The sequence below is a fragment of the Spermophilus citellus genome (assembly GCF_964194105.1).
Source record: "Spermophilus citellus genome assembly, chromosome: 12".
Lineage (NCBI taxonomy): Eukaryota > Metazoa > Chordata > Mammalia > Rodentia > Sciuridae > Spermophilus > Spermophilus citellus.
The window spans coordinates 39,157,749-39,301,927 of record NC_138198.1 but is presented as its reverse complement, the minus strand read 5'-3'; positions in this window follow the sequence as shown (position 1 = coordinate 39,301,927).

The following is a 144,179-nucleotide window of genomic DNA, read 5'->3' as shown; positions in this document are numbered from 1 at the left end:
AGCCTCACCTGGAGCCCTGAGCAATGAAGCTGGCTATGTATGGACTGAGATCTCTGAAACTGTGAATTCTCAAATAAACTTGTTCTGATCAAGTCTTTTAGTCATACAGTGGAAAAAGCTGACTAAAACAGTGACATTGATCATGTTTGTGTGCTGATGAGGAACAGCCAGTGGAGAGACGCGTGAAGCGCGCTTGCTGATCTCCCACTGTGTGGAGAACGGCAAAGAGCATCACTGTGGTGGGTTGCAGAAATGAGTCCAGGTACTTATGCCCACAGCATCCTGGGCTACTGTTTAGTGCCTCCATAAACCCTTTACCTGTTTGTCTGAGTCCAGTGAGAACACATTTACACACAAGTTATGTGATATGGGTTTATTAGTTACAAATATGCAGCAAGAGATAAAATAAGTCTTGGGGGACTGTTGTGAGCTGAGTCCAAGCCTCAAAAACACTGCCTGGGGTGGATGGAGTCTTGAATACATGTGCCCCACTTTGTACCATAGCTGCAGGACCCCAAAAGGCAGCCCACCAGGAGTGATGTACCTCAGGGACCATGTGACTCATTTGGCAGAGCTTGAAGGACATCCTGTCTCTAGGGGAGAGAGGAACAAATCCTGGGCTACTACAGGCAGTCCAACCTTGTCTATGGTGTTTCAGTCCCTGAACAGTCTGTCGTTATTGAGAACGGCAAAAGAAGGGGGCAGAAGGGCCAATTCCAAATCACCCAGAGAATGTCTTACTAGGGTAATATGGTGATGCAGGAAAGAGGGAAGATTCCAGTGTTGGGTCTGGCCTTAGACAGACATGAAGACAGTTCTATCTACAGCACCCGTATGTATGGGAGACAGAACATAAGGCATGGCACAGGCACTGCTACCTGGAAGGCCATCTTGGGGAGCAGGCGATACTCTCTTCTAATTGTTCCTATGTTTGAGTGAAATCAGCAAAGTCATCAGCTGAGGTAAAGGGAATAGATATTTGTCACCAGACTTGGGTGCTCTCTGAGACTCCTGTTCTGTGTTTTTAAACCCAGTATATCTGAGTTGAAATTTCTAGTTGACATACTATGCCCAGATCAACCGTTAAGTGGGCTGAATTATAAAGACTATTTTCCCCAAGGCCCTAAATGCCATCTAAAAGTAAGGTGATTTACCTGAGTGGGCTGCCTTACTTAATCAAGCTATTAAAAACCACACTGCAATGTCAAAAAGGTGCAGGCTCAGTTTAGGTGCCAAGTTGGCCCTTGTAGACTATAATTAGGAAAGAAAGAGCCCACGGTGGATCCAAATGGAACAAGGGAGCAGGGGAGTGAGGGGGGGCAGAAAGGATGGGGAAACTCCGTCCAGGGATGCTTTTCCCTCAGTAGTGCTTCTTGGCCTTTCTTCCCCTGTCCCTGGGCCAATGGCTGCCCTTACTCCTCAGCAGCTGCCTCTATCCTTGTCCTTCCCTTGAGGCCACAGGGTGCAGGGGTAGGAGGCTTGGGGAGTCTCACATCCAGTGTTGGAGCCAGTAGGGTGAGCCCTGCTGAAACCAAGGATAAGCCCTGGTGGGAGCTCTTTCCCGTCCCTCTCCTCTGGGGGAGAGGATTGGAGCCAAAGCAAAAAAGCAGCTTCACTGACTGTCAAGTCAGACTTCAGAAGCAACAGAAAAGGGAATGCAAGGACAATGAGGGTGGAGGCAGGAACTTGGCTGGTTCAGCCCTGGTACAGCCAGGTGAGGACGGGAGGTGAGGAGGAGGAGCCTTTCCAGGGGCAGCCTGACCCACAGCCTCTCTCAAGTCCCCCAAATCAATTTCATATCACCTCAAGCAACAATCGGAGGCTATGCTCAACTAGTTCTTGGTGTTCTCTACTTCTAGAATGACCCCCATGGTGGAACTACGGGAAAGGTGTGAGCTGTGAAAGGCAAGGCCCGTTTTCCCTGGTCACCTCTGCATACCAGTTTGATAGTCATGGAGAAAAATGAATTCGGCTGCTTTGGTCACAAAGAGCAGGAAGCACATCTGTAGGTAAGTGAGGGCCTAGTGGACTCTATCAATAGGGGTGGTTGGGGAAGGGGTGTTGGCTCCTTCTCATTTTCTCCCTGATGTCTCTCCTGGCACCAAGGGCCACTCCACTTAAGCAACTGAGAGGTCTTTGAATGGCCAGGAAGTGTACCACTTAGAGAGGTGAGGCAGGTTTCCCAGAGGAAGAAGCATCTGGGATGCAAAATAAGTCTTCAGATAAGTCCTAAGTTCCATTGGACACTATATCATCGCTACACTATCTTTATACCCAAAGCTGTGCTACTACCTGTTTAACACTTGGCTTTCTGATGTGCGTCATGTGACACTTTCTGCATTATATATATATACTTCCACAGTGATGAATTGCAAGCTTTCCAATGCAAGATCACTGAATGAAAAACTGAGAAGAGATAGCCAGTGAGTTGGTGAAAAGAGAAAGGAAAAACCTCAACACCCCCGCACTGCCCCCAACCAAAAAAAAATCCAATTAAAATTCCATGTTCATATTCCTGGTTTGCAAACCAGTGGAGAGAAAAAAACAAGCAAATGAACAAATGAGTAAAAACTTGAGAAAAAATAAAATAATTGTCAGATTTCAGAGTTATCCACCAAGCCTTGAAATACCAGGCATCACCTCCTCCTCAGCCACCTACCTGGTGACCTGACCTCCTCTGTTCTTTGGAGAGATTGTGGCTACTGCTATATTTTTACTCAGCCTATAAGTTAAACGTCACTCAGCTCTGTAGGTATTTTTAGTTCATTCCCTTCTTCATATTTAATTGATCATAAAGTCTGGTCAAATCCAGATTTTCAATAATTTCTTTGCCTTATTTCTATTCTTAGGGTCATAGTTCAGGCTTTTATAATTTTAGTTGGAATTCTGTGATTGCCTCCTAACTATCCCCCTTCCAACACCATCTTTAATCTTGCTTCCCATCAGTCTATTATTTCTGCAAAAGAGAAAGCTACCAGAAGTACTAAAGATAACTAAGCAAATATTTATACTTTAATCATCCAGATTTGCCATGTTTGCATCATCATTTAAAAAGTTAATTTCAGTTCTAGGTCCTGTTTATTTACTGACTCCTATTGCCTTTCCTGCTCCTGCAGAGGCCATCACCATCATGAATCGAATGCATATGTTGCCTTCTTACCCTGTTGTGTTTCCCTGGAGGCAGGACACACTGACTTTGGGATGGGTTGTGTGACTTTCTCGGGTTGAAGGAATATGAGCAAATGGGAAGCATACTGGATATGACCAGGTTTTAAATGTGCTCTCATGGTTTAATTCCCAATTGAGGCTGCTCTTCTAGCCCCAGTAGCAGAATGAGAAGGTGACATTGAGCCCAGCTAAATCCACCATAGTGATCCTGACAGAGTTGCACAGAGAAATGGCTAAACTGCAGCCCTCAAGTAATGTATGAAAAAACAATGTTTGTTACTGTAACCCACTAAAATACTGGGATTATTTGTTATGCAGCAAAAGCTGGCTACTTAGAAATATTTATGCCTGTGAAGTTTTAAAAAGTGAATAGAAATGTACCTATTGTTTTTATTTTGTATATTATATATATACATCTGTGGTGTGTGTGTGTGTGTGTGTGTGTGTGTGTGTATGATCATAAGTAATATGCAGTTCTATTCAATGTGTGTTCCATGTTATATACAAGATGGTTGCATTGTGTATATATTTTCCAACATCCTAATTTTTGCACTCAAGATTTATTTTGGATAAATCACCACGTGGATGTAGCAGATCTAGTTCATTTCATTTAAGTATGGTTAGAGAAATCTTTCTAGGTCATTAATTTTGTCATGTCACTTCTTTGACCTGAAGGGCTGACAGCTGAAGGCAGTTATGATCAGCACTCCTGGAAATTGGGGGTCACAAACCTTTCTGAAAGGGGATCTGGTTGGGATGTCACAGTGGACACCAGACTACCTTTGTGCACTTGGATTCATGCTTCATATACATTCTGCAAGCAGCTCCTCCCACCTCTGAGGGGAACTACAAGAGAAATTTGAGACAAACAAGAGCCTCTGATGCTGCAGCTGGTCAAGAGTCACAACTGGAATTCACCATCTCTCTTCTCTACCACCCACTGAAGATTCTTTTCACCCTTTGCCAGTGCCCCTGCTGATCTGGATAGCCTACCTGATGGAGCACCCAGATCTTCATCCCTGAGGGCTCTGTGCCTGGTTACCATCCCTTCTGAGGCTGAACTTGCTATATTTGTACACTTACTGTCAAAATGGTGCAAGTACCTAGAGGCAGACATGAATCATCTGAGTGACAGATATATTCCTCCTTCATTCCATCTCATGGCATCTACCCCAGTTAGTTCTGCACAGAAAGATGCAAATGAAAACAAGGAGGTGAGTATTAAATCAGTTTTGTGACTCTCCCCTCAGATAGCCAGCCCATTACTTTTATTTCCTTTCCATTGTTTAAACTAAGCTTGTTTTAAAATTCTGGCTTATGAGCATATGTGTATAGAAACATGTGAAAAAAATATATAATATATCTGAAGCTCTAGGAAAACAGGAAGACCATAAAAAGCACCCAGAATCCCATCCAGAGAGAAATGTTGTTAATCTTTTTTTTTTTTTTTCAGTGCTTGGGATGGAATGCAAGGTTTCATACTTGCTAGGCAAATGCTCTACACCAGCCCTTTTAATCTTTTCACATTTCTTTGTAGTTTCTTTCCCTACATATTTCTTTGATTATTTTAAAATTAAAAACTCCATATAGTCATTTAAAAATTAGTATCTTGTGTCTTTTTTTTTGAAAATTTATATTGTGACTATTTCCCAGCCCCTCTATCTCTTCAGTGTATTCAAAGAAAGACAAAGATATTAGGCTGATTGTGGTTATTTCTCAAATGTATCCTGAAAGTAATTTTATGGTAAGAAGTTTTGACTTCGAAGTCAACAGTGATTTATCTGTAGAACACAGAAAGAAGCATTAAGGATGCGGGATTAAGAAAATAATAATGACTAATTAAGAGTAAGTGACTCATGTAACTCTATAACATATTACAAGTCTGGTTATTATCACTGTTACCATCAGATTCAGATCTGAGAACTGAAGTTCAAACGTAGATTTCCTGACCTAAAATCCCACCCTCACTATCCCTATAAAAGGGGCTTTGACAAGTTTGCTGGGCCTGGAGGAAGAAGGGTTTTTTGAACAGACAGTGGACCCAAAGCCCCTATGGCCATGTGTGGCTTCCCTCTGGGTTCCCTGACTGAGGGGCCACAGGGAAAATGCTGTGTGGCCCACAAAGCGCAGGATGCTCACCCTCCAGTGAGTGGGTAATATGCACCTGTCATTAGAAACCCTAGGAGCTATAGGGCCATGGGAGTCTGCAGAGCATCCAACAAAGACAGGCCAGGCCAGAGCTGTCAGGGAAGGTTGGCATCTTCATTCAGAGGACTCACCTGAGGTCAACCACTCTGACCTGCAGGTGAGTGAAAGAGGATGTGGCCACACCCAGGCATGGGAGCTGGAACCCCCTGGGGGGTGGTCGGCATTACAGGGACACATCAATAGGCAGCAGGAAGACAGCCCTGGCTGGGGTAGGCAGCACCCCAGGCCCTGAGAAAGGAGGTAAAGGAAGATGGTAAGGGCAAGAAGGAATGGGACAGTCACCCACGTGGGAAGGGTTACCCAGCCCCACTGTGACATGGGGAGGGAGGCTTGTTAGAAAGAAAGGAGGTAAAACAGTTGTACAAAACAAAGTCGATTTCAAGATTCACCAAAAGATATGTACCACAAAGTTCCTAGCAGCACTATCCAATGTACTCCCCAATTGGAAACTACACGAATGTTCATCTAATTAGGGTGGATAAATCAATCATGGTATAATCCCACGGGGAAACCTCAAGAACATGATATTGAGTGAAATCAGACACAAGGCCAAGTGTTCTGTAAGATTTTATCTATGTGAAGTATCAAGACAGTCAGAACTCTCCTACATCCTTAAAATAAGAATAGGCTTAGGATGGGAAGAGCAGCAACCAAAAGGGATTGTGTAATTTGTGCAGGTGGCTATATTTGTGCATTCCATTTTACCTAAACTTGTATAGGAATTTATTGGGTTACAAATATAAAAAGAGCAGGAATGATAACAAAATAATCCAAGTCACCATAATGAAGAAATTTAATTTCTTCATTCTTCTTCCACTCATGGATAGGAAAACAGTGCATTTTGGGGGGCCATTTAGTCTCCATGAAGTTACTCCAAAAAGCATTCTAGCCCCAGTGATCACAGGAAAAGTTTCACGCTGTCAAATAATTTACAATTGCTCCAATCCACTTCGGAAGGTTCAGAGTGATGGGCTGTGGGGCACGGTTCTAAGCAGCTTTGAAGTCTTATTGCATTATTTCTCTAAGTCATGCAAATTGACAAGGTCTCTAAATTAGGCAACTAACTAGAAAATGAGGTCTGAAAGCCAGATTTAGTAGCAGCCAGGATTCTGACCTGAAAGACTTATTTGTCTGTGGCCAGGGCATGTGTGGGGAGTACATTTTTCCATGCAGGGAATCTGGATGGAGAAGATTTAGTCTTAAATGGAGAAGTCAGAGAATAGATCTAGACATTGAAAAGTCTTCTGGGTTTTATTGAACAAATATTTATATGGTGATTTTTATGTGTCAAGCTTTCTAACGACTCACTCTATGAATAATGATTGATGGCAGGCGCTATTATTGTCATCCTCATTCTGAAGTAGAGGAAATGAAACACAGAGAGGTTAAATGACACATGAAAGGCCACACAGCTGCCAAGCGGCAGAGCCAGAATCCAAATCCAGATTGATTCCTGGATCCTTGTTAACACTAAGCTTGTTGCTTATCACCAAATGACAGCCAGACTCTAAAGACGGGGACCTTGGCTTTTCTCACTGCCTTCTGTGATGGAAAGAGTGCTACAAGGACTCTTCCTTCTCCCTCTGTCCCTGCCCCCCAAACATTGTCCATATTGCACTGTTGCTAATGCCTGAGCTTCTACCATGAATGTTTCGTTTTTGTTTTGGGGGGGATTTTTTGGAAGGGGGTTTTGAGCACTCTCCTTTAAACACCAGAGTTCCTTTAAAAAGTGCAGATACCCCTACAGCAGGTCTGGGGATCAACATCTGAGCATAAAACTTCACCTAGTTTTCTGGGAAGGGGAGCCTGAGAGCACAGAGAGCCTTGAGGGGAGGAAGAGATCCTACTCATAGGTGGTACCTGAAGGTCAAGTTCACTGACTTCACTGTTGTGTATCAAAACAGTTGCCAGCCAGGGAAACTTCCTCCCTCCATTCATTCTTGATGTTGGAGTTGTTGATCATGTAAGAGCTTGTTCTAGGGGACTTGGTGTTATAATCTTTATTAGCCCTTGTGTCTTGCCCATTTTAACTCAAAATCTTTTCTCATAGGATCCTCCAGGGTCATTATCATTACTCCCAGTGATCCAAGAAGAAAGGGAGACTCAGAAGCCTCGTGGATTGTCCAGGGTCACACAGCCTGTGAGCCTTAGTCTCAGTGGAGTAGCAGAAGAAAGGGGAATCATTGAACAAGCAAGTGGTCTTTTTTAAATTATCATAGCCTGGGCATGGTGAGGAGCACCTGTAGTCCCAGCTACTAGGGAGGCTGAGGCAGGACGATTGCTTGAGCCCACTGCTCAAGTCTCAGGCCAGACTGAGCACCATAGTGAGACCCCATTCCAAAGACAAAAGCAAACAGCAACAACAAACCCCTGCCCCTCCAAAACCCAAAAGAGAAGAGCAAAAATTGTCATATAATACACACAACGTGAAATTCACCACCTTAACTACTTTTTAAGTGTATGGCTCCGTTGTGTTAAGTACATTCACCTTATGTACAACCAAACTCCAGAACTTGTTGTCTTGCAAAACTGAACCCTACCCTCATTAAACAGATTCATATCTCCTCTCCCTTGAGTCCCTGGCAAACACCAACTTACTTCCCATCTTTATGAATTTGACCACTCTAGTTATGTAATGTCTTTTTTGTGACTGGCTTATTTCATTTAGCGTAGTATCCTCAAGGTAGAGCCACGTGACAGCATGGGTCAGGACTTCCTTCCCTTTTCAGGTTGAATAATATACCACTGTTGGTGCACCCCACATTTTGTTTATCTATTCATTTGTCAATAGACACTTGGGCTGCTTCTCCTTTTGGCAGTTGTGAATATTGTTGCTAGGAACGTAGGCGAACCAATGTCTCTTTGAGATTCTGCTTTCGATTCTTTTGGGTCAGAAAGTCCCTTTAAAACAAAGTTGTAATATGACACTTGGCAAGCCTACAATGAGAAAAACCTTAGAGAAAGCATTGTGAAAGTCAAGATCAGGGTGATTGTGATGAAACTGAGCCTCTAGAGATCAGACCATGAGATTCACCTTCCCCTTCTGCACTGGCTGTCTACCCACCCCACTAAAGTGCAGTTCTCACCCTTGGACTTTCTGCTCTTCATAGTAGAACTGTGCAGTGCCTATAACACCTAGTTCCATGTCCTTTTTTTTTTTTTTTAACCTGTCTATCTGAAGAGATGGTCCAAGATTCCAAGTGCTGCCCAGGACTTCTTGGCTGTAGCCTTGCCTAGAGGACCAATTCTTAATAGTCTGTTTTCAGCCCAGTCATACCTCTGGCCACAGAACACAGTTGGGGTCATAGCAAATGACATTCCCTCAGTAAAGATCCAAAGAGCTCAGGGTACATATTAGCAGTGCCGAAGGGCCACTATCCAAGTGAGCAATATCATCACAGGAAAGAATGTTGGACCAAACTTGTGTAAGAGGAAGAGAAAGAATGCATTGATTTTGCCTGACTCACATTATTTATCATGGGAAAACTCTGAAGAATCCCATTAGACACACTGTGCCCCAACACAGCTGTTTAGGAGCCAAAGTCACACTTCTTGATCTCGCCTTGGCGTCGTAGCTTGGCAGGGAACAACATGTCTTTTCAACATCAGAGACTTAACAGAGAAGCCTGGCTGTCAAGGCGCAGACTGGCACAGTCGGGATGGAGAGGGAGGAGCATGGATGGCTGGGTCCCTATGTGGAGAAAACTTACGTGCACATCCTGCTGAGAGCCAGGAATGCCTCTGTGACTCACCAGTGTCCTCTGCCTGTCTGCATGGACACATAAGTGTGGCCTAGTTTGAATGTAGACTCCCAGGGGGCAGGGATCACACTTTATTTCATCCTGGGCAAATCGATTCTTTTGTCTCATGACAAGATCCGTCTTCATATGATTTCAGCATGCAGGTGGCCTTGGAAAGGACACCATCTAGAGAGCATGTCGCTTTTGGTTCAGAAGTCCAAAGCAACCTACTTGAGTGGATGTATTGATCAAGGCCTGGTCTTTGATGTACAAAGACTGCCAAATTTAGGCTGGGGCTCCACACCTCCTTTCCCTCCAGCTTTTTTAATGTCTCAGAAGTCTCCTCTGCAGGCAAAGGAAAGCCTACGACAATGCCAAGGAACCAAGGCCAGGGGCATTGTCTAGTTCTGGATCAAAGGAGCCAGGGTCCGATGCTTCCTCCCTCATCAGAGGAGCTGGGAGTTGGGCCCTCCGCCCATCTCTTGTCTCTCCTACTGTTCTTTTTTTGTCATTGAAATACAGTTCTTTGGAAGCAGAAGATGAAATACCGCGCTGAAGGTACCCGGTTCCAAGTGGCATCTGTGCAGCAGCAACAGGACCATAACCCCCTTCCATGAAATCACTGGGGTTGTTTCACGGCCTGGTGACTGTGGCTCTCATTAGTCTTCCAATTTAACAGAAATGGCTGACGGGCAGTTTCAGAATGTGTGTCACCAAGGGCTCTGCTCAAGCAAAACAAAAGTAACCGTTCAGGTCAGGGAGAGACGAGGCTTCTACAAAAAAGTGAGATTTAAATTAAAAGTGGGGGAAAAAAGGATACTTTGAGAAAGGGCACTTTATTTTTAGAAGGGAAAAGGAATTAGGAGAAGATAATGGTTGCTGTGGCAACGGAGCGCTGCATATATTCTATAGGCCCTGCTTTAACAGTGATGCAGGGAATGAAGTGGATTCCCTGGTGACTTTCTGAGAAAATACAGAGGGAAATAAAAAGGCTGCCTAGGAATAATATCTCACATTAGTCCAACTGCCATTTCACTGCCATTTTATAGGCTATTTACTCCCTAGCCCTGTTTTCACTTAAAAAACCCATTTTAATGTTTGGCACAAAATCCCTACTAAATGAGAGTTTCATTCCATTTATCTTCACCAATCCTAATTGTGCTTTCCAAATTGAACCAAGAGCAGCAGACCCAGGAGCGTGGCTTGGAAGCCCACAATTCTCAGTCAAAAAGGTGGGGAGATTGCTGGAAACAACCTCCGAAATCTTTTGAATTACCTAGAAGGATCCAATAAACTGGTTGCTAACATCTGGAGAGTGTCCACGCATATTCAAATTTCTGTGTTCTTTAGGAAATTTAGAAAATCTGACCATCCCGCACCTTCCTTTTCATGGGGCAAAAGTCAGCTAGTTGCATCCCCAACAATTTCCCGTTTGCCTAATATGTTGTAGATGATTGCCTGTTCCCTATGCGCAATTTGGGTCTGGCATTTGCAACTAGTTACAGCTGAAATCTGTCTTCTAGATCAGTGCTTCTCAAACTTTAGGACACACCAGAATTACCTGGAAGGCTTGTTAAAACCCAGATTGCTGGACCATCTCCAGAGTTTCTGCTTAGAATTTGCATTTCTAAAAATTCCCAGGAAATGCCCATGGTCCTGGTCTGGGGGCCACACTTTGAGACAAACTGTCCTAGGTTCGTGGTGCCTGGACTTTAGTTAGCAAATACTTCTTTTGGGATGATGTGCCTCAGAGAGATATATATTAAGTTTAACATAGTGGGAAACATTTTTATTTATTTGTATATTATTTCCTTTATTTGTTTCCTTTGGAGGAAGATGGCCATATTTTGGAGGAAAAAGAATCACTATGCTCTAGCTAAAACGATGTCAGCGAGGCTGCCTTGCAGAGAGACAGACAAGAAATGAAAAGGGAAAGGAGGGAAGAGGGAATTACAGTGTAAAGTTAGTGGGAGGAGGTGGGACCCTCGTCCTGTGGCTCCCAAATACATATGGTGTGAGTGGATTGTGTGTATGCATGTAAATGGTGACGAAGCCTCAGACTGAAGAAGATAAAGATGGTGCAAACTGTCTTTCAGAGAAGGGAACAGAGGTACTGTTTGTACAGCACACAAGTCAGGGGTGAGGGCACCAGGATCCAAGATGCTTTTGCAAAGGCCTCAGACTTTCTGAAACTATGAAACTAAGAGACACACATCAGCTTTCCTCAGATCTCCGCAGAGCAGGGGGGTCTCAGCTGACATCTGGGTTCCATGAGAGATGTTCTGTCTGTATAAAATATATAATTCATTTTGCCTACTTTAGCCTCAAAGCGGTGGATGGCAAAGAATTTCTAAATCTCTCTCCAATATGAGGTAACCCCTGGACTGTGGAGTTCTAGCCAAAAGCAGCAGCACTTGATCATTGAGATAATCTGCACAGGTTTACAGAAGGAGAACTCTTTGTTGGTCTTTTTTTGAGATATGGATGATAGTTCTCCGACATCCATTATTTCATTTGAAGGCCTCTGGTGATCTAAAGATGCTGGGAATACCTCCTGGGCTGGTGTCTGGTCTAACACAGAGGGGTGAGAGGAAGGCTCAGTGATATGGGTGGGTCCTTGGAGGGGCCATGTTTCAGTTCTTCTCCAGAAACATTCAAAATGGAGATTTTGTTTTATTTCCAACATGTATTATTGAGTCTACATAATTCCACATAGAAAAATATATAGAGAGGGTAACATTATTCATTGCTCTCTCCTTTATTGAGTACCTACTGTATGTTCAACTTTTATGTATAGTTTTTAATAGTCACCAACCACCCTGAAAAGTAAGAATTTTATCTCCATTTTACAGGAAGAAAAATTTGCTCAGAGAAGCATACTAACTTTTCATTCCATTGTTAAGTGGTGGAGCTGGGATTTGAACCCAAATTGGACTGACTCCAAATTCTCTGTGCTTTTTCTGACCACCCCACTGCTCATTATTTCTCAAATTAAAAGGATTGCCTTTATTTCATTTCTACAGCGTTTAAGTATGATAATCAACATACTCATTCACTTACCTATCCCTTAAGCCCCAAGAGAAGCATTAAAAAAAAAGACTTTGAACTAATTCTTTTGAATGATAGTGTTGCATTCATAAGCTAAAGGGGGCCCTAAAGGAGTCTACTCTGTAATGATACTATTTGAAAATGGTTGCATGTCCCCAGTCCTTTTGTGATTTTTTTTCAGCCAGCAGTTCCAGCAGCACATAGATGGGCTTTGCAAATAATCAAGTTCCAGTTGGCTCCCAATGAATTTAATCTCTCAATTTTACTTCGTTGTTCTGATGTGCTGGAATGAGATTCAAATGAGATGCAATGATCTTGGCCAATTTTCCTTGTCCCTCTCTTGTGTTAGCCTTTCTCACAGCTGGGTTTCATTTATGTGCCCATAAATTCCCTCCCCTCCCCAGCACAGGAGGATGAGAAACTGGGAAACTGAGCTAAACTCCAAGTAGCAGCCAAACTAGCCTGTTCTGCCAGTTTTGGGGGAAGACTGTTGTCATTTTGTTGTGAGGTTTCTATGGAGAAAACTCTCCAGCACTGGGCATTCTGTGAACCACAATTCCCAACTAACTGGCATTCCTGCCGATCTAGAATGAACTACCAGTGGATGCTTAGTATGTTGGTTCTGAGGAAAATTATGAAGGAATCCAGGGGTCACTTACCTAGCTCTCTGGCCAACAGTGTCCCTCCATACCCACTCTAGACCTCAAGGTCACTGTGTGCTGCTAAAATGATCTTTCTAGATTCTGAATCTGAACAAGTCACACCTGGCTTCAATGATTCGGCTCTACAGCTTTACATGACAGCCCATCTGAGGTTTTCAGGCTCATCCCAACACTGTTCTTGCTTCCTTGTGCTGTGGAGAAGCTGAGCCAGAGCATGTCACTTGATATCAGTCTTCCTCTCCATTCGTCATGCTGTGCCATTGTGTAGAAAATGAAGCCCTGGGTGCCTATACTGGTCCCTTGCAATGGGCCCCTGGCTCTCTCTCTAGTCCCATTCCCCACAGCACCCCAGCCCCTCTCCCAACTCCAGCCAGCCTGGCTTCTGTACTGTCTCAGGAGCTTCGTGCTTCCTAGTCTCTCAACCTCGAGCTCCCTTCCCTCCTGTACTCACATGGTCCACTCCTTCAGCTCCTTCAGATTATGGACCAAATGTCCAAGTGGACTTTCTGGATCTTGTCATATGAGAATAACAATTCTTGTCATTATTTTCCTTTTATCTTGTTTTAGTGTTATTTTTTCCCTATCACATCTGAAATTCTATATTTATGGCTTATTTTCTTTATTGCTTTCTCCTGCATGAAAACGCACTCACTACGAGGGCAGTGTGCCTTAACTGGAGCCTTCTGTGTATCCCATAGCAGGTGCACACCTGGTGCTTTTAAGACATACCAATGTCCTCCCATTCCACCCTCAACTTGCGATAAACACTCTAGGAAGTCTGGAGTACTTATAATCTCCAAACTTGCCAGTCAGTTTCACACCAATAAACATAAAAAAATGATTTTCTAAAAAATTATTTATTCTAGCTTGTTATATATGACAGCAGAATGAATTTTGGTTAATAGTTCACATATAGAGCACAATTTTTTATGTCTCTGATAAAGTAGAGTCACACCATTCATGTCTTCATACTTGTACTTGAAGTGATGATGGCCATCTCATTCCACTGTCTTTCCTTCCCCCCTGCCCCCTCCCTGCCCCTCCCCTCCCCTTTTCCCTATCTAAAGTTCCTCCCATGCTCCCCCATAATCCCCATTATGGATCAGCATCCTCATCTCAGAAAAAACATTTGTCATTTGTTTTTTTGGTGGGATTGGCTTACTTTACTGACATAATATTCTCCAACTCCCTCCATTTACTTGCAAATGCTATTTTATTCTCTTTTAATATTGAGTAATATCCCATTGTGTATATATACCAAAGTTTCTTATTCATTCATCTACCGAAGGGCATCTAGGTTGGTTCCACAATTTACTTAATGTGAATTGTGCTGCTATATACATTGATGTGGCTGTGTCCTGTAGTATGCTGTTTTTAAGTCCCTTGAGTATAGACTGAGGAGAGGGATAGCTGGGTCAAATGGTGGTTCCATTCCCAGTTTTCCAAGAAATCTCTATACTGATTTTCATATTGGCTGCACCAATTTGCAGTCTCACTGGCAGTGAATGAGTGTACCTTTCCCCCCATATCCTCGATGACACTTATTATTGTTTGTATGCATAATAGCTGCCATTCTGACTGGAATGAGATGAAATCTTAAGAGTAGTTTTGATTTGCATTTCTCTAAAAGAGATGTTGAACATTTTTCGTGTATTTGTTGATTGGTTGTATATCATCTTCTTAGAAGTGTCTGTTCAGGTCCTTGGACCATTTATTGATTGGGTTATTTGTTTTTTTGGTGTTAAGATTTATGAGTTCTTAAACTAGAACAAGACAGGGATGCCCTCTTTCTTTCTTTTTTTTTTTTAGAGAGAGTGAGAGAGGAGAGAGAGAGAGAGAATTTTTAATATTTATTTTTTAGTTCTCGGCGGACACAGCATCTTTGTTGGTATGTGGTGCTGAGGATTGAACCCGGGCCGCACGCACGCCAGGCGAGCGCGCTACTGCTTGAGCCACATCCCCAGCCCAGGGATGCCCTATTTCACCACTAATATTTAACATAGTTCTTGAAACTCTAGCCAGAGCAATTAGACAGATAAAATAAATTAAAGGGATATGGATAGGAAAAGAACTCAAATTAGCACTATTTGCCAATGATATGATTCTATACCTAACAGATCCAAAAAAATTCCACCAGAAAACTTCTAGAACTAATAAATGAATTTGGTAAAGCAGCAGGATATAAAATCAACACCTATGAATCAAAGTCATTTCTATACATCCGTGACAAATTCTATGAAAGAGAAACTAGGAAAACTACCCCATTTACAATAGTCTCAAAAAACCAACTAACCAAACAAAAAACTTGGGAATCAAGTTAACAAAAGAGGTGAAAGATTTCTACAATGAAAATAACATAACACTAAAGGAAGAATTTAAAGACCTTAGAAGATGGAAAGATCTCCCTTGTTCTTGGATAGGCAGAATTGATATTGTCAAAATGTCCATACTACCAAAAGCACTATACCAATTTAATGTAATTCCAATCAAAATCCCAATGACATTCCTCACAGAAATATAAAAAGCAGTCATTGAGCAAGCACTTTGCAAAAGAGAGATTCATCTGGAAAAATAAGAGACCCAGAATAGCTAAAGCAATCCTTAGCAAGAAAAGTGAAGCAGGTGGCATCACTATACCAGACCTTAAACAGAGCAATAGTAACAAAAACAGCATGGTATTGGCACCAAAATAGACATGTAGACCAATGTACAGAATCAAGGACACAGAGACAAACCCACATAAATACAGTTATCTCATATTAGACAAAGTCACCAAAAACATATTGGAGAAAGGATAGCCAACAAATGGTGCTAAAAAATGTTTTTTTTTTTTTTTAAATTGAGAAATAACTTGCACAAGTACTTACATCAAGGTATAGCACTGTTCTAGCATTGCTGAAGACTCTCCATTGCTGAAGTACTCCCTAAGGATAACCACTCTGTTGATTTCTATCACCACAAGTGAATTTTGCTATTTGACCTATACATAAATGCAGCCATATAACATGTATCCTTTTGTGTCTTCTTTCTTTCAACATTGTATGTAAGCACTAAAAGCTTGCTTTTTTTTTTACTGATGAGTAGTATTCCAAACAAATGTGACTGTATCACATTTGTTTATTTGTTTTTCCATTGATTGACATTTGAGTTGCTTCTAGTTATTGTTTATTGTGAATAAGACTACTGTGAATACTAGTGTACAAATCTTTACATGGACACAGCACTCACTTCTATTCAGTGTTGAACTGCTAGGTCACAATATAAACATTCAGATCCAGTAGGTATTGCCCCAATTTTTCTGAATTCTTTTCTCCAATTTATAATTCCACCAGTAACCAAAAATTCCAGTTGTTCTGTATTATCACCCACTTTGATGTTGCCGGTCTTGAATGTTATGCATCTAAAACTATGAAGGTGTCTCTTTGTGTTGATGGTATTTCCCTGAGATTTTATTTTACATTTCTACAATGACAAATGATGTTAAGTAACTTTCCCATATTTACTGGTCATTTTGATATTCTTTTTTGCAAAGTGCCTATTCAATTCTTTTGCCCCCCCCCTTTCCCTATTTCTTATTGATTTATAGTCTGGACACAAACCCTTTGTTGGCTGTATGTATCTTTTCCAGTCAGTGTCTTGTCTTCCTCACTCTCTCAATTATTTTTGTTTATTTGTTTTTGTCTGTTTTTAATATTAATTTTATTGATGCTTTAAAAGTTAATATTTCTGTCTTATTTAAGGCATCTTTGCTTACTCTAAGGTCACCAAAGGCAGATTCTTATCTTCTTTTCCATGTACTTAACTGTTTATATTTTCATAGTTCTATGATCTACAATGAATTAATTTTTGTGTATGGTGAGAAGTAGGGATCAAGGGTCAATCCCCACCCTCCATATGGATGTCCCATTGACCTAGCAACCATCATGGAAAAGACCACCCCTTCTCTACTGAATTGCCTTAGGGCTTTTCATGTAACTCAGACGTCTGCATATGCCCTTTTATCTGCCTATGCCGCTTCCTACTCTTGGAGTAGGTCTCATCTTTCAAGATACTTGGCTATCTGCATGCCTCTAAAGTATTCCCTGAGCTTGCCACTCACGCTGCTCCTGGTCTAAGGCCTTCATGAGCACTGTGTCTTACATGTACTGATCTTGCAAGCCATGATTGTTTGGCTTGTGTGTTTGCCTTCACCACAAGACTCACCATATTCATCTTCAAAGCCAGTGCCAAACACTGTGCCTAATGCAGATGATCAGTAAAAGTTTATTGAAGGAATAAGATTTAGAGCTTTTGAATGACTAAAAAAGGTCCAGTTCCCTTCAGTGTAATTTTAGAAGTAATCTGTTCTAAAAATGTCATTCTTTGAAAGATTGGTATAAAATGTCCAGTATATGGTGCAGCCTGGCTGTATACAGGGATCATCTGTAAACCAGTCACTTAGAGAATAAAAGGGAAAGCTTATTATGAGTGCAGAAGGCAGGAAGGAAAGAGCCAGGTGTTTAAATCAGATATTCCTCAGGACATTAAACAGAGAGAATCTAACCAGTTACATATGCATTAGTGTCTTAAGTTCCTTCCTCAGGAGTCCCAATGTCCAGAGAGGCATTTACACAGTGTGTTTGTTAAAAGGTTAGAATTTGGGATTAGATCTGATCCATTTTAGGCCAAGCACATGACCTAATGTGTCCTTAATTTCTCTCAGCCTCAGCTCTGTCATCGTTAAAATGGATTGTTGTAAGCTTGGAGTGAGATTATGTATGAAAAGCACACATATCCAGTGCTTTGCATAGTGAGCCTCCATGTATGGCAAAATTTGGGGGAACTCCTTCCCCAGCCCTTCATTCATGGTCTGCAAGGATGGCAATTTGCCTTTCAAAGCAAAGAGGTATTACATTTGTAGGCTGAAAGTGAAAGTACATAGAAGTTCTGTACAGTTATGCCAGCATAAAATAAAGTTTGAGTTCTGCTGCTCTTTGGGTGCCATTTGCTGATGCATGTCTCACTCCTACAATAGTATCACTGTGTGAGGGAGGGGCTCCCATCCTTTGACATCAATTATTTGGAAAAAAAAGGAATTGAATGGCTTGAGTGTAGCTATGATGAGGTCTTCCAAAACCCAACATTATTAAAAAATAATTTAGAATTTAAATGGCAAGTCTACTGAATTACTGTACAAATTTTAATTTTTAAAAATAAATCAGTCTTCATAACCACCCGAAGAAAAAAAAAATGGCAATATAGACCATATCCCATGCCATGAAGCTAAATTACCAAATTTAAAAAAAAAATTGAAATTAAACTCAGTGTATTCTTTTATCACAAAGGACTCAAACTAGAAAATAGAAAGATAAAAGAAAATCTCTGAAACCTAGGAAAATAAACACATTTCTAAATAATCTAAGGGTCAAGTATTTAAAGGGAAAGAAAATAGATACTGAACTTAGTGAAAAGTCAAATTTAAAAGTTTGTAGAGATATCAGGCATAGTGGCACATAGGTGTAATCCCAGTAGCTTCAGAGGCTGAGGCAGGAGGATGGAGAGTTCAAAGTTAACCTCAGCAAAAGCAAGGTGCTAAGCATCTCAGTGAGACCTTGTCTCTAAATAAAACACAAAGTTGGGCTGAGGATGTGGCTCTGTGGTTCAGTGCCCCTGTCCCCTGAGTTTAATCCCCAGTATGAAAAAAAAATTTGTAGAATACATCTAAATTAGTACTTGGAAATTGATAGCATTAAGGAAATTGATAGCATTAAAAACACATTAGAAATTAGGAAAAGGCACAAATTAAGAATAATTTCTACCAACTGGGTCTTGGGTGTTGGGAGGGTTGGAGTTTTAGAAGCAAATAAACCAAAATCAAGCAGAAGACAGAATGAATGAATATCAGAGCAGAGATTAACTATATTGAAAACAGAGACAATGAGCTGCTTGCTTGAAATGATAAATAACATTCACAAATTAGTAATAATATTGATGAAGGAAAGAATAGGTTAATTTTCAATATCAAGTATTAAATGGAATATTAATTATGACAGACCCTGAAGACATTAACAGCATAATAAAGAAACAGTGTTGCTGTTGTTGGGTACCTGTTCTGCCCCCAAAATGGCTCAGTATTGGCAGCTTGGTTTCAGTTTGGTGATGCAGGCCAGTAGAATCTTTAAGAGGTGGATTAAGTGAAAGGTTATTGGATCATTTGGCATCAGGAATTTGCTCTTGCAAATTCCAGCTAAAGATATGCACTTCATTGATAAGCCCAGGAAGTTGTGATTGTATGGATTGATGGAGAAATGTCAAATGATAAAGTTCAACACCTATGAATAAAAACTCTTAAAAATAGGAATAAGCATGTTATAGGTTAAATTAGAATAAGTCCTTTTTTTCAGAAATGGCAATATTTTGATGTAGTTACCTAAGATGGGGTCATAATGGATTAGGGCAAGCTGTTGTTTCAGTGTGAGTGGCATCCTTATAAGGAGAGGATGGTGGGCTACTGGCCCAGTGGGACTTGTGATCTTTTAAGGAGAGGCAGGCAGGCTGCTGGTTCAGTAGCACTTTTGCCCTTATAAGGACAGGAGAGGGGCTGCTCATTTGGTGGGCCTTACAAGGAGAGCAGGGCAAGCTCCTGATTCACGTGGCCTTGTACCCAGAAATGACTATCTTCTCTCATATCTACTTGACCTCTCACATGAAATATTTAATTTCCATCCCTTTCATTTTTGGTGTCCTGCAGGTATTTCTGTGCAGTTCCCCTGGCATTACCTTTAACATGAGCCAGAGAAACAACTCTGGTGTGAAGCTCTAGCACCATAGCTTCAGGACCAGAAAATGCTCTTCTTGTATATCTCTACACGTCCCCCTCAGTTACAGCAGTAACACACATGCATTGTGTCTAGGACTGTATGGAGAAATTATGATGAATCTTTAAGCCCCCCTCTCTCAGCACCACATGTGTTCCTACTGTGCTCTAAGGTGTCTTAGGGAACAGAGAATTCTGTTATAGTATCACCATGTGAGTGAGGTGCTACCATCCTTTTCACACCAGTTATTCCAAGTTCAAAGAAAAAGGAATTGAATACCTTCAGGGTAAATGTGTTGTAATGTTTCAAAGTAAAAAGTTATAGATTTGTAGGCTGAAATGAAAACTACATTGAAGTTCCACCCAAATATTAATTGCTAAATAAGTAACTATCAGTCTCCAGAACCCACTAAAGCAAGAAAGGTCTGGAGTCCTTCCTTGTTCCCAGTCTGCAAATGGAAGCAGTTCTGGAGGCCCCAGAGGAAGATGACCACTGGGAGTTATGGCCAGGCGTGACTGGGCAATGACTTGCTCTGATGTCACAAGGAGCCATTGTGAGTAAGTTTCAAAGGGCAGGTATATAAGAGAGTGGTGGCGGCTGTGTTTTTGTCCACAAGTACAGGAAGCTCTTGGTGGTGACCTGTCAGACTCCCAGCTAGTGAGCGCGTTTGGTGGTTGGTGGTGGTTGGTGGTTGGCGGTTGTTGGTGATGGTCTTTGGATATTGGTTCTTTGGTTTGGGTTTGTTGTTTTGTCTTGTTTGTGTTTTTGATTTGGATTTGTTGTTTTAGTCTGTTATTTTGTTTTAAGCTAGCATCCTTGGTGGTGTTCCTGCTTAGGATGGATAGCCAGAGTAGTGAGATTAGTGTAGTGTCGCAGGGGCCCAGCCCCTGCCATGAGGAAATCCTGAGGGACCACCAGTACCAGGTCCTGAGGGACATCGGGTGTGGCGGGTTCGGCCAGGTCCAACTAGCCCGCCATTGCCCCACAGGAGCAGAGGTGGCCGTGAAGGTCCTGCCCAAGACAGTGCAGAACCTCCCGTTCCTGGCCGAGCCCGATACGATGAGGAGCCTGAAGCACCCCCACGTGATTCAGTTGTTTGAGGTGGTGGAGATGCCCCAAAATATCTACATGGTGCTGGAGCACGGAGGTGGGGGCCAGCTCCGGGACTATGTCCTCGAGGGAGGCCTGCAGGAGGAGGAGGCGCGCAGGCTCTTCCGGAAGATAGTGAGCGCCGTGGGCTACTGCCACGACAGGGGCATCGTGCACCGGGACCTGAAGCCAGAGAACATCGTGCTGGACGCCAGAGGCCAGGTCAAGCTGATCGACTTCGGCTTCAGCACCACGGTCCACCCTGGGCAGAAACTGCACGAGTTCTGGGGCACCCTCTCCCACTTTGCCCCCAAGATTATCCTGAGGCAAGCGTACGAGGGCTCCCCGGTGGACATCTGGAGCCTGGGGGTCATTCTGTACTTCATGTTGACAGGGTGCTGCCCCTTCACGGGGCCCACGGCTAAGAAGATGCTGAGGAAGATGGTGCGGGGGCCTACTGCCTCCCCCACCGCGTTTCGGTGCCAGAGCAAATCCTCATCCGCCAGATCCTGACCCGGGACCCCCAGAAGCGGCCCATGGCCAGGCAGATCCTTCAGCACCCCTGGCTGGCGCAGGGGGAGCAGCCTGTACCCCGGGATTATGGGGAAGCCCTCCCCACACACCCGGACCCCGAAATACTGACCGTCATGTTCGATATGGGATACGATCTGCACAACACCTGCGGGTCTCTGGCCCAGAGGAAGTTCAACGCAGCCACGGCCACCTACCTCATCCTGGATCACCAAAAAAGCCAGGCAGCCGGCATGTTCCAGGGGACCGCTGCGCCCCCCAGGGTGAAGCCTTGCCCCCGCTACCGCCCCGTGGATCCTTCCAGCTCCCCGGTCCTCCCCAAGAGGTGTCCCAGTGAGCCTTCCCTTCGCCCCTTGCCCTGGCCCTTGCCCTGTGAGCCTCCGATGCCAGAGGAGGCCCAAGTGTCAGGGCAGAGGCACATCAGAATTTCCAGCCAGCCTGCCATCCATTTCCGCTTTCCGCCTGCAAGGACCCCCGCATCTGATTCAGCCTCCCAGACCGACTCTGGGCAATCCTGTGCCAGCAGAAAGTTCTGGAAGCGAGTGTTGGGGAGGATTGCTTCCTGTGGGCTACAACTGTGCTGTTGCATTCCACGTGTCAGCACTAAGGTGGCTCCAATGTAAGAGTTCAGAGACCTGCCAGATACACAGCGTAGCTCCAAGCTGTGCCCTGTGGAGCCTCACTCCTCGTGTGGCCATCGGCCATGTGGACGCTGAAGAACTGCGAGACCAAGATGTGCTGACTTCCTCAGGTCCCTGTGCCTGGGTTCCAGCTGAGAGCACTTCTGCCTCCTCCAGGACATCAGGACCCTTCTCTGCCCCCACCTGCAGAAGACATCAGACTGTCTCCCTGGGATGCTTTGCCTACCCTGCTCTTCTGTCCTTTCTCCCCTTTTTTTGAGATGTTAAAATTTGTTTCAAATTGTGTAATTAAATGATTATGTAAGAAATCCTTAATTTATGTTAACTCACAATGGCTGGGTGTGGCTAGGGAAGAATAGAGGTACTTTGGATTAGACAGAAGGGAGTGAAGGGGGAGGGGAGAGGGGTCTGGAATTTGGAAAGATAGGGTAATGAAGTCCAACTATGTTCATATATATTACACCACCAGTGTAACTCTCCATCACGTACAACCAAAATGTCAAAATGCAACAGTCATGTGTAACTAATTAGAACAAGTAAAGAATGTGGAACAATAAAAATAAAATTTAAAAATAAAATTTAAAATTTCTAATGCCATCATCAGAGGTGATGCCTTAGTTTCTGGAAGATCTCCACCTATTCCCCAGAAAGATCACAAAGATTCTACCTCATATTAGCTATCTCTGTCTCATTTCTATCATAGAATAATATCCTACAACCTCCTAAACTTGAGAAGGGGATTTGTTAGCAAAGCTCCCTCTTCTCCATTCTTTGACCTCACAATAGTCTTTTTCTCCTAACCCTTGTGTCTCATTGATTTTTTCTTGAGTTGAACTTCTTGAAATTGTGTTGGGTTACAGCCTGAGTGATCCTGCCCAATGGGCATGCTCTTTGTGCTAGTCTCTAGACTGAGATCTTAGCACAAGTCATCTCATTGATGCCCATAGCTACCCTAGGGGTATAATTGTCCCACTTAAAGATGAAAAAAGAATCATACAGCTACAAATGGCAGAGTTGAGTTTTGAATCCAGGGATCTGCTTTCAGGAACAGCAGGTTCAACCACTGACCATCAGTTGCTGGGCTCTCAGGGACAAGAGGGTACAGGGGAACAACATGGCATTAGGAGGCAGACAAGATTCTGCATTCCTTGCTCCTAGCTGTGTGAGCACAGACAACCTCTAGCCGCTTTGGGCCTCATTTCCTCATCTGAGTGGGAGAGGAATTGTTTACTTGGATCCAGGGAGACAATAATGCAGGTTAAGAGCATTCAGCATATTCAAAGCAGTTACTCTGTGCCAACCCTGGGGACACAGGGGGTGAATAGTACAGACATAGCCTTCCCTTCTGATGCTCAAACTACTGGTTGAACCAGGAAAGGAACCATCTGGGGTATTGCAGGAGGTCCTGGGAGCACTGAAAGGGGAGTCAAGGAAGGTTCTATATGAGGTGAGAAGGAGTTGGGGCACCAGTGTTAGGGTCTGTAAACAAGTCAGGATGGTGCCTGGCATTTTGCCAGAGGGAGTGGTTTGTGAAGTAACACCAGCGAGCCATTAAGTGTGGAGATTCCTTATTGGTGAACTTACCTGGACTGTGATTTAAGCTAGCTGCCTGCAGGACTTACCTGGACTGTGATTTACCTGGACTGTGAGTCAATCTATTGAGACACTGCTTTACCTGGAATGAGACAACAAACTGTAATCTACAACAAATTGTAACTCGGTATCTTTGCTAACAGTGTCATTGCTGGTATAATTTTTCCAAGGGCTTCTTGCATGGAGCCATCAATTGGCTTGGTATTGTGGCATTTTGTATCCTCCCCTTCTGCTTGTAGCAGATTATTTATGGTGTTTGTGTAAAAACCACTATGGTCATTATTTAAATTAAACAAAAGGGGGAAATGTTAGGGTCTGTAAACAAGTCAGGATGGTGCCTGGTATTTTGCCAGAGGGAGTGGTTTGTGAAGTAACGCCAGGGAGCCATTAAGTGTGGAGATTCCTTATTGGTTGACTGCTGTATCTAGTTTATGTTAATTAAGATAAGCTGTGTGGAATGTATATATACCCCCCCCCCCCGTCCTGCAATAAAGGGCTCCCACTCCTGCTGTACCAATGTACACAAGTTGTTCTCACCCCCCAGGGTTATTTTGCTGCAGCCAGACTGCGGCAACAAGGAGTAGGGAATGTTCCAGAAGGAGAAACAGCATGGTAGAGATCTGGTAGGAAGAGAGTCCACAGTGCATCAGAGGCTCAGGGTGCTGAACAATATGAAGACCACAAGAGCACAAAGAACTAAAAGCTTGAGCAGTCCTCTGACCTTAGGTTGCAGAGGGTTGGCATTCTAGGGTAGAGGACAGAACCAGAGGGGCAGAGGTCAGAGAATTTGTGGGTCTTGGAGGGCAGATAGGGTGAGGCTGCAGGAGAGGCTGGACCCAGGTCAGGAAGGGCCTTGAAGACCACAGGAGGACTTTTTTGGACCATGGGGAGCCATTGAAGGTGATTGAGCAAGGAAGAGCCAAAATCATCATCATGCTTCAGGCAGATAACTAATCAAGAAGAGAAGCTCAGACGTGGAAACTTCACCTTGTCCTTTTAGAGAGGAAACCAGACTCAGAGAATTCTATGACTTTCCAGAAATTTTGCTACTTGCCCACATTTGTGATGTATCTGTTGTAGAGGACAGACGAGGCAGAGCACCGAAGATAGCTGGAAACAGTTTTATTTGGCTCAGAGGGCACGGCTTTCGCTGTAACCAATTAATCCCCTGAACCCCGAATTCAGGTAGTTTCAGAACTTTATACCCAGCATGTAAGGGGAGGGGCTCACAAGTTCCCAATCTGCAGAAGTTCACATAAAGGCAACTTTTTCTCTGTTCTTGGCAAGTTAACCCTTCAAGGACAACACCTGAGAAGGGGAGAGCTTCTTCTCTCCTTTCTCTCCTCCCCCTGCCAGCTGTTACCATGGATCCCAGTTGGTAACTTCTCTTATCTTAGAAATGTAGACATCCCTGTGAAGCCCTGCTCAAGGCCAGAGGCCTTGTTAAAGAATTTGTCTTTTTTTTTTTTTTAATCACACTTTGCATTTGCAAACACACTTCTACAAACTACTCTACTGGGTAAATGGTGTTTGTGGAAAAACTAGTAAAGGGGCGTCTAGCACTTGGAGTGCCGATTTCTTCCAGGCCAGTGGCCAAATAAAACAGGGCAACAGGAAAATAGGAAGTTTAACTACATTGAACTCTTTTGTAGAGACTGTTTTGCTGACAAAATCAGCCATGGTAAATATTTCTGAAGAAGCCCAGTTAAGATTTTCTATGGAGAAGGGGGGCCACTACATTTCTAGTTCCTTGCAGTGATTATCCACAAGACCTAAAGCCAGGAAGAGATTGTGGAATGGCAAAGTCAAGTCGGGAGAGCTAGCAAGGGGCAGAATGCTCAGAGGTCTGTCAAGGGCAGGAAGAGCCCTGAGGTAGGTTGTAGGGAGCTGCAGGGGGTGGTGTGCAGCAGGGACACCATGGTGCAGGGCGTGTGGGGAGTCACAGGGAGACAATCCAGCTTCTGTGATGTCCCTGAGGCCCTGCCCCCATCCAGGGTCCCCTCACCTGGCCCTGAGGTAGCTGAGGCTGATGTTGTTCTGAGCCATAGGCACTCCCCACAGCCCAGCCCAGGCCCCGCACATGCAGCCCAATCTGAGGAGGAGCCAAACCTAGAGCAGGTGGCAGGACCCTGATCCCAGGCTCAGCCTGCTGTCTTCACCTTGGTCACCCCAGACCTTGAGACCCCCACAAAAACACATATGCAGGAACTGGACGGAGACACTGCCTGAAGGAGACAGTGGCAAGGCCTGTGTTGACCCTGAGCGAGCCTCCGCATGGCTCTGAGCCTCAGCTTCCTCACCCAGGCCAATCTCCCCTTGGCACCTCTCCCAGGTTGATGGTAAGGCTGGGAGGGGACCAACGGCAGGGATGTGTCTCCACTCTGTGGGCTGGGATGTTCCCTCTGGACCTGGCCTGGAGAGCACTGAATTGCACCATGGGGAAGTTCTGCCTGGTCAAGCATCTGGGGCTGTGGTCATGCTAAGGAAGTCTCAGCTTGCTGTACTTCTTTCTTTCTCTCTCTCTCTTAATGGTACTGGGACTTGAACCAGGGGAACTGTACCACTGACCTACCCCCCACCCATCCACTCTCCACCCAAGTTTTTTTTTTAGATCTTGAGACAGGGTTTCCTTGAGTTGCTTAGGGCAACTCAAACTTTCGATCCTCTTACCTCCACCTCCTGAATTCCTGGGATTATAAATGTGCATCACCATGCCTGGCTGCACATCTCTCTTTACCTTTTTTCTCTCACTTGTTTATGAGCTTTTTGTAAAAAAAGCAAACCTGAGAGGTTCCAGGTTTTCTCCAAAAGACCAGAGCAACTCACTAGAATTATACCATGTTTTTGTGTTTGATTTTCTTAGGCTCCAAGAAGCACTATAATTTTTTGTATTTAAAAGGGAAAATTTACACTTCACTAACACTTTTAATGTTTATTCTCTCTACTCAGCAACTCTGTGTCTAGAAATTTATTCTATGGGTATAAACACATAAATATGAAAATATAAATATATTTTCAGATCAGGGTTATTGTAGCATAATTAATTCATAACTCTAAAGATTGAAGAACAGTGTAAATGTCCATCAAAAGGGTAAAAAGTTAGCTAATTTATGGCACAAATATAAATGGGTACAATTCTCAAAATAGAGAAATTAATATCTGTATGTACCACTGGCTGTGAGTGTGTCCATAATGTACTGTTCAGTGGAAAACAAAGTTGCAAAATTGTAGTGGTAGTTTTAAAAACAACCATAATTTAATTAGATGCAAAATACAAACATTAGTATGTATGTAAGTAGGGGGAACCCTATAAAAATAAACTCAACTATTAACAGTTTAAACAGAATTTCCATAAGATAAATTGCTACCACAGAGTCACTGACTAAAGTAAGAAAGCATTTTAAAATGTTCTCAGAGTCTAAAATACAAAAATTCACAAAGGGAAGGTTTTCTCTTTCTGTATTACATATTCTGGGAATGGGTTTTGGGCATATTCTTTAAACACCTTATTAAATTAATTATTATAAAACTAGACAATACACTCAGATAACAGAGGCCTTGGAGAGACAGGTTTTAATTCAGAGAAGAGACATTAATGAGCCTGGAGACCCCTCCTGGGCTGCAGCTTAGCGTGGCGGCAACAAACTCTTTCAGTCTTTCCCTCTTCTTCCAGAAACAAGTATCCCCAGCAGAGAGTGGATGATGGAAGAAATGTGTAGTCTGCTGAGAGCCACAGCCGAGTCAGAATGGCCGCTGGCATTTTGCCAATAGTATTGGTTGAGAGGCAAGCCATTAAGATGATGCTTGATTGATTCGGTTGTATATTAGACCTTTACTGTCCACCTTGGCCTGCTACTTTGGAGTTCTCATGCTACTTTGGAGTTCTAATGGGGATTCCCGGAGAGTTCCCATTGGCTGGGGAAGTGCGGGAGGAGGGATTTCGGGAGGAGGATTTCCAGTTGGTGGTTCCTGGAGGAGCTGCGTGGCATTTGGAAGAGTTCCCGGAGAGCGTGTGTGGAGTGTGCTGGTGGAGTTCAGAAGTAAAGTTTGTTCCTGCTTCAGTGGCTCATGATTTGTGCCCAGCCAGACTGCAGCAGTAGTCCAAGTGGCTCCTCTGTCTGGGAGTTCATCGCCTTGATTATTTCACTTGATTTGCACAATAACCCAATGGGCTTGTGGTCTCCTTCCATCTCCAAAGCTGGAAATCCTGCTAATGGAACTTCTGCTTCCATTGTTACATACCTGACCCTGACTCTCCCACCTGGTTCTTGTTAAGGACTCTGAGAACACTGGGCCCATCCAGGTGACCCAGGATGTCTCCTTATCTCAAGATATTATCCCTCCTGCAAAGCCCCCTTTTGACGTGCTAGACAACATATTCATAGGTTTAGGGGATTAGGATGCAGACATCTTTGGGGGCCATTCTTCTGCCTACCGTGTTGGAGAAGTCATTATGAAGTACAAATGGAGGAAGAGGGAATTGCTGGAGTGTGAGTGGAGGTGGGTGGAAGAACATTCCAGAAGAGGACACAGCACAAAGCAGGGCTCTGAGGTAGGAGGGAGGATGATGGGGTGAAAACTAAGAAGGTTGGTGTGTTGGAGCCCAGAGGGCCAAGCATGTGTGTGGAAGGAGGAACATGAGAAGTTAGAGTTCCATGGCCTCGGCCCTGCCAGGAGAAGAGTAGGGATACAATCAGATGTGCCCTTTGGACATGGATCCAAGAATGGACATAGGGAGCCCTTTAGATGGATGTGGGTCTGGAAGCCACTTGGGCCACCACTTAAAATCTCCTTAAATCACCACCATTTAACTGTACTGGTCCTTCCAAGAACATATCAATCATGATATCTTACCCATAAGCTTTGAAGTTAATTTTAATATGGGAAATTCTAAGTATCTACAAAGGCAGAGAGAATGGCTACTGAAGGGCCATGAACCTACCCATCTCCTAGCTACAATAGCTGGTTAAGTCATGGCCAATCTTCCCATATCTATAGTCCTTCAGTCCAGTATTATTTTGAAGCAAATTCCAGGTATCCTATCATTTTATCCAACTTTCTTTCAGATTGAGTTTGTATAGGTATTAAAAACTCCTTTAAAAACACATAATATCATAAGGGCTGTGAAGTCACCTCTGTGGCTTGGTGTATATTTGTGGAAGCTATCAGTGCATACCCTTAGCCTTACAGAAAGAATATACCTTTCCCCCCCTTTTTTTTCTGCTCAGAATTCCAAAGAAGTTTCTATGTTAAACCCACACCTTCTCATGGCAGAGGATTTCTCTTCCTGTGTCTGCCAAGCTTATTCTGGCCCAACCTGAAACTTCTTTCGCCAAACCTCAGCATCCCTGCTACAGATTGCAGAGGCTTGGGGGGCGGGGTATACCTCCAAAGCAACAGATGGGGCGATCAGGCCCCTGCTCCTTCCCAACTCACAGCACAGCAGAAGCTCCGGGCCAGTGCTCCATCCAGTTGCTTTCTTAGCCCTAAAGAAGAAGGCCGTTTCAAAATGACGCGGGAAGTTCAAGCAACCCCCATGCTGACACTGCTCATGTCAAGGACACCTGCAGTTGGGCTTCCTCCTTTCCAAATTCCTCTGCATTGCAGGATGTGAGGGTGGGGGGTGGAGAAGCCTCTAATTACACCTTTCTTACAGTCGCTTGGTTTTGTGACTATTTCAAGGAAGAGTAAAATGATGCTGAGGTCCCTCCTCTCAAGGGAGGGTTCCCTCTCTGCCACCCCCATCCAGCACAGCCTCCACTGACTGGTGATGTTCTGTTCTCAATGTCTATTTTATGCAACGGCCTCCCTCCCACACCATGAATTAATACAACAATCATTTTATTATAGCAATGGACCTTATGGGTGCCAGGAAATAGGACCAGATTTGTCAATGGGGCTCCTTCAAATCACACATCACTACTTCCTCCTGTCCCTCCCAACTCCCTCAGCCTATTACTGAATGTCCTTATGGTAACTCTTTTCTCTCTCCCCCGCCCCACTCTTTAAATTTGTACTTTTTAGTTATACACGACAGTATAATATATTTTGACATATCGTACATACATGGAGTATAACTTCCCATTCTTGTGGTTGTACATGATGCAGAGTTACAATGGTCGTGTGGTCATATATGAACATAGGAAAGTTATGTTCATTCTACTGTCCTTTCTATTCTCATCTCCCCTCCCTTCCCCCCACTGTCTCCTACTTCCTCCTTTGCAATCTGGTGAACCTCCACTCCTCCCTCCCATGCCCATTATGAGTCAGCATCTGCATATCAGAAAGAACATTTGGTCTTTGGTGTTTTGGGATTGGTTTATTTCACTTAGAATATAGTCTTCAGTTCCACGAAGAAATGTCATAGTTTCATAATTCTTTGTGGCTGAGTAATATTCCATAGTGTTTCTGTACCACATTTTCTTTATCCATTAATCTGTTAAAGGGTACCTTGTTTGGTTCCATAACTTAGCTATTGTGAATTGAGCTTCTAGAAACATTGATGTGGGGCTGCAGCACTATAGTATGCTGCTTTTTAGTATCCTTTGAGTATATGCCAAGGAGTAGGATAACTAGGTCAAATGGTGGTTCGGTTCCAAGTTTTCTGAGGACTCTCCATACTGCTTTCCAGAGTGCTTGCACCAATTTGCAGTCCTACCAGCAATGTATGAGTATACTTCCCCCCACTACAACCTTGCCAGCATTTATTGTTACTTGTATTCTTAATAGTTGCCATTCTGATTGGAGTGAGATGAAATCTCAGTGTAGTTTTAATTTGGATTTCTCTAATTGCTAGAGATGTTGAACACTTTTTCATATATTTGTTGATCAACTGTATTTCTTCTTCTGTGAAGTGTTTGTTCAGTTTTTGCCCTTTTATTGATTAGGTGATTTGGGGGGGGGTGTTAAGTTTTTTGAGTTCTTTATTTGTCCTAGAGATTAATGCTCTAGCTGAGGTGCATGTGGCAAAGATTTTCTCCCATTCTTTAGGCTCTCTCTTCACATTTTTGATTAGTCCTTTTTAGTTTGATTCCATCTCATTTATTGATTCTTCATTTTACTTCTTGTGCTTTAGGAGTCTTGTTGAAGAAGTCAGTTCCTAAGGCAACATGATGGAGATTTGGGCCTGCTTTTTCTTCTTCTAGTGGGCTCAGGGTCTTTGCTCTAATATCTAGGTCCTTGATCCACTTTGAGTTTTGTGGAGGGTGAAGGAGAATGGTCTAATTTAATTTTGTTGCATATGGATTTCTAGTTTCTCCAGCACCATTTGTTGAAAAGGCTCTATTTTCTCTGTTGTATGTTTGTGGCATCTTTGTCTAGAATAACTCTATTTATATGGGTTTGTCTCTGCAGTCACTCTTCTCTTTAATCCACCCTCTGTGGTTTGAATAGTCCCCCTAAAACACATTCATTGCCTGAGAGTGAGGGAGATAGTTCTCTGTTGAATTCTGGATAATACTGTCAGAAGAAGGGGCAATGAACACCAAGAATTTAAGAACAGCTGTCCATTACAGTCCTCCCCTTGAATGCTCTTCTCCCATGTACCTCCTATCACCTTCCCATCAACACAGCTCCAAAGGTACCTGCCAACATAAGGCAACTGCTCCATGTGCAACACAAAGTTCAGTCATCTCATTCTTTAAGAGAGACCACCCCAAATCATTACTGCAGCCACAGTGTGTCCTTTCTTTATTCTGATACACATTCCTCTTCATCTGATCAAGTGTGGTTCTTATGATCTGCAGCTTTTAAGTAAACAACACATCACCATTCCTTGACATCAGCTATAAATATAGTGGAGGAAAAAAAACCAGAATACTTGTTATTGAAAACATTTATTTGAAAAAAAGAGAAGCAACAATAGTGGCTGTGAGCCATGGTATATATCATATTATGTTGGATAGGGGCAGTCCAACCTTTTGGGTGGCCTTTATTGATGTAGGAGAGCTGGGCTTGGGGTGAACTGCCCTCTGGGAAGGCAGTTTGAGTTGATGGAGGCATATCAGTGACAATTACACTTGACTGCAGTGTTAGAGTCTGTAAACAGGTCAGGATGGCACCTGACATTTTGCCAGAGGGAGTGGTTTGTGAGGTGGCGCCAGCGAGCCATTAAGTGTGGAGATTCCTTATTGGTTGACTGCTGTATCTAGTTTATGTTAATTAGATAAGCTGTGTGGAATGTATATATACCCTCCTGTCCTACAATAAATGGCTCCTCCCAATTCCATCCTCCCCCCAATTTCACCCTGGAGAGTATGGGGATTTTCTTCCTAATTTACATAACTACTGAGACTGAATGGTCCAGAGCCTCTACCCCACTCTTTCCTCTACCCCATATTAATATTCATGGAGCCAGAGCTAAGAGAGCTTGGGGGAGATTTCTAGATGAGTCATAGGAGCAAAGTTTCATTATTTCCAGATGGCATTAGTTATCTCACCTCACCAACATAGCCTGAAAGTTCCCTTAGAGCCTCCAGCCAGGGGCTCCCAGGTGGTGATTCTGGCCAAGCCTCTAAAAGTGGGCTGCTGTTCTAGGCAGAAGAGCATTCCCAGGAGTGGGAAGAAAATGCTGCTGTCCCAGGAATGCCCAGGGAATGAAGCTAATGGAACAGACATCTTCATTAGAAACTTGAGTTACTTTTGAAGCAACAGCTAATCTAGGTTCCCCTTCTTCTCCTTTCTGGCCATCTCCCTCAGTTAACCTGAAATAACAGTGGAAATGATTAGGAGTGAGTCTGCTAAGGAAAACTGTGAACCTGCTGAGCAAGAATGACCAGTCCTATAAAAGAGCACGTGGCTATGTCTTTGTTGGTTCAACTACAAATACACAGCAAGCCCCAGCCGAGAGCATTACTCAGGCTGTTTCTAGATCACAGGGCCCTTTAAATGTGTCACCCTACAGGGAGGGAATGGAAATCCTTTTACAGATTCATACTCAGGATTTTAATCTGTTTTCTATTTTTAACCTTTGGAAGAGAAGATGAGACCCTGCAAACTAAAAGGAGCCATTATCTCTGCTAAAGTAATTTCGGCTCTGGGAAAGAGAATCTAATTTAGATTTTTTTGTGTGTTATTATTTGAATTCCTTGCAAATCAGAGCAGGTGATGACAAGAAGAGTTGAGAAGCTGGGGAAAAAAGATCTGTGGGTGCTAGGAAATAGGGCCAGATATGTCAATGGGGCTCCTTCAAATGACACCTCACTACTGCCTCTGTTCCCCAACTCCTCCAGCCTGGACTACTGAATCTCCCCCAATTACTCTGCCCTTTAATCCACCCTCTACAATTCTGTCTGCATTTTTTTTTCTGCATATGGTTCTCATTACCATATTCCTGTGCTTGAAAACTATAGTGACCTCCACACTGTCTGTAGAAAGAAATGGCCACTCCAGAGCAATGATACACAGGCCTTCCAGCCCATTCCCTGAGTCCAGCCTACCTTTCCAAGTCCTCCTCACAGCCAGTGGCCATTGCCTGGCCCAGTACCTGCTACACATTTGGTCATACTGGTCCTGCAAGTGTTAACCAGCTGTGCCAATCTCTGTCCCCTGCATGTAACACGTGCTTAGACTGTTTCATATTTTGTACATTCCGGTTGTTCCCTTTCCCATTCCATCTGTTTGGTGAATGCATTCCCAAGTCTCCTACTCCAATGTCACCTCTTTCCATAGCTTGTCTAACACTCCCGCAATCCACCCCTACTTCTCCCGGCAGGATCACTTTGGGTTCCCATCCCATGTACTGCATTCCTCAGATGTAGCAGCTCCTGCATTGGATGTTTATACACTCTAGTATGCTCTCAAGAGATAATTGGGTTCCCAAGAAAATTTACTTTATCAAAAGTGGATTATAAAATCAATCGATTCCATAAGAGATAAAAGGTGTTGAGGTGAGGGCGTTCAAGGCTTACAATAACAAAGCTAGTTTTCCTGTAGGTATTTCAATAATAACAGTGCTTTGTAGCTATCAAGAGTGTTTCATTGCAAGCCAAAGTATCAAATTGCTTGATCAAAAAAAAAAAAAAAGATCTCATTTACCTCACAAGCCTCATTCCTGTGAGTCTTCCAAACCCCATTGTCTTTGGACTTCAGCTGCTAATTTTGCTGGTGTCACAATTCGTAACACAAAGTCAACAAAAAGACGCAAGCATGAAGAAGTGGGCTAAGGAAGCATCACTCACACCACAGTGGGTCCTGGTACTTTGCTATCAGAAGTCCTCCACCTTTTCAGTCCTAGCTGTTGTGACCAAAGTTTGTTAATTCATTGACCTTATGGTCAATATCCAATCTACTTAAGAAATCTCTCTCTTTGGAGAAAGACCTTTATTTAGGAATGCATTATCTTCCTTCTAGATGGAAGGACACCAAAAGCAAGGGTAAACTCTTATTCAATTTCATCACCCCAAGATTGCTGAATTGATGATAAATGTCTTGCATTATCTGGACATTTAGTCTTGACTTTGACTAGAGCTGGTTTATATGCTCAGACCTTTGTAGCATGTGTTGGATACAGTTCCATTCCTCACCTCAAACTTGTATGTACTGATGGCAATATTTTATTGTCATGAACAGAGTGATTTTAATAGACAATTAGCCTTTTTATGATTAGGTATTAATGTTTACTGGGGAATATGCTAAGACTTTTACATGAATTATCTCAGCTACTCTTTCCAAAAACTCTATGTCACAAGTATTATTGCTGATCTATTATAAATATGAATAAATTGAGACCTAGAAAGATCATTATTTATGCCATGAGCAAATTAGTGGGGAATGGCATAAAATAAGCTGTCAAAATTAAACTTCTCACTTTTGAGTAGATGCCCTCTAATCTTTAATTGGCTTATAATTTTCCTCTCTGAACAGAAAGTCAATTCATTTACTTAGATTTTATAAGTTTTGTGATTAGTTTATCTTGCAGGATTTATCTGTTTGATATTAGATATTCAGTGGATGCTTTTATTTTTACATCTGGTATGGTGATGATTCGAACATTCTTAAGTTAAAATGACCATAGTTTTTTTTTTCTTTTTTTTAATTTTTTTATTTATTTTTTATTGGTTGTTCACAACATTACAAAGCTCTTGACATATCATATTTCATACCTTAGATTGAAGGGGGTTATGAACCCACAATTTTACCCCAAATACAGATTTCAGAATCACGTCGGTTACACATCCACAATTTTACATAATGCCCTATTAGTAATTGTTGTATTCTGCTACCTTTCCTATCCCCTACTATCCCCCCTCCCCTCCCCTCCCATCTTCTCTCTCTACCCCATCTACTGTAATTCATTTCTCTCCTTGTTTATTTTCCCATTCCCCTCACAACCTCTTATATGTAATTTTGTATAGCAATGAGGGTCTCCCTTCATTTCCATGCAATTTCCCTTTTCTCTCCCTTTCCCTCCCATCTCATACCTCTATTTAATGTTAATCTTTTCTTCCTGCTCTTCCTCCCTGCTCTGTTCATAGTTGCTCTCATTATATCAAAGAAGACATTTGGTATTTGTTTTTTAGGGATTGGCTAGCTTCACTAAGCATAATCTGCACTAGTGCCATCCATTTCCCTGCAAATTCTATGATTTTGTCATTTTTTATTGCTGCATAGTACTCCATTGTGTATAGATGCCACTTTTTTTTTTTATCCATTCATCTATTGAAGGGCATCTGTGTTGGTTCCACAGTCTAGCTATTGTGAATTGTGCTGCTATGAACATCGATGTGGCAGTATCCCTGTAGCATGCTCTTTTAAGGTCTTCAGGGAATAGTCCAAGAAGGGCAATAGCAGGGTCAAATGGTGGTTCCATTCCCATCTTTCCCAGGAATCTCCAAACTGCTTTCCAAATTGGCTGCACCCATTTGCAGTCCCACCAGCAATGTACAAGTGTACCATTTCTCCACATCCTCGCCAGCACTTGTTGTTGTTTGACTTCATAGTGGCTGCCAATCTTACTGGAGTGATATGGTATCTTAGGGTGGTTTTGATTTGCATTTCTCTGACTGCTAGAGATGGTGAGCATTTTTTCATGTACTTGTTGATTGATTGTATATCCTCCTCTGAGAAGTGTCTGTTCAGGTCCTTGGCCCATTTGTTGATTGGGTTATTTGTTATCTTATTGTCTAATTTTTTGAGTTCTTTGTATACTCTGGATATTAGGGCTCTATCTGAAGTGTGAGGAGTAAAAATTTGTTCCCAGGATGTAGGCTCCCTATTTATCTCTCTTATTGTTTCTCAAGCTGAGAAAAAACTTTTCAGTTTAAGTAAGTCCCATTTGTTGATTCTTGTTATTAACTCTAGTGCTATGGGTGTCCTATTAAGGAATTTGGAGCCCGACCCCACAATATGTAGATCGGAGCCAACTTTTTCTTCTATCAGATGCAGAGTCTCTGATTTAATATCTAGCTCCTTGATCCACTTTGAGTTAACTTTTGTGCATGGTGAGAGGAGGGGATTCAGTTTCATTTTGTTGCATATGGATTTCCAGTTTTCCCAGCACCATTTGTTGAAGATGCTATCATTCCTCCATTGCATGCTTTTAGCTCCTTTATCAAATATAAGATAGTTGTCGCTTTGTGGATTAGTCTCTTTGTCCTCTATTCTGTACCATTGGTCCACCCGCCTGTTTTGGTACCAGTACCATGCTGTCTTTGTTACTATTGCTCTGTAATATAGTTTGAAATCTGGTATCGCTATACCGCCTGATTCACGCTTCCTGCTTAGAATTGCTTTTGCTATTCTGGGTCTTTTATTTTTCCATATGAATTTCATGATTGCTTTCTCTATTTCGACAAGAAATGCCGTTGGGATTTTGATTGGTATTGCATTAAACCTATAGAGAACTTTTGGTAATATCGCCATTTTGATGATGTTAGTTCTGCCTATCCAAGAACAGTTTATATTTTTCCATCTTCTAAGATCTTCTTCTACTTCTCTTTTTAGGGTTTTGTAGTTTTTGTTGTATAAATCTTTCACCTCTTTTGTTAGGTTGATTCCCAAGTATTTTATTTTTTTGAGGATATTGTGAATGGAGTGTTTTTCCTCATTTCCATTTCAGAACTTTTGTCACTGATATACAGAAATGCCTTTGATTTATGTGTGTTGATTTTATATCCTGCCACTTTGCTGAATTCATTTATTAGTTCTAGTAGTTTTTTGTAGACCCTTTTGGGTCTTCTAGGTATAGAATCATGTCATCCGCAAATAGTGATAATTTAAGTTCTTCTTTTCCTATTTTTATGCCTTTAATTTCTTTCGTCTGTCTAATTGCTCTGGCCAGTGTTTCGAGAACTATATTGAATAGAAGTGGTGATAGAAGGCATCCCTGTCTTGTTCCAGATTTTAGGGGGAATGCCTTCAATTTTTCTCCATTGAGAATGATGCTAGCCTGAGGCTTAGCATAGATAGCTTTTACAATGTCAAGGTAAGTTCCTGTTATCCCTAGTTTTTCTAATGTTTTGAACATAAAGAGATGCTGTACTTTGTTGAATGCTTTCTCTGCATCTATAGAGATGATCATATGGTTCTTATCTTTAAGTCTATTGATGTGGTGAATAACATTTATTGATTTCTGTATATTGAACCATCCTTGCATCCCAGGGATGAATCCTACTTGATCATGGTGCACAACTTTTTGGATGTGTTTTTGTATTCGATTCGCCAGAATTTTATTGAGGATTTTTGCATCTAGGTTCATTAGAGATATTGGTCTGTAGTTTTTTTCTTTGAGGTGTCTTTGTCTGGTTTCTGAATCAGGGTGATGTTGGCCTCATAGAATGAATTTGGAAGAGCTCCCTCTTTTTCTATTTCCTGAAATAACTTGAAAAGTATTGGTATTAATTCTTCTTTAAAAGTTTTGTAAAACTCCGCTGTATACCCATCTGGTCCTGGGCTTTTCTTGGTTGGTAGCCTTTTGATGGCTTCTTCAATTTCATCCATTGATATTGGTCTGTTCAAATTGTGTGTATCCTCCTGACTCAGTCTGGGCAAATCATATGACTTAAGAAATTTATCGATGTCTTCACTATCTTCTATTTTATTGGAATATAGGTTTTCAAAATAATTTCTAATTGTCTTCTGTATTTCTGTAGCATCTGTTGTGATATTGCCTTTTTCATCCCGTATGTTAGTAATTTGAGTTCTCTCTCTTCTTCTCTTCGTTAGCATGGCTAAAGGTCTGTCAATCTTATTTATTTTTTCGAAGAACCAACTTTTAGTTTTGTTAATTTTTTCAATAGTTTCTTTTGTTTCAATTTCATTGATTTCCACTCTGATTTTAATTATTTCTTGCCTTCTGCTACATTTGCTGTTGTTTTGCTCTTCCTTTTCTAGGGCTTTGAGATGAAGTGTGAGCTCATTTATTTGTTGTTTTTTTCTTTTTTTGAGGAATGACCACCAGGCGATGAATTTTCCTCTTAAAACTGCTTTCATTGTGTCCCATAGATTCCGATATGTTGTGTCTGTATTTTCATTTATCTCCTAGAATTTTTTCATTTCCTCCTTTATGTCTTCTGTAACCCATTGATCATTCAGTAACATATTGTTCATTTTCCATGTGATGTAGGATTTTTCCTTCCTTCTTTTATCATTGATTTCCAGTTTCATTCCATTATGATCAGATAAAATGCAAGGTATTATCTCCACCCCTTTATATTTACTGAGGGTTGCCCTATGGCATAATATATGGTCTATTTTTGAGAAGGATCCATGTGCTGCTGAGAAAAAAGTATATCCATTTGATGATGGTTGATATATTCTATATATGTCAGTTAAGACTAGGTTATTGATTGTGATATTGAGTTCTACAGTTTCTTTATTCAACTTTTGTTTGGAGGATCTGTCCAATGGTGAGAGAGGTGTGTTGAAGTCACCCATAATTATTGTGTTGTGGTCTATTTGATTCTTGAACTTGAGGAGAATTTGTTTTATGAATGTCGCAGCACCATTATTTTGGTGCATAATTATTGATAATTGTTATGTCTTGTTGGTGAATGGTTCCTTTTAATGGTATATAATGTCCTTCTTTATCCCTTTTGATTAACTTAGTCTTGAAGTCGATTTTATTCGATATGAGGATGGCCACCCCTGCTTGCTTACGAGGACCGTGTGCATGGTATATTTTTTACCATCCTTTCACCTTCAGCCTGTGTATGTCTTTTCCAATCAGATGTGTCTCCTGGAGGCAGCATATTGTTGGATTTGTTTTTTTAATCCATGATACCAGCCTATGTCACTTTATTGGAGAGTTTAAGCCATTAACATTCAGAGTTACTATTGATATATGGTTTGTACTTCCATACATGTTTGATTATTTATCCTTTTTTAAAAAAATTTAGTTTGTTTCTCCATGATTATCTTTCCCCTCGCCCTCTGTCTTTACCGAGGCACTTCCTACTGATGTTTTTGGTTATTGTTTTTCATTTCTTCCTCGTGTAGTGTTTTGCTCAAAATGCTTTGCAATGTTGCTTTTCTGGCTGCAAATTCATTTAACTTTTGTTTATCATGAAAGATTTTTATTTCGTTGTCATACCTGAAGCTTAATTTTGCTGGATACAGAATTCTTGGTTGGCATCCATTGTCTTTCAGTGTTTGAAATACATTGTTCCATGACCTTCTTGCTTTCAGTGTCTGGGATGAAAATTCCGTTTTTAACCTTATTGGTTTACCACTGAATGTAATCTATCTGCTTTCTCTTGTAGCTTTTAATATTTTCTCTTTGTTCTGTATATTGGATATCTTCATAACAATGTGTCTTGGTGTTGGTCTACTGTGATTTTGTGTGCTCGGTGTCCTGTATGCATCTTCAATTTGTATATCTGTTTCCTTTTTTATTTCTGGAAAGTTTTCTATAATTATTTCATTCAGCAGGTTACTCATTCCCTTGGTTTGAATCTCTCTACCTTCTTCTATCCCGATGACACGTAAGTTTGTTTTTTTTATATTATCCCATAACTCTTGGATGTTTTTCTCGTGATTTTTTACCAGCCTTTCTGAGTTGGCTAGACTCTTTTCAAGATGATATATTTTGTCTTCATTATCTGACGTTCTGGCTTCTACTTGCTCCACTCTGTTAGTGATACTCTCAATTGAGTTTTTAATTTGGTTTATCATTTCCTTCATTTCTAGAATTATTGTTTGATTATTTTTTATAATCTCTATCTCCTGATAAAGATGCTTAACTTCTTCTTTTATCTGTTTATGTAATTCATTCTCAATGTGTTCTTTCACTGCTTGAATATGCTGTCTTGTATCCTCTTTAAGGTTCCATTCCATCTGTCTAAGGTGTTCCTTGTGTTCTTTATATGACCATTTTTCTGATGACTCTAGTTCCTCCTGAATATTTAGGCTGTCCCGCATTGTTTATACTCCTTTTCTTCCTTGCTTTTTGAAGCTGCTCATGTTACTTCTTGTTGTGTTTGACTGATGAGTTACTGTTTACTCCTATAAATTTATTAGATGCTTGGGAGGAAAGGTATTAGAAGGGAAGGGAAGAAGTCACTAAAGAGAATGAGAGTAAGCAGGTAGAATTCAAGGAAGGGGGGATAAGATAATTGAAAAGAAATGAAAAGAGAAAAGAAGAAGAAAATAGGAAATAAAAAAAGAAAAAAATTTAAAAAAATAATTAAAAAATTAAAATTAAAATTAGAAGAAAAAAATTTAAAAAATTGTAAAAAAAAATTAAAAAAACAACAAGAAAGAAAAATGAAAATAAAAGAAGAACCCAAATCAAAAAAAAAGAGGAAAGAAAAAAGAAAAAAAAAAACTAATAAATGCAGTCTTAGAGTTTGATTAACTTCTCTTCCAGTAGGTGGTGCTGTGCCCACCAGGCTGAGTTTCTCCTGTCAATACACGGGAACCAATCACTGTGCAGCAGCTCCTCCCAGACTGGGCAAGTCTCCAATCCTGAGTGCCTCCTCTTGTGTCTAGTCACTTCCCACTTTTCCTCTAGCCAGGCCCCTCTCACGGTTGCCGCTCACCACAATACTGGCTACACGCCAGGTCTGTTGCTCCCGGGAGCCCTGTTTTCATGAACGACTGGGCACACTCTTCCAGTTTGCCATTCCCTCAGACCCTAAGTTTGTAGAGCTTGGGGCTGAGAATCCTCAGCGAATTTTACTTGCCCTATGGTAGCCACTCCCCTGGTAGCTGGTGCAAGAGACCTCAGCTGTCAGCACTGGTGGGAGCGGTAGTTCCGAGCTGCGGGTCCCGCGCCACCTCTGATTCCCTCGGTCTGGCTATCGTGCTCACGGGAGACCTGGGAGGGGCCCTTACGGGAGAGCTGGGAGGGACCCTTAATGTTTCCCCGATGATGTGTGGAGAGGGAAGGCTAGGGGATTACACACCTGTTACCACAGGTTTCAATGAAGTTATCTCCTCCACCGCAGTCTGAAGCATTCAGTCTTTTGCCATCAAATATAATGCTAACTGTAGGTTTTTTTTTTTCCCCCAGATGACCTTTATCTCATTTCCTCCTAGTTGCTGAGAGGTTTTCTCTCTTTTTTTTAAATCAGAAATGGATGTTGTGTTTAGTCATCTTTTCATCACTATGACAAAAATTCCTGACATAAACAATGTAAGAGGAGGAAAGGAGGCATCTTGGGAGACATGGAGGTGTGAGATGCTTGAAGAAACAGGTGTTTAAAGAAGACATCAAGAGGAGGCTGCTAGGGGAAGCACATTTTTCAGGCCTGATCATTTTGCTTAATGCTGGCTCCAACCATAGTTCTGAGGCAGTGAAAGTGAGGATTTACAACCATAAGTCTATGTTACATTCCTGGCCCCATAATTGCTAGATTTGGATTTCAAACACAGAAGCTGAATTTAATTGAACTTTGGGCTTTAACTCAGAGCAAAATTCTTAGTATATTGAACAGAGATATCTACAAATTCCATGTGATCTTGGACCAGGCCTTTCAGAAATGTCTGAGATTGTTTTCTCACTGGCAAAGTAGGATCCTGTTTCTTTGTCCATTGGGTAATTGTGAAGATCAATTGAAATAGTCAAGATGATGAGCTTTATAAGATATAAAAAAACTAAACAGGAGTTGTTATTATGTACATTGACTGCTCCCTGTTTATATTTAGGAGAGCAGAACATGTGGTGGAATCCATGGAAAATTGGGAAAATAGGATTAGACTTAAAAGACTGCCACTAAATGCTGTGTGAAAACCAGAACTCTATATGAAAGAGGCGTATTTGTAAATAACATGGTACAAACACATTCTGCTTCATAAACACTTGGCTCAACTTAGTAAATAATATCTCTATCCCTTTATAAGGAAGGTTTTCTCCTCCTGATTTTTTAATTTGTTTTAAAAGTTGACATTTCTTTAAAATGAAGCATTCAAGACAATCCCCCCAAACTCTACCAGGAGATGCAACCTTTCAATCTCAAAAATCCAGGCCAAGATATTAACAAAATGCAGAAGTTATTTTAAAACCATACAGTAATGGTGAGACTATAATGGATGATGAGAAAATAAGAAAGGAGAGAGAAAGGGAAGGAGAGAGAGAGATGAGAAAAAGATCAAAAGCTTCACAAGCCTCAGGAAGGGAAGTTTAGAAGCTTTTCCATTTCAGGACAACTGCTATTTAAGACTCAAAAGCCGGCAATGAGGGTTTAAATGGATGAGCACTGAAGTGACACCATGTCACTATGGAAAACATTGATTCATTAGGGTGATTTTTCACAATGTTCTTTCCAAAGATGTAAATGTTATTTGTTTCAAACAAGGTAAGGAACAACATGGGTCTAAGTCATAACTTCCCCAGCTATTCTTTTTTTTTTAAAGAGAGAGTGAGAGAGGAGAGATAGAGAGTGAGAGTGAGAGAGAGAGAGAGAGAATTTTTTTTAATATTTATTTTTTTTTTTAGTTCTCGGCGGACACAACATCTTTGTTGGTATATGGTGCTGAGGATCGAACCCGGGCCACACGCATGCCAGGCGAGCGCGCTACCGCTTGAGCCACATCCCCAGCCCCCCAGCTATTCTTTTTTACAGCATAAATTAATAATCTTGCGGTTTGCACTGACAGATATTCAAAGGTGTTTAATCAGCTGTCTCTGACAAAATAAAGCATTTTTTTTTAGGTTGGCACATTTACAAATAAAGGGAAAAAACCAGCCTGTAATCCCTCATGAAGTGGAGCCACTGTTCAGCTCCATTTGATGAAATGACATTCTCTTGAGCACTTTCTTATGAATGCATAAACAGGGCACAGCTTGGGAAGTTCAGGTACATGCAGAGCATACATATTATATGGGATACATTAGCCAGGTTCTACAAGGAAAGGTGTCTCAACTTTTCTGTCCCAGATAAAAGGGGAAAAAAGGGGGATGGTATAGCTAAGGGGAAAGATCACCTGTTTGCTTCCAGGGAGTCAGGGTCTTGAGAAAGAAAGCAATCAGTCCTGCAGAACAAGCAGGGTGGGAGAGTGGAGGTCATGGAAGCAGACATTGCCTTGAACATAGGAGCATCCAAGCATGCAAGGGGCAGATGATTATTATCTGCCCTGATCATTTTCTCCTTGGGAGCAATTTTTTATAAAATGCATAATATCTCCTTGAGTTAAGCTAAAATATTATTGGCAGTTTATATACCAATGCAGCAATTACTGAACATGCCCTGTTTGCCAGAAATGGAATCAGGGACTGCAGACCCAAAGATCATGGAGATAATCCTGCCATTGAGGAGCTCATGTTCTCATGAACAGGAATTTTCAGGGCTTTTGGTAGCAACAGCCTTGGATAAGTTAAATAGAAAAGGAAATTTTTTTTCTTTTCACTTTTTTTTTATTGGTGCATGACAGTTGTACATAATGATGGAATTTGTTGTTATGTGTTCATACATGCACACAATATCATTTGTCCAGTATCATTGCCCAGCACTTCTTCTCTCCCTCTTCACCTCCTACTCACCAATCCCTTTTCTCTGCTGATCTCCCTTTGATTTTCATGAGATTCCCTCCCAACTAGAAAAAGGATTTTTTTAAGAGAATATCGACTGGAAAGTACGGATAAACAAAATGTGGTGAAATGGAATACTATTCAGTGATAAACAAGGGACAAACATTGTTACATGTGATGACATGTCTGAACCAAAAAAAATAAAATGATGAAATGTTGTGGGAAAAGGCAAACAGAAAAGAATACATAATGTTTGATTCTATGTATATGAAGTTTCTAGAGGAGTCAGGAAGTCAGAAAGGAAGCTGTGGTTGCTGGGGACTAGAGACATGGAAAGGGCAAATGGGCAAGAATGAATTTTCTGGGTGATGGAATTCTGAAACTGGATTGTGGTGATGGTTACACAACAACTCAAATTTACCAAAAATAATTGAACTATGTTCTTACAATGGGCACAGTACATAAATTGTATCTTTATAAAGAGACATCACAACTAGAAAAGAATATTTTCCCCCAAATATGTACAATTATTATGTGTCATTTAAAAATAAAGTAAGAGGATGCTGAGGGGCTTGCAGAATCTGTGAGGGCATAGCTACCACTTACACCAGTAACGCCACCAGTAGGGGACCCCAGATGTGGCCATTACTGCTGTGGTCACCCTCTCCAGAATGAGGTCCCCAGGGTCTCTGCCTCTCTGTGTCACAAATTTTTGACCCAGGTTTGACCCAGAACGTATGATTGGAGGAGAATATCAGGATTTCTCAGGCCAGCTGAAAGGAAGCCTGGAAGAGTGGGCATTAGGCATTTTCCAGGTTTTTTTTAGTGGAACAAATACTTATAAGAAGTGGGGGAGGCACTCCCAGTATAGGAAGGGGTCAGAGAGCAGGTGGCCAAGAAAAAAGACACATATGCACTATAGAGCAATAAAATGTGTTTCAGAGGTATGTTCAACAGAGGCATGTGCAGAGAGCTTCAGGGGCAGGAGGAGGTGAAACCTGATCCATTGGGCGCTGAGATATGGGTCATTACTCCTAAGGAAGATTTTGTGCCTTAGTGAGGAGTGTGAATGAGCCCAATGACAGAGAAGAGTAGAGATGTTTAGTTTCCAGAATATTGAGGTGGGATGAGGACCAATGCGCTATGTCATGATGGGAGCTTAAAGTACATTTTAATTGCACCAGTATCATATGAAAGCTTTAAGTCGGGGAATGACTGCTAACAATTTGCACATTGGAAAAACAATTTTAGCATCAATTGTAAAAGGTGAGTTGAGAGAATCAAGTCTACAGGCAGGGAGACCAAAAGAAGCTGTTGTGATTGCTGGGTATGGGTTTGAGCTACAGTGGAGAGAGGGGGGCTGGATTTGTGAAATCAAGGGAGCCAGAATTCACTCTTGAGTTCCTGTGGAGTGTTAAGGGAAATCCATGTCCACTCTTAAGTTCAGTCTGGGTGACCAGGGAAATGATGGTGCCACTAGCCAAGAGAGAAGTCGAGGTACAGGAGGAAGTTTGGGAAGGAGGAGATAATAGGTTTGGTTTTGGACAGGTTGAGCAGCAGGTACCTGTAGGATGTCCAGGATGTCGTCTGTTGGGTACATGAATCAGAATTCAGGAGGAACCTCAAGGGAGCCACTGGTTGATCCAGATCATGCTGTACAAAGAGAAGAGTGAGGACAGGATCCTTGAGATCAAACATGCATGTTTAAGACAGAGACATTGGAAAAGAGGAAGGAAGGGGACAGAGCATAACCTAGAGCAGGAGACCATTCCAACAACATGTGGTCCACCAAACTACTTCAGTAGAGAGGACAAGAAGGAACTAAGCTGGAAAAAAAAATGGGACTTAAAAATATGGAAGTGATGATGAACTCTAGTAAATGCAATTCTAGCAGAGTGGTGGTGTTTCAGGAGGCTGAAAAATAGTTGGGGAAATGGGCAAGCTGTACAGCTGGCATGAGCCATGGCCGTGTGTGTGCGCCAGTGTGTGTCCAGTGGGGTGATCATGTTCTAGAGCAGGGGGAAAATCACGTGGGCTTGGAGTGGGTGTGAGAAAACAGTGTCATCCAGCCAGGAGGAATCTTTTGGAGGGAAATGAGTACCCCTATTTAGAAAGAGGTTGAGAAGGAAAAGAACAAGAGATTATATTTGGAGTGTATGATTCTGAAGTGTCAGACTTTGGAAACAGTTCAAGAAATAATAAGGTCTGGGGAGGGGAAGGAGGCTTAAGTGGAGGGAAGTGGAGGTTATTGGGGTCAAGGTCAATGTGCCCAGAGTTGATGACTGAACCAACAACTGCATCAACACACACCAGCATTTTTCAAAGTCATCAAGGCTTTGTCCCATTAACCTTAATCTCACCTCTTATTATTCACAAACTTATCTTTGTGCAAGCAGCTGGAACTCAGGATTTCAGAGAAATGGAAATATATCCCAGTATCATTCATTATCCAGAGATCATGTGGACGAACTATACCCAGGTTTCTGTGCCAGGGCCCCATTCCACTGGCCTGAGGGACCCCAACTTCATTCTAACAGGACTAGAGTACTCTCTTCCATTTACTGGAGTATCCTAACATGCCCTGGTTTATTCTGAAAATCACAACATCAAAATATTTAGAGCTGGCAGAGGACCCTGAAGTTCATCTTGGACACATCCTCATTGTCCAGAGTCTTACATCCTGACCCCCATCTTTGCACTGGGTCCATGACATAGCATCAGCCATGAGTTCTCCTAAATTCCAGCATCCTGTTAGGTAAATATAGCCTACATCAGTAATGCCATTTTGTGCCAAGATGCTTAGACTCTAAATTAAATCTTAAGATTTTTTATATATCTTTTACCTTTGAAATAATACCTTTGAAAATAAGATCATTTTTTAACAAGTATACTATGGTACACTGTAGATGTGTGTGTGTGTGTGTGTGTGTGTGTGTGTGTGTGTGTGTGTGTATTAATTACAGAATATCTACAGTAAACCCAGACCCATAAAAATACAAATTATTTCGATGATTTAAAAATAAATGGAGAGCACATTATATGAGTCCTCACATTTTTCCTTTTTACTGTGTGTTTCTTTTGAATGAGGACAGGTTTGGTAGATGATTTTCATCTTGTATACCAACTTGGATTGATTAGCAGTGGCTGCTGAAAGGACTCTAGGGTATTGGCAGGGTCGGTGCGGAGGGTGCTGTGGTTGATTGATACCGTCTGCTGGGCATATGAGTATTAGAGGGAAACAGTGGGAGACACAAAGATAAGCAAGGTCTTGAAAGCAAGCAAGCAGAGTGTTGGGAAGGCCGCCATGCCATGTACTGGGTGTCTCCCTGAGCTTTCCCCTCCCCTTCTACACCCCCTGCTTCTTACAACCTCTGGCTCTGCCCCATACTCTAGAGGAGCACTGTGTCCCATTCTCTTAGGAACATTTGGTAATTGGCATTCAACTGATTCTTAAACCTCTGCCTGTCTCCGTTTAGCACAACTAGTCTGGGCTAAAATTTTAGCAGCTTGAATTTTTTAAAAAATTTTTTATTTTATTTGTTCTTTTTAGTTATATATGACAGTGGAATGTATTTTTGGTATATGATAAATACATGGAGTGTCACTTATTCTAATGAGGATCTTATTCTTGTGATTGTACATGATGTGGAGCTACCCTGGTCGTGTATTCAAACACAAGGCTGGGAAAGTTATGTCCGATTAATTCTACTGTCCTTATTCCTCTCCCCTTCCTTCCCTTTGTTCCCCTTTTTCTAACCCTTTTTTAGACTTCTCTTCTTCCCCTCCCCACCCTCCCTTGTTGTGAGTTAGCATCCACATATCAGAGAGAACATTTGGCCTTTGGTTTTTTGGGACTGGCTTATTTCACTTAGCATGATGTCTCCAGTTCCATCCATTTACTGGCAAATGCCATAATATCCTGGTGTGTATGTGTGTGTATCACATTTTCTTTATCCATTCATCTGTTGAAGGGTACCTAGGTTGGTTCCATAGCTTGGCTATTGTGAATTGAGGTTCTATAAACATTGATGTGACTATGTCACTGCAGTTTGCTGATTTTAAGTCCTTTGGGTCTAGACCAAGTGGAATAACTGGATCAAATGGTGGTTCTATTCCAAGTTTTCTGAGGAATCTCCATATTGTTTTCCAATTTTCAGTACCACCAGCAATGTATGAGAGTACATTTCTCCCCACATCCTTGCCAAAATTTATTGTTACTTGCATTATTTATAATTAGCAGTTTGAATTTTAAAGCAAAGGGAAAAATACAAAATATACACATTCTATTCCTTATCCCATATGAAAGAATTAATTATTTTCAGACACTTCCTTCTGCCACTGGAGTGGTGGTTGAAGCACTATTTTCCCCTTTCCCCTTAGTGATGAAATGGTTTCTGGCTTTACTTTGCTGCACCAAACATTGGCACATTTGCAGATGGATTCTCCAGCCATCTGAGCTGTCCTTCCTGCCTCCAATTATAGAGGAAGGAAACTCCCCATTGCTGAAGTCAACCCTCGGACGTATCCCTTTGTTATCTGAATTCCTTGGCTCCTGGTCTCTTGGCACTCTTGGTCAAGACAAAAAAATACAAGAGGATGACAACATAGGTGGGGAGGAAATTCTGAGCTCAGGTTGGAGACCATTGTGTTTGAGGTACCTGTAGGACATCTACATGGAGATGTCCACTGGACAGTCAGCTATACTGGAGTTCAGGAGGATCATCTATGAAGAAAACACTGGCTTTTGCATTTGTCAACTTCCATGCTGTACATATAGCTACCATGGTTGGCTTCAGGTTACCAAGGGTTTAAAACAGCTTGAAAATTTCCTGCATATTTAAAAATCAACACTCACAAGGACATATTAGCCAGCTCTAGCACACCACTGTAAAAAGAGATATTTTGGAGTCATGATGTCAGATGATTGGCCGATGATTTTCATCTTGTATACCAAGATGTGTACATTACTTGTATTTTAAAGAACTTAAAATAGAGGGTGAGTAGCATAAAGGGGGAATAGGGTCAAGGCCCAAGTCCTTAGAATCCTGTGCCTGTCTCCACCTTCTTCCTGGGGTACAAAACAAGCTAGTCATCAGAGGAATGAGCTCAGACTGCACAAGCTCCTATACTCAGTATGCAGAGTGCCAGAATCAACAGCCCATAGAAGCTGGACTCATAGGAAACAAAGGCTGCTCCATGGGAATCAAAGTTCTAAAACCCAGCATCAAACACTGACAATAGCAGTGACCTACTGCAGTTCCCTACCTACCAGAGGGGTCTGGAAACCAGTCTGAGTGGCAGGAAACATTCTCAATGCCTACACATCATTGGAGCAGGCTGCTACTCAACAGCTAGATGGCAGCAGGACAGGCTGAAGGAAGGGTGCATTCATGGAAGGGCAAGCCTTCTTAAGGTCTGGAACAAAGGACATTGAGGAGAGGGCCTTGCTCTGTCTCCCACTGGCTGGTCAGGACTTGTGTCTTCATGCCTGCAGTGGAGACAGTGGCTTTGAGCTCCAAAGTGGCCTGTCACCATTCCCCTTATAGATCAGCTAACTTCCTGCACATGGATAGGCACCTCCACTGAGCAGATTCGCAGCATTATCATTGGAAAGGGTGCTGTAGGACTCGCATACTGTCGCCGATCCCTAGGCAGGCACAGTTCTCGTCTGTGGTACTCCAGCTGGTCAACATCTTCTGAGATAGGTGGAATCAGCTCCTCTTGGGTCTAATAAACTCTAGATTAACCATCACTATCATTACTGTGACTTCTACTATAGCTGAAGCATTTAGCATTTATGTACCACAGGGAGTACCAGGCACTGGGACAAGCACTTGGCATATATCATCTTAATTTATCCTTATGAAAATCTTAAGCTGGTCACAGTGGCTCATACCTAGAATCCCAGCAGCTCAGGAGGTTGAGGCAGGAGTATTGTGAGTTCAAGGACAGCCTCAGCAACTTAGCAAGGCTTTGATCAACTTAGTGAGACCCTGTCTCAAAATAAAAAATAAAAACAGTGCCCCTGGGTTCAATCCCTGGTACCAACCAACCAGCCAACCAACCAACAAAACAACAACAACAAAAACCTTCCTAGGCTTGCTAACCCCATTTCCAGATTAGGAAACTGAGGCCTAAAGAGTTGAAGTCACACAGATCACCAGAAAAGCAAACCCAGGGATAAAATCCTGGGCCATGGGACTCCTGCAAGGTCAGCTGAGGAGCGGCCAGGCAGTCAGCACACCTAGAACTCCTGCTCCTTGGCAGCATTCTCAAAGCAGCAGGTCCTGTTGCCCTGGGCCTGGGCAGATGGCCTCTGTTGCCTCCTCAGGGGGAACAAATGGGGAAGAAGTGATGGAACGAGTCATGAGATGCTGACAATCAGAATGGGTTCTCGATGACAGGTGCTGCTCTGTTTTTAAGCAGAGCTCCCCAGTTCTTTTTCTTTAACTAGGAAGAGCACAGGTTGTCTCCTTGACAGAGCCATTTCCCCAATAGTCTGAGTCACGTGGTTGCTTTAGGCTGTCACATCTGCATCATGGCCATTCTGAGGTCCTCTGGCTTTCTTCAAGGTCAAGACATACTGACAGCCTGGCAGGGGAGGCAATAGAACTGGCCAAGATGTCCAAGCCTCCACATCAGTAGGAGGTAGGCTTGGGCCTAGGAATAGTGGGATATGCCAATAACAGTAACCGGGATGGAAATAGAAAAAGGAGAAAAAGAGAAAATATGTCTTGTGGGACACACAGCAAGTGCCAGGCCCAGTGCTGGAGCTCTCTGGTTCTTTACTGAGTTGACAGCTTATCCAGGGAGTGAGTGATGGGCATCTAGGTAGTCCTGAATGGGCAGTAAAAGCACTGCATTCAGTGATCCTTTTTCTTCATGAGTCGTGATCTCCTTTAACTGATTATCATTGGAATTTTCCTCTCAAGTTGGCAAAGTGCCAGGGAAGAGAGCTGCGGACATCCAGGGTGAATGCCAAGGGTCACCTGGAGGGTATGGCAGCGGATGAGTCACAAGGAGGCTGGAGGCGGGTGGCCTGGCACCAGCTCACTGCCCCAACTGCAGTAGCACCTTGGCCCAGTTCATGCCTTGCCTGAACGGTGGGCCAGAAGTGGAAAGGCCTGATTTAATTTTAGCCAACATGGTGCCCTACCTCCTTGTAACGAGAGCAGCTGACATAAGCAGAGAGGCAATCTCTCCTCCCTCCCACATGGAAGGTCGTCAATTGCTCTCAAGGATGACCTCACACTGGCCAAGGTTCAGTCTTTCATGCAGTGCAAAGTCCGTTGGTTCCTGGCCTTGTGGAGCTTCCTGACCCTTGGATGACAGTGATGTCTGTACCAGGATTCAATTCTATTCATTGTGATGCTTTTCAACGTCCCTCCCCATGCATATCCACATCCGGCATGTGATTTAGTTATTTGGGTGGTTTTGCAGGGAGAAGGAACTTACTAACTAGGTAGGAAATTTCTTTCCTTATGGAAATTTACTTTCTTTGTGGAAACTGGAGGTCAGCATTCCTCATGGGAGTTACTCTCCCCTCTGGTGTATTTGTGGAAAGGAGTCTGCCTCATGTTCACTCCCAAGTTGGGGCCTCATCTGAACCACTTCTCTCCAGCATTTGAATCTCCCTTGACTGAGGCCCATCACTGTCCCTCCCCAGTGACACACAGACTTAAGACACGGAGCAAGCAGCTGCCTTACTGATCATTTGGGGAATAGTTCTGAAGGGGCTTACGTTGTAGCAGACAAGCAGATACCCTAGAAAGGGGGGCCTGTCCTGAAGCCCTTTCAGGGCCACTGCCAGGGCTTGCTCTCCTTTCTTACACGTCTCCATTGTTCTAGGGCCATCTCCCCACGCCCCAGCCTGTTCTTCCTAAGCTCTCCCTCAAGCCTCCCAGTTTGTTTTCTTTTTGTTATAAAGAGGAGTTCTAGTTCTCTCTGTGTCATGTCTTTGGAGTTGTGTGTCTTTTGACCTCTAAGTGGCTCACCAAGAATTTTGCTGAATAAAATGTCTTCTAGTCTGAAGAAAATCAGAACACTTCCTGAAGTGTAGCTGCAGATGTAGCTAGAGCCAATTGTGGTGGGAGTCTTCTCTATTAAATTGCCTCCTCTCCTAATAGACAATGAAGTGGATACAGGGAGATAATGCCCCAAAACATCACACACTAGGGTCTTTTATTATTATTTTTTCTTTCTCAGATCCTTGCTTGAATGAACCAGCTGGAGGTGCCTGTATATTTGTCCATCCTAGGCTGATAGTCCTCTCTCTAACAAACAATGCCCCACATCTCAGTTACTCTGCACAGGAGTTTATTTCTCATTAATTTGAATCTCCAATGTGGGTCAAGTGGGGGATGCTCTACTCTGTGCAGTCGCTCAGGGACCCAAGTTCCTTCCATCTTGTGTTATCATCTCCCCTAGGATTTCAGAGTACTCTCTATTTAGTAGGCAGATGGGGAAAGGGGGCAAGAATCACTTGCAGGAAGTTTAGATAGGTCATGGTTGACAATAGTTGGTCATCATTTTGGCTCATGTACCAATGGCCAGAATCCAGTTATCTGGCTATGCCTCACTTCAAGGGAGAGTGGGAAGAACAGTTTAACTTTCCAGGAGGAAATGTAGAACATGGATATTGGTTATCTAAATCACATCCTTTAGGGCTAGCATCCCTTTCCTCCAACTTGGAGCCTTTTAGTGATCCATCCAAGTTTGGAAAATAATATAGGCATCTTTCACTGATTTAAGAATGGCCATAAAACAGAAGCCTCTTGACTTCTTTTCTGGATAAGCTCATTGGAACCAGAAGCAAAGGTGTAGAGAGCAAATATCCTAATGCTAGAAGGAGAGCCATGGAGTCATTCAGTTTTAAAAAAGTTAAATATGGCAGCCACATAATTTTGATAATTTGGCCTCTTATTCCTTCTTCCTGTTTTTCTCCAAATGCAGCAGAGAATCTGCCATTTATTCTTTCCTCTTTGCTCTTTGTGTCTGGAAGTCTTGCCTTCAAAGTTTCAAGTGAGACAACATTTACCCCAAGATTAAAAAAAAAAAAAACTAAAAGGAAAATAAACAAAATGTTATAAACCTTGTGAAATCATAGCAACTTAGTGGGAAGATAATGAAATGTTCTCTGCTGTCTCCTGCTACTGAAGATGTGAAGGGAATATAAATAAACATAGACAGTGCAATTTGCTTTGCCGAAACATAAAAATTATAGGGTTTCAATCTACAGAAAGAAACTGAAGAGCTTTTTGATGTGAGGTAGGTACATTGTGTGCAGTTGGTTCCTGATTCTCCTAGAAATGAAACTCCCTGGAGTGGAGAGAAAGCTTGGTACCCAGACAGAGAAAGAGATGGGGAAGTTGGCCTTTCCTTCTCACGTTCCTAGCACAGCAGGGTTTTGCCTGTTCTCTCAGGGTAGCTGCTCTCCACCCCTTTGCTCTCAAGATGATAAACTGTATAATCACGCAGGAGGCATTTGAATACAGAGCAAATTTATTTTCATCTAGAACACAATAACAAAAATATACCTGTAAATGACATCAGGAAAATTGCTAAGCCAATCATGGTTTATCTCTAAGTAGAATGCCACCAAATGGTGACTATGTGCCATGTTTGAAAATTCTGAGGGCTTACTGTACTACCACGGCTCTCTAACTAGTTTCTTTGCTTCCAGTCTTGCCGTTTGTAATGTGCTCAGAACCATCCTGTGCAATGCTACAGGTTGCATCCGGAACAACTCCAGGGGATGCCATTTCCATAGACCAGGAAGGAAACTAGGCCTATGCTAGAATTATGTGCCATCTGTCCAACTGTCCTTCAAAACCCCCTAGCCTCTCCTCTTACAGAATCTGTGATGCTTAATTTCATGTGTCAACCTGACTGGGCCACAGGGTGACCAGTAGTCAAATACATTCTGAGTATTTCTGGGAAGGTGTGTTTTTGGATGAGGCTAACATTTAAATCAGTGGATTTGCAAAAGCAGATTGCCCTCTGCAACATGAGTGGACCTCATCCCATCAGTCAAAGGCCGGACTAGATCAGAAGGATGACATTCTTCAGAGTGAGAGAAAATTCTGCCTGGCAGCCTTCAAACTGGAACATGAGCTCTGCAGATTTCAGATTTACCAGTCTCCATGATCATAGGAGCCAACTTCTTACAATAAATCCTGCTCTCTCATCTGCATGTATATAATATCTCCTATTTCTCAGAAGAGCCCTAACACAGCTTTTAGCACTAGGAGTAAGCAGGGGTTTACTTGAAGACACTTTTATTTTCTCAAAATTCTGGAGGCTAGAAGTCCAAGATCAAGGTATTCCTGGGATTGCCTCCAGTCAGGCCTCTTTTCCTGGCTTGTAAATGACCACCTTCTCATTGTATCCCCACACAGATGTAAGACAGATGAGACTGGACACCTGAGGAATTTTCAAGATGATGGTTTATTTTAGCTGCAGTGGTCCAGAGGATCTAATGCCTAAAATCTCTGGACCCCAAGTCTGGAAATTCTTTTTTTTTAATATTTATTTTTTAGTTGTAGTTGGATACAATAACTTTTATTTTATTTATTTATTTTCATGTGGTGCTGAGAATAGAACCCAGGGTCTTGCACAGGCTAGGCAAGTGCTCTACCACTGAGCCACAACCCCATTCCTCAAGTCTGGAAATTCTTTAAACTTTATATTCCATGGGGTGGTTACATGTCAGTGGGTGAGTACATACAGTTACTCTTTGTCCCATATTCTTAAGGTAGGCAGAAGTTTTACAAGTTTTTACCAAGAATACAGAGATAGTATCTTTTTTGCACAAGTTTGATTGCAGATTTTATCACGACTTTTGTATGCAAACCTGGTATTCACCATAAAGAGGAAGCTTCAACCCGCAGTGCCCTCTGCAGAATTAAAAAAAAAAAAAAGAAAAAGAAACCCTGCTGACACTCCTTGACATTCTTTGGAAAATCTTGGTGACGAGAAGTGTAATTATGGAGAGGGTCTTTGGAGAAGCTTAATTATGGCAAGGGTCTTTGGGGTAGGGATACCAGATCTACTTCAACATAATCTTTCCTATTTTCCTGACTCCCAGACTTATTGGAGTAGGGCCTCACTCTACAATCTCATTTAACCTTTATTGTATCCAAAAGGCACTATCTCCAAATTCAGTCACACTGGAGGTTAGGGCTTCAACACATGAATTCAGACAGGACATAACTCAGTCCATAACTGAGTCCAAGCTCCCACTGTTCTGAATTGATCTCATGACATTTCCTCCAAGCACCATGGATTTCCTCAATGTGGGTCTTGCCCATGTCATGAAGAATACACTCCCTTCTGTAGAGAATATACCACTCAATTCCTCTTCACTAAGCACACTGATGTGAGAGTTGGGGGCTGAGATGACCTCCTCCAGGAAGACTTCCTCCAGCACCCACCACAAGTCCAGGCTGGGAGTTCCTCTAGAGAGATCTGTGATGCCTGCAAGGAATTGCCACTCCCTCATCACGTGGCATTATTCCATTGTCTGTCACTCCCTATCTTGTTTTCCAATGAACCCCTTGCTCCTAACACTGAGCCTGTTGCTATAATACACTCACAATAATTGCTTCTCAAATTCAAGTTGAAAAAGTAGAATAAAAATAGTATATGTGCAATGATTATAATCACATAGAACACTATAGTAAAGGGACAATGTTGGAAAAGAATGATAACATGGTTGTGTTTGTTAGTGGATTCATTGCTGGTTTTCTTGGCCTTTTCTCCATTTTTTTCTATTTCTCTATCTCTGGAAGTTGATGGTATTATTTTATTACTTTAAAAAGTACCGTTTAAAATAGGTGCAGCACGACACTCCAATTCTCAGTCCTGTGCTGGCTTGTTTCAAGCTGTATTCCAAAGGAACTGGTTTCCTAATGAAAGATTCTGAAAGGTGCCCTGGAGCTGCCCCTGGTGGGATTTGACCTATATGCTGTTAATTGGGTGGTGTGACCTCCCTGGAGAATGGTTCATTACTGCTCGGTGGGGTTTCAGTGATGAGTACAATTGTCACCTTGGCACATAGGAATTCTCCAGATGGCCAGCCTGCCCTGGGGAGTGAGCTACAAAGATGTCCCTTAGCTCCAACGCTGGAGGAACAGCGAGGTCTGCATGTCTTTCATTGAGGTGAAGCTCCCTGGCATTGTTCCCTAGATCTCAGCTTCCCTCAAGGGGAGACAGGAGGCCAAACACCTGAGGATATTTCTAGGCCAAGGTAATGGTATCCCCAGGTCGACAGAGTCAGACGCCTGCTGGTGTTCATTAGCTGAGCAGCCATGCTGCACCTGTGGTCTTGGGAGAGGAGCCAGCTATGAAGACTGATGTTAGAATTAGCGAAGGTGAGGGATGTTGAAGTGGGTTTGCGACAGCGGGATGAAGGGCAAGAGCAACTAATGTAGACTGAGCTCTTTGTGTGGCGAGGTCTGTGCAGGTACTTCACCTTCCCAATAGTCCTTAACCACCCCTTCTTGTGGCTGCAGAGTCAGCTGCCCTTGTAAAGTCGAAAATGCTAGAAACCTGCTACTCTGCAGCCAGAATATTTCTCTCTCTCTCTCTCTCTCTCTCTCTCTCTCACACACACACACACACACACACACACACACACACACACACACACAAACACACACACACACACACACACACATACACATCTTGGCCAAAGGGACCCAAGGAAAAGGCTATTGGGGCTTCAGGGAAGGGTTTTCCACCCCAATAAGATGAGACAAATGAGAGGAAGTATTTCCCTCTTTCTCTCGTCGATGTAAAGTAACAATTCTGATTTAAAGAAAATAAGAAATATTTTATTTTGAGCCCAATATGAGTGACTGAGTCCTGGGGATATGGATTCAAGTTATCCTGCATGATATGCTTCAAAGTAGAAGAGGTTACATGAACAAAGAAAGTCATAAATCAATACATTCAACAGATACCGAGGTGGGAGCGTCAGGCAAGAGGGTTACAGCAAAGTGGGGGAGTGTTTTCTGTAGATATTTTCTACAGATCTTACCACATTCTAATTAGCTTTAGGGTTGGTAGAAGCTAGTGAGCTGCTTTTCTTCAGACTGTATAGCAAAAAAAAAAAAAATAGCTTAAAAATACATTCCAAGAGGTATACTAAATAGCTGCAAGAATGTTAGTCACAAAATTATAAGGAAATAACTACATTTCTACAGGGCCTAAGACAGCACAAGATAACTTTGGCACTAGACTTGCAACATATACCTTTCCACAGCTAAGAACAGGAGACATGATGTTCTATTCAACTGAGATCAAAAAATCTGCAGGATATTTAATGAAGACGCAGCTTCTTCTGAGAACTTCAGCTTCATGCACCAAATATTGCCATGTCTATGTGCAATTCCTGGAACTATGGTAGCTGTATTGTGAACATGAGGAAATAAGCCTAACTTCAAAGTCGAGAGACCTTGGCGAGGGCAGGGTAGAAATGTGCACAGAGGCTGAGGCTTAAATGATATGGGAGCTTGTGGACCAACCTAGGAAGTGCCCTGACCCTAAAATTCCTCCTATGTTAAAGAATCCTGTTGCTTTCTTATATTCTTATGTATGTCCTATATTGATTTAATTCTCACAAAAACCCTACGATGACTAGCATTGCCCCCATTTTATAGATGAGGAAACTATGAACTCAGATCATCTGGCACCTACAATGTGCCATACACCACCCTTATTGTGTCCATCACTGAGAGTTGGGGGCTCCTTCTTAGAGCACTCCATCTTTCCTGACTATGCCAAGACTGAAGAAGATTGGTGATAGTGCTTTGTAATCCAGTGCTGTGACCCTATCTTAAAAGCTAAAGGCAGGAAGTGGATCTACCTTTGCGAATTTTTCTTACCTGGCTCCCTCTTCCAGAAAACCTTGGCCCAATTTTTAAAAGAACCATAGTTAAGGATCCTGTACCTGTTATCCCAGTGGGGTGGAACTCCCTGTGCAGCATTTGCCAATTTCTGTGGTGTAAATATTTCCTCCATGGCACCATCATTTCAGCCTCTTCAGATCCCCTCTGCTGCCTGAGTCCCCTTCTCCTGGCCCACCAGTGCCTCCCTCACTAACCTGCCATACCTTTCCAGACATCCAGATGCAGCGCCCCCTTCCCTTGGCCCTTGGCCTGAGCCCACCTCCTGGACCTGGCTGTGGCCTGACAGGACCCTCCCTCTCAACATCTAGGGGCTCTAGGCTTTGGCCATCACCATCTCAGCATTCGTGGCTCACAGCAGAACCAGGCTGCTACCCTTTGCTCCCATGGTCTAAAGAGATCACCTGCAACAAACATGCTTGATTTCATGATGATTCCTAGATGTTCCAAATTCCTTGACCTCTACTTGGAAGACCTTACATACAAGCCTCTTTCATTCCCATTACAGCCCCAGAGAGGAGTCATTTGTCATCTTTCCTGGCTGCAAATTCATAAGCTCATGGGTCCATGGGTGTTTTGCTGGATTTGCTTGGATGGGCAAAATGCATCTGAGAACCAGGTTCCAGGTCTGGAAACAGGTGGACATTCCAGGCTTCAGCAACTACTTCTCTGAGGCCACATAAGGAAGGTTTCCCAGTGCTGGGGAAATCACAAGGTAAGAGCTAAAAGTAATGTTAAGGGTCAGCGACTCTAACTGGCTGTAACTACTTGAGACCAGGGACTTTTGTATATCTGATGTCCAAAAACACCTTGGATGTGAGCTGTTCTGGAAGTCAGTACCCTGCCCAGGCCCCACAGCAGGTAAGAATGAAGAGCAGAGCCAGGACTCCTGGCCTCCCGGTGAGGGCCCTGCCTGAGACACCTCAGCTAAAACCAGGGGACTACCCAGGATGGAAGCCTCCAAGAGGCTGTGATTGTAAAGATTCTAATCCTACACAAAGCTGTTCATGCTGGATCTCCTGGCAGTGCAACCTACATGGGTGAGTTTTAGACTGTAAACCTGAGAGAATGGGAGATTTGTGCCAGGATCTTCAGTCATTCAACAAGCTCTGACCTACTTGTTTTTCACTGTGGGATGATATTCACAAAGACCCTGGGACTTATTTGGGGTGTCTGAGAAGTAGAGGGCTGTTTCCATGGCCACCCAAGGATGGGAAGTCTCCATGGATCCTTAGGTGGGTGAATGTAGGCCCTAGGGGGAGGGGTAGTAAGGCTGACTCCATTATCAATGATTCTGATTCCCAAATGTCCCCTGAATGTGACTGTTTCTCTCTATTGCTCCAATCTGATTAGAGTTACCATCTCTCACCTGGATGACTTCATCAGTCTCCTTGGTCCGCCATTTTTACCTTCTTTCCATGTGCAATAGGCACAGAGAACTTTGAACACAAGTAAATCAAAGAGTCTCCACCCCTCACCTCAATCCCTAGCCTCTTCTCACGGCCCATGAGGCTAACTGTGAGCTGGATCCTGATCCCTCCTGTCCTTTCCTCCTTGATCTCCTCCCTCCTATCACATTGCCCTTGTTTCCAGCCCTTGAAACCCACTTGACTTCCCTCTCCCTTCAGATCTCCCTTTACCTGGCTCCTTCTTGCCATTCAGATCTCAGCACGGACACCACCAGACTCTTCCCACTAACCACTCCCTGTCCGTTGCTAGGAAGCTGCAGACATTATCTGCTTACTCAGTTGGTTCCATCATTTTTTTTTTTTTTATTGTAGGGTCCATGGGACGTAAGTTTTACTTGGTCAAGTTTATCCTTGTGTCTCACACCTAGAGCAGCATTGGTTCACCAGAGATAAGAGTTAAGTGATTGAATCCACTGGGGGTTCAGTTTTATCTCAGGTTAAAATGTGTTCTGTAAATTTCACGTGGTAAAAATCCTTATAAAACCTATGACATCAATATCGATAATAATGATAAAGAACATACATATGGTGGAGATAATGAGTTCACTAAACAATGTGCTACCTGCTGCTAACATTTTCTGGGCTGTTTGCTCAGTAGACTAGTTCTGCACAGTGACACAGGTTGGAAGTCACATTTGTCACTGCCAGATGGTGGCAATGAAAAGCCTAGGTGGGCTTCTCTTGTCATTCTTCCCTTCCTATGCTATTTTCCACTTGGTGTAGCTATGAAGTGGGTCTCTCAGTGGCTATGTGAAGCCCAGCCTTCTTCTGCCCTTGGGGCCATTGATCTATGCTGTGGAATAGCTTGAGTGAGAAATTAAGTTCATTGCATAAAGTCATTGTGATTTTGTGGCTTACATGTTACCACATCATACCCAGCCTATCCTGACTAATGCAATAGCTCAGCTCTTGCTATATGCCAGGAACTTTGCCTACGTTATCTCATTTACTCTTTACAGTCGCTTTAGGTAGGTATGGTTATTATTTCCATTTTACAGATGCAATAACTGAGAGAAAGGATGAACAACTTTCCCAGAGTCACACAATTAGAAAGTGGTAGATTTTTTTTTATTTGAATCTAGTCTATCTGACCCCGGAGCCCATACTTTTAATCACTGTACCATATTTTTAAGCCACATTCCATTTTATGGATTAAAGTTTTTCAATAGTAAAGATAAAATACAAAAATCCATTGACATTAAGAAGTCTCTCCCTGTGGTTATCATAAGAATATCTTTCAGTTAAGCTAATTTAAGGGGATGCTGCCCTGGTCTGCTTTTCTTTGTCTTCTAATAGCACTAATTGAATAATGTGAGCAGGTCTGTGTTGTGGAGCCTTTTGCTATTATGCCAACTAATTCTGAAAATGTATGGATCTCTCTGCTTCAGACCTGAGGCCATATTGATTCTGGAATATGCACCACTAATTGCTGAGAGCCTGATGCTAAGAAGAAAATCAAAGAAAATAAAAAGCTTTCATGTCAATATTTGTTACTAACCTTGACAAATAAACATTTTAAGCATGGTGACTTTTCCCTCTTTTAAAGCTTTAATTACTGGCTTGCACACACTGCAATCATTTTGTCCTTGTTTGTGTTTAATAGTCTATAATCCATTTTAATTACATTCCTTGCTTATCAAGATTAGACTCCCAAACAAGGCTAGAACAAAATTTAACTTCTGTTTTTTTTTTTTTTCTCCCCCTCTTCTTTCCTTATTCAGGGCCTGGAAAACATTCTGAGGTTTGAAAACATCTTAAAGATAAAACTTCCTCTTTAGGCTTAAAGCAAACAGATGTAACCATTAAAAGGAAGTTTCTCCCTGCTCTTTTCAATCTGTCCCTTGATGGAAGGAGATGGATGTCACAGTTTCCTCCATCAAACTTAGAATGTGAAACCTGTTGAGAACTTTGAGAGGATGTGAGAGGGGAGGGACTTCTAGGATGAGAAAAGAGCTCCTTTTGCCCCTGGGTGGTGAGGGCAGGGTGTTGTTGTGATTCGTGATCTTGCCCATGTGTGTTTGAATGCCTTTCTGTATAGGTGTTACGTTTCCATGTTTTAGTTAAAATGCTGAACATGGCTGGGCTCTCAGGTTGCTCTGTCCTTTCATTAAGTCCTCCACATAAGGGCAGCTAAGCCTCTTTTTTTTTTTTTTTTTTTGGTAACTGCTTCTGACTATTTTCATCTTTAAGGTGTGGGTTTGTGAGACCAGGCATCTAAGGTGCTATGCCTGTGAATAGGAAGGCCCCAAGGCCTCCCTGACGTGGGAGCCCCACCCAGTGGTCCAGGGATCAAGCCCTAGACTGCAAAGTAAATGTGACCATGTCTCAGCCAACTCAAAGGAAGACCCAGAACACAGACTGTCCACTAGAGCAGTCCTGTGATGAGCAACAGTGGCCAGGTGGTCACTGACCATGAGAGACCTTGCAGGAGTATGATTTCAGCTCTGACCCTAATGGCAGTCTTTGCAGCCAGAATGGCCGTTATGTCTTGAAAAGATGAGTAGCACACCTCATGACCTCACAACACTCTATAACAGGGGGCGGGGGGTGGGGACAGTGGAGCTGCCTTTCACTACCCCTGAAGGGTCCCCTTGCCTCATTGTCTTTGGTCATTGTGGGACCATTCCAATGTTAATCCCCAACACTTATTCTTTCTGTGGAATATCCCCTTTTTGTGTGGATAACCAAATCTTTCCTTTGGTTGGGCCTTCCCATCTCCACTGCTTCAGCTCCATGGTTTGTCCTATCCCCTAGCTAGAGTAAAGACACTAACATTGGGCACATGGCCCAACCAGAGACTTGTGCCAGGCGTGCTGGGCTAGTGGGGGGTTATTCTGAGAGGGTGCAGGGTTGGAACTGTGCAGTCATCTTGTCACCAGGAAGAGAGAACTTGAGCAGTTAGGACCACTATGGGGTGTGAGGGTGAAGCCAATGTTGTAGAAGTCAGAGTCCAGAGATGGGAAGAAACGAAGTCTCAATGAGGATGTCTGAGCCCAAAATCTGTGTGTCTGCACCCAGACTTGGATACCTGTCTGTCAAAAAGTCCCCTTTTCATTCAAACCAATTTGAGTTGGTTTTGGTCCCTTTTAACTGAATTTGTCCCACCTAAAGCCCAATACATTCCACTTGGAAATACCTATTTTTCTTTTATTTACCAGTGTTCTAGAGTTAACTCTCAAATCAGTCCCAGATGGTTAATTAACCTCAGCCAAATGCTTTCAAAACAAAAAAACAGCATTTTTGTTTTAATTAACTCCACACAGTAAGGTTCCTCTTCCCTACAACCCCCACCCAACCTCCAATCACCACAACCCACACACACATACTCTGCAGAACTTTCACCTACATTTAACTGAGGTCTCCCTTGGAAAAAACACGGAGAGACAGAACCACTTCTCCATGAGGGCAGGGACTTGGAGCTTCTCAGATACCCAGAGCCTAGCACAGCGCCAGGCAGAATGGTGGTTCTGTCAAACACAGACTTGACAATGCCCAGCTGGTGTCCCCAGCCAGGAGGTGGAAAGACAGACACCTTCCCATGCCCTGTCTGGCTGTGTGTGTGTGACTCATCAGGTTCCTGCAGAGAGAAGGTCATCCAGGGCCTCCCTGGAAGCAAGTCAGCAAGAAGATTGGGCAACCCAAGGCCACCTGGTGGGGCCACCAAACTTCTTAGCATCTGCCCTCCCCTGCTCCCTGCCCCATCGCTCCTCTTCCTAGCTCCATCCTACTCCTCTTCCTCCATCTCTTTTCTTTTTCCTTTCCAAGTCACCCCGCTCTCACCCCATGACAACATTGCGAACATGGGTTGTTCCTGTATGCCTGGTGTACTCTCCCAAGGGTCCTCAGGACTGTGCTACTCCTGGCCCCAAGTCAGAACATGCGACACAGCAATTCCAAGGAAATACTAAACCATGGGAGACAGATTAACCTCACCTGGGGTGACTAGAGAGAATGCCTACATTTGATGTCTCCAGGTGTCCAGGGCTTCCTCACCGCAAGGTGGCTGAGTTGCAAGGGTTAGCATTTGGAGACACACACACACACACACACACAGCCCCAGGCACTTTGCACGTTTTATCCTAGTCCCAATTCTGCATCTCAGCTACAAGTTTGTTGCAGACACATTGACCGAATTCCCAAGGCTCCTAGGAGGTAGCTGAAGCCACGTGCAGAGTGGTCACAGTGTGACACTCCTAACCCTGTTCTAAAGGCCCTCAGAGCCACAGAATCTGGACTGGAATTCAAGTTCTCTTTCTACCCTCATCTGTAAAATAGAACATATCATCTGTGATAAGCATAATGATTTTTCTTCCTGTGAGTATCCAAGGAATTATGGATATAAAAACATTTTGGATGGCAAAGTTCTAGGCAAGTGTTGGCTACTATTATTCATTTTAGATAACAATACAAATATTGCATTATCATAGATGATTAAGAGGTAGGAAAAACATTGAAGTGTGATTGCTTCCAGATTTATTCTTATCTCACTGCCTACGAAATCCTGTATTTGCCCACTTCCTTCCTAAAAAAGAAGCATTGCTTCACATTAGGAAAGAGGCCATACTAATTTCATAATAAGGAACAGAAAGATATGTTGGGCAGAACACCCCTGTGGTATTACTGTCGCAGACAGACAAGTTTAGGATATTGAGGCTGATTTTGATTGTACTTAATCCTTGATGTTATCTTACAGATGTAAATATTGGATTTTAGTTACATTGGACTACTTTGTATATTGGAGTATGAATGTAACATCATTCTTAGCCTGCACCACATGGTTTAGGGAAAATGATGATGATGATGATGATGATGATGATGAAGAAGAAGAAGAGGAGGAGGAGGAGGAGGAGGAGGAGGAGGAGAACATCGAGAGTGATTGGAAAATTCTACCTCCCAGCTCAGGACGTTCAAGGTTAAATCTACAATGAGACAAGATGAATCGCCCAGAACACAGTGTCAATCACTTTTGAGTTTTGCAGGGTGAAATGGTAGAGCCAAGGACAGTGCAGGGCTAAGGAGAAATCTCCAGTGATCATCTGGGGCCTTCTGTTGTCCATGAGAACTCTGCAGGTGATGTTAAAATGAACATAGCTTGAACATTTTTAAAAATAAATTTTATGGCAATGATGAGAAATCTTACCAGCCTGTTCTTAATTTTGAGCTGCAATTCAGCCTGACATACTATTTTTAACCTATTATCACCACCACAAACAAAATTTGGACAAGTCTTCTCACAGCTGGACCAAGGTCTGGATGTCTTCAGAAAAAAGGAGGACATTTGGGGTGAGAAGGAAAAGCAATGACCTACCCACGTGTCCTCTGCTTCTCCTTGGATGTGCTCTCAATTCCACGGGGCCTCTGCCGTCTCCCTCCATGTACCAAAGAAGGACACAGCTAGCTCAGTGGCTGGGGTGTAGACTGTGTTGTGAATGCTCAAGCTTCAGCAAGGGAAAGAAGTTATTCCCTAAGAATTTTAAGTGCACTGTCTGAGCTGATAGACATTAGATCACACTCTTAGAGGCAACAGTACTTTTGACTAAGTATCTTTACCATTTTGGTAAATTCCTCAGTTCCTGGTCATTCTTATCAGTAGCAGGCTTTAAAATTCCCACTGCTTCAAAACTGGGAAGTGCTCAGACCACCCCTGGAGGCCACTCAGAATTCATACTCTTCTCCCTAAATTTGCCCCTCTCTCCAGGGTATCCCTCCTGATCAATGGTATTCTGCAAAAGCCCTGGTCAATCTCTTGCTGAGTCCAGCAATTCTACCTGTGAAACAGTCCCCAAATCTAATTCCACCTTGCCATTCTCATAGCCAGCTTCAGGCTCCTGCCCACGACACTGGGACTCCCACTGGGCCTCCTAAATGGCTTCCTGGGTTGCCTGTGCCTCTAGAAAGTTCACATCCTATCCCTCCCTGCTCAAAGCCTGCCCTGGCTCCCTGCTCCCCACCAGAAGCCTTCCAGCTCTTGCTGTGCCCCACCTCCTTCCCTGTCCCTGGAATCCCACTTAGTCTCCCCAACCTGCACATACATGTCCACTGCATTGCCTTTGACTTGACTCTTCCCTTCACCTGGGACGCTTTCCATTCCACACCCTTTATTCTTTCCCTTAACAAATGCAAGTCAATACTTCAATGTCCACCTTTAAAACTGGCGGTTCCGTGAACTCCTTCTCTCTCATTCCAGTTAGAATTAATCTCTCCTGGATTCTCAGACACCCTTCTCTGGCATTCTCTAGAGCATTTACAGTTAGCAACTTGTACTTGGATAGAAGTTTGTGAGGGGCACGTTCTACAGGTGAAGAAACTGGGCTGGGTGTGGGGCTCAGTTCAGCCAATCACTGCCAACCGGACCCAGCTTTGACTGTCACCAGGTGGGCCAGAGATGAGCAGAGGACTCCCAAGAGCACGGACTGACAGTCCTTTCCCATGCCTCTTCTCTATCCCCAGCTTTGGATGAAGGAAAGCTCAGACCACAGAAGGAGAGGGTGAGGAGATGAGTGGTCAGGCAGCAGGAGAAGCCAGCAACCCCCACCTCTCCCCCTACAGGTGACAGTCTGAGGCAGGCCAGACTGTCCTAAGTCAAGATTGGAGTTGTAGTGAACAGGTTGGATGGAACATTCTAATTATTGAACTTGGACTCAGTTTGAGACTTAGTGACTCTGTGGTACCTTACTCAAAAATAAGCAGAGAGGGACCTGCTACAGTCAGCAAGGGGAAGTCACCTCTCCTGGACAAAGTTGAATGTGATGCGCGGGACAAAAAAGTAAAGACGTGTTTTGTTAGGTTAGGAGAAATGTTCATTAAACATTCTGGTTGCGTGAACATGAGCTCATTCAACCCTCACTTTGCTTAACACTGAGTTTCCCAGCGATGGTTAGGAAAATCATTTCTGGGCCTATTAATGGGTGTCTGAGGACAAAATGTCTTCCCTCAAGAAAATGAGCCTGTTTATTTCACCATCAAACAAAATCAAAGTGCCTTCTTTTTCACAGGATGCATCACAGCGTTTACCAAGCTTGTGTACGTTTTGTACCTATAAGAGGAAGACTTCACGGATGGCACTTCTTCTGCTCATTTGTTTCCATGTTCTTAGAGTGTGCATTTAGGAGCTTCAGGGAAGGGTTTGGAAGATGCTTCCCCAGAACACAGCAATAACAGCTCTATTTGGTGGATGAAGGATGTCTTGGTTGCACCTTTTTGTGATAAAAACAGTAGTGATGGGTCCAGGTCACCTTAGCAGATGAATATTATTAAAAGGATAAATAAGGAAATAAGTAAGTCAAGATCTCAAGCAGAAGGGTGAGGCCCCTTGGGGATCAGGACAATATTTGGGAATTGAAAATTCTTTCAAAAGACAGTGCAGATCTTTGGTAATGATTTATTGAATACGACACCAAAGGCATAGGCAGCAAGAGTAAAAATAAATAAGATGGATTCCATCAAGATGAGAAATTTCTATGCACCAAAGGGCACCCTCAACACAGCGAAAAGTCAGCCCATGAACTGAGAGAACTTATTTGAAAATCATATATCTGGTAAGGAACTTGTATTCAGAATACATAAAGAAATCATACAACTCAATAATAAAAAGACGAATGACCCCATTTTAAAAATGGGCAAAGGACTCAAATAGATGTTTCTCTGATGAAGATTCACAAATGGTCTATAAGCAGAGGCTCAGCAACAATAGGCATCAGGGCAATGAGAACCATAGTAAGATATTCCTTCACATTCACTGTAATAAAAAGGATAAATAACAACATGTTGGCAAGGACATGGAGAAATTGGAACCCTCACGCACTGCTAGTGGGAATGTAAAATGATGCAGCCCCTTTGGAAAACAGGCTAATGGTTTATCAAAAGGTTAAGCACAGAATTACCATATGCCCAGAAATCCCACTCCTACGTAGACAGCCAAGAAAACTGGAACCTATGTCCACACAAATACATGTGCACAAATGTGCATAGAGGATTATTTGTAATACCCCCAAAGTGGAAATAGCTCAAATGTCCACCAGCTACTAAGTAAGTAGACAGATGAGGCATATCCATACTGTAGACCCTCACTGGGAAATACCAAGGAATTAAGAACTTACTGATACCTGCTACAACATGGACAAACTTTGATATCAAGCTAAGGGATTCCATTGATAAAAAATGTCAAGAACTGGAAAAATCCATAGAATCAGAAAGTGGGACTGGGGATATAATTCAGTGTAGAATGCTGCCTAGCACACGAAGACCTGGATCCCTAGCACCAGAAAACCAACAAGAACAATAGTAAGGGGGGAAAGCATCAGAAAGTAAATTAGCAGTTGCCTAAAGCTGTAGGAGATGGAGGGAAGGAGGGAATGCAGTGGCATAGGGAAATGGCTAAGGGTTCCACAGGGTTTGGGGGAAATAATGAAAATGTTATGAAATTTATTTGGTAATAGATATACAACTATGCAAATTCAAGCCACTGAATTATACATGTTAATGGATGAATTGTATGGTACATAAATGATATCTTTTTGTTTATTTAGTTTTTTTCTTTAATGTGGTGCCGAGGATCAAACCCAGTGCCTCATGCAGGCTAGACAAGTGCTCAACCACTGAGCCACAACCCCAGCCCCATAAATGATATCTTGGTAAACTTTTAAAGTGGCTAGTGGTTAATAATATCCATTCTTTTCTTTCCAATTAAGGGAAGTGTTAACACAACACTCATTAGATTTAAGATACTTCACTATAGCACTACTAAATGTGGCCTTGTTGCTACTTTTGGCCAACAGAATGTGAGCAGATGTGTTTTGTGCGAGGTCCCTCATGGCTTCTTGGAGGGAATGAACTGTTAGGACACTTGCTCTTTGGTCCTCTTTTATTTTCTCCTGCAGTTATCCTGGAATTTATATATGATGTCAAGCAACTATTTGGAGGCTTGAGTTGACCTTGAAGATGGAAATCATATTCTAAGAAAGGTAAAAGGAAATTCAGGATCTTGGGTCCTGTTGACCCTATGGGGTCTAGGGCCATACCTGATGTGGTCTAATGTCCCTATGGAGCCACACCCCACCAGTCTGGGATTGATCACCTCTCGACTTCCTTTATATGAACAAGAAACAAATGTCTATCTCATGATGTTACTGCTGATGGTTTTGTTTATGGAACAGATCCAAATTGTAACAGCCTAATCCTAATGTAGCCAACGTAGCTAGCACTCAGTAGGACCAAAGTCTAAAGCCCTTATGTAGTGGCACCCCCTTTCTCCACAGAAAAGTCTTAACTGGGCTTCTCCATAAATCTTTATCATGGCTGATTTTAGGACTGTCAGCAAAAGAGTCTCTACAAAAGAGTTCAGTGTAGATAAACTTCCTATTTTTGTGTCACCCTGTTTTACTTGGCCACTGGTGGGGAACAAATCAGCACTCCAGGTGCTAGATACCTCCTTACTAGTTTTTCACAAATGTATCCAGTATAGTAGTTTGTACAAATGTTCAAACAAGGCCTCTGGCCTGGAGCTGGGCTTCACAGAGATGTCTACATTCCTAAGATAAGAGAAGTTATAATTGGGCTCCAGGTAACAGCTGGCAGGGGGAGGAAAGAAAGGGGAGAAGAAGCTCTCCCCTTCTCAGGTGTTGTCCTTGAAGGGTTAACTTTCCCAGAAGAGTGAAAGAAAAAGCTGCTTTTATGTGAACTTCTGTAGACTGTGAACTTCTGAGCCCCTCCCCTTACAGGTGGGTATAAAACTCTGAAACTCCCTGAACTCAGGGTTCGGGGGATTGATTGATTACAGCAAAAGCTGTGCCCTCTGAACCTGGCTGCAGCCAAATAAAACTGTTTCCTGCTATCTTCGGTGCCTTGCCTTATCTGTCCCTACAACACTTCCCCTTTCTCCAACATGGTGGCATTCTCTAGATCGAATGAGCTGTGGCTCTAAAGCTATAACTCATTTCATGAGTTCAGAAGACAAGATGGCCTGAAATAAAAAGTGCTACTGGGAAAGAAGAGCGAGATGATAGGGGAAGGGCAGGAGGGGAACAGATGTTAGAGGTTGATAAGTTGAGGTTTTACTTTATTCTACAGGTAAAAAGCCATGGATTACCAGGATGTTTGGGAAAGATCAATCTGTACACATGCTACCCGATGGTTAGATGCTGGCAAGCTAAATTTTCCCAGTAGGAGAAGAGAAAATAAATATAATTATGAGCTAGACCTTCACTGTTCCAGCTGCATCAAGTAAGTCACAACAAACTGTCCCCAAATAGGCTCAAAGAAGGCAACGGGAGCAAAACACACTTATTTACACAAATGTGGAGAAATCTGAGTTTCTCATTAGACAAAATGCTTTTTCCTCCCATCTTATCACTACCACTGCCACACAGGATGTCCTAGAATGTATTTGTCACACCGTGGGTTTCCCTCTGCTTTTTGCAAGCCTCAGAAGCTTATGCTATCCTCAGAAATTGGCCAATGTGAATCAGTTATCTAAAAGTAAGGTTGGATATTTTCTATTACGACCTTTTTCTCCAGGGCTTCCAAACCCATGTTTATTAGCTGATCAGGTTCTGACAACTTTTCTAGAAAGTGGGTAGAGCTAAAGGGTATTCCCATTTCTCAAAGGGTCTACTACTTCCCTTGATTGACATTGTCTAGAATAGAACCCAGGTCTGTCCTCTGCTCCTCCACCCACAATCACTGCATCACAGTGCCTTCTTTGTAGGTCAGGAAACTCAGTATCACACTGAGTCAAGGGAATCCACATCCCATAGGGCTTTGGCCTCTTTTTATTCTCTGGGATGAATCTCCACACCTCCTTTTTATTGCTCCTAAATAATGCCTGTCCTTTTAATCAAGCTCTTCGGAATATTTTAAAGACCATCAAAAATAAATAGAAGAAGTAAAATAAAATGCCATCATAATTGGGATCAGTTTGCTCAGAAGACTGAATTTCATGTGGTTTATTTTGTTAAAGAAATGGAACAGCCCCTGAGGTTGTGTGAGCTCTGGCATCAAAAGAGTCTGACAAGTCATCCATCCAGGGACTCGCTGTGCCTCAGTTTCCCCACCTATGAAATGGGCATTACAGCTTGTCAAGATGATTAGGTGAGCATATGAGTGTCAAGCAGGTAGTGTAGCATTCAGTGAAGGAAATGTTCAGTAAATATTAGCTAAGAGAGGAGAAGGGACTTATCGAGTCTTCCAATATTTAAATGGCCATAGAAGGTGAGCAAATCCTGTGTGCCAGAAAAACCACATGAACAGAAATGTCCTCTACATCAAGAAGAACATTCTAGCCACTGCAGGTATCTAGCAATGGAATCAGCCAAACGAAGGGAAAGAATGAGTGTTCCATACCTTCAGACATTCAAGCCCAGATCTCCACGACCTCCCGATTCCACAGTGGGGACTTGGGCCTCAAATGGGGACGTGGACTTCCAAGGCTCTTTCTATTAGAACTCGGTAGAACACATATCAGAAGCTTTAAATGTCCCCAAAGTCAAATGTTCTCTATGGTTTGTAGGACTGCAGCAGGCAACAGTCAAGGGCCAATTTCAACCGAAAAACAAGTTTCCAAAGACTTTTCCTCCTCCAATTTAGACAGTGCATTAAATACCCTGGGAGAGTCACCTTTGGAAAGGGGAGAAAATTCAAATGAATAAATTATTCTCTCTGAAGCAGACTTCCTTCTATTCTTGAACTCCTGTCCAAGGAACCCCAGCCATTGCCATCCTCTGAGGATCCCTTCAGACTCGAGGGCTCTGTGCCCAGGACAGAGCAGTCCATGCCCCGCTGTCTGTGCCGGCTCCGGGACCGGAAACCATAGCGCCAGCTTTCCACATGTTCAGAATCAGCACCTTTGACAGTTCAGTGTGCTCTCAGACATGGCTACACTGTCACCAAGAGAGGATATCCAGAAAGAACAAGTGAGACCCTGGACATACCCTGGGATGTTTCCACTTGAAATGCTCTCCATGCTGATATCTATGGAGTTATTCGTTCTTTTGGTCTAGCTGACCTCTGTCCCTGGGGAAGGGCACTTTCCCTATTTCTCGTGGTGTGTTGGGACTGCCAACCAAAGCTCCTTCACCCCTGCCTGGTCACATGACAGGGGCTTGACCAATCATGGAACTCCATTCTCTGGCCTTTAGTGATTTCTCCGAGAAGAGGGCACCTGATCCAAGCAGAACCAATTGGAGCCTTTCATGCTGTGATACTATAACTGCAACCCCCCTTTCCCCCAGAGGGTAGGCTCATTTTCTAGAGTGATAGGTAATTAGGGTCCTGTCAGATGGTTGCTGCCACAGCCATATTCCACGCATGCCATAGGCCCATGTATGCCATGTAGCTGACTATAAGTAGCTCAACTTTTGTTCCAAGTTATAAGAACCAGAAAATTTTCTATTTCTATCACTTGAAAAACTAAAGAGTCCCAAAAAATCAAGGTGTTGAATCACATCTGCCCCCACAAAGCTGAAGAGGTCTTTTTTGCCTTGCGGTGGCGAGGGAATGTTGGCCCAACCCAGGGCTGAGGTAGCATTTGGTGAAAGGTAAATAATAAATAGGAAGTCACTTGGGTTTCTCACCCTGTCATTCTTGCTAGCTACCTAGTATTAGAGTAACTGCAAAAGCCAGGTTGTAGCCCACACAGGGTGCAAACTAGGTCTCTTGGCATCATATAACAGAGCTAATCTTGAAGGCATAGGCTCTCCTCAATTCTTAAAATAAAAAGCCCCACACACACACTTGTGTCAATCATGCAGCCAATTAAGAGGCCTCAGAATGACAAACCAACTGATTGTCAAGGTACATTAAAGACACAGAGGAAGTTTTTGATGGTTGGGATAATTAGACTGTCATCTGCTGCATGGCCTGATCTGCTTGCCAGAGAGGGGGATGTGGAGGAGACCTGAATAATTTTAACAGGTGGTTCAGGGAGGAAATTCCCCTTAACTCTCGCCTGTTCAGCCCAGAGCAAGAATTGGTGTGCCAGAGCCAAGAAACTGAGGGATGAACTGTGTGTGTATGTGCGTGTGTGTGTGTGTGTGTGTGTGTGTGTGTGTCTGCTGCCTGTTCCTGACATCTAAAACTAGCCAAGGTGAACTCTGACCAAGCAGCCCCATTTGTTGGGGAACCACAGTCCCCTTCTACAACACATCTGCCCCTAAAGGGCTTTATTTGAGATGGAGTTTCTTTGCCCAGCAATTTATTCCTTCCTTCCTCAGGAAGTCCCCACACCAGGTTTTGAATCTTTGAAATCATGAATCAAATTCTAGATTTGCTTCCTCCCAACCCACACCTCTTCCCAGCCAGCCCACAGAAGTCCCCATGAACACCGATTACCTTCCTCACACCAGAGACCAAGAAAGCCCTGACTCAAACAGACCACTCAGTTCCAAGAGTCAGAGAAGAAAAAAATGGTCCCTAATTTATAGAGAATTGAGCCCCACCCACTCACACCTTCCTGGATCCTCATTGCTTGGCTGCAGGAGGTGCAAAATTAATGCTGTAAAAATTCCATGTTTATATACACATAAGGCCCCCAAAGGCAATCTCAAAAGGAGTAATAAACACCCTGAAAATACTGAGATGGGGAAAATGTCATTTGTTGGTATCTTCTTGGGAAGATCTATGAAGAGTTGGAAGAAATACTTTAACATGCTGCCCACAACCTCTGTTAGCAGAAGCCACCTTCCCAAGAGTGTGGGGGCAATAAGGGCTTTATCCTGCTGTGGGAGGGGTGCAAGCTGGGCCAGAGGGAGATTGCTTGATTATCATAATTGACAGGCTGTGTGTGTGGGGGGGTGTTAGTCAGCTTTTTGTCTTTGTGACCAATATACTCAATAAAAACAACTTAGAGGAAGGAAAGCTCATTTTGTCTCATGGTTTCAGAGATTCAGTCTACAGTCATCTGACTCCATAGCTTTGAGCCCAAGGAGAGGCAGAACATTATGGTGGAGGGGCATGGGGGAGGAAGGCTGCTCCGCTCATGGCAGCCAGGAAGCAGAGAGAGTCTGAGTGGAAGGAGCCAGAGATAATATAATAATCCCAAAGGGCTCACTCCCAGTGGCCCCCTTCCTCTGGTCACACCCCACCTGCCTGTAGTTACCGCCCATTCATCCATTCAAATTATTGTTCCATTGAATGGATTAATCCACTGATTGGGCTACAGCTCTCATCATCCAGTGTTTTCAACTCTGAGCATTCCTGCATTGTCTCACCCATGAGCTTTCAGGAGACACCTCCTATCCATATCTAATTGGGGAGAGGCAGCAGCTCCCCAAACCTATTAGCACTAAGCCTTCCCTCCTGCGTTGGTTACTTATTGCTGCCATAACAAATTATCCTCAACTTAGTGGCTCATGACAGAAATGTATTTTCCTATTGTTTTCAAGGCCAAAATCCAAAGTGGTCTAAAACTGGAAGGTGAGTGTCAGCCGAGCTGTGTGCTTCCTCTGGAGGTTCTAGGGGAGAATCTGTTTCTCTACCATTTCCAATTTCTCGAGCTTATTTCCTTGGCTCTCAACTCCATCTTCCAGCTTCAAAACGAGCAGCCCACCATCTCGTTCTTACTGCTCCCTTTTGCTCTCATCACAGGGTCTTCTGTCTGTGGTCAAATTCCCCTCTGTCTCCCTCTAATAAGGACAATGATTTTCCTATCTCAAAATCCCCACTTTAATGTCATCTGCAAAGATCCTTATTCTGTATCATGTGGCATTGACAGGTTGCAGAGATTACGACCTGACATCCTTGGGGGTCATTATTCAGCCAATGACGTTTCCTAATACAGGTTGGAAAATTATGTCATACTTATGGATTAGGTGAAGCAGGCACTCTCAGCCTGGTGGTAGGAGTTCAGACTGATGCAGGACAACTTGACAATCTCTTTCTAGAGTAAACTTACCTTTTTTTGTTTTGTTGGATTCAGTAGTTTCTGCTAGGAACTCATCAATTCAGCTTCTAAGAATGCACTGTGGAGATAGACTTGAAAATGGATATGCAAGCCTTTCCCCAGCATTGTTTGGAACAGCTAAACTTGTAAACAACCTGAAAGACACCAGCTAAGGAAGCTGGGTGAATTCATTAAGGAGTATTCAGAGCATGAAATACTGTGTAAAGGAGAATGAGATAAATCTATGCAAACTCACAAGGAAAAGTCTTCAAAATAAGGAATACGGTCAGGCACAAAACAGCATGCAGGTACATGTTCCTATTTGTGGAGACCAAAGTTGGGGGGGGGCGAGAGAATATAAGTTTGTGTAACTAGAATATTCCTGAAGGAGACAGAGGACAGGCTGTCCCTCTGTGAACTGTGCCTGAGAGACTACTCCCCCTCTCCATCCAACACCTGCACAGGCTCACACTGCTCTCCAGGGCACCACGGTGTCCCTAGGAGCCAGATTGAGTTCACCAGCTTACACATGGGAACGTGAGGTGAGGATTGAGCACAGGGGAGGGAGGACATCAATAATTTTCTCTAGCCACAGACCAAGACTGGGAGCAGAGTGGCAGGAAAAGAATTTCAGCTTAGAGTAGAGCACTTCAGGATTCAAATCCTGGTTGTGTGACCTTGGGCAAGTGGCTGAACCATTTTGAACCTCAGTTTCTTCATCTAAAGAGAAGACTAATATTATAAATTCAGGATTGTGGTGAAAAGCAAAATAAGAAGTGAGAATATAGGAGATGGTACTTTGGAAGCCCTAGGCATCCCAAAGTGGACCCCTTCTGGGGATGATCCCAGTACTGCACTTGAACTGTGTTAGTAGGTAGAGGACTTAGATCTCAGGAGTGTAGACCTACAGAACTGGAGTCCAGAAAACAGCACATGATCTTCTAGAGCTTGTGGCTACTAATAAGAAACAAGGTCTCTTCACTTGTATTTTAGTCTATAAAATAGAATTCAGAAAGTTAATATATACAAAGCTTCACAGGGTTTTCATCAACCTTGTGGTACATCAAGAACCTCTTCAAGTTAAAAAAAAATTTTTTTTTTTATATAAAGACTCCAGGAAACCCATGGTTTCTCAAGGACTGATGCTGAACTAGCAATACAGCTCCAACTCACAACCAACCCCTTTTGGCTCACACAACAACACCACTGCAAACCTGCATGCCCAGAGAACGAGGGGAAATAAATACAAATGACAATCATGAGATGTGGAAATCAGCCAGACTGATGGGCCACAGGCTTTGGAAGTGGATTGGAGATGAAGCTTAGCCACACAGGCAAATGAGCTCTGTGCAGGCCCATGGACAGGTTGAGAGCTTCCCAGGCTGTGGTGGTAGGGCCTGGGCCATCTAGCATAGCCCTGGGATGCCACAGTCTCATCACCACAGTACATCATCCCCATCCTGGAGAGATGCTAAAGCAGACAGAGGTGTCCATCAAGCTCCAAAAGAGAACAGCATCTCTTAGAAGCCCCCCAAGGTCCATCTGCCATGTTAAAACCATTCTCTACAATATGATATGTCAAGAGCTTTGTAATGTTGTGAACAACCAATAAAAAAAGCCAGCCTCAGCAAACAAACAAACAAACAAAAAACCCATTCTCTACAAAGATACCTTACAAAGATAAATTATGTTCAGTTTCCTCAGACTGAATTTGAAGTGAAGAATTTATTTTTCCTGGAATTGGTGTTACAGTGATGTGTCAGACCTGGACCAGAGTCCTGGCCTTGACATTCACTAACAAGGAGAATTTGAGCAAGTTCTTGAACTAAGGCCTCATTTCCTCATCTACAAAGTGGGTATAATAATAAATTCCCTAAATTCCAAGATGTCACTTTGCAACATTTCTGAAATCCTGCTGGGTCTAATGATTAAAGTGTATATTTAATTTGTTACTGTTTCTTTTATTTCCAAAGACTCTTGTAAGGTCACTGATATTTTAAATAACTTTATTAACTCACAGGTTTATCCATATGCTATACAATTCACCAAGTCAAACAATGCAGCTGGGTGATTTTTAGTGTATTCACAGAGTTGTGCACCTATGATCAATTTTAGAATATCACCATCCAAAAGGAAGCCCATACACTTAGCTATTGCTAGCACTGTCATCTAATTTGCCTGGCTTCTTTCATTTAGCATCATATTTCCAAGGTTCATATGTGTTATAGCATGTATCAGTACTTCATTTCTTTTGTGTATTAATTAATATTCTATTGTATGAATGTCATGTTTTATTTATTCATTCATCAGCTGATAGCTGTTCCTTCTTTGATATTGTATGAATACACCTGCTATGAACGTTGTGTACAGGATTTTGTGGGGACATCTGTTTTCGTTTCTCTTGGGTATGTAGCTAGGGATGAAATTTCTGGATCACATGTTAATCTGGAAACTATAGTTAACTTTTTGCAGAACTGCCAGGCTGTTTTCCAAAGCGGCTGTACCATCTTATATTTCTATCCATAGTACATGAGAATTTCTTCACATCCTTGCCAACACTTGTTATTATCTGACTTTTTGATTAGAGCCATTCTAGTGAGAGTGAAGTAGGATATCTTTGGATGGAAATTTGCAGTTTTGAATCTTCTTTTCATGGTGACCAATGATACTGAACATTTTGGCTAAGTGGCCATTTGATATCTTCTTTGGAGGACTGTCTATTCAGATCCTTTGTCCATTTTTAAATTGGGTTTTCTTGTTATTATTAATTTGTAAGTGTTCTTTATATGTTCTAGATGCAAGTCCCTTACCAAACATATGATTTTCAAATATTTTCCCCATTCTGTATGTTGTCTTTGCATTTCCTGTCCTTTGAATCACAACTGCTAATTTCAATGAAATTCAATTTATCTCTTTTTCTGTTTTTTTGCTTGTAAATTTTGTGCCAGGACTAAGAAACCATTTACTTACCTAGCATCATGACAATTTACTTTTTTCTAAGAGTTTTCATTCTTATTTTTAGATTTACAATTGCTTGTGAGTTAGTTTTGTATAGTGTGAATTGGGGACCTAACTTCATTCTTTTGCAGTGGTTATCCCATTGTCCCAGCACTATTTGTTGAAAAAAAATTATTTTTTCCATTAAAATTTTAAAGCAAATTCTGCCTAGCTCCTCACTTTGGGGGATCTAGGAGGATATGAGCAACTCTTGTCCATTATGACTTTAAGGTCTGACCTACTGACCTTCCATGTAGAACCTAATCCAATGACCTCTGTGACTTAAAAAGGGCTCAAGGGCTGATTCTTATTATTTTGAGTGATGGGGACCTGGGAGAACAATCATGGCAATCAGATAAGATTCTTTGCTTGCTCTTTGGGGGATAGAGAGTAGAATGGGAAGTTTTTGCTGTTCTTGTTTTTGTTGTTTTGTTTTTCTCATCTTTAACATTATTTTTCTCTTTTTTCTACTTATGAACATTTAAACCTGGTCATAAATGACCATGTTTAACTAAATACCAACTCTTTTATAAAAGTTTAATAGGTCTTTTATTTTGTCTCTATATCAAAGATTGAGTTCTTTGAGGACAGACACTAAACTTTAAATTTCCCTTGAAAATTTCACCAGATAAAATGTTTGTTCTATAACATAAGCTTGATAAATACACCTTACTGATGATATTTATCTTTTTTTTGCAAAGTGTCACGTTTGAGACTTAGCCTGTCCACACTGCATTCTCAAGTGCTCGGTGCTGTCCTTCCTGAGCAGCAAGAAGACCAAATGATGTCAGGATTCAGAGAAGATGAGAAACTGAGACCGAGATCTCTGAGATAACTGGATGCCTGGTTTCAGCTGTCCACGTGGCTGTACATCTTTCTACACCCAAGACAGAAAGTTCAAATGAGTGGGTTGAGTAGGGTGTCAAAGAGGAGAAACACTGGCCCAGCAGCATCCCTTCAAAACTTCCTGAGAAGCAAGGTCAATCCAAGAGACTCTGTCAGCATCTCATGTCACAGTACAGATCAGTCCATACAGTGTCACCTGTCAATGGCATCATTAGATGGCACTGCCACACATGCCCCCCAGGCTATGACAAATGTCACCCTTGGCTCAGAGAAGCTGCACTGTCAGCAGTCCCCTTCCCCCATGGATGAGGCATGGCAAGGCTCTCAAGTTAAGCCATCCTCTCCTGTCCTTCAAACCTCCCCAACCACTAGATCCTGATCTGAGGGGTCACTAACATAGAAGGCAGAACACTCTATTCAATGAAAAAATAAAGAGAGAGGGAGAGAGAAAGGGAGGGGTAGAAGGAGGGGGGGAAGAAGGAGGGAGGGAGGGAGGGAGGGCCCTTTTTATTTCCAAAATTAATTCTGTGTAAATCAATTAGCGCCCTCCCAAGCACACGCTAGGGTGTGAGACACATTCACTTTTGTACTCTTATGATCACTCTTAATGGAGCCTCTGGGAAAACTACCTATGAATCTAAGTTCTCAAGTTGGACAGTCCTTTGGGTCGGTCTCTTCCCTACAGGTGAGTGGAGATTTCCTGCTTTTATTTTATGGCACTAGCTAGGGCAGCTGTGAGCTGCTTTGCACTAATGGTACCACTGCGCGCTTAGAGGAAAAGAGTTGCTCATTACAGTTCATATGGGCATGTTTGTGGCTCTCAGGCAAGGTGGGTGAAAAGACCGGGTGCCCACAATGTTTCAGGCACTGTTCTAGGTTCTGTAAACACAAATGGCAGAGGCCAGTCTCTGCCTCCCAGCCGTGGAGAAGGAAGGAGAGTTGTGCCCTTTGTGAAGTGGACCACCTTCATGGGAATCAGTGGGAGGGCTTCCCAAAGGGGGTGACATTCAAGTGGATCTAGAAGGACGAGTCATTCATCAGGCAGGGGGAGAGAGAAATGCTTTTGGACTGTCTCTTCGTCTGTAATTTGAGAATAAAAAGAACAGCTTTTCCATGGGAGGCCAAATGGTGTCATGGCCAAGGTGCAGATTCTATCAAGCCTGGGGCTTATTCTTGCTCTGCTATCAAGATATTGGGAAAATAATAACAACCATAGCAGCGAACTTTCCTGCTGGTTTTGTTTGTTTTGTCTAGGGGGGGGGAGGACAATGACAGAATCTACTTGAAAAAGGAAACACATGCAAAGTCTTGACACATGCCTGGCTCTTGCACTGCAACCCAGGGTTAGTCCCACCCACGGCAGGGGGTTGGTGAGAACTGGTCAAGCTAAACATCCGGGATTATTACTCCAGGCAGAGGCACTCTGTTATATAAAGGCAAGGACCTTAAAGGAGTGCCCATTATTGCTTTTTCTTTTCTTTTCTTTTTTGGTGCTGGGGTCAACCGAGGGCCTCCCTCATGCTCTGCTAGGGAGCTGTAACTCTCTCAGTCCTGATGGGTTTTCTTAAAGGGACAGTCCTTGAGAGCTATAGGAAAGAGGGGTGCATGATGGGAAAGGAGAGATATTTGAATTCAATGATCACCCCACCAGAGAGCAAAGGTCTTGCTTCAACTAATCAGTTATATGATCCAACATATGGATCCCAGAAAATCACAAGATAAAAAGTGACTGTGACTATAATTTTATTTGAGTTGAAAATTTTACATTTAGCAATGAGACACTCATGTAATTATAATAACACAATATTATAGCATATAACTTATATAAAAATATAAATGAAATTTTAAAAATAAGAATACCCCTGTGTCCCCACATCAGATTTAACAGAGGTCAACATTGTGGGTTTTGCTTTAGATGTTTAGTTTTGGATATTTCCTTTCTTTCGGTAATAAAATGTTACAGATGCTGCTAAAGTTTCACATTTGCCCCTATGTGTGTATCACTTCCCTGAATGTTTGCAAACTTCTACTAAGACATAGTCCCATACACAAAATACAACACTGTTATGATTGAGTGTTTCTAGAATTTTATAAAAGTGACACCATACTGCATCATTTTATACCTCCACTTACCATGTTTTCAGGATAGATCCATGTTAGATGTAGATATGTTTAATTCATTTTTACTGCTCAATTGATTCCCCCTTTGATGTTTAGACTAAGCCTAGCAATTTTGTCTCTAGATATTTCCCTAGAGGAAACTTCCAATATGTTTAGAAGGTGATATGCCTAAAGAGCTTCATCGTAGTGCAGATCATAACAGTGGGAGGAAAAAGTGTTGTGAATCTGTTCTGCTCTTCTATTCTACACAAAAACCTCCCAAAGTTAGGGGCTTAAATCTATGATCATCATTTATTCTCCTCTTGAATGTTCAGTTTAGTGAACCTCAGCAGGGACTAGGCCTCTCTGTCCCCTTAAGCATCACTTGCTCCAAATCTAGGTATTGGTGCTGGGACCTCAGATGGATTGTCAACCAGAGCACCTATATCTGGCCTCTCCATTGACTGTTTGGCTTCCTCAGAGCATGGTGGCTGAGTTCCAGGAGCAAAGATCCCAAGATAGCAAGACAGATGGGCATGGTAGTTTTTTAAGCAACCTCTGAAGGAACCATACACTGTCATAACCAACTGGTTGAAGCAATCACAAAGGTCCACCCAGGTACAAGAGGAATGCCACAGTTATGTTTTAAGAAGAGTAGGATTATTTCACTGGCCACTTTTGGAAAATATAATCTGCCAGACCATCTAAATATCCACAGTTGGCTACATTCAGATGCACAAAAGTTTTGGTTTGTCTGCTCTTGTCGTTTTAAAAGCTGAGGAAGGGCAGATGTCTTTTCTCAAGCCATAAACACGATTCCAGGCAGAGTAAAAATATGACGTGTTTGGGAAGGTATTGTAGGCACATGGCGTTGGTCCTTGGATATGATGAGCTCTTTCTTCCAGGCAATAAGACCATCTTTGTCCCATGGAAAACTCTCAAGAAAAAGCACAAGAGAATATCTTTTTGGAATTTTTTTTTCTTCTTTTTCTCTTGAGCAGAATGAATAAAATCTGGTTCTACAATCCCAGGACTTGGGTAGAACAGTGGCAAAACTGTATTTCCTTGAGGATAATATGTTCATTCTTTCTGGGCCCCAGAAAACAACTAAGAGGCTTGGGTGTCTTGCCTTCATTAGCAGCACACTGCTTACAGGCAGACTCAGAGCCAAGAAGGCTGGGTCTGAATGCTGGCCCTGCCCTGACCTCTTCCTGCTCTCAGTGCAACCTCAGGTGAGAAGCTCAACTGTGATGTGCTTCCAGTTTCCTTGTATGGACCATAAGCCTAATAATACTTATAATATTTTTGTAAACAGTAAATGCTTCCACTTCACAAGTGCTTTAACATCATTAGCTGTTACTATGAGAAGAAGTACAGATTCAGAAAGTTGGAAGTAACTTGCACCAAGTGCAGATTTAATCACGAACAGTATCCCATGAGCACCCCCAGAACCCAACCAGTAGGGCAGATAATTAACACTGGGCTGTCAAGGGAAAGCTGTCTGTCTCTATCCTTCACGTGGGACAGTTGAAAGTGACACGCTGGGAACTTGTAGGACAGGATGAATGTCACAGACCTATGGAAAGAACCCTCCTGCCTTCCTATTTTGCCTACAGGGTAGATCTGGAGATCCTTCCTCTGATTAGATGAAGTTGCCTAAATCCCCAGCTCTCCCTGGCCCTGCTCTATAAAGCTCCTCGCTCTAGGAGAAAAGCTGCAGATGGCAAGCTAGAGGGACCTGAATGCTGCATCTCCTCCCAAAGGTGATGAGCTTGGAGTTAGATCTGGATCCCCTTCTGTCACTTCTTAATCAGGTGACCTTGGGCGAATTACTTCTTTTTGGCCTCGTTTTTCTCAGTTATACATGGTCAAAGCCCTTACAGTTCTTTTCCGAGAGGAGTTTAGCCGGCCTGGCACAGCGTCAGGTTAATAAATAAGAACTGGTGGGGAGGAGACTTTAGGGGGAGTTCCTACAGTAACAGATGTCCCCCTCAAAGGCAGAGCACGGGAGGTGCCCTCTGCACCGTCTGCGCTAGGTCCACTTTGTACTCGATGATGTGATCAGCTCGGCCAAGGGGAGTGCAAGAAAAATGGGAGGGTGTTAAGACAAGATGCGTTCCCCATGGTCTTCCCTTACAGCACAGAGCAACATGGGCCGCCCAGCCCAACTGGGCTGTGCCAGGCCGAACAGCGGCGCTTTGATGTTGCTCGGCCACACGGTGGCGCTGCTGCACCGCCCTCTGGCGGAGGCTGCGGGGCCCAGGGCGACCAGGGAGGGCGGGGGCGTCAGGGAGTCTTGTGCGTCCCCTTCTCACTGGGCGCATCTGGCACCCGGAGAGCCCTGCAATCAGCGCCTGCAGGATCGCGAGGCAAGATGTGAATCATTCCAACACCTTCCCTTCTTCGTACCCATGCTTTTGAAGCACATTCGCTAAATCAGACCCTTGAGGCTGAGCCCCTTACAGACCTTCCTGGCAAAAGTGACTTACTTTTCAAGTAGGGAAACTGAGGATGGAATAATTAGGAATCCCGAGTTTGATTCCAGCTGAAAAGTCTCTGACACGCCACTTTCCTGAACATAACAAGAAAAGAGGTACAACTAAGAGGAGACCTGGGGATTTACCCTGATGGCCGCAGCAACTTAGGAGGGTGAAGTTAATCTGTTTTGCAAACAGTAACGTGAGGCTCAATATTGGCCAAAGCCACACCGTCAGAGGGGTTGGTCAGCCAAGGACTGACATCTCCCAGACCCTGAACTTCTCACCCATGGTTTCCTGCTTCTGTGGCTTTCTTTTTTTTTTCTTTTCTTTTTTTTTTAAGAGAGAGTGAGAGAGGAGAGAGAGAGAGAGAGAGAGAGAGAGAGAGAGAGAATTTTTAATATTTATTTATTTTTTAGTTCTCGGCGGACACAACATCTTTGTTGGTATGTGGTGCTGAGGATCGAACCTGGGCCGCACGCATGCCAGGCGAGCACACTACCGCTTGAACCACATCCCCAGCCCCTTCTGTGGCTTTCAAACACCTTTTTGGTTCTTGATAGTGACCTTGCACACTCAGGTATATATAACTGAAAAACAGCATCATTAGTATGATGAACTCTTTCTTTTTTCTTTTTTTTTTTTTTTGCTTGACTCTAAATTTTTCTATATTTTTTTTAAAAACTTTTAGTTTTAGATGGACAATACCTTTATTAATTTATCTTTATGTGGTGCTGAGGCTCAAACCAGTGCCTCACACATGCTAGAAGTGCTCTACCACTGAGCTAAGACCCATGCACACCCCCTCTTTTTATTCCCACACGATGTTTTTTCTTTCTTTCTTTCAACACTGGGTGTAATCTTGTACAATGATATCACTAGTCCCTAGCGGGTCCTTAATCACAGTTTGCAAAAACACTATTACAGGCACTGTCTGGGCTGTTCCAGTTGTGAAAGTCAATGGAAGGTTGCCTATGTAAGTGGCCAAAGTTAAGACCAGGGAAAGGTACCAGGAGACTGCATTTCTCTAACAATCACCTGGACCCAGTATGTTTGGAGCTGAGCCTGAGTCTTGCATTTCTAAGGTGCTCCCAGGTGCTGACCACCCCACACTCAGAGTGGCAAGATACTTCCACAACCTCCTCATAGAGAATGTTACAATGAAAGCAATTCTGAGACAAGGACTTTCACAGGTACAAACATCTATTAATGAATAAACACAAAATGAGATTCAATCTGTTCTTCTGAGGTTGCTACTCTGTCCTTTTAAGCTCTTCAACAAGAACCTTGAGGAAGAGTTTTGAGGCAGAGTGTCTAACACCCATTCTCTCCTTCATCTATGGTAATAGAATCTAAGGCAGGCAGATGCTATTAAGCCAGACACCTCACCTCCTTGCCTTCTTCCACCCAGGGTGATGAAGTGTGAGCTAATGGGATGTGAGCAGAAAGGATATACACAACTCCCAGGAGCTGGCCCAGCTTTTACAATTCAGAAAACAACTTAAACCTTATACTTCAACTTAAAAGACAAGCCAGGCTCCTGAATTTCCTTCTTTTCCCTTCCCATAAGCAGGAAAATGGAAATTCCCATAACTCAGCTCTGATACTGCAGACAAGAGAAATGCCCTAAGGCATGATTGAGCAAGATGGAAGGTACCTGGATTCCTGACTCACTGCGTGGAGCAGAGCTGCCTGTCAAACAGGATTTCTTGCATAGAGATGGTTTCCAGTGAGAGAGAAAAGGTTTTTGAGTCACTATGTTTGGAGGTTGAAGGGTGTGTTAGCTTTCCATTTGTGGAACAAATACCTGAGATAAATCAACTTATAAAGAAAAAATGTTTATTTTTGCCTCAGTTTGGGGAGTTTCAGTCCGTGGTTGGTTGGCCTGTTGTTTAGGGTCTGTGGGGAGCCAGTGCATCACGTGGGAGCACTCGGCAGAAGAGGCCTGCTTACCTCAGGGCAGCAGAGAAGCAACAAGGGCACGGGGGGGGGGGGGACCCAATTTTTCCCTCAAGGGCACCCCCCCCACCATGATCTAACTTCCTCTCAGTAGGTCCCACCTTGCAAAGATTCTGCTACCTCTCAGTGGTGCCACCGGTTGGGGACAAAGTCTTTAACACACGTACCTTTGGGGGACAGTTCAGATCCAAACTGTATCACAGGAGGTTTTCACTTTGTTTTAGTGGCTAATTAATACCCTAACTAATTTAGGCTCGTCTGACTCAAACACCACACAATATTCTGATGGCAGAATCAACGAACTTTTCCATCCAATCAAATAACAGAATCTTCTCTTAAGTGTTGATGAAGGCTGGGGAGAGGGAAGGTACACAGAGAACCACATAGGACCCAAGTCCTGAGCCCAAGGTATTCAATTTTAATACTGTTTTGTTTTGTTTTGCAAGCATGGAAATATGTCAGTATATATCTTTTAGCCATCCACGTACCATTAGCCACATCTATTTCACCAGCAGAAAGATCTTTTAGTAGTTCTTAATTAACAAACTCTTTGGGAAAGTCTTAGAAAGCAATGTTCTAAGCTAATAGTCTTCCGTGTTTACTACCCTGTGCCCTGGACATCACTGAAAGTTATTTTATATATAGATCTATATCCAGGTATTTAAAAGTAATTATGGATGGTATCTTGCTATGTGTTTTCTCAGAGGTTTGTTATAGTCTAAGTGGCCATTCACCTCCTTTCCTCTCTAATCATTTTCTTCCTTACCTTAAAGAAATTAAGCTCAAGCCTCATCTTATGTATGAATGAAATCCCAGCCCCATCTCCAGGAATGCCAAGAGGCCTACTGTACCCTCCTTAAGGCAGATCCCCATTTCTTGCTTCTCCTGACTCCTCAGGCTCCTCTTTGGATCTCATGCCTCCTGGATGTTCTCATTGTCTGACCCCCAGAAACACCATTCTCCCTGGGTGAGGGTTGGTGGGCCATGAGGTAGGGGGAATTCCATTGCAGGAAGATGCTGCTAATTCTTTAGAAACTTAGCCTTGAACATCCCTGTTTTCTGAAGTCCTTCAGCCATCCTCACTTGAGGATGTTCCCACACATGCATGAGTCTCCTCCTTCCCTGGGTTCTCCCACCTCCTAGCTGGCTGTGTGCTCCCTTTGGCTTTATAAAACTGATGGTTCTCTCCCTCAACCATTCCCCACTTTGTTCCCTGGCCCTCACCCAGTATAAACTAAGTGCCCACAATTTGTTATCAACAGTCCATGCCCCTCCACCCTCCTGGCTCCAGGGCCTCTGTTTTCTACCACCTGTGCTATCAGGGAGTCCTGCTCAGCATGAATAAACACACAGATACACAAACACACACACAATTCTTCCTGTCTGGCCAGGCCACAAAATCACTTCTTTCCCCTCCCCAACCACTCGCAAGTCTGATCCAGGTATTGCTTTGCTTAAATCTCTGCTGCGGCTCTTCGCTGGACTGTGCACATCACCATTGCCATGGTTACCGGGTCCTTGGTGACCTGCCCCTGCCCCCTCCATTTGCGACTAATCTACTGCTTGCCCACAACGCCTCCCCCGCCATTCATACCCAGCCACCTCGCCTGCTCCGAATGGCCCAGCTCAGCTCCCTCCAGCCTGCGCACTTGCTCTCCTTGCTGTCCATGCCTGGAGGGCCTCTCTCTCCATCTACCGTGCTGCCCACTCTCACCCCTGGAGTCCTCCCAGACTTCATGCACCTGGGGAGGCGCTCCAGCATTCCCTCTGGACCGGCTATCCTAGCACTTAAAGCTCATCCTCCGGGTTTATCTTTAATCTGTCTCCCCTTCTAGAGGGAACTCCTTAAGGGCAGGAAAACAAGCGATGCAGTTTTGTATCCTATGGAGGAAGAGCAGGCAGGAGGCAGGCACTCAGGGCATGCCGATTCAACGACTGGCTGAATGTGTGAGGCCTGCTGCTCACACTAGCAACGCAGAATCCAACTAAGGAACAGTTTGGGGGCTTTGGAGGGCAGTTCAGTGGTAGAGCATGTGCTTATCACTGGTGAAGCCCTGAGTTCAATCCCCAGCAATGGGAAAAAAAAAAAAGACGCTCATTGGGCGTCCATTTGTCCATCAGTGGGAGGGACCTTGGTGTTGAGGATAAGAAATTCATGGTTTCCAAGTGCAGCAAGCAAGCCTCACGTGAAAACCTCACGTGTCATTTCACTTGTCTTCCTGTAAGTTTTCTGTGACTGAAGGAAGAAAAAAAAGATGAGGTGCACAGAGATTTCTGCAGAAATTGTTCTCCATGAAAGATGTTGGGGAGGGCTGGAGTTGTGGCTTAGTGGTAGATCACTTGCCTGGCATGTGTGAGGCCCTGGGTTCGATCCTCAGCACTGCATAGAAATAAAATAAAACGTCCAATAAATTTTAAAAAAAAACATTTAAAAAAAGATGTTGAGGAGATAAAGGAGACTGGTATCTTTCAGAGCACAGAGTGGTTTTTGAATGCAAAGAATTTTTTTAGTGGAGTTTGTTATTGACCTGTGTTCCTCAACAATGAAAAATGAATATTGGTTAACAGTTTATTTTGATAAACAACTAACAAATATCATGGGAGTAAAAAGATGCTCACTGGTCCTAAGGCACCCATGGGCCAACCCCCGGTGTCCTTTTCTTTTTCTCTTTCTGGACAGGCCTGTGTGTCTAGGCCCCATGACGTCACCCCCACACCCCCTCACAGAGTGCGACTTTACCCACCTTCTGTGGGATAGGCCCTGGGTTTGTCCTGACTCTAGGCCTCAGTTTCCCAGAAGGGACCCCTAACATCTTTGGTGATCTTGGAGGGGGATCTCCTTGGCAGAGGGGTCAGGCCATTTCAGGGATTTTGAGTATTTCTTGGGAGATATTACTTTCCCAACCCTCTTCCAAACCTGCCCAACTCAAGATGTGGACAGGCCATATCTGTCAGGTCAAATCCTGGTACCAACAATGACACCTCATGGGAGCCAGCAGAAGGGCTTTAGTCATGTAGTTGCTCAAGGGCTCAGGCTGGCAGAGGCAGAGCAGGCACAGCCTCAAGCCAGTTCTTCAGAGGGAGCTCTGTAGGGGGCGCCCTTTACCTCTCCTGTCAGTTCACTGGCTGGAATGAGTCACCTGGTCCCAGCCAGGAGACCAGGAAGTGCAATCTTAGCAGAAGGCAGGGGACTAGGAATCCGCTAACTGCACTAGTGGCTACTCAGGCAATGAGAAAAGGACAGTCTAAAATAGAGGGCAGGGAAGGGGAAAGTGGAGGCTTTCAGAGCCACAGTGTCGACTTTGGCTGCCCTTGAATACAGCAACCAACCTCAGGGGTGAATCAAACTCAATGTGGAGAAGGGAAGGTGCCCCATGGTGCATTTCCTCTTACCCAAACATCTTGCCTCAGGACCCACCAAGGCCCAGTCAGCCTTCAAGGACACTACCACCCACTAGAATTTATCCCTGGCAATTGCAACCAGCACCAACCTCCCCTTCCCTGTCCTTTGGTCAGTGATTGTATTTACCACAATATCAACTCTAGACTTGCTAGTGGCCTCCCATCCCTTTGCGTTGGTTCTACCTCTTCTTCCAGATGGCGAGGTCTTTGACTGTCCAGTCAATCTCAGCGCTTCCTGTGTTCCCCATTGCACGGGGGCTGGGCTCATGTGACTCAATGTGACTAGGTCCTCATAACATACTCCACCCTGGGAAATAATACCAACACAAAAAATTATCACAAAGAGGAGCTTTAAGGATTACAAAATATGATCCGTTCTTTAATCTATCAATATATCTAATAAATGCTTTACTTTGAATCAAATCATCCTGGGACAGTGATATCCTCACAACAAAGCTATCATCTCTGTTTAAGCAATGGTGTCACAGAGGTGACTCTGTCCAGTATCCTATATCTCTGCTCTGGCCAATATGGAGACCTCTAGTTACACACGGCTGTTGAGCATTTGGAATGTGGCTAGTGAGACGGAGGAGGTGCATTTTTAACTGAATTGAGATATGCCAGAAGTGTAAAGCAGACATCAGATTTCAAAGACTTTGTATGAAGAAAAGAATGTAAACTATCTGGCTATTTTCTATTAATAAATATTTTAGAATCACGGTGTTTCAGGTACATTGCATTAGGTAAAATTTATTAAAAAGTAATTACTCTATTTTTACTTTTTAAAAGTGTGGCTACCAGGAAATTTAAGATTGTATGTGGATTGTAACAGTTGTCCATCGCAAAGCACTGCATTAAAAACCCCAGGGCAGGATTTGATAGGATTAGTTCCTTTCAAATTTTTCATCGACCATGTCACAAATTATAACATTTAAACAAAACTTACTTGAGCAAAAATTTCACAAAGTTGGCATTTGATGTTTGGAGTGTTTAATTTTTGTTTCTCTTTATTTACCTTTCTCTTCTTCTTCCAAACCTATGATTGCAAACCAAAGTAAAAACATTTCTTTTTCTACTGAGCTACACCCCCAGCCCTAAAAGCATCTTATTTATTCCACAAACTGATCTTTAAATCTTAAACAGCAAGTGCTGCTCTGTATTTTAAGTACATACACACAGGCGCACGCACATACACACGCACACACACTCACACCACTACAGGGACCAACATTTTCCCATGTGTAAAGTGACATGCCTGATTGCTAGATTAAGCAATGGAAATTAATTATTACAGTGATTACTCGGCTACTAAATATTTGAATGCTAGACCCAACAGAGAAGCCTGGGAGCCTCCTTCTGCTTCCTGCATGCATTGGTATTGACAGGGATGTTCATGCTGATGTATTTTTAAACACCTTTTTTTGAGCAGCACTGTGCCAGCATGAACCAGGTGCATTTTCTTGGGTCCATCGGTAGCTGTGCATCTTATGTCACATGAAAATAGACGGCCAGGTTCTGGCACCCATCTCTCTAAGCCTGAAATTAAATGTCCCCAAACTGGAAACTTTGGTCTTGAGGGTGGAGTGTCCTCAGGTGCCAGTTGGGTGAGGGCAGACACCAGAGAGGAGCTACTAGGGTGGGCTTAGGCCCTGAAGGATGGGAGTTTTCATCTGGGATTCCAAAGCTGGGGAAGCTCTGCCAGGGACCTGTGGGCACCATCTGATTCCTTGTGAGCCATCACTTTTTGTTCTGTCTATCCTTTGGACCCTGGACACATGCATTCCTCAGGGAGCAGCACCTGCCTTCTTCCCTAAGGCCAGGTCTGTTTGGGGTGACGAGGAAATATCCTTTAGAGAACAAATCCAGGTCAAGGGTAGAGATTGCCCAAAGCAGCTTTACACCATGGGCCTTATCCAGCAAGAAAAGAAGTCACCCATTCTGCTTACCTCTTACCTCTGTCCCCATGCGGGGGGCGCACAGTGGTTAACACAGCCAGCTCAGAGGGTTACAGGAGCAGATTTGTGGGATGGAAAGTATTCCTTTCGCTTGTTCTTTGTACACCTGGGTTCTGGGCTTGAGCTGAAACAACAAGGGTGTCAGCACGGGTCTCTGCATTTGGTTTTTGCGAGTCCCCCAGTTAAACCACCATTTTAGGACATCTGGGGCCATCAGGTAATTCTCCCTGACACAATTCCATTGTTTCTGCTTTAAAACTGTCAGTTCAACTCAGAAAATGATCAGGCCACATGTCAGAGAGTATTAAAAGCAGTGGCTTTAATAAAAGCCAAAAGAGAAATTCCAGCGTGCCCAGATGTCTAAGGCTGGCCTGCCTCGTGGAGAGCTTTTTTCCTTCTGTAGGTCAAGGCCAGAACTCTGTGGATCTCCTCCAAAACAGTGAGTTCTCCAAGCAGATAGACAAGCCTCAAGGTTACAAATTCACCCCCAATGAGGCCCGATGCTCTTGAAATGTATCATTGTCTATTAATAAAGAGAAATAATAATAGCAACATCTGGCACTTTATTTCCAGGTATAGTATTAAGTGTTTGAGAATATTCTTTTATTTAATCCTTAGCTATTAAAATCCATTTATTGAGTGACTTTGGACTTGATAAGCCTCCCCCTCCCCCATGGAGCTCCCAATCCATTCTAAAAGCATGTACTTATCCACAGAGGACACTTAGTGCCTGAGCCACGACCCTCTGCTCACCTCCAAATCCAGCTGCTGTGGAGATGAACAGCTCCTCACATCCGGTGTCCTCTGATTTGGGGAGGTGAAGTGGGGCTCATCCTACAAGCAGGTACCTGTCTGGAAGAGCAAGGAAGCTTGCCTTGAAGGTGGGGGATGGGAAGTGGGCAAGGGAGGCCAGGCCTTTCAATAGGGACAATTTCCAGGCATGGTCCCTGGCATTCCTCCAAGACTCTCTGACAGGAGTGAGGCTCACGTGAGTAGCAGGGCTCACTAGCGCCCCCTTTTTGGTTTTGCTTCTTCTTTGTCTCACATTCGCTCCTGCTTCCCGACCACCTTTCAAATAAGCTACTCACATCCTTGTCCTTAGGCTCTACTATAGGGGGACTCAAACTAGATTATTATTCCCATTTTACAGATGTGGACATGGAGCCAAATTTCCTTGAAGTGTCATAGCAGCAGATCCAGATCTCAGATCCATTTATGTGGCCCCAAGCCCATGGGCTCGCATCTAGGTGATACTGTCCCCCACCACCAAGTGCTTTGCTGCTGGCCCAAGAGAACTAGGATTTATATTGAGGAGTTGCTGAATCTGACAGTTCTTTTCAAGCCAGCCTGTTCCATCCCTGGGCATTTCTAATGATTAGAAAGCTCCAACTGACATTCAGCCCATATGCATCTGTAAGGTTTTACTCATGTATCTTGGCTCCATCAGCAAATATTAATTCATCAAGGTTCAGGGGCCAGACATTGTGCTAGGTCCTGGGGTACCCCTCCAACAGACTGATGTGGTACCTTTGTGGACAGAGCTCCCTGCCTAGGATTCATGAGCACTGTGTGGGGTAGAGGCTTGCGGGGTGCTGTGGGAACAAGGAGTGGGCACCTTTCCCAGCAAGCTGACCTCCACAGTAACCTCTCAAACAGGATGCAACACTTCTGCTGCAGATCACATGTCCCTGAGTCTCCTGTCCATCCCAGCCATCAGTGTGCCTTTGGAGGGGCCCTGCTGGCAGGGGGGATCCTGCACCCCTGGTTTGGTGTGTCAGTCTGCTTTTTGTTGCTGCAATCAAAATACCTGACAAGAACAACTTAGAAAAGGAAACGTTTATTTTAGCTCACAGTAGCAGAGATCCAGTGTGCAGTTGGCTGGTTCCATGGCTGTGGGTTTGAGCTGGGGCAGGACATCCTGGTGGAAGAGTGTGACCAAGGAAAGCGACCCTTCCAGGGCACACACCCAGGAGCTTTGGAGGAACACCTTGTAGCCAAACCATAACATACAGTCAAATAAGATCAATGTAGACTGCCCTCCCCTGAGGGAGAAGCAACTCAGACTTTTGCAAGCGTGTGGGGAAACCAGGACTGAACTCTTCATCCACAGTTAGTCTTTGCAAGACCCGGCTGAACTTTTCCTACTACTGAGTCATTCAAGCCCCATTCCTAACCCTCCGTCAGTGCATATGGCAGGAAGCAGAGTCCTATGGTGCCTGAAGAGATTCCAGGGAGCCAAGAACAATATTATATTCCCTTGTGTTGCAACTGATATTCGAGGTAGTAATTTACAAGGCCAATTAGTGGGTAGACGTCTTTGGAGTTTGCCTTATTTAAAAAAAAAAAGCTGGTGAAACTGCTGGACTTGTCTACTTTCTTAGATTTCAGATGGTCCCATGGCAAAGCCACATATTGTTTGGCAATTAAGTTGCTGTGGCAGACGAGAATGGCTCAAAGCAGCCACAAAAGCACAGAAATGTGACCTATTTTTATATGACTTTCCAAGCTACATAAGTGGATGCTCAAAGTTTGATTTCCTCCCCTTTGATTCTATTCAGTTCTCATTTGGATTTTTCTTTTTTTAAAAAAAAAATGTATTTTGGCGAATGGAATCCTAGACACTTATTCCTGGCAGTCTTGGAAAGGCTAAACTTAAATTCCTGGGAAATAAATCCAAGATCTTGAATTGTCCTCTCTGCCCAGTTGCTGTGGTCAATCTAGGCTTCCTCTCACCCTCTTCTTTTCCTGTTGATACCAAATCCACGAGCTTTATCTCTTCCGTCCAATCGACAAGGGGTAGAAATCAATTTTAATCTAAGTTCCTTCCACTCATCCGTTCTTCCACCCATACACCCCTCTCCCTTTCCATTTATGAGTTTATTCAATAAAGGTCAAGGTCACATTGGTGCACTCCTGTAATCCCAGTGGCTTGGGAGGCTGAGGCAGGAGGATCTTGAGTTCAAAGCCAGCCTCAGCAACAGTGAGGTGCTAAGCAACTCAGTGAGACCCTGTCTCTAAATAAAATGCAAAATAGGGCTGGGGATGTGGCTCAGCGGTCAAGTGCCCCTGAGTTCAATCCCTGGTGCAAAAAAAATAAAAATGTTAAGCGTCTACACCATGATGTGACAGGGACTGTGCTAAGCCCTTATGATACTGAGGCAAATAAGGAAGTCCTAGATCTCCTCTCTCTAGCCTTCCAGTCTAGCAGGGAAGAGGAGTCATGCAAATGACTTTACAAATGATGAGACAATGGTGATAGGGGTCCCTAAGGAGAGTCTGAGGTGCCATGTGAGTACCCTGAGGAGATACCATTCAAGCTGGGGAGGGTGTCAGCAAAGCAGGGAAGGAATAGAGAAGGATGGCAAGAGATTTAAGAGAAAGAGGTCAGCCTGAAGATCTGGGGCAGAGGATCATTCACTTGGAGCATCTTGCTGTCCTCTATCTCCTCTATCTTGCTGTGATTCTATGTCAACCTTTTGGTCAGCTGCAAGATTCTACAAACCAAGGAAGGGAAAGATGGGAATAGCAAGTTCCCTGGAACTTAGGAAACTTGGAAAAATCACACAATCGGTTCAGCTCCTAAGAATGACCAATAACACTGTCAAAAGGCATGATATTTTAGCTTTCTCATATAATACATTCTCTTATCCCCTTTCCTGGTCAGCATGTATACTAGATCCTCTGGTCTGTGCTCCTGGAAGACATCACTAATCAATCATGATGCTTTTTCTCAACTTGAACCTTCAGGAACATTCTCAATTGGGTAGACTCCTCAACCTTCCTGAACCTTCAGGAACATTCTCTATTGAGTAGGCTCCTCAATAGACTAAAGTTGATCCAAAATATGAAACCTATTTTCTGTCCCTGTTCTTAACTCTCTGATTAGAATAGTCCACCTGGGAAGACTGTTTAAGTGACTATTTGGTTGAGGAACCAAGCTTTTTGGTAGACAAACATCCTTGGCAGGAGGATGTCAATTCTTTCTTGCAGGTTGCTATGGCTCCTGATACCCCAGTGCCCCTCCTGCCTTGGATTCTCCTGACAAGTTTCCTTTTTATATTCTGCCTCTCTCCTGCCTGATATTTAGAGAAAAAGCTGATGGAAAGAGAAAGAACCACAGAATTACCAGGACATAGGAACTTGCTATTGGGTGCTGCTTGGCTTTTCCTATGTGTCTGTTGCTTGGGAATCGATGCCCTTGGGTGCCTCTGTACCCAAGAGAAATGAGTGTACATTTTCACAACGGTTAACAACACATGACCTTGACTTTCAGCGTGTCTCCTTTATAGCCATCAGGCTTCTGCACAGGTGGACACAACACAGGCTCCTTCTGTAACTTCTCCATGAGATTAGGGTGTTTGACTGGCTGGTCTTCACTTCTCTTGGCTAAGCGCTCGGAGAGGAGGGATGAAAGTCAGAAGAAGACTTGGGGAGAATCCAAGAAGAGTGACTTCCTCAGTCGTGAGTGGGATCAGAAATCGTGCAGGTTCCTGATCCAGGATTGAGGTCCTCCATCCCACTCACCTGGCTGGCTGGGATGGCTTTTGCTCCTGCGTGCACTAGGGGGCGTGAGCAGGCTTGCAATCCGGGACAGCCCAGAGAAATCCTCGCATCAAGAGGAGGAGGAGCAGGGCCAGCAGCTGCTCTCCTGGAAAGTCCTGAGGAAGGGTGTTTTCGGAATGGAGTCTGAAACCGAGAATAACATCCTCATTAATTGCTTTAAGCTGTTTTCTGGGTTTGTTTTCAGAGCCGAATTCACACTTGAGAACTGGAGCAAAGGCTAAGGTTACCCAAGGCCCGCCTGCTGCCCTCTACTGCGGGAGTCCACACCTGGGAGTGGCCTGCAGGCGCGGCTCTTTCAAGCTGGCTGAGACTTAGGGCCCTTACACTGAGGCCACTGTTTGACCCGTTCCCGAGGATGGGGGCAGGAGCTGATCATGTCCCTGGGTACTGCCTCTCTCTGGCCCTGAGTCTAGGGAAAGAGGCTCAGAGGCTCTTTCCAAACTTCCCTGCCGGCCTGGCCAGGGAAAGTTGGGTGGTTCTCTGGGTCCAGGGAAAAAACAAGAGCTCGGTTCACACACAGATTTCTGTGCCACTGGCCTACTTTTTGGTGGGGCGGAGGGAAGCCAGCTGCAAGACAGCAAAGCTTTCCTCTCTTCCAGAACCTTCCACAGAGGCCCTTTTCTCCTGGTCTAGGGAACTGCAGTTAGTGACCAGTTTCTGGGCCTCTCCAGGGGAAACCAGTGGAGGAAATCAGCCCAGGGTTTATATTGGCAAATATTTCTTTCCCTAGGAGGACAACGCGTTTAAACTACCCTGAATGGAGACTGAAGTGAGTCCAGCCATAAACCATCTTAATGAACACTAATTGAGAACTGCAATTACTATTAACTTCAAAATGCAAACAAGAACTTCAGACAGTGATCCTATCAGTCTGTGGGGCCTGGCACACATGCTGTGCACTGTTTTGACCATTGCTTAGCAATGGAAAAAGAACTGTTCCTGCCACTTATCACTGGAGTTAGAGGTAGGACAATGAGCTTTATTGGACTGAATAGGTATAAAATTAGTTTATTCTTTCTCACTTGGAGAAGGCAGTTGGCAGCAGAGAGAATCACTTGGACAAGGGGCGTTTCAGAGGCCGGGATGGCTCTCCTTTCTTGGTATCATCTCTCTAAATCCTGGCTGCCTTGTGTTTTCCTCCACAGATAAAGTTTGAACTTTTGCTGGGAGTGACCATTCCGAACTGTCATGACAGAAAATATCCACAAATATAGACCCACAGTCAAGGGCAGAAACAGACAAGGAGAGTGAAGTGTTGGGAGCAGAATTTAAGGAGTGCCAAAAACCCTAATGGTCATAATAAACAATAGTTTAATGCAATATTAAATGTGGACACATTAGGCTCCATTATTTAGCATACTGTGCTTGACCTACATTGGATTAAATCATATTTAATGTCAGATTTTTGGTTGCAAAAATCAAAATGGATGCAAAAAGCCCCCCCACACACACACACAATATCCAGGTGAATAAAATGTCAAACTTTTAAATAAAGAAAGGATCAGTATCACAGATTAATTTTTTCCCTTTGGACCCAGTCTCCAAAATGACATATGTGGCATCAACACTATTTTTCTCCTGCCTCACTATTTACAACATGGAAGGCTTTTATAGCTGCTCTTGCTTCAAGAGAGTGTTAGCACTATGGAGTAGCCATGCTCGTGGCTGGGCAGAGGGACGTCCTTATTCTGTGGGAAAGACCTCTTTCCGTAGTCCTCTGGCTGTCTCCTTCCAAGATATTAGGGAGCTAAGTGGCCTTGGGGAGGAGAACCTACCTATGCTTCCAGGAAATACTGAAGTACAGGGAATACCAAATCCAGGGCTCTACTAGCATGTGAGATCAAGTGGAAATTGCCAACACATTGTTCCTAAAATGCTAGGCTAGGCCTGGAGTTGACAGTGTATGGCAACATCATCTTCTCTTTTCTTGTTAGTGTTCATAATAATTCCTATGTATCAAGAAACTTTTGGTGGAATCACAAAGAATTGCCAATATTGGACCCTTTTAGGCCTACGAAACACATCATTGGTTTAGTTCATTGTGTGTCAAGTGTAGTAAACTAGATAATGGACTCCAAAGATGTCCATATTCTAATACTTGGAACCTGTGAATATACCCTGATAAGGTAAAAGGACTTTGCAGATGAGATTAAGTGAAGTATTTTGAGATGAAGTGATAATCCTGGACTATCCAGTTGGGCTGAATCATTAACAAAGTTTCTAATGGAGAGGAAGAGCGTTCTTATAGAGGGAGCAGAGAAAGATTTGAAGATACTATGCTACTAGCTTTGGAGGTAGAGGAAGGGGCCACAAGCCAAGGATGGTTGGCAGCTTCTAAAACCTGGAAGAGATAAGAAGCAGATTTTCCTGCAGGGGGTCCAGAAGGAAGGCCCCACGGACTCCTTGACTTCAGCCAAGTGAAACTGACTTCAGACTTCTGACCTCCAGAACTGCCAGAGAGCACGTTTGTGCTGTTCCAAGACATGAAGTTTGTAGTGATTTGCCACAGCAGACTTAGGAAACGAATAGGCCAGGCATTATGTTAAATACTTTATAATGTCAGAAAAATATATAAAAAACACCCTCAGTCTTCCCAAGAACTTCTGTGTTTGGGTTATTTCTTCTCCTTTGCATACTCCATTTCTCCTTCATGGGTCTTTTCCATTGACATATACAGGTATTCCCATGGCTATTACCTTAAGGAATAAAACAAAACAAATAATAACATCCACTTGGGATGCTTTTTAAAAATCGGTAAATTAGAAATAGAAATTTCTTTGGGGCTGAGTATGTGGCTCAAGCGGTAGCGCACTCGCCTGGCATGCGTATGGCCTGGGTTCAATTCTCAGCACCACATACAAATAAAGATATTGTGTGTCCTCCGGAAAAAATAAATAAATAAATAATAAATTAAAAAAAAAGAAATAGAAATTTCTTTGACCTCCAGCAGAATATCTCCCAAAGGCCATACTAAACACAAAAGTCTGGAAGTTTTTAAAAATCTCCACTTTCAGGGCTGGGATTGTGGCTCAGCGGTAGAGTGCTCACCTAGCATGGGCGCAACCCCAGTCTGATTCTCAGCACCACATAAAGGAGACAGCCAAAGGACTATGGAAAGAGGTCTTTCCCACATAAAAATAAAGGCATTGAGTTGTGTCCATCTACAAAAAATGATTCTCTCTCTCTCTCTCTCTCTCTCTCTCTCTCTCTCTCCACTTTCATTCAGTACTGTACTGAAGGTACCAGTCATGTAATAAAACATAAAAGGAAAAAAAAAGGCATAAGGATTTGAATCAAAGAAGCAAAACAGAGGTTAATTAAAGATGGTATGATTTTCATAGAACAATTCAATAAATAAAGTAAGAATTAATAGGTGGATTTAGTAAAGTCAAAGGATAGAAGATCAAAATTCAAAAACATTTTGATTTCCTATGCTGGCTAGACAATGAGAAAATGTAATTTTGAAAACACAATTCCCAATTGCAAGACCATCAAGTAGGTGTGTGTGGGTGGGTGGGGAGGCATTGTGGGAGGAAAAACCTAGAAGTAGATTTGACAAAAGATGAACAAGTCTTTCCTGCAGAAAACATGGAATTTATCAAAAGGCATAAATAAACAACTTGTAGATTCCATGAAATTCCAATGAACATTCCAGTAAGTTTTTCATGGAATTTGAGAAACTATTTCTAAAATTAATATATTAAAAAAAAAAAAGATTAAGAAGACCCAATACACAAAGTAGAAAGACCTGGCTGGGTATCACACTTAGTTCACAGTCGTAGTAATTAAGATGACATGCACTGACATTGCAGATCAAAGGGGAAGGAATAAATTAGTTGATTTGGCAGAATATCTAATAATGGCTATAAACTTCCAAATACTGAGGAGCATAAATAAAATTACAGAATACTTACAATGACTATAATGTGATGTGAAAATATCTGTATTTTTTATTAGTGACAAAATCACAGGTACTGAGACTGTTATGCTATGTTGTCCATGTTCATGACTGAATCTCTAATTTAGAGGTGAGCCAAAATAGTTATTCCTTTTTTTTTCCTGTTCACATTCATGAACCTACTCAATCCTGCCTACCAGCCCATTAGAGTTCTGTGACATACAGTTAAAAACCTCTATGTAGCATTTTCTGATTATTTAACTTTTTTTTTTTTTTTGTACCAGGTATTGAACTCAGGAGTACTTGACCACTGAAGCCACATCCCCAGCCCTGTTTTGTATTTTATTTAAAGACAGGGTCTCACTGAGTTGCTTAGCACCGTGTGTTTGCTGAAGCTGGCTTTGAACTCTGATTTTTTTTTTTTAACTTTGAATTTTGATCCTCCTGCCTCAGCCTCCTGAGCCACTAGGATGACAGGCGTGAGCCACAGTGCCAAGCAGATATTTTAACTTTTTATCTCCTGCTTTTTAAAAACAATATTTATTTTTTAGCTTTAGGTGGACACAATATCTTTATTTTATTTTTATGTGGTGCTGAGGATCTAACCCAGTGCCTCACACATGCCAGGTGAGCATGCTACTACTTGAGCCACATCCCCAGCCCCTTTATCTCCTGCTTTTTTGTCTTTCATTAATCAGAATTTATTTCTCTATATATAAATATTCACTGTCCCCTTTTTATTGACTAAATTTATCCCTTCTCCCTCTAATCTGCAATGTCAGTGCTGGATTAAACCAGACTTCTGTATAATGGGCCCATCTGTCTCTGGGTTCTTTATTCTCTTCTACTGATCTGATTATTGATCCGTGTAAATACAGTGTTGTCTTAATTACTACTTTCAACCCAAACTCCCACCAATGAGTGGGAGAACAAAACAAACTGTGCACAGACACACAGTAGAATATTATGCTACTGTGAAAATGAGGGAACTACACACATCCATCCAGAGGCATGAATCTTGTCAACCTGATGTTGAATAAAGAAAGCAAATGTCAGAAGAAAGCAAATGTTGTGATTCTATTTATATGAAATTCAAACAAGAAGTAAAAAGAATTTCTGTTTTTCAGTTTCACATGTAAGGAGGTTAAAATTTGACACTCCATCCTAACTGGTAGGAAAGAAACTGAAGAAACTGAAAAATCTTCATCTTAGATCTCTAGGAGAAGTGAGGGTATGAGGCAAACTACTATGACTCAAAGGAAGATCCAGAGACATGGAAACACATCAGAGCAGAAACTTTGATGGGAACCACACTCCAGGCATTATAAAAGACTCTCAAGAAAAACTACAAGGCAGATGAAAAGGAAAAAGCACAGTTTGAAGACAGCAAGTGTCAGAACCAGATGTGGCAGGGATATTGGAATTGTCAGACAGGGAATTTAAAACAACTACAATTACTCTGCTAAAGGCTCTAATGGATAAGGTAGATGATGTGTAAAGAACAGATGGACGATGTAAGCAGAGATGGAAGTCCTAGGAGAGAATAGAAAGAACTGCTAAAGATAAAAATAAAACCCACTGTAACAGGAATGAAGAATGCCTTTGATGGTCCACCAGTAGACTAGACATGGCTGAAGAAAGAATTTCTGAGCTTGAGGACACTATCAAACCTCTATATCAATGGGTTCTGTATCCATGGGTTAAACTGTGGATTGAAACTTCTGGGAAAAAAATTGTGTCTTTGCTGAACATGTACAGACTTTTTTTATTGTCAGCATTTCCCAAGAAATCTAATATATCAACTATTAGCACAGGATTTGTACTCTATTGGATATCATATGTCCTCTAGAGAGGATTTACAGTACGCAGGAGATGGGCTTAGGTTACATGCACATGCTGTGTATCTGAAGACCCTAGTATCCATGGGGGCCCTGGAGTCAAGGTCAGATGGGTCCAGAAGGATAACTGAACATCAACAGAAATCTCCAAAACTGAAAAGAGAAGAGAACAAAGATTCTTTTAAAATGAGAACAGAATATTCAAGAACTGTGGGATAATAATAAAAGGAGGAACACAGACATAATGATAACCAAGATCCAGGAAGCTCAGAGATCATCAAGTAGGAAAAATGCCTGAACTAAACAAGCAAAAGCCAACAAGAATAACTATCCTCTGAACCGAAGCATATCATTTTCCAACTACAGAAAATCAAAGATAAAGCACTGAAGGAAGACAAAGAAAAACCAATTCACCAACAGAGGAGCAAAGATCAGAGTTACATCTGACCTCTTCAGAAACTATGCAAGCAAGAAGTGAGGTGAGGTATTGTAACTGTTGACAGAAACAAACAAATAAACGATCAAACACAAAAACACCCACGGACCTAGAACTCCATATCCTGTGAAATCAACCTTTGAAATTGAAAAAGAAATAAAGACGGACTGTCCCAGACAGACAAAAATGTAAAGAATTTGTTGCCAATAAGCTTACCTTGCAAGAAATGTTCGAAGAGATCTTGAGTGAGAAGGAGAAACTCAAACCTTTGTAAAGAAAGGAACAGCATCAAAAGAAAAGGCAAAGGTGAAATTAAAACTTTTGATTTACTTATTCTTAATCAAACAGACAATTTGTTGAACATAATAACAACAGTGTATTCAATTATGTATGCTTATGTATATATCTCCTGTAATACAGTGTACTAATCCAACTGTATCAATAATTGCTTTGAATTTGTTAATGGTCTAAATGAGTCAATTAAAACAGAGAGATTGTCAGAATGAATTAGAAAAACATGAGTCAACTATATGATGTTGACAGGAAACCCACTTGAAATATAATGAAATATAGATTTAAACTAAATGAAATGAAAAACGTGTACCACAGTAACACTAATCAAAAGAAAAGGAGAGTAGCTATATTCATGTCAGCAGAACAGGCTTCAAAGCAAGACAAGTTGTCAGAGAGAGAGGAGGACATTGTGTAAAAATAAAGGGGTCAATTCTCCAAGAAGATATAATAACCTTTAATGTGTATGCATCTAACAACAGAATGTCAAAACACATGAGGCAGAAACTGATTGGATTACCAGGATGAATAGATGAATTCACTATCAGAGTTGGAGACTTTTATCAATCTTCTATCAGAAAATGGACAGATTCAGCAGGCAGAAAATCAGTAAGGACATAATTGAACTCAAAAACACCATCAATCAACTGGATAGGATGGACATCCATAGACTACTTCATCCAATAACAGCAGAATATACATTCTTCTCAGGGTCATAAGGAACATTCACCAAGACAGATCACATTCTGGGCCATAAAAACACACATTAGCAAAAAATAAAGAAAGAAAAAATTTTAAAAGTATCATGTCCACTCTCAGAGCACATGGAATGAAAGTCAAAATCAGTAAGAAAAATAATTGGAAATTTCAAAAATACATGGAGATTAAGCAATGCACTTCCAAATAATAAAGGGATCAAAGAATAAATGTCAAAATAAATCAGAAACGTTATTAGCTAAATGAAGATGAAAACACAATTTCCCAAAATTCATGGAAAGTAGCCAAAGGTTTTTTTGCTTTCCTACGACCAGTGCTACTCTAGTGTTGAATGGATATATCAGAAAAGAAGAAAGATCAAAAACCAAACACATGCTTCCACCTTAGGAAACCAGAAAAAGAAAAGCAAAGTAAATCTGAAGTAAACCAAAGAAAAGAAAGAATAATAATCACAACATACGCCAGAAAATCAGTAGAGAAAATCAGTAATTCCCAAAGCTCGTTCTTGAAAAGATCGACTAAATGTATCAGCCTCAAGCCAGTTTTCCCTAAGAAAAAAAGAAAGAGGACACAGTTTACGAATCACAGAAATTAAACAGAGGGCATCACTACAGACCCCATGACCACTGAAGGTAGAATAAGAATATCTTCATAATCTAGAGGGAATGGACTGATTCCTTGACAGAGTTTGTCAAAATTCACGCAAGAAGAAAGAGACAATTTAAATAGGCCAGTATTTTTAAACATATTGAAGAAAGCTCTAGGCCCAGATGGACTAATTGGTGAATTCCACAAAACATTTAAGGAAGAACTTACACTGATTTTTTAGAATCTCTTTTAAAAGACAGAAGCAGAGGGAATAGTTCATAATTCATCCTGTGAGGCATTGTCTTAAAGACATTACAGAAAAGAAAAACTATAAACCAATGTCTCACATGAACACAGATACAAAAATCCTCGACAAAACATCAGCAAATCTATCCTGATGTTAATAATAATAATAAGCCACAACAAAGTGGGATTTACCTAGATCTGCCAATCCGGTTCAGCATTTGAAAATTAACATGCACCAACAGGCTAATGAAGGGAAAATCACATGAACATGTTAATAATTAGAGAAACTGTATTTAACAAAACTATAACATCTCTTTATGATAAAAACTCCCAGTATGTAAGGAATAGAGAAAAACTGCCTTTACTTGAAATGAATATCTACAAAGGCCCTACAGCTAACAAACATCACACTTAATGGCAGGAAACCAGAATCTTTCCCACTGAGGTCAGGAGCAAGGCCAAGTGTCCCCTCTCCCACTCCTTTTCAGTATTATTCCAGAAGACATAGCCACTGCAGTAAGACTAGGAAAGCAAATGAGGGAACATATTGATTGGGGAGGAAGAAATAAAACCCTCTTTCTTCACAAATGACTTGACTGTCCATGTAGAAAACTTAAAAGAATTGACAAAAATGACTAGGAAAGGAAGGAAGGGAGGCAGGGAAGGAGGGAGGGAAGGAGGAAAGGAAAAACACCCTCTTGGAATCAACGATAGCAACTGTAGAAAGGTTGCAGGATACAAGATCAATATATGAAAGTCAACTGTTTTCCTATATACCAGTTACCGACAGGCAGCATTTGAAATTAAAAACAGGATACCAGGGTCCACCCGCATCACCAAAACCTAAATACCTTGTCATAAATCTAACAAAACATGCACAAGGTTTTAATATGAAAAACTCCAAAATTCTGATAAAAGAAACAGAGGATAACTAAATAAGTAAAAGTGTGTCCCCTGTTCCTGTGTAAGGAAGACCCGATCCTGCCAAGACCCCACCTCTTCACAGCGTGGACCATAAAGCTTTAGTCATGAAGACGGTGAAATTGGCGAATGAACAGACAAATTCACCAATGCAGCAGGACAGACAGCCCGGAAGCAGACCCAATTTAATAAGGTCAAGTGATCTTGACAGAGGAGTAAAGCCAATGCAGTGAAGAAAGGTGAGTCTTTTCACCAAATGGTGCTGGGATAACTGGACATCTGTATGCAAAAAATGAATCTCAACTCAGGCCTTATCATACCCATCACAAATGTTAACTCAAAATGGGTTGCATATTTAAATACAAAATGCAACACTGTCATCTTCTAGAAGATAGTCTAGGGTGAAATTTAGATGGCTGGGGTTTGGTAATGACTTTTAAAGATATAAGCTAAAGGCAGACTTTTTTTGTTTTAACGAAGTTCAGCCGCTCAATTCTTTCATGTGTGACACTGTACCGATGGACCCTGTCCAAGCCCACGAATGTACAGCACTGGGCGTGATCGCTTGCCTTGAAGGCTCAGCAGCTGTACCCAACGTGGGGGAATGTCGATAACGGAGGCCATGCAGATGGGAGGGTCTGGATGATATCAGATACCTGTGAGCCCTCCTCGCAGATTCACTGGGACCCTAAAACTTCTCTTCAGAAAAGTCTCCAGAAAAAAAGTCAAAGTAAATATATTGTCAGGTAAACAGAGAATTTCCTCCAGGTAAACACGTAACAGTGAAAGTGAAGACAGGGAATCACACATACAGCCTTTGGGGGGGTGTGGCATCTCCCTGGGGACAGAGATAGGAGGCGGGGTCTTTGACATCTAGGAGGGGCCTTCAAAGGGTGTCCAGGGGTGGTAGGTACTTCATTGTTCACGTGCAGTATTTCATCCTTCCTTTCAGGTCCAGGAGACAGGCAGAGTGTTATTCATGTAAAAGAAAATAAACAAAAATTTTAAAATCACGAACAAAATTCAGAAAGCAGAATCCCTCTTGGGATGAAATAACCCTTTGTTCATTGGAAAAGCTTACCCTATTTGGGGGTTCAAAGAACAAATACTACCAAAAAGTCAGCTGTCCCTCCACTGATTTGCACATTTTAACGGTGCCCATTAGAAAGAGCAGAGGTGGGCGCGTTTCGCCTTTCAGTTCTCAAGACGGGCTTTTCCTGCACTGCCCAGAGCAGAGCCGGCTCCTCCTCTTGCCATTTTCCCCTCTGTGGCACTCAGCCTGGCTTGGAATTTGCTTACTGAAGACTGCTCTCCCCAATAGACTGTATAGCACTTGAGGACAGGGGATTTGTTCAACCTGTGTATCCACCTAGTACGATGAGCACCTGGCACATTATAGCTGCTCAATAAACATTTGTTAAGTAAATGATTTGTTTCAGCTATGCCCCCCACCAAAAAAAAAAAAAAATCAGACAAACAAAAGAGATGGGCTATCATTGTGGGGTTCTTTTGCATATAAGTAACTGAGGTTCAGGGAAGTTGGTTACTTTCCAAGAATCAGTCATCTGATGATGCTCTCCAGGATGCACAGGCGCTGCTGAGCAGAAGGGGGTTGCCAAGCCGAGCTGGCAGCAGTAGGCTCCCAGCCCCAGAATCCTCCTGAGGCGCTGCTTCCCCAACGGCCCTTCACAACTCCGCAGCAGCAGCTGCTGGCCTGAGGTCAGGAAGGAGACAGACCCAGCAGGCTCGAAGCAACAACTGCCCCTGGCTGCCAACATGGAGCCTTGGCCCTACTCAGAATCAAAGAGCATCCCCTGGGTATGTGTCATGCACCTGGGACAGTGTGGAGAGAACTCTGTCCTGACACTACTTAAAAATAGCTTGTGGTCCCTGCCCTCCAGCCCTCTCTATCTTCTCGCCCTGTCTTGTTTTTTTCTTAGGGCACATGTTAATGTAAGTTACTTGATTATTTCTTTATCTTATTTTTTTAGTTTATTTTGGTACAGGAGATTGAACCTGGGGTACTTAACCGCTGAGCCACATCCCTTTTGTATATTTTATTAGAGATAGGGTCTCACAGAGTTGCTCAGGGCCTCGCTAGGTTGCTGAGGCTGGCTTTGAACTCACAATCCTTCTGCCTCAGCCTCCCAAACTGCTGGGATTAAAGGTGTGTGCCACTGCACCCGGCCCCAAGTTCCTTGGTTATTGTCAGAGTCTTCCACCAGAATGTAAGCCTGCCAGCCCATGCAGCTGGACCGCAGGTCAGACATCTAACTGCAGCCAGGCTGCAGTTGTGACCTCTGGGCTGACTCAGGTACTGGTGTCTGCCGGTCGTACCACCATGGTCCTGAGAACTAAGCAACACGGTGGTGTGGAGCAGGGCCTCCCTCGCAGATGACTCCCAGGCACCCTGCTGGGTACAAGGAAGGTTCATATTGTCAACTCCTCTTCTTCAACTTGCAGATGAAGATACCACTTTGGTCTCTCAGGGCTGTCGCTAGAAATGGCCACACAATCAGTGGCTTAACACATGTGTTCTCCCAGAGTCCAAAGTCAAGGTATCAGCAGGGCCACACACACTCAGAGGGTGGGGAGAATCCTTCTTTGTCTCCTTGTAGCTTATGGTGGCTGCTATCAATCCTGGATTACTGATGCTGTAGTTTGGATCTTGAATGTCCCCCAGAGGCTCCTGTGGTGAAGGCTTGCCCCCCCCCGCCCCCGCTTGTAAGTGCTATTGGGAGGTGGTGGGACCTGTAGGAGGTGAATTCTAGTGGAAGGAATTTAGGTCAGTAGAGAGCCCCTGAAGGGGATGTTGGAGACTCATTCCTTTCCTCTATTTTTACCTCCCAGCCACCATGAAGTGAGCAGCCTTTACCACCACATACTTCTAACATGATGACTGTGCTGCCGCAGGCCTACAGCAATAGAGCCGAGAGACCATGGACTGAAACTTCTGAAACCATGAGCCCTGAATAAAACTTTTCCTTTATGAAGTTGATTTTCTCAGGTATTTTGTCACAGTAACAGAAAGCTGACTTGACTGATCACTTCATCACTCCAATTCTGCCTCTGTGATCACATGGCTGTCTCCCTGTGCATGTCTGTGTCTCTGATCTGAATTTCCCTCTTTTATAAAGACAGTAGCCATTGGATTTGGGGGCTGCCCTAAGCCTAAATGGCCTCATCTTAACTAACTACATCTGTAAATTCCTATTTCCAATAGGGGTACATTCTGAGGTTCTGGATGGACATGAATTTTAGGGGGACCCTCTTCACCCCACAATGGATCTTAAGGGAGGAGTAACTCTCTCAAGGTCATAGAATAAAAGGAGGGACTGAAATTCAAGTCCAGGCCTATTCTGCTCCAAGCACAGGCTCTCAGTTACCATCCTTCACTGCCTCTTGGTTGCCTCCATATGTGACATCAAGTTAGAGTGTTTATTTGTTGTGCACAAGCAGTCTCACAGCATTTCAGGAACTGGAACCCTGGAAATCCCATTTCTGCAGGCCCAGGCCCTCCAGGATCCATGTTCTTCACACTCTTCTCTAAATCCTTGGACTTGGTCTTCTAAAGGCAAACCACTGGCCGAGTGGTCTTCTTTCCTTGAAGTTCACTAGTAGCTTTCCTGGGGAACGGGTCTGATGTCTTTCAACTTCAAGGGCCTGCTGTCTTGTCTTACACTCTCGAATATGAGCAGAGACTTATTATCCATATCCAGCAGTGAAGTTAGACAGGCGCTCAAAGACTCAGTTACAAAACACCAAAAAAAAAAAAAAAAATCCAATAAGCCATCCAACCAACACTATCCCACCTCTTCTGTGGGACAATTCATTATTCCTTTGCATTGGCCTGAAACCCCAAGTTCCATTTGTTTTCTGGATTGCTTTTCTGTCTGTCAATGTGTGTGTGTGTGTGTGTGTGTGTGTGTGTGTGTGTGTGTGTATTCCTTCCCTAAGAAAAATTCTATCCAATTCAACAGAACATAATTTTCTTCTAACATCATGAGGAAGAATTTCCTCCTAATTTAATGGTTTCCCTCTGTTGACTACTAATCTCTTTGCCAGCTCAAGTAAACAAGCAGCTGTTTTAGGCAGTATACCTACTGCTGGTCTGGGGAAGCCAGGGGCTCTTCTCTTAGGCCTTTGCTCTAGCTTTTACTTCTGCCTCCATCTCTCTTCCCTGTGAATTCTTATGGCTCGTTCCTTCACTTCCTCACACATGGTCTTTGCAGAGAATCTCTTCTGACAATTGTGTAAAGAAAGCACGTCCCCAAGGCCCACTGTCAGCCTTGCTCCCTGCGGTCACCCACTCCACACCCCCTGAGTTATTGTGTGTTGACTGGGATTTTGTCCATCCTCTTAACAGGAACACCAGCTCCATGACAGCTGGACTTTTTGGTCTGTTTTGTTCCCCCACTGTATCCCCACTGGCTAAGAGTAGTAGCTGGCACATTCTAAGTTTTCAGTAAATACTTGTGTAGATAAATGATCCCTAAAATTTAAGCAATAAGATTCAATATTGAAATTACTATCTCTTTGCCGTTTCTTCCAGGAGAAGTGAAGGATGCACTTTGGCTTCGTGCCATTCACTCTCTTTCTCTGTCAACATGGTCCTCAGGGTCTTACTGGAGTGTCAGCCAAGGAAGAAACTTTGACCAACAGTCACAGCAAGGCTTCTCAGTTTTTTGGAGGGCACGGACCCCCTCAGAACCTGATGCAAATTATAAAATTTCTCTGCAGAAAAGTACACACATTTGGAACATTCTGCATTGGATGGGGGGGTGAGGGCTTGTAAGCATCCTCTCTCCTCCTCTGCCTGCCTCCCTGGTTCTAAAGTGCCTGCCCTATAGTAAATATTTGTCGAAAGAGGATCATACAGGCTGGGGATGTGGCTCAAGCGGTAGCACGGTCGCCTGGCATGCGTGTGGCCCGGGTTCGATCCTCAGCACCACATACCAACAAAGATGTTGTGTCCACCGAGAACTAAAAAATAAATATTAAAAATTCTCTCTCTCCTCTCTCCTCTCTCACTGTCTCTTAAAAAAAAAAAAAAAGAAAGAAAGAGGATCATACAGTATAAGTTCTCAGCAACCTACCAAATGTATTCATTTCCTAAGTCTGCTTTAACAAATTTATCACAAATTTGGTGGCTTAAGATTTAGAGATTTTTCTTTGACAATTCTGTAGGCCAGACATCTAAAGCCAATCCCTCTGGCTGAAATCAAGGGGTCAACAGGGAGGGGCTGCCTCTAGAAGTTCTGGGGGAGAAGCTGTGCCTTGCCTCTTCCTGCCACCAGGGGCTCCTGGCATTCCTTGACCTGTGACCACATCACTCCTGCAGGGGTGGAAAGATGTGGTGCCTTTCCTCCCCATCGTCTGGGTCACGGCCAACATTCCTATGACAAAAGATAGGTTAACAGAGAAACGATAACAGTTTTATTTCATTGTGGTTTTATGGGACCTGGGAGCCCTTCAGGATGAAGACTCATGGATAGTGTTTGATGCTCAGGTTCAAGATGGCTGTGAAATGTCGATAGGGCAAAAAGGGTGTGGTCTAACGGTAACGAGTCCAGAGGGGAACCCAGCCAAACCGACGATCCAGATTCTCTTCGTAGCACTTCTTCCTCCCGAGTATAGAGCCCAGTCCCTCTGGAATGAGGGTCTTAGGACCTTCTATCCGACAAGATTTTTTGGAGAACTTCTTTAGAGTCAGCTCCCAGATGGAAGGGCACAGGGAGGGGCAAATTTTAGAGCAATAATTCTTTCTAGTTCATCTGGCTGCAGGCAGAAGGAGTTCTAGTTTCTATGGGCCACCTTGGAGAGAGGGATTCTAATCTCTGTGACTCGCTTTGAAGGAAAAAGGAGGGGTGGGAGACAGGAGGGCAGCAGGAGACGGTCAGAGAGAACTTGGTTCTGAGGCCCTTCCAATGTCCTTCAGTTCAAAGTTGGCAGGGTGCCAAAGCATCATACTTTGGGGTATCCTTTCCTGAGTCCCAACACTCCAATCTGTGCTTCACGGTCACGCTGCCGTATCCCCCTGACTCCAGGCTCCCCCTGACTGTTACTGTCCAGGCTCCCCCTGACTCCCTGTTACAGCAACACCTGTGGCTGCATGTAATGCTCGTGTTGAAAATCTGGGTGATAATCTCCCCATCTCAGGATCCTTCACCACATCCATAAAATCCTTTTGGGTTTTTTTTTTTTTTCCAGCTATATGAAATAAAACAGGTTCTGAGGGATTAGGACCTGATATCTTTGGGAGCCATTCATTCAGGCTACTGTACCAAATAAAGAGGAACACTGGCATACATGGACATATTCATGGAGTCATTTGGAGGTTTTCACTATGTTTTGAGTCTGGGTGTATCCAGGATGTGAATGGCGGCCCCACGTGCCCTGCTGTCTACTCCATCCCCTCGCCCCTTCTTCCTGAGGCTTTGTTTAGAAGTTACAAGACGAATTCAGGTTGCCTGAGAGTCAAGCATAAATAAGAGGTGCAGTGGGAGTGACTATAACCCAGTGCGTCCCTACTGCCACCCAGAGGGTGACTGATGGTGAGCCTGTCTTGCTGCACTGATACCATATTCCATGGAGAGTTCACAGGATGTAGAGCGTTCCAACTTTCCCTGTGGCCCTAGGGTGACACTGAAACCCATCTACCTGCAGTCAACTCTGCTGTTGTTGAAGAGGAAAACAGGATTTAAGCTCACAGCTCTAAGGCAGCCCAGGAGCGGAGACTGTGTCCCTAGCAAACCTCTTTCGGGAGGGGAGGCTGGAATTCCATTAAGTGCTTTCCCACACTTGGCTTTTTAATTGAAATAACAAAGATATCATCAATCCAGGAGGGTCAGGAGTCACTTTTGCTTTCTTGGCAAGTTAATGTGGCCTAATATTTGTCTAAAGTCCACCTATTCTTTTAAATAACTGTATTAAGACACTTGTTCCAGCAGAGTTTTGACAAGTGTCCTACATCTCTAATTCCTTTAAGCAATAAATCAGAGAACTGTCTTTTCCCTCTCTGTCCTACAAGCAACCAACTTTTTTTCCAGAAGGCTCATTAGATGAATGAAAAACAAATTCTGCCCCCAAGGATCTCAGAGTCTGGAGCAGGAAAGAAACACACACAGTCAGTGTGTGGAATGTGATTTTTCTGGGTGCCCAGAATTCTGGTATAAAAGTTGTCAAAAAACAAAAATCCCAACAAATTTAAAGATCTTAATTGGCTTTATTTGTGATTCGAGAATCAGGCAACACTTTAAATAGAAGTGTTCTGTTGGGCTGAGCAGAAGAGGTTAGTTTTATATTCAGAAAGAGCTAAAGAAAGCAGAAACAAAGAACAAAAAGCAGATTCATCATTTCAACGTTGCTTTCCTTGTGAGGAGAGGGACAGGGAGAAGGGAGAGGAGAAAAATCACCGATGGGTTATCAATAGGCCACTGCAGTTTTGTGTATCTATTTATTTTGGTAAGGACTAAAGCAGAGGAGACTTCATTACCATATTGACTGAAACTGGCCTGTTGGGAAAATGGGCTATGAACTATTTCTTGTGATTTCTCAGAAGATCAGATAGTGACTTAGTTTCCGTTTGGCAATGTGGATCTTCAGCATGAGGGACTTTATTTTGATATTTGGTCTGTTCTGCAGGGGCACTTTATACCAAACAAGGGCCTCCTATAACATTTATTCAACCAAACTTAAGGCTGAAGGCAATAGGCAGTAAGTATCAAATATGTAGAAGAGAGTTACACGCAAGCCCCACAAGGATTTCCAGAAATATGACAGAGCCCATTCCACGGCCATCAATCCCCTCTCCTCCTCCAGCACATATAAGACAAGAGACTTAAAGAGGCTCATGGATGCAATGAGATGTGGTTGGCCTGGGAGAGAAAGCCTCTTTTCCCAAATCTGCCATGTATGAATCCCTGGAACCTGTAAATATGAACCTGACAAGGAAATAGAGACTTTGCAAATGTGATAAGGTAAAGATGTTAAAGATAGGGAGAGTGTCCTGGAGACTCAGGCAAACCCAATCTAATTGCATCAATCTTTAAATTTGGAGACCCTTTCTCTTGTTGTCTGAGAGGGAGTCATGACTGTAGAAGAAAGGAAGGAACAGCTAGACAGGTGTGTAACCCGCTGGCTTCCAAGAGAGACCAGGGTGGAGGGTCCATGACCAAGAAATGCAGGTGACTTCTAGAAGTTTAAAAAATCAAGACACTAGAGCACACCCAGTTCCTCCAGAAGGAACATAGTCCTGCTCGATTTTTGTCCAGTGAGACAGTGTTGGACTTCTGATCTACAGAAATGGAGAGTAATAAATTTGTGTTGCTTTAAATTAAGCTCCTAAGTTTGTATACAACAGCAATAGAAAATGGATTCATGGGATTTGAAGGAGAAAAGCGCACTTTGGATTTGAAGGGATGTCTTCTTCCCAGCCAAATAGGAGCCCTGCGAGAACTCCTCCTGGAGAGGCTATCAGAAGGGCCAAGTCCTCATTCCTTGGCTCGAGGCTTGCTGAGCTACAGAGGCTGGAAGGCCCAGCTCAAAGGAGCCAAAGGCCAGGGGGCACAGGAAAGATGCTCTTTGGAGAATCAGATGTGTTCCCAGAGTCTGGGTGACATGATCATGCAGTCTGATGTCTCCCTGTTTCTGGTGGGTGGTGATGGTGGGAGGCTGACTGGACCTTGAAAAGGGACAGGAATAGGAGGAAGAGAGAAGGTGGCCCCAGAAGCAGTGCCCAAAGGGCTTTCTGGAAGGATGTGTCTTGAAAGCATTCTTCCCAGGGGCTGCAGTCAGGAGGAGGGGTGCTCACCCTAAATAGCTTGAGGGTGCAGCAGGGGAGGCGAACATAACTTCACGGGGTGCTGCAGGCCTCAGGGAGGCATCTCAAGCTGGTGGACTGTACGTGGTTGGAAGGTCTAACATCCATAATTGAGCCCTTTGGGGAGGGCCTGCCATGCAGGTCACTCACTGCAGAGGTAGCCCTGCAAGAGACGCTACTGCTCCTCTAGTCTCCTTGTCCCTTCCAAAGTCTGGAGGAACCTGTGAGAGTGAGGCAAAGAGCCAGAGAGAATCTGGAGTGGAGAACGAGCTGGGCCAAGGTCTTACTCCCATTGCATCCCTGAACACTGGCAGCCTGAGCTGGGAGGAAAAGATCATGGAACTAGGTGATGCTCTCCTACTCAGCCATCAGAGAACCTGGTTTGGTGGCACCTAACTCAGTATCACAAGACATCTATCTGGGCTTCTGTAGGGGACAAGGCAGGAAGGGCCATAGACTTCTTTTGTCATATTTTTTTTTTAATTAAAGAAGGAAAATACACCTTGAAAATGTTCCAAAATTTGTGGCATGTTTTAAACCTATACATTTAGCAACTAGTGATTCTAATAAAAAGATAGATGCAATATAATTGTGTTAGTCATGATATCATCAGTTTGTTATTTTAAAGCAACCATGAATTTATACTGCACTGTGGCCAGTGTGGTTGGGTGATGATGTAACCAAATGCAAAGGGTTTAGTTCTTGATGAGTGAGACGCCTATGAGCAAGATCACAGGACAAAAGAATGGAGAAAGATTTACTCCCCACGATGACTAAGGAGAACATGGGAATCATCTTTAAAACCGTGCGCTTCCCCAGAAAAAGGAAGCATGGGGATTTTATTCCAGGACACTACAGGTACTCATTTTAGAGGAGGGCACAATTCTGAGCATGCTCAGTTCAGGGTCATAATTCAAGAGGAAAAGACGGTGGATCCATTCCTGGCATGCTCAGGTCAAGGTCGTGGGGCACACTGGTAGAAGGTTTAAAGGGCTGGCAAGGACACTTAAACATGGCAGACACCAGCACTTCTGGGCAAGCTCAGCTCAGGGTCACAAAGATAGCAGATGCAAATGTTTCAGACTGTGCTCAGCTCAATGTCATAATAAGCCTGGTTTTCTACAGGAATCTAAAATAAAAGAGTGACTCAGTGATCTTGTAGATCATGGCTGGTTCATTGTAAGTTCCTCCAAAACGTTTTAGCTAAAATAAAAGGAAGGATGCTTTCAAGGTCCTTTAGGAATTTTCCCCAAAAGGTGCTTGTGTTGCTTAGTGGCTAACAATGAGACATACTTAAAGGCAAATAATGAAACTTGTTGTTTTTCAATGGAGTGTATTATCCTTTATGTGTGTGGATACATAAACCTCAGAAGTTCAAATTTGAGACATTTTCTGAATGCCCAGGTCAAATGGTCCTCCTGCCCCCAAATCCTTACCTGTAAGCAAATAGCCCTGAGGTATAGGGAGATTAAAGAAAAATGTCCCCAAAGAGAAAACATCTGGAGTAGGTATTTTTTTTCCTTTTAAGATAATTTATTTATTTATTTATTTATTTATTTATTTATTTATTTATTTTTATTGGTTGTTCAAAACATTACAAAGCTCTTGACATATCATGTTTCATACATTAGATTCAAGTTGGTTATGAACTCCCAATTTTACCCCATATACAGATTGCAGAATCACATCGGTTACACATCCACAGTTTTACATAATGCCCTATTAGTAATTGTTGTATTCTGCTACCTTTCCTATCCTCTACTATCCCCCCTCCCCTCCCATCTTCTCTCTCTACCCCATCTACTGTAATTCATTTCTCTCCTTGTTTATTTTCCCGTTCCCCTCACAACCTCTTATGTGAAATTTTGTATAACAATGAGGGTCTCCCTCCATTACCATGCAATTTCACTTTTTTCTTCCTTTCCCTCCCACCTAATGTATCTATTTAATGATGATCTTTTCTTCCTGCTCTTCCTCCCTGCTCTGTTCTTAGTTGTTCTCATTATATCAAAGAAGACATTTGGTATTTGTTTTTTAGGGATTGGCTAGCTTCACTAAGCATAATCTGCTCTAGTGCCATCCATTTCCCTGCAAATTCCATGATTTTGTCATTTTTTAGTGCTGAGTAGTATTCCGTGGTGTATAAATGCCACATTTTTTTATCCATTCATCTATTGAAGGGCATCTGGGTTGGTTCACAGTCTAGCAATTGTGAATTGTGCTGCTATGAACATCGATGTGGCAGTATCCCTGTAGTACGCTCTTTTAAGGTCTTCAGGGAATAGTCCAAGAAGGGCAATAGCTGGGTCGAATGGTGGTTCCATTCCCAGCTTTCCCAGGAATCTCCATACTGCTTTCCAAATTGGCCGCACCAGTTTGCAGCCCCACCAGCAATGTGTAAGAGTACCCTTTTCCCCACATCCTCGCCAGCACTTGTTGTTGTTTGACTTCATAATGGCTGCCAATCTTACTGGAGTGAGATGGTATCTTAGGGTGGTTTTGATTTGCATTTCTCTGACTGCTAGACATGGTGAGCATTTTTTCATGTACTTGTTGATTGATTGTATGTCCTCCTCTGAGAAGTGTCTGTTCAGGTCTTTGGCCCATTTGTTGATTGGGTTATTTGTTTTCTTATTGTTTAATTTTTTGAGTTCTTTGTATACTCTGGATATTAGGGCTCTATCTGAAGTGTGAGGAGTAAAAATTTGTTCCCAGGATGTAGGCTCCCTATTTATCTCTCTTATTGTTTCTCTTGCTGATAAAAAACGTTTTAGTTTAAGTAAGTCCCATTTGTTGATTCTTGTTATTAACTCTTGTGCTATGGGTGTCCTATTAAGGAATTTGGAGCCCGACCCCACAATATGTAGATCGGAGCCAACTTTTCTTCTATCAGACGCAGAGTCTCTGATTTGATATCTAGCTCCTTGATCCACTTTGAGTTAACTTTTGTGCATGGAGAGAGAAAGGGATTCAGTTTCATTTTGTTGCATATGGATTTCCAGTTTTCCCAGCACCATTTGTTGAAGATGCTATCCTTCCTCCATTGCATGCTTTTAGCTCCTTTATCAAATATAAGATAGTTGTAGCATTGTGGATTAGTCTCTGTGTCTTCTATTCTGTACCATTGGTCCACCTGCCTGTTTTGGTACCAGTACCATGCTGTCTTTGTTACTATTGCTCTGTAATATAGTTTGAAATCTGGTATCGCTATACGTCCTGATTCACGCTTCTTGCTTAGAATTGCTTTTGCTATTCTGGGTCTTTTATTTTTCCATATGAATTTCATGATTGCTTTATCTATTTCTACAAGAAATGCCATTGGGATTTTGATTGGCATTGCATTGAACCTATAGAGAACTTTTGGTAATATCGCCATTTTGATGATGTTAGTTCTGCCTATCCATGAACAGTTTATATTTTTCCATCTTCTAAGATCTTCTTCTACTTCTCTTTTTAGGGTTTTGTAGTTTTTGTTGTATAAATCTTTCACCTCTTTTGTTAGGTTGATTCCCAAATATTTTATTTTTTTTTGAGGATATTGTGAATGGAGTGTTTTTCCTCATTTCCATTTCAGAAGTTTTGTCGCTGATATACAGAAATGCCTTTGATTTATGCGTGTTGATTTTATATCCTGCCACTTTGCTGAATTCATTTATTAGTTCTAGTAGTTTTTTTGTAGACCCTTTTGGGTCTTCTAGGTATAGAATCATGTCATCCGCAAATAGTGATAATTTAAGTTCTTCTTTTCCTATTTTTATGCCTTTAATTTCTTTCGTCTGTCTAATTGCTCTGGCCAGTGTTTCGAGAACTATATTGAATAGAAGTGGTGATAGAGGGCATCCCTGTCTTGTTCCAGATTTTAGGGGGAATGCCTTCAATTTTTCTCCATTGAGAATGATTCTAGCCTGAGGCTTAGCATAGACAGCTTTTACAATGTGGAGGTAAGTTCCTGTTATCCCTAGTTTTTCTAATGTTTTGAACATAAAGAGTTGCTGTACTTTGTTGAATGCTTTTTCTGCATCTATTGAGATGATCATATGGTTTTTATCTTTAAGTCTATTGATGTGGTGAATAACATTTATTGATTTCTATATATTGAACCATCCTTGCATCCTGGAGTAAGTCTTGACAGATGAGAATGACTTCTCCAGGTAAGAAAGGAAATCTGAGCCAGAGGATTAACCCTGCAAAGAAAGATGCTTAAAAGAGCCTGACATGTTGGCAGAGCAGTTGGTGTGTCGGCCATGCTGGGGACAGCAGAAGGAGGCCACATGAAACTGTGAGGAAATCATTGACTCTAGACTGCAAAGGCCCTTGACCACTGAGTTAGGGGCTTTGGCTTGAGAGGACAGAAGCTCAAAGCCCTTCTCCCATACCTTGCCTTGTGCATCTCTTCCATCTGGCTGTTCAGCTCATCCTTTGTAATAAACTTTACAATAAATGAGAAAATGTAAGCCTCCACAGGGAGGCTCCAAAGCAGGATCAGAACAGTTTTAGAAGGTAACTCTGAGGGCCACGTGGAAGATGATGCAGGAGGTGGGGTAGGGGAGGCCTGACCTGACAGAATGCTGGTGCCTGAAGAGGAGCAGCCAGGTAGAAGGAGATTTCTGAGGTGTGACCAGTCAGAGAAAGAAGGCCAGATCCTTCTGAAGACAAAGAAGGTCAAGTACAACCATAAGCTCCCATACTGAGAAATACTACCAACCAAGACCCGCACTGAGAACCAAAATGGGTACTTTTGATTTTACATGTTAGACATTGATACTCAGTGTGAGTGGCTGCAGTTCCTTTCTGTGTCTTGAAATTCCACAGCCTCAGGAGACTGTGGGAGATCAACCATTTTCTTCTCTTCTTGGTCTTGGAGAGGGGACAAGAGTGGAATGGAGACTACAAAGGAGAAAAAGAGAGCCCAGGCTGTTTTCTCCTAAACTACTTGAGGTAAAATCCAGTCTAATTTATTCTCAAAGACCATTCTGTCTTAAGTCTGAGAAAAAATTGTGTGTGTGTGTGTGTGTGTGTGTGTATACACAAATGTAGTGGCACCCCCTTTCTCCACAGAAAAGTCTTAGCTGGGCTTCTTCAGAAGTCTTCACCATGGCTGATTTTGAGACTGTCAGAAAAAGAGTCTCTGCAAAAAAGAGTTCAAAGTAGATAAACTTCCTATTTTCGTGTCACCCTGTTTTACTTGGCCACTGGCCGGGAAGATAATCAGCACTCCAGGTGCTGGACACCCCCTTACTAGTTTTTCACAAATATATCCAGTATAGTAGTTTGTAGAAATGTGCAAACAGGGCCTCTGGCCTGGAGCTGGGCTTCACAGAGATGTCCACATTCCTAAGATAATAGAAGTTACCAACTGGGCTTCAGGGTAACAGCTGGCAGGGGAGGAAAGAAAGAGGAGAAGAAGCTCTCCCCTTCTCAGGTGTGGTCCTTGAAGGGTTAACTTGCCCAGAAGAGTGAAAGAAAAAGCTGCTTCTATGTGAACTTCTGCAGACTCTGAACTTCTGAGCCCCTCCCCTTGCATGCTGGGTAATCCTGAAACTACTCGGGGTTCAGGGGATTGATTGATTATAGCAAAAGTTGTGCCCTCTGAACCTGGCTGCAGCCAAATAAAACTGTTTCCTGTTGTCTTCAGTGCCTTGCCTCCTCTGTTCCTCCAACACAAATAAAATTTTTATTTCTATATATTGTGTATCTGTGTGTAAGTACATAGGAAGAAAAATCTAGTTTCACCTATTAAATTCTCACAAGCCAGGACACCTTTGTGATCCCAAATATGCATGGAGTTTCCCCACATACAGCAAGCAATTCTGAGCTAATTCTCCAGCAGACACCAATTGGATGTTTTCCAATTCAACTTGATTCTGTTATTATTTACCTGAAGGAAGCATCAGACCCCACAGGTTGAGGACTGGTTGTCACAAGACCTCAGATGCTTCCACTCACAAGATCTCCACTTCAAATATCAATCAGAAGTCCCTGTTTGTAAGCTAAGCTTCTGATTGACCAGTTATAAATCACAACCTCCATAGCTTCTTCCTTGAGCTGAATTTAATTTGCTGGAGCAATAAATAGAACTTAGGGAAACACTTGACTTAAATTTACTCATTCATTGTAAAGTTTATTACAAAGGATGAGCTGAACCGGCTCATGGAAGAGATGCATAAGGTTAGGTATGGGAGAAGGGAACTTCTGTGCTCTGTCCCGGGCCACCAGGCTCCAGGAACTCCCATGTGTTCAGTTATGCAGAAGCCCCCAGAACTCAATCCTTTGGGTTTTTATGGAAGATTGATTACATAGGCATGATTGATTATTACATCCCTGGCCTTTGGTTTATCATCTCAACTTCAGCCCCTCTCTTTCCCTGGAGGTTGGGGGATGGGACTGGAAGTTCCAACCTTTAATCATGTGGTTGGTTCCCCTGGAAACCAGCTGGTATCCTGAAGCTCTCCAAGCTCTCCAGACATTAGTCAACTCATTAGCATACAAAATCCACTTATATTACGGCAAAGAGTACAAGGATTTTAGGAGACGTACATCAGGAAACTAGTCTAAGGTCAAATATACAGTATATTTCATAATATCACAGAATGAGTATATGTGTGTGTATAAGTGCACACATAGATGCTAAAATGATTATATTGCTGGTTCTTTAAAAAACAACAATAATTGTGGTACCAGGCCAAAGCCACTCTCCTGATCACAGTGGCTCAGAAGGGGGACATGGGAGAAAGTTGGCAGTACAACTCAAAACCTGCATCTATATTATATAAATCCATATACAGCCTGAAATGCTGGGGTAGGAACATGTTAAGGATGGTTATCTGGGTGACAGAGTTTCAGGTGGTTTTCATTTTCTCTTTAATAATTTTATGTACAATTGGGATTTTTTTCCCTAATGCACATATTTTTCTCAAAAACAAAAAGAGGTGGGGTGAGGAAAAGAGCAGCTTACTCTTATGTTATCCATGGGAATCCCACTGGGCACCTCAGTAAACATTCATTTCAACCAACAATTTTACTGCCAAGAATTTGTCCTAAGGAAATACTCTCTATTCTACTACAACACAACAATCGTATTACAGAATTTATGAGAATTTCCTTATTAGAGGAGTTGTTTCAATGATTTGTAAGAAGGAGGTAGGTAGATACTAAAAAGTTTCACATTTATAGTGAAGTTGTTTTTCCCGTAGGAACTTTGGTAATAACACATATTTTAACTGCATTTTTGTTATTACACAATATAAAGCAGTTAATCTAAATTGACCCTCCTCCCATCTGAAATCCCTGAGAAAATCAGAACAGAACACAGATGATCAAAACAGCTCCATTCCAAGACCAATGGTACTCAACCCTGGCAGCACATAAGAACCACTGGGGAGCTAGGTAAAAATGCTGATGCCAAGCCCCAGCCCCAGAGTCTGATCTAGCTGGTCTGGAGCAGGGCTGGACAGCAATATTTTTAAATCATATCCCCAGTCAACTCTAATGTATAGCCAGAGTTGAAAACCACCAGACCATTGAAATAAATTGCCACATAGCACATAATTCATAACTGCCTTTTAAAAAGCAATGCCAACTGAGCAATCAGTACCCAGAGTCACTGTGTTCCTATGCTGCCAGTTCAACAGGTTTTTTTGTATTTTTATTGAAGCATAACACCCATCCAGAAACATATGCACACCTTTTTCTTTGCAGTGCTGTTAATAGCAAAAAAAAAAAAAAAAAAAAAAAAAAAAAACCTTAAAGACACTTTTGATGTCCATCATTAGTGGGAGGGAAAGATGCAACTGGACATATTCCTACATGGATTTATCACATGGTAGTTAACATGAATGAACTAGATATGCAACCACCTAAGCAAACTTCATAAAACTTAATATTGAGTGAAGAAAGTTACCTTCAGAAAGATAAATCCAGCTTGATGCTATTTATCTTGAGATGTTAGAAAACTATGAAACTGGAGAATGGAGGAAGAAAGAAAAAGAAAAAAGTTAGATACTATAAGAAAATTAATGGAAAAGCACAAATAATATTTATAATAGTATTATTGGAGGAGGTGAAGAAAAGTACTAGGGAACAAAAAGAACTGTAATTTTATCAGGAATGTTTTATTAAAAAGGAACCAAAGCAAATATGACAAAATGTTAATATTTCAAATAATGGATACATGAGTGTTATGTTATCCTCTGAAGCTTCCTTATGATTTACAAATTTTTCAAATGAAAAATCCCTACAACAGATGGGTTGATGAATAAAATGCATAGAACTGAAGAGTGCATGAATAGACTGGATATTGAGGCAAGCCATCTGTCCAGAACAAGGTGCAAAATTCCAAGAGATGAAATGTGGGGTATAAATCAGTGTATACAAAAAACAAACAGGAGCTCAACATCTGTCTCAGATAATCTTTATCTGATTATATTTTCTCTATCCATTCACAATCTGCATATACTAGTAATTTCAAAGCAACTATTCAGACAAAAAAGGGTCTACAAAGTATTGAAGGGAAATAAGGGAGGCATTGAGAAAGATTCAGCAGTAGCTTTACTGGTAAAAAAAATAAAAGTATAAAGAATAGAAATATGGAATAAAGAGAACAGAAATTTTTGAAAAATCAAAGAAGAAAAAAATCTCAATAGTTTAACCTCAGGGGAAGAAAAATGCACATCAAATTTCTCAAATGCAATAAATATAAAATTCTGTAAGACGTAGTGTCATAAAGCTCTACAGGAAAAGAAAGATTTTTAACCTAGTGTTCTGTACTGAAGCAAAAAGTGATTAAAATGCAATACAGAAATTATTTTTAGATGGACAAGAACTCAGGAGGTTAACAATCCTTTTTGAAAGATTCTCTAGAGGATATACTTAAGCAGTTGGAAAACTGAATTGAGGAGGAAAATAGGATACAAACAACAGGTGTTATGCAGAGGAACTAGTAAATCCTTCCTCCAAACGGTCATGGACGATATGACTGTGAAGCTTAATGAACTGTTAAGAAAAAAAATCCTTCTATTAAATTCCAGATTTCAATAAAAATTGGAAATGGATAGAGGGAGTTAGTGTATGGAAAGGGAAGAAAGACAATAATAATGTCAAGATGTAGCCACCCTAATTAGTGCAGCTAATAGGTATTGGTTAATTCTTAACATTGACAAACATTCCAATATGTTGAGAAAAATGTTTTTTTAAATACTTACATAAAGAGTAAAAACAGTATAATTACACACATATAACAAACATATATGTATATACATATTCTGTGTATATATAATAGGTATATATTCTGTTTATATATATTTATAAATATATGGTTTCAAATCACTGATGAGTAAAAATGAGGGGGGAAAAAAGCCTAGTCAATCCAGCTAAAGATGAGATAATAAACAAACAAACAAACAAACAAACAAAAAGGAAGGATAATAAAAGACATAACAGGTTGGCAGGAATATGACCAAATATATCAGTAAATATAACCATAAACATTAAAAGACAGATGCTAAAAAATCCAGTTTTGTGCAACTTAAATACTTCTACCTATAAGAATAATATGAAAAAGAGGATGTGAAAAAGAATATTTATATATATGATCCTCAACTAACAGTTGAGATTATGTTCCAACAAACCAACTGTAAGTTTAAAATATTACAAGTTGAAAATGCACATAACACAACTAACCCATTGAACACCATAGCTAAGCCTAATCTACCTTAAAAGTGCTCAGAATACCTACTAGGAGCCTACAGTGGGCGAAACTGTCTAACGCCAAGACTATTTTATAATCAAGTGTTGAATAGCTCATGGAATTCATTGAATACTGTACTGAGAGTGAAAACAGAGTGGTTGTATGGGCTGCATTGTGAAGTCAAAAAATTACAGATCCTCTGCGGCCAGTTGGGGACCATCTGTACAGGAACATGCTAGCAAAAAGAAAATAGTCTCATCAGATACTAACTAATGAGGGGAAAAGGTTATATCTCATAAAGATCTAGAAGATAAAAACTCAAAGGCTCCTGTGTTAGCTTTTCATGGTTGTGACCAAAATACCTGAAGAAAGGCTTATTTTGGAGAAAGGGTTTATTTCAGCTCACAGTTTCAGGGGGTAAGTTCATGTAGGCAGGCTCCAAGGCAGAAACATCGTGGTGGGTGGAAAGGCCTGGTGGAGGAAAGCCGTGAGCTCTTGGAGCTGGGATGGAAAATATAACCCCGCCCAGGGCCTGCCCACTTCTTCCCACTAGATTCCATCTTCCAGTAGCAGTTTTCAATGGATGAGGTCAGAGCCCCCACAACCCAGTCATTGTCCAAAGGCCCCACCTCTGGAACTTGCTGCCTTGGAGCCCATGCTTTAAACACTTGAGTTTTGGGGAAAATTCCAAATTCAAACTATAACAGTTCCAAACATAAAGAAATAACAGAAGAAAGAAATGCTAATTACCCTGATTTGATCAGAGCATGCTGTATACATGTGTTGAAATATTACATTATACCTCATTAATACATATAATTACTGATTGTTAATAAATAAAGAAGAGCTTGGATTTTTTTTTATCTAAGCTCCAGTCAGAGTTTCTCAGACATCACTTTTTTATCATAACTCTGTATTTGCCTTATATATGCTCTTCCTTAAATTAATCTTTATACTTCAATAAATTATTTTAAAAAGAAAAAAAGATTGTTTTAATAAAAAGTACAACCCACTAAGATATTATAGGTTGTGAGCCTTTTTGCACTTAATAACAAACAAACAAGGATAAAATAATTCATAAAGATATTTTTTCATGATGACTGGAAATAATAACATATGGAACCTAAGAAATTTAACTACTTAGAAAATTTAAAATGTTCTGAAAATCTCTCAGGGGTGAAAGAAAAAGTCAATACTGAATGTATCAACACGGAAATGAATAAAAATTGGAACACTACATAGTAAAACCTATGACATGTAGTCAGAGTAACATCCAGAGGAAAATTCATAGCTTCAAACTCATTTGTCAAAAAAAACATTGCGGAGGGGCTGGGGTTGTGGCTCAGCAGTACAATGCTCGCCTAGCAAGTCCAAGGCCCTGGGTTCAATCCTCAGCACCAAATAAAAATAAATGAATAAAATAAAGGTATTGTGACCATCAACAACTAAAAAATAAATATATTTTTTAAAACATTGCAAATAAATTAATAAATTATTTGACTCCTGAAGCCAGAAACAAGAAAAACAAAATAAATCTAAGGAAAGTCTAAAAAAAAGAAATTTAAAAATATAAAATCAAAGATTAAAGAATAGATATAGAATAGTAGCCTTTTTTTTAAAGAGAGAGTGAGAGAGGGAGAGAGAGAGAGAGAGAGAGAGAGAGAGAGAGAGAGAGAATTTTTAATATTTATTTTTTAGTTCTCGGCGGACACAACATCTTTGTTGGTATGTGGTGCTGAGGATCGAACCCGGACCGCACGCATGCCAGGCGAGCGCGCTACCGCTTGAGCCACATCCCCAGCCCCGAATAGTAGCCTTGATTAATAAAGCCAGATATGTTTTTAAAATATAAGCAAACAAATAATATGGAATCTGTATTCTATTTCAGAAAACCCAAGATAATTAACTGAAAAACTTCTATAAATAATAACAGAAGCCAATAAGATACAAAGGAAATAGACAAATTCCCTTTACTCTAGCAAAAACCAATGAAATATGTTTTGGAAGATATTGTATTAATAATAACAAAAAATACTATAAAATAACTAGTAAAACTAACAAAAAATGTGCAAGCACTATACAAGGAAATCTCTAAAACATATTTACTGAGGAAAACTGAATAAATATGGAGAGACCTTCGATTTCTACATTAAGTTCTCAAAATTATAGAGCTATCAGTCCCTTCATATGAATCTATCAGTTTAGTTTAACACCAATTCTTATGGAATAAAACAAGCTGATTCTAAATTTTATCTGGCAGAGTTAATGCACAAGAAAACCCAGATTTTTCTTTTCTTTTTTTTTTTTTAAAAAAAAAGCCCTACCAGAGATTAAAACTTACAATAATTACATCTTTGCATTACTGTGACCAAAGTGCCCAAGAAAAACAACTCAGAGGAGGGCAAGTTTATTTGGGCTCACGGTTTCAGGGGTTTTGTCCACAGTTGGCCAAGTCCATGGCTCTGGTTAAGGTAAAGCAGAACACTGTGGCAGAAGGCATGGTACAGCTCCATTGATGGCAGTCATGAATAATAAAAGAGGGAGGGAGAAGGGGCCACAGAGAAGATGAACCCTTCTTCATGTTCCCAGTGACCCACCTCCTCCAGCAACGCCCCACCTGCCTACAGTGACTACTCAGTCCCTTAAAACTAGCATGAGCTGATTAGGTCACAGCTCTCACTGTCCAATCATTTCACTTCTGGACATTCCTGCATCACCAGGAGCTCTGGGGGGATACCTCATATCCCCCCTGCATGATGTTGTTACAGAAATGACAAATCTATAGAATAAAATAGAGTTTAGAATTTGGTATATATGATAAAACAAATTTTAAAAATGAGTAGAGAATAATGTGTTTTTTTTTAATGTGGGGAAACTAGCTATTTAAGAAAAAATGTATTTAGGCCTTTATTTTATATCATGTACAAAAGTAAATTTTAACTAATTTAAGGTATTAAGACTTTTAAAACTATACATTAAAAAAGAATAACAAATAACTGCAGGGGAATAGTTACTTTGTTGTTGTTCTTTAATTAGCAAAGGAAGGCTTTCAGAAGCATAAAATCCAGTTATTGGCTTCCACCGGCTTGGATTAAACCAGGTGGTCATCATCTTCGAACCAACAGTGCCCAGGAGAAGGACTTGTACGGATTGGCCAGGCCAGCTCCCCGGGGGGGGGGGCATGGTCAGCTGCACCCAAACGACTGACACTGGGAGTGGGGGGTGGGTGGCTCAACAGGGGAAAGTCACCTCAGATAGGCCAGTGAGGAACCTCAGGGAGCAAAAACAGATGGGCGAACTCAGAGCTACTTTTATTTTGTCAGATTAACAATACACTAAAAAATAAAAATAAAAAATTACCGCGAATTCTCATGATCATTTCCTAAAAATAAAAAAAAAACAATTTTAACCATAAAACAGAGAAATATCAGAATAAATAGCTTTCTTAGATTTAAATAAAGACAACTTAATGAAAAACACTATGTATTTTCCTGTTTTAATCAAAATCTCACTTAAGCAGAAAATGCAAGCTCCTAACCCACCCAGATGAATTGCACCTAGGGGAACATGAAAATGTTTTAATATTAATGAATTTTAAAATTGGAGTAAAAATAATAATTATCATGAATCCAAGCTGTCTTGTGTTCACCTTTATGCTGATGCAGCCATACGATGTAATTGTAAACATTTTTTTTTTTTTTAATAGAGAAAGAGGTCATGATGGCGAAGGTAGCTTGAGCTACTTATTCCCATTGTAAGGAAAGTTATGATGTGGTCCCGTCCCCATTGCTTTCCCCTGAATTTCCTCTCTTAGGTCTGTGGTGAGAGAAAAAGCTCTGCACTAGGCCAGTTAAATGAACTGCTTTCTTAAAAGAACGATTAGGGACATCGAGGCAGGTGCTGGGAGGAGAGGCAGGTGGGAGAGGTGTGTGGTGTGCTCTGGTGGGGAATTACTTCTCAGATGCCACAACTTTGTTCGCTGCATTCATTTTTCCTTCTAGAGCCAGTAGTGATGGACCTCTGGGCTAGGAGTGGTGGGAGGAGCTCATCTGCACCTTTAGGATCGGATCATCCAACACTCAACAACCACCTGAAGGCCTGGGGGGAGCAGAAGGTAACTTCCTCGTCAGCTGGCAGAGAAGGGAACTTGCACCCTAGAGAAGGAATAGGCAGTGGGTGAGACCAGGCTGCAGAGGCAGGCAAGGGCTAGAGCTTCATGGGCCAGAGAGCCATTTTAAGGACTTGCCACTTCTCTTGGGGACAAAGACTCAACCTAAATAGAAGAGTGACAGGAACGGCTTGGCCTTTCCGAAGCCCCTCTGGCTGCAGTGTGGGTGGACAGAATGGGGCACACCTGGAGGCTGGGGGTCAGGCAGGGTGGTGTGTGGGTAGGGGGGTACACCTGGACACCCCACAATCCTGCCTGCTGGTGTGGACGTCACAGTCTAGGGGGTGATGAGTTTTCCATTAACCAAGTCAAAGTGTCCTTCCTAAGACACATTCCTTAGGGAATCCCACATTTATACTTCTACTCTCTCCCAACTGTTCAGTCTGGAATCCTCCCACATAAATGCCCACTCGACCTTGCTGTGTTTCTGGAGTCTTCTCTTCCCAGTCCAAGTTCTGACCTTTCATGACTGTTTGGGGGGATCTGGGGTCTCTGGCCATGGTGCTGAGTCTCCTGGCTCAGCTCCGTGAGGCCAGGAGTGGGGACAGGGAAGACTCCTGGGGAGAGGCAGCTGCCTCTGCCTTGCTTATTCTGCATTTTTGGGTGAGCTGTTTTTGTTTAATATAAGCAGAGCAAATCCATCCATAGCAAAATCAGAGAAAATAACTTGTTGATGTGTAAACCAGGATGTCACAAATAACCCTGTTTGTTTAATTATAGCAGGCTGAGTGCTGTGAGCAGGGAGGGGGGAGGCGCTGCAGGGAGGGGAATTCAGGATACCACTGCCGGCATCCCGGAGGCCTGCGGATGAGACCTTTAGGAAAATGTGAGCGCCTGGAGCCACGCGGATAAACTGGGGCACATATGGTGCATGAGTTAAGCTCAACTGAGTGGGTAGACAGCTTTCGGTGCTAATGGGAGCTTGCTGTGGAGTTGCTAGACAGAAAAATTAAATCATAGGTGAAAGGATAAAAATGATATGGGGAAATAATAAGGTGGCAAATGCAGGAAATTTTGACTTTATGAGCAATTGTTTTATGAAGAAGTTTGTTCTCCATAAAATACATTCAGGGTGAGGAAAGCAGAGAACCCTAGGCATGATAAGGTCTCCCTTTCTGTCTTAATCTGTTTTGTGTTGCTATTACACAATAACTTAGGCTTGGTAATTTATAAAGTAAAGAGGTTTAGGTGGCTTATAATTCTGATGGATGGAGGGTCTGGATATCATGGCACTGGTGTCCTAATGAGGGAGAAACAGAAAAGATGACCTCATGCAGAAAAGGACAAGCTCGTGGGGTGACCTTTGTAAAAACCTGCTCCCACAAGAACTAATACATTTCCACATAACCTGACTCAATCTCACAAGACAGCATTAGTCCATTCAAGAGAAAGAAACCCCACAATCACCTTCTACTAGGCCCCACCTTGTAAAGGTTTTTCCACTGTGTATAGATTCAGTTTGACACACTGTCCATCTTGAGTCATAAGCACCATGGTTACCCCAGAGTAACGTGAGTTAGTTTTCCTACCTAGTTTCCCAGCATGGTTCAAAGAGATGAAACCATCAGAGAGTCGTTGGAGCTTTATAACTAGGATGAGCCTGACTCTTTGATATTAGCTTAAGATAAACCAGGTATATTCCAGCTAGGAGGAAGCTGTCTTTATCCGAATCCACATATATGTCCTCTTTCTGACCCAAATGGCAAGGACCCAACCCTTCTTGCTGCTGCCCAGGACTACAGATCTATCGGTAAGTCCCCACCACAAATTGCACTCAGTGCCATCCTAGACCCCTCTGCCCCTCTTTCTTTGGTCTCACAGCACCTTGGAACTGGCTCTCATGCACCAAAACCCGGTTGTCCTGGAACACACATCAACACTGACTGACTGGGAACCAAGCTTCTGGCACATGAACTTTTAGGGACAAAAAGGGGACTTTAAAAAGCCAGAAGTGATACAACACAGTACTTAAGATCATGGGGACTTGGATTGACATAGACTTGGGTTCAGATCTGAGTCAGATGCAACAGCAAAGGAGGGTAATGGAAGAATAAATGTGGGATTCTCCAAGCAAATGTGTTTTGTGAAGGACACTTTGACTTGGTTAATGGAAAACTCATCACCCCCTAAACTGTGACGTCCACACCAGCAGGCAGGATTGTGGGGTGTCCAGGTGTACCCCCCTACCCACACACCACCCTGCCTGACCCCCAGCCTCCAGGTGTGCCCCATTCTGTCCACCCACACTGCAGCCAGAGGGGCTTCGGAAAGGCCAAGCCGTTCCTGTCACTCTTCTATTTAGGTTGAGTCTTTGTCCCCAAGAGAAGTGGCAAGTCCTTAAAATGGCTCTCTGGCCCACGAAGCTCTAGCCCCTGCCTGCCTCTGCAGCCTGGTCTCACCCACTGCCTTCTGTAGGCCCCAGGAACAGGTAGTTCCAAGTTTTCCAAATTTTACATAGGCCATTCCTTCTGTGTTACACCAACTTTGCACACCATTCTGTGCTGGTTCTGTCTACACACCTGGCATATAGTAGGTATGCCTCAAAGGTTTGCTGAGTGAATGAATGACTATTATATTCAGCGTCTCCTTCAGGGTGACTGGTCTTTCCCAACATCTGGGTCAGAAGAAGGGGCCACATTGAAGCACCAAACTGGAAGCAACTCAAATGTCCATCAACAATGGAATAGAGAAATAAACTGTGACATATTTGCATAGTAAAAGCTATAAACAGGTTTGATGGTGCCCAGGAAATTTTACCTCAAAATATGGCAGCCTGGTATGCAATTATTTTAAATTAAAGGACCTTGAAGATCAGCAGATGCTGCTTTACCTTATAGTCTTTTATCTGCATTAAGACCAGACCCGCCAAAGAGCACAAAATTGCCTTCCATCCCCACTCTGAAGTAGCATTATGTGTCGAAGAAAAAAAAAACGGAGGGACATAACCACACTTTGTCACAGGTTAATGCTTGTCCCTCAAGCTCACTCAAATTCTGAAGAGAATCATTTTACAAGATAATTTCTGACTCTGGGTCCATCCATTCATCTAATAATAATTTTTTTTTAAATAAAGAGTGGGAGAGAGTGGGAGAGAGAGAGAGAACTTTTTAATATTTATTTTATTTTTTTTTAGTTCTCAGCGGACACAACATCTTAGTTTGTATGTGGTGCTGAGGATCGAACCCGGGCCACATGCATGCTAGGCTAGCGCGCTACCACTTGAGCCACATCCCCAGCCCCTCTAATAATAATTTACTACGCCTCAGAATGTGCACATTCTCCATCTCCTTCTCTCACATGAAACAGTGTCTGTCAGAATTTGAGCTTTGTTGGGTTACAGAAATCACACGCCTAAGATCCTCCCCCTTGTGCATTAACCAATCTGAACCCCTACAACTGAGAGGCAAAGTCCACTTTTCCTCCTCCGAGTTGTTCTTGGGAGGTCATTTGGTCCTAGCAACACAAAGCTGACGAAAACACCAGGAAAAGCAAACCTGTGGAGTCAGCAGTCAGCATCATGCTCACTTTATTGGGGGGAAACTTAGTGACTGGAAGAGTGGCTTCTGGGGGTGCTGGCCTGCTCTGCTTCTTGGTTTGGGTGCTGGTTACACAGGCCTGTTTAACTATGAGAATTCATTAAACTGGTGCTTTTTTCTGTATGTATATTATACTTCAATTAAAAGTAAAATAGATGAAAAGCTAGAGACCAGAATGGGAGCTGAGACAGAAGACCTGGGTTCCTGCTCTCTTGAGCAGGGTGGGTGCCCACATTTACACCCCTCCACCCAGGATGGCGTCTTCTGGGATCTGCCTCTGGAGGCCCCAGCTCCGTGTAATTGACGTGTGTTTCCTGTAAACCACCAGCCTCCAGAAGTCCAGGGGTCCCACCTGCCCTTTGGTGAGTTAGGAGCTGCAGAGGGGACTCTGGAGGGGAGTGTGGGAAGAGACAAGGGAGGGGGGGCTTCATGCTGCAAAAAGGAGGGTGAAGAATTTGGATCCCAGGAGATAATCCAGGGGGATGGGGTGAGGAAGAACTGTGAGAAGCACAAAGAAAATCAAGACCAAGCTGGATGGGATGCGGTGGGGACACCCTTTGAGTTTGCATTCCCAGTTTCAAGAGTGGCCAGGAGTCTTTATGACATGAATATTCAATACGAAGCTGTTACAGTTTTGCAGGGCAAGTCCTCTGTGTGAACCTCTGATAAAGCCTGCCATGTGCATACCTGTCTTGTCTGAGGGGAACTTGTGTTAGGATCCAGGAGGAGGCTGAGCAGTGTATCTGGGTCCCTGAGGAGGAAACAGGTGAGACAGTCCTTAAACTGATCTATAGGCAGGGAAAGTGGGGATCCCGTGGGGGCACTGATCCTTCAAGGAATTCTCACAACTCTTGGGGATGTTCTTGGATTTGCATGGAATATAGCCTGAGAGCTGGAAGCAAATCTTATTTAGATCTTAAGGGGTAAAAGATCATGGCCGACACCAGGGTCATATGTTAGCACAGTTAAGTGGCTATTAAATGTCTTAACTCCCCACTTAATTATAAATCCTTCTAAGGTAGAAACTGCATATTTACCTTGGGATTTCCCAAAAGTGCCAGAGCCAGTTCTTGACAATATTCTGAGGTCCTGAGGGTTAGCACTTAAACATAGGAAAACTCAGAGCACACAGTTTAACCCATAACACATGACCTGGGACAAAGTAATCAACCTCTCATTCCTCAGTTTCTCTACCTCTAAAATGAGGGATAATCCTAAGGAATCAATGGGGCAAGACGAGGGAAAGTCCTTGCACATATTAGGTATCGACACAGAGTAGGAGCTCAGTAAATACCGATTCCTGCCATTGGGGGTATTGCCAGAGACACCCAAGGCGCCAGTCCTTCTTCTACCCCTGACCTCCTCCTCCCTGTCCTCCTTTCACTCGCCCAGTAAAGACAAAGTGATTAAGTTTAAACAGAAGCATTGAATCCATTCTCTAAAAGCAAGTTTGCAGTTGCAGTCTATTTGGGGGCTTTGCTTTCATACTCCTGAAACTGTGACACATTTGTGACCTGCAAAGCTGGGCCTCGCCATGAAGATAAAGGATGTGACAGCTGCGTGGATGGTGACCGCATTTCAAGCCCTGCTCAGGACTTTGGGCATAGCTCAGTGTGAATCACGGATGCCTCCCCTCTTCTTCTCTCTTCCCTCTTGTCAGCTTCGATTCACAGGCTGTGTAATTCAAGTCATTAATTTTTTCCATTCAGTGCACTGCCAATTTCTTCTCATTTTGTTCCTGGAAATCTCTTGTGTGCGTCTTCTAAATTTAAAATAAATACACTGTACATAATTGGATGCTAACCAGACAACACTGAGCAATCATACTTTTCTCATTGATTCCATAGATGTATTCGCCTCCAACATGAGTAGGAAAGGTCTCTGCGTGTTCTGGATAAAATGTTAAATGGGAAAAGTTTGCCCTGGTGTTCTTCAATATCAGTATTGGCCTTTAGACTATTTCCCCAGTTATGATCTCACTGGAAATGAACAATAAAAGGTTCTTATACCAAAAATAGACATCCCCAAATTGTTCTGGTTGCTTCCTTTCTGAGCTCACAGGATTGAGTGGAAAGAGCTCAAGTCTCAGCTTCGAGAGGTGGGAGATCTGGCTGCACATGTGCCAGGCAGAGGGTATGTAATGGCAAATAAGCACTTACAATATCCATTTTGGGATTCTCAGCGAGGCAATTAAGAGACTGGCCTGGATCACTTTTTTCTCCGAAGCCTGGCATGCATCTTTGACAAATACTCAGGATGATTTTAGAAATACAGGATTTTGACATTAAACAGCATCAGATCTTCTGGAAGAGACAGAAACATACCTTTAGGAACTCATTTGCTCACTCGAAGTTTCCACCCTCTTTATATTTGGGGAGGTCATGCAACCAGTTCCAACCCAAGAAACGTGAGCAAAAATGATCTATGTCACTTCTAGTCTGGGACGATGGGAAACCCCTGCACAACTCACCAAAATCTCTTCCTTGCATGTGGTGACATGGGGACACCTTGCATTCCAGATGGCACAGGACCAAGATGGAGCAGCCTTTATCAGCCTGGCCCCCTGAGTGATTGGGTGGAGGAGAGTCCCCGCTATGGGATAGAACACGTAGCATGAGTGGGAAACAAACTTTTAATGTGTTAAGACACAGAAATTTTTTTTAAAAAATAGTATATTTGAGCCTGGCTGAGATCAGACTCAACGTGAAAAACTTAACTTCCTTTGAAGTTCTACTTCGTTCTTCTGATTTTGTCAAGCAGAAAGTCTCTTGGTGATAATAGGTCTTTCTACTTCTGTTACTCTCATAGTTTAATTTTTTAACTATGACTTTGGGCTCAGCATTTCCCAGAAGGCAACGACAACCAATGTATTAGTTAGGCCGTGTTAACAAAACACCACAGACTGGGTTGTTCCAACAACAGAAATGTATTTCCTCGTTGTTCTGGAGGCCAGAAGTATTCTGAGAGGTCTTTCCTTGGCTTTGGGATGACCATGTTCTCCCTGTGTCTGCACAGTGTCCTTCCTCTGCAGGTCTGTGTCCCTATCTCCTCTTCTAATGAAGAGAACAGTCCTCTTGGATTAGGGGCCACCTAATGACAGCATTTAAAAATGTAGTCACCTCTTTAACAGCCCTATATCCAAATATGGTCACATTCTGAGGTTCTGGGGATGAATCCTTCAACATATGACATAATTCACTTTTTCTGAAGGGATGGGTGTTATGGTTTGGATGTGAGGCATCCCCCCAAAAAGCTCATGTGGGAGCCAAAATGAGAGAGTTCAGAGGGGAAATGATTGGGCTGTGAATGCCTTGATGCAATCAGTGAATCAATCACCTGGTGGGATTAATGGAGCGGTGACTGAAGGCAGGTAGGGTGTGGCTAGAGGAGTTGGGGCATTGGGAGTGTGGCTTTGGGGTACATATTTGTATCTGGCAAGTGGAGTCTATCTCTGCTGTATGATCAGCATGTGAGCCACTTCCCTCCACCATACTCTTCCTCCATGATGTTGAGCCTCACCTTGAGCCCCAGGGAATGGAGCTTGCTGTCTATGAACTGAGACCTCTGAAACCGTGAGCCCCCAAATGGGCTTTTCCTCCTTTACAATTGTTCTGGTCAGATCTTTCAGTCACACCAGCCAAAAAAGCTAAAATGGTGGGTGTTACCACCTCCTTTTGGAAGATCATGCTAGTTCTCCAGTTAGTATTATGATGCAAACTTTTCATAGAATACAGATGTATTTAAGTAGTAGAAAGACTGATGTAAAGGAAAACATAAGAAGAAACGGTGTACCACAGACTGTGACGGGAGATGCAAATGACTGAATTTCGGGAAAGACTGCTAGGTGATTTCTGAAGCCTGTCCCAATTCTTACAGACTTTTTAAATGTAATTTTAATTTTATTCACTTATGCATCCTTTTAACGGAGTGGCTGTTAAATAGTGTCTTGTTGGCATGGGAGATTACAGGGTCAAATCTGCAGTGCTCTCAGAGCAGAGAAAGAAATCATTTGACTCTACCTGAAATTCAGGAAAGTCTTCCCAGAGGTGGTTACAGTATATTTTGGACTTCTCAGCCACACACCATGTTGTGAACATGCTCTCTTCATCTTTGACTCAGTGTTTCCTGAATTTTGAAGTAGAATAAAATGCTGTGATAGATGCTACCAAGAAGGCACAAATTTTAACAAGAGAGGAGAAGCTAACTAATAGCAGAGAAGACCAGGCCCAAATCCAGAGTTATGTGTCCCTCAGACAGATTTTAAACACATTTGTTTATTCCCCTTGATTAGGAACTTTACATTCCTAATCAGAGTCTAGTTGTCTGATGTGAAATATAGACTGGAAAAATTTAGTCATACTTGGGAAAAAATTTTTTTTTTCTGAATCAAATGTAACCACAAGGGGAAAACCTTTCATTGAATAAACTCCTCTGAGGAAACAGTGTTTACTTAAGAGCAAATCATTAAATGTTTTTCATCATCAGGCCCTGTCTTGGCCATTCCATTAAGTAAAACTACTTATTGAGCTCCTAATAAACCTATGGATTGTTCTAGATGCCGCAGATATTACAGGGAACAAGACAGACAAGTTTTTCCCTCATGGAGCTTGCATTCCATCACGGAGTTTGACAATTTTTAAACATGTAAATGAGAGAAGATCAGATAGAAAGAAATGCTGTATTAGTCCATTTTGTGGTGCTGTCATGAAATACCCAAGGCTGGGTACTTTTATAGGGAGAAGAAGTTTATTTAGCTCACATTTGGGAAGCATAAGAGCATGGTATTTGCTTGGCTCTAGTGAGGGCCTTCCGGCTGCATCACAACATGACTGATCGCCTCATTAGGAGAGTGCGTGCAAGAGAGAAAGATCACGTGGTGATACAGGAAGGAAGAGAGAAAGCTAAAACAGCTGAACTTGCTCCACAACAACCCATTCTCTCAAGAACTAATCCACTCCACAAGACTAGCATTAATCCCTGCTGAGGGCAGCGCCCCGGGACCCCACTACCTCCCATCAGGCCCCATGTTAAAGTTTCACCTCAAACACCACCGTGGTAGGAACCAAGCTTCTAGCACATGGGACTTTGGGGTCATACTCACTCCATATCCAAACATTCTGACAGAAGGAAAATAGAGAGAGAGCAACGGCGAGGGAGGTGGCCATAGAAGTCGTTAGGAAAGTCTCAGTGAGAGGTGATATTTGAAGTGAGATGCCAGCAGGGTGGGTATTCCAGAGAAGGTGAGAGATGGGCATGGCCCTCAAGGTAGGCATGAGTGTGCACGTTTGAGGAGCGGAAAGCAGGCCTGTCTCTGCAACCCAGTGGGTGGAGGAGACTGGTAGAGGTGAGGTCAGAGGGAAATCAGGGCCAGATCACACGTGGGGCCTTGTAGGCCAGGGCTGGGGTTTATTCCACATGTGAAGGAAGCCCCTGGAAGTTTCTGAGCAGGGAAGGGTGTCGTCTTGTTCAGTGTGATGTCTGCCCACGTGAGCACAGAGGCTAATGGCTCCCTCTGCCTGGCTCCAAAGCTCTGAGACTCCACTGACCAGCAGAAGAACTTTAGATGACCTCACCAAGTTTAAGTTCTGCACCTTGGCATCAAATCCAGCTCATAAGAGACAAATCTGTACAATTTCTCCATAGTACGAGTTGGCAAGCTTTTTATCTGCAAAGGGCAGGTTATTTGGTTTAATTATAACCCTCCAGGATTCACATGTTGAAGTCCTAACTCGCAGTACCTTAGAATATGACCTTTGGAAATAGGGGGCATTAAAGATGTAATTAGTTAAGACAAGGCCATCCATTAGTGAGGACAGTACCAATACGACTGGTGCTCTGATAAAAGCAGAAGTTTGGATGCACACGCACACAAGGTCATACCATGTAAGGATGAAGCAGGTATCGGGGCGATGCTTTACCAGTCAAGGAACAACTCAGAAAGGCCCACAGCTTCAAGAAGCCAGGGGAGAGGCCTGGGACAGATTCTCCTTCACAGTGTCTATGGCCTCACAGTTCTGGAGGCTGGAGTTGTGGAATCAGGATTCCTCCTGAGGCTGTGAAGCCTCACAGTCTCTAGAAAACTAATACAGTGATTCTATTATGGTTTGGATCTGGAATGTTCCCCAAAGGCTCATGTGTTAAAGGCGTGGTCCACAATGCAACAATGTTCAGAGGTAGGGATTTCGGGAACTGATTGGATCACGAGGGCTCTGATCTCATCTGTGGACTAACTCATTGATGGATTCATAATCTGATGGTATTATTGGGAGTTGGTGGAAACAGTAAGAGGTAGGACCAAGTTGAAGGGAATGAGTCCTTGGGGACATGCCTCAGCCCCTACCTTTCTCTATTTAATTGCTACCATGAGCTGAGCAGTTTTCTTCTGCCACACCCTTCTGCCGTATATTCTACATCATCTCAGGCCCAGAAACAATGTAGTCAGCTGACCGTGAACTGAAATCTTTGAAACTGTGAACCAAAAAAAAAAAAAAAAAAACTTTCCTCCTTTAAGTTGTTTTCCTCAGGTATTTTGTCATAGCAACAAAAAGCTAACATTGATTCATAGTAAAAATTTTATGCTCTGCAGGCCAGACGATGTCTGTCACATTACTCAGCTCCATTGTTGTTGCACCTAAACAGCTGTAGACAAAACACAGTCAAATGAGTATCACCATGTTCCAGTGAAATGATTTATTATACAGATGGTAGGCAGGCCGGACTTGGCCTGTGCATCAGAGTTTGTTAACCTTGGTCCCACAAAAATCTGCCTCATTTTACCCACTAAAGGCTAGGTTGTTTGATTTTACATGTCATCTTCCATGCAGATCTTGGACTTTGTTTGGAATTTGGTAATAACAATAAGACCTAACATTTACAGAGCACTTAATTGGTACCAGGCACTGTGTTGAGAACTTTATGTGAATTCCCTATTTAATATGCCCAAGAATCCAATGGTATAGGAATTACTGTTTTCAACTCCATTTTATATGTGAGAAGCCTGGACAATAAGCAAGTTAACTGAGTTGCCAAAGTCACACAACTGGCATCTTGCAGAATGTGACAGTGGCTGTCTTTCTATTAGCTCAGCAAAGCACAGAACAACAGAAAAACACAGAAGCTACTTTCCAGTGCTCCCAAAGACCACCATCAGACATTGTCTTTCCTCCCATGCTAGACTTCTAGCCTTTGACTATTTTTTTCTTTTTCACTATAAAAAGATGTTTAATTTTCCCCTCCAACTAAGATACACAATCCTTTCTCTCTAGACAATGGTCAGCTACTGAAAATGATTTTGGAAAATTATTCGTTTTGTCTCATTTTTAATCATTGGAGCAATTACTCCTTCTTAATCATGAACTTCTTTTAAAATGTAACATTATAACTTTAAAATCCTCTTGGCATTGTTATTTTCACAGTGATGACAGAGCCCTGTGAGTAAACTTCAGAGGTCTGGTAAGAGCAGGTGATGATCTGTGAACAGTGGTCAGGAGTTGCTCATTCAATTCTTCAGCTTCACCTACTCACCTGTTTCTGTCCGTGCCCACTGGTGCTGTCCCCCACCAGGCCTTTTTATTTCATGGCTGGATTGTTGCAACAGTTGGTCCCTCTGCCTCCGAGCTATTTTATTTCCCATTTCTTCTGTGGGCTACTATCAGATTCATCTTCCTAAAACACTTCTTCTGTCATAGAGAACCTTCAATGGCTCCCCCATGGCCTTCCAAATCAGGTTTCTTAGCTTGGCCTCCGCCCTCACAAAAATGACTTTTTCGATTTATGTGAGTAAATAGGGTATTTCATTCAAAGCAAATGTGTTTCAAGTTCCAGCAGAGCACCTCTGATTTGTGTAAAAATATTCCTCATGCTGAAAATGTCAGCATCGCCCATAAGAATTCAGGAAAGTGGAGAATCAAACAGAATTAATAGTATATAAAAACAAGCAGCTCCTCCACACCTGTCAATCAGTCATGAAACGGAGGACCCACATGACGAAAGTCTTTCCTACCAGGTGGGGAAAAAGAAAATTGAACCCAAAATTCAATCCACACAAAGGACATATCCTACACAGTTGAAATGTTGCCTATGTGTATGTGTGAGCCAGAAAGCACTGAATCCAGTTTTTAAACACATGTTCTATGAATCAGGCCAATACAGCTGCTATAAAAAATAGGCCTCCAGATTTCCATTGCTTGGCCTGATAACTTTCCTCTCACATGGTCACTCAGGGTCCCAGCTTCCTTCCCTGTACGGCTTCATCATAGGAATTTTTTGAGGATAGCTTCATCTACTAGAGGAAGAAAAATGGGAAATAGGGATATAGAAAATTCAAATGTATCTTAAATATCATTTGTAAGCTCTTATAACGGTCAGCTGCTGAGTAGATGATGTGTCATAAACCCCCTGTTTTAGCTTTTCATCACTGTGACTAAAACACCTGACGATAACAACTTAGAAGAGGAAAAGTTTATTTGGGGCTTGGGGTCTCAAAGGTTTTAGTCCATAGGTGGCTGCCTCCATTTCTCTGGGCCTGAGATGAGGTATCACATCATGGGAGAAGGGCTCAGTGGGGGATAGATGCTCAGCCTATGGCAGGGTCAGGGAACAGAAATAAAGGGAGGGGGCTGGAGGGAAGTGCACCTTACAGGACATGCTTCAGTGGACCACCTCCTCCCGTCAAACCCCACCTGCTTCTGGTTACCACCCAGTCCATTCGAACTAGGAAGGACGGATCAGGTTATAGCTTTCATACTTGAATCATTTTGCCTCTGAATATTCCTGCATTACCAGGAGCTTTGGGGGGATACCTCATATCTGACCCATATCATTCCACCCCTTGTCCCCAAAGCTCCTGTCCATCTCATGATTCAAAATGCGTTTAGTTCATCTCCAAGAGTCCCAAAGTCTTAACAGTTCTATCATTGAGCAAAAGTCCAAGTTCAAAGCCTCCTCAGAGACTCAAATGTCATTAACTCTGAGCCCCTGTAAAAATCAGAAGTTACAGATATCCAGTATGCAGTGTCGAAGTCTAAAATTCTCATTCCAAAAGGGAGTAATAGGGATGTAGGGAGAAGGAATGGAGCCAAAGCAAGACTGAAACCCAGCTGGGAAAACAGGTCCTGTAACTCTGTCTGTAACTCTGCAAACAGTATCAAGGACACATGGTGGGGAGATGTGCTCTCTAAAGCGCTTGGCATCCCCATTGCTTTGGCCTTGCCAATTGCAGGGCACTTGGGCTCTCTTTAGCCTCACTGTCTCCACAGCCAAGAGCTTTCCTCAGCAGACAGTGCATATTACTGGCATCTCTTAACCCCTGGGGTTTCCATTCCAGCTTTCACTTTCCCCCCACAGCTTCCTACCCCACCCTCTCAGGGGCAGCCTGCAGGGGCTCTGACCCTGCTACACTTTGCCTGTCCTCATAGGCCTTCCTTGAAAAGTTCAATGGAAGTCTCCAGGACCCTTAAGTCCAACATCCTGCATCCTTGCAGAATCAGCACCATAAAGATGATGTCAAGGTCTGCCAGCTCAAAAAATACCTGGAGCCCCTGAAATTACAGCTTCAGCAGCCTCTAAGTGCCTGCATAGCTCATCAGGGTGAAACAACTTCCTAGGCCCCCAGGGGAACAGGGCATCCCCATCATCTCTTCTTAAAGGGATTTTCTCTTCTGTGCCCTGGACCTACAGTGGGTGTGGTCTTACAAGTTCCTGAGATGCCCTCAAGGCATTGTTCCTATTGTCTCTGTGCAGAGTACTTATCATCTCTTTAGGTGCTCTGATCTCTTCAACAAACACAACTTCCTCGGCACCAACTTTGCATGCACTTTTCTGATGAAACTGCAAGTTTTTAAAATACTTCAATTCTGCTTTTTGCTCACAATTCTCAAAGTAAACCTGACTAAAGTCTGTCAGCAGTATTTATGCTACCGACTGAATGTTGTGCTGCCTTGTAATTTCCTCCACCCAATTAATTAGTCCATCATTTTAAATTTACCCTCACAGAAAGTCTCAGGACATGGACAAAATGCAGACAACTACTTTTCCAGAATATTTGTACAAATGGTCTCTAGTCCAATTTCCAAATAGAGTCCTCCTCTAAAAACTCATGGGCCCAATCTTCACTGTTCTATTGACATTCTGGTCTTCTGAGCTCCCACCAGAATAGCCCACTAATTTCCACTTAAAACATTCTAAAGTTTTCCCAGTTTGAATTTCTAACCCTTTCTAAAATCCCCCCTTCCAACCAGCTCCAAGGGTTTTTGAACCACACAGTCATGGGAGTCACAGCAATGACACCACTTCTAGGTACCAATTTCTGTTTTAGTTAGCTTTTCATCTCTGTGACCAAAACACCCAACAAGAACAACTTGGAAGAGGAAAAGTTTATTTTGTGCTCACACTTCAGAGGTCTGAGCCCATAGACGGCTGACTCCATTGGTCTGGGCCCAAGGTGAGGCAGCACATCGTGGGGAAAGAGTCATGCTAAGTTATGGTAGGGTCAGGGGTCGGAGAGAAAGGGGAGGAGAGCCACAAGAAGAATCAGTTCCAGGACACACCACCAGTGACCCACTTCCTCCTGCATCCCCATCTGCCTGTAGTTACCACCCAGTCAATCCATTCAAACTAGGATAGACTGATTAGGCTACAGCTCTCACAACCTGATCAGTTCACTTCTGAATATTCCTGTATTAATAGAAGTTTGGGGAGACACCTCCTATCCAAACTATACAAACCGGCTCCCTATCTCAGTGACTTGTAACAACAAAACAACATGCAAGGGTGTGTGAGTTGGCTCTGGTGGCTTGGCTTTAGGCTTCTGGAGACCATGGCCATGTTTCTACCATATATATCCTGACTTTCAAGAGCCAGGTTAAAACATTAGCCTCAGCCTTGAACAGGTGCTTCTCATGGTGCTGACAATTGCTGTCAATAGTCAAACCACTCCATATGTGCACAGATAAAACCTCTGGCCCTCACGTTCTATTGGACAGAGCAACGTATTGGTGTGACACAGGAAAGGACTCTGTCTTAGTGAACCTGGGCAGGAAGGTGGAGGGATAGAATTCCCCATTTGTGCTCCATATATGTTTAAATGTTACGTGTTGAAGTTAGAGAGATCCTGAAGGAAGGTATCGTCAATTTAGTTCTAAGATGTATTTTATGGTATTTTACCAATCGCTGCAGCAACATTACAAAAAAATGCAAAAGACTCTTTCAATTTTAACAGTGTTGGAACCAAGCTTGAGCTTTATTTGTGGCTCCTCTCAAAAAAATAAATGAATTGTGACTCATTCATAAGTGTTGCAGGAATAATGAGGCTGAGACTTCCTGCCTTCAAATACTACCATTCCCAAGTCCTTCCAGAAAACACACACATACACAAGAGCATTTTGTCATCACTCTGGCTGGTCTGGTGCTTAACAAAACTCAGGGCTGAGAAGTCTTTTCATCTCTCAGCAGTTTAAGTCCTTTTCAGGAGACACAGAAAACAACAGGTCATCCCCACCATGAACATTTCCTTCAAACCACCTTTATGTTCCTCCTGAGTGACGGAACTGATTTCCTCCATAGAAATAACCAAGTACTTAAAAGTCTCTCTCTCTCTGCTTTTGGTGTATTCAAGTACATCAGATGTCGTGAATCCTGACTTATTAAATAAGAAGGTAACAGTTCACTGTGATCTTATGTTGAGGCCGCCCAGATGTCAGGGTGAAATGTGAATAAAAAAAAAAAGTCAAGGAGAAAGGACATTTTAAATGCCTGTTGGCGCATTCATATTTGAAGGGGGAAATGTACTTGTTCAAATATTTATATGGCTACATTTCTACTTCTATCAAGGGTAATAAATACTGTAAGTAGATTTTCCCACTCTAGGTTTTCCTTGTATTGTTTTTGATGCATTTCTGTCTAACTTGAATTAAAATGTGGCTAAATTAAGATAAATATAACCTGAGACTCAAGGTTGGTCACTGTAGAAATTAATGATTTCAAACAAACAAGAGTGAAGTGAGTGGCTCAGTATCTCTCTATGGACATGTAGTAGGTAGTGTCCCATATTTGGCACATGGTCCCTGCCCTGTATATGTTCCATAGGTTCTTTACCCTCTGAGGAAGAACTGGGATTACAGTGATATGTCTTGAGACACTGGCCAGAATAATGATGTTGTCAAGTCAGCAAAATAGTAGCCTGTTGTGTTAGTCAGTGTCACGTTACTAAAACAGAATACCTGAGACAACCAACTTACGAAGAAAAAAAGGCTTATTTAGTTCACAGTTTGAGACATTCAAAGGCATAGTTCCTACATAGCTCCTAGTTCTGGTGAGGGCAGTAGGTAGCGGCACATCATGGTGGGAGCACCTCTAGGAGTGAAATCCTTCCATCTCCAGCCAGGAAACACAGAGAGACAGGAAGGATGAGGATCCCATATATCCCCTTCAAGGGTATGGCCCCGGTGACTTAAGGACCTCCCACTAGCCCTCACCTACTGAAGGCTCTACCATCTCCCAGCAGTACTGCCCCAGGGACCCATTCTTTGACACATGGACACATTCAAGATCCAGACTACAGCATCTGTCTTCCTAGACTCTCATTGGGCCTGTTTGCCTAGAACCTGGCACCTTGTTCATGCCAGAGAGCTGTGGTCCTTCCTGGGGTGTGCCACCCAGTCAGTCCAACTAAGGGCAGCCCTGTGGAAGCTCCCTCTCCTCCAGGGCCTTGGCTTCTCTCTCGGTGCTGCTGATTCCATTAACCGTGCAGGCAGCACCCTGAAGACCAAGAAAGGGTGCGGCCGACGTCAGAGCACGTGGTGGCTGGGAACCATCTCCGAGTGAGAGTGCCCTCTGTGTCTTCAGGAGCAGTGTTTTGTAGTCTCTCTCTACATAACAGACCACCCCCCAAATTCAGCAGTGTACCCCAATGACAACTGTTTTTCTCTTTCTCAGTTCTGTGGGGTGACTGGGCGGCTCTGGTGCTGGTCATGTTTGCAGTCTCTTGTGTGATTGTGGCCAGATGGCAGCTGAGTCAAGGGGTCATCTGGGTGCTCAGCTCTGGAACGCTGGGCTCCCTCTCTCTCCATGGAGTTTTGGGTCCTTTTCTTCTCACCAGGTTTTCCCAGCAAGGTAGCTGGGCTTCTTAAGCTGGCAGTTCTGGGCTCCACAAAAGCAGAAAGTGGAGCTGTGCGCTACGGTCTGAATGGTTGTGACGCCTCTAAGTTCATTTGCTGAAACCTCATCCCCACCGGGATGGCTGAAGAGATGAGGCCTCTGGGAGGTGATTAGTTCCTTTATAGAATAGGCTCCAGAGAGCTGCCTCGTCCCTTCCACCAGGTGAGGACGCAGAGAGAGACAGCACTTAGGAACCAGAAGTTCAATGCGAGACATCCCGTCTGCCAGTTCCTGGATCTTGAACTTCCCAGTCTCTAGAACCATGAGAAAAAAAAAATTATCATTTAAAAGCCACCCAAGGCTATGGACACCTCAGGCTCATTACATTGCCACTTTTCACCTTGACAGAGGTCCCGGCAGAGAGGGACAGAGAACTTGTGACCATCTTTAATCCACCACAGGAGGATTGCAAGGGTTTTCGCGATCTTCTGCAGTAGAGGTCACTAGTCCTGTGCCTTTGTGCCAGGGCACACTTCTCATTCTTGGCCTGATCTAGGTTGACACTTCTGAGCACTTGCTTTTCTGTCTCTACCAGCCCATGATTTCAGTTCATCAACTGCCACTTCTTTACCTTGGAAGGTGTCAAGACGTGTGCAGTGTATGTGCTCACGTGTGTGTGCACATGTCTGTGTGTGCATGTGTGTAGTCACCAGAAAACATTTTTAAAAGATAAAAGAGATCAACAGAGAGCTGGTGACATGCCGGCCCATCCGACGATGCCAATTCTGGTACTTCAAGCTGTTTGCAGAGGTAATGTTTGTTAGATTCATAAGGGGGTAAAAGTGAGTGATAGTGAGGCATTTTAGTCAATAATTAACATGGCCTACTGGTTTCAGGGACTGTTTTGAGTGGAGAACATATTGCAAGAGGAAATTCCCATCTTGCCACCCTTTTTATCAAGCCTATTAAGCTAATGATTTTATTTTAACAATGGCTTCCCCACAGCCAGTCTGCCTTGGGTATAGGCTGCCAGACATGGTTACTAAACACCCAGAGACTCAGGCAATTACAGAAAATGCCATTTTTAAGTTCTCTTGTATAGTCTCCTGGGCAGCGAGCCTGCTAACATCAGCTCCACAGATTCCAGAAGCTTCTGTTCCTGCCAGTGTGAGCCTTCATTCCTTCAGGTACCTCTGGAAGTTTCTGCTTAGGACTTGTCCACAAGCCAGATGCTAAGCGGGGAGCTGTCCTTGGCAGAGGTTGGGGACACTCCTAATCCAAGGAGGGACTCAAACTATGCAGCATGATGGCCAAGGCCCCAATGCTGATGAGAGCCCCATTCTCTTTCCCTGATAGCTGTTGGGCTGTTTGCTGACACACCCTGGCCTGTTCCTGCCTGTGCTCTGTGTGTGCCAGGTGTCTGTTAAAGGTTCTACCTGAGACAGGTGAAGGGCAATGCTCTGGGAGAAGTTATTTGTTGGTGGCATTGCCTACTTTGGGCTCTTTGTCCTCTGGACTTTCCCCATTGTCTTGGGGATTATCCTCAAACTTCTGGCTCTCCCCACCCTTACCCCCAAGCCCTTTTTTATTTTGAGGTTGCACCCCTCCCCCAGATGCTCTGTGGTCCATGTGACCACAGTCCCCACCACTCCCTGTTCCTCCTCCACCCAAGGCTTTGCTCATGGATTCCTACTTCTCTGCCCACATCAGCGTTTGAATTTTCCACTGGGGTTCAGGCAATTCCCAGCCACCCTGCCCAGTCCTACTCGAATACCGTCGATGGACTGGTCAGAGAGCACAGAGGCAGATCAATAGGGTACAAATTCAAAAGGGGGTGATCTGGGTAGGGAGAAAGGATTGTTAATTTTGCTCCCCTTCCCCAAAACTATCCCCATTGGGTGACCATCCCAGAAACAGTTACCATAATTCCAACTGAGGCAATGATTCCCATCAGCCCCATCTTAGAAAATGGGATAGAGAGATTCCCATGAGGGGGGAGCAAAATC